This window comes from Taudactylus pleione, unplaced genomic scaffold, assembly GCF_031769625.1.
Source record: "Taudactylus pleione unplaced genomic scaffold, aTauple2 ptg000148l, whole genome shotgun sequence".
NCBI classification, from domain to species: domain Eukaryota; kingdom Metazoa; phylum Chordata; class Amphibia; order Anura; family Myobatrachidae; genus Taudactylus; species Taudactylus pleione.
This window is the reverse complement of record NW_028284550.1, coordinates 2,398,510-2,542,688: the sequence shown is the minus strand read 5'-3', so window position 1 is coordinate 2,542,688 and position 144,179 is coordinate 2,398,510. Positions and strand designations below refer to the sequence as shown.

Here is a 144,179-nt window from a genome sequence, read left to right as displayed (position 1 = left end):
AGCTGCTGCCACTAGTCATGACATAGACGATAACATGCCATCAACGTCGTCTGCCAAGGCCGATGCCCAATGTCATAGTAGAGGGCACATACAATCCCAAATGGCAAAGTTCAGGAAAATGACCTTGAAAAAGACATTTAAATCAGCTGAAGAGAAACGTAAACTTGCCAATATGCCATTTACGACACGGAGTGGCAAGGAACGGCTAAGGTCGATCCCTAGTATGTTCATGACTAGTGGTTCAGCTTCACATGACGATGGAAGCACTCCTCCCACTAAAAAAATCAAAAGAGTTAAGCTGGCAAAAGCACAGCGAAGAACTGTGCTTTCTAAGAAGATATCACAAATCCCCAAAGAGAGTCCAAGTGTGGTGGTGGTTGCGATGCCTGACCTTCCCAGCACTGGACGGGAAGAGGTGGCTCTTTCCACCATTTGCACGCCCCCTGCAAGTGCTGAAAGGAGCACCCACAGTCCACTTGCTGATATGCAAATTGAAGATGTCACTGTTGAAGTACAACAGGATGAGGATACTGGTGTAGCTGGCGCTGAGGAGGAAGTTGGCGAGGAGGATTCTGATGGTGATGTGGTTTGTTTAAATCAGGCTCCGGGGGAGACAGTTGTTGTCCGTGGGATGAAAAAGCCCATCACGGTCATGCCTGGGCAGAAGACCAAACATTCCACCTCTTTGATCTGGCAATATTTCTATCCAAATCCGGACAACAACTGTCTTGCCATATGTACCATATGTAAAGGTGAAATAAGTAGGGGTAGGGACGTCAACCACCTAGGAACATCCTCCCTTATACGGCACCTGCAGCGCGTTCATAAAAAGTTACTGTCAAGTTCAGAAACTTTGGCTCAGACCGTAAGCAGTCCAGGGACACCTAAATCCCGTTGTCCTGTTGTATCCAAGCGCCTGCAAACCACACCGTCAACTCCCTCCTCGTCAATTTCCTCCTTAGTCAGGATCGGAAGTAGTCCTGCAGGCCATATCACTGGCATGACTGACTCTCCTATCCGGGATTCCTCCGGAGGATCCTGCATTGCTACGCCTACTGCTGCCGCTGCTGCTGTTGCTGCTGCTGCTGGGAGTCGTTCATCATCCCAGAGAGGAAGTAGGAACACCACTACTTTTACTAAACAATTGACCCTCCAACAGTCCTTAGCGAGGAGGATGAAGTACGACAGCAGTCATCCTGAAGCAAAACGTATAACTGAGGCCTTGACTGCTATGTTGGTGTTAGACGTGCGTCCGGTATCCGCCATTAGTGCAGTGGGATTTAGACAATTGATGGAGGTAGTGTGTCCCCGGTTCCAAATCCCGTCTAGATTCCACTTCACTAGGCAGGCGATACCGAGACTGTACAGAAACGTCAGAAAAAGTGTCCTCAGTGTCCTGAAAAATGCCGTTGTACACAATGTCCACTTAACCACGGACATGTGGACAAGTGGAACAGGGCAGACTAAGGACTATATGACTGTGACAGCCCACTGGGTAGATGTATCACCTTACGCAGCAACAGCAGCAGCGTCACCAGTAGCAGCATCTCAGAAACGCCAGCTAGTTACAAGGCAGGCTACGCTGTGTATCACCGGTTTCAGTAAGAGGCACACCGCCGACAACCTCTTAGAGAAACTGAGGGAAATCATCGCCCAGTGGCTTACCCCACTTAGACTCTCCTGGGGATTTGTGATATCTGACAACGCCACCAATATTGTGCGGGCATTACATCTGGGCAAATTCCAGCACGTCCCATGTTTTGCTCACACAATAAACTTGGTGGTGCAGAATTTTCTGAAAAGCGACAGGGGCGTGCAGGAGACGCTTTGGGTGGCCCGAAAAATTTCTGGCCACTTTCGCCATTCAGCGACTGCGTGCCGAAGACTGGAGCGCCAGCAAACACTCTTGAACCTGCCCCGCCATCACCTGAAGCAAGAGGTTGTGACGCGGTGGAACTCAACCCTCTATATGCTTCAGAGGATGGAGGAGCAGCAAAAGGCCATACAAGCCTATACATCCACCTATGACATAGGCAAAGGAGGGGGTATGCACCTGACTCAAGCGCAGTGGAGAATGATTTCCGTGTTGTGCAAGGTTCTTCAGCCCTTCGAACTTGCCACACGTGAAGTCAGTTCAGACACTGCCAGCTTGAGTCAGGTCATTCCCCTCATCAGGCTTTTGCAGAAGCAGCTGGAGAAAGTGAAGGAGGAGCTAAGACGGAGCGATTCCGCTCGGCATGTGGGACTTGTGGATGAAGCCCTTCATTCGCTTTGCCAGGATTCCAGGGTGGTCAATCTGTTGAAATCAGACCACTACATTTTGGCCACCGTGCTCGATCCTAGGTTTAAAGCCTATGTGGTGTCTCTCTTTCCGGCCGACACAAGCCTGCAGAGGTGCAAAGACCTGCTGGTGAACACACTGTCAGCTGAAGCGGAACGTGACACGTCAACGGCTCCTTCTTCATTTTCTCCCGCAACTGGGGCTGCCAGGAAAAAACTTAGGTATCCTAAGCAACCCGCTGGCGGTGATGCAGGGCAGGCAGGACCAAGTTTGGACATCTGGTCCGGACTGAAGGACCTGGCAACAATTTCTGACATGTCTACTGTCACTGCATATGATACTGTCACCATTGACAGAATGGTGGAGGATTACATCGGTGACAGCATCCAAGTAGGCATGTCAGACAGTCCATACCTGTACTGGCAGGAAAAAGAGGCAATTTGGAGGCCCCTGTACAAACTGGCTCTATTTTACCTGAGTTGCCCCCCCTCCAGTGTGTACTCCGAAAGAGTGTTTAGTGCAGCCGGGAACCTTGTCAGCGAAAGGCGTAGGAGGTTGCTTCCACAGAATGTGGAGAAGATGATGTTCATCAAAATGAATTATCAGCTCTTCCAGGGAGACCAGCCTCCAGAAGGTACAGAGGGACCTGTGGTGGTGGATTCAAGTGGGGACGAGTTAATACTTTGTGAGGATGAGGATGTACACACTGAAGAGGGTGAGGAATCGGTGGATGAGGAGGATGAGGATGACATCTTGCCTCCGTAGAGCCAGTTTGTGCAGGGACACATTAATTGCCAGCTTGTTTTGTGGGGGCCCAAACGAACCAATCATTTCAGCCACAGTTGTGTGGCAGACCCTGGCGCTGAAATGATTGATTTGTTAAAGTGTGCATGTCCTGTTTATACAACATAAGGGTGGGTGGGAGGGCCCAAGGACAATTCCATCTTGCACCTCTTTTTTTCTTTGCATTATGTACAGTTTGGGGCCTAGTTTTTCTAACTGCCATCCTGCCTGCCACTGCAGTGTCACTCCTAGATGGGTCACGTGTTTGTGCCGCCCACTCGTGTCGCTTAGCATAGTCATCCAGCTACCTCGGTGCAACCTTTTGGACATAAAAACACTATTGTGAGGTGTGAGGTGTTCAGAATAGACTGGAAATGAGTGGAAATTAAGGTTATTGAGGTTAATAATAGCATAGGAGCAGAAAAACCTACAAATTCTGTGATTTTAGCTGTTTTTATGCTTTTTTTCAAAAAAATACAGATCCAAAACACAAAACCCAGAACCCAAAACACGGAAGGGTGGTTTTGGCAAAACCAATCCAGATCCAAAACACGAAGAAAGATCCAGATCCAAAACCAAAACACAAAACACGAAAAGTGGCCGATGCACACCCCTAATATATATATATATATATATATATACACATACATACATACACAATATATATATTTCATACATAATCATTCATACAATCATGTATGAATACCAGTGGCACTCTCCTATGTAAACAAGCAACTCTATATTAAACATCCCCCCCCCCAAAAAAAATGCAATTGTACCCAAACTCTAAAACTCTGCCCCTCTAGGGCTAAGCCTCAGGGAAGAGATAGGATTGATGGGAAATGAGTAGGTAAAAAGGGGATAATAGAGGAGCTAGGTAAAGGAGGGAGAGAGGGAGAGAGTTTGTTTTACGCGCACCTCCTCCTGTTTCTCCTAGGTGACCGCGGTGGCAGAGACTAGTGTGGCTTCTGATAGTTGTGTGGTTACACAGGGGCGTCCTCAGCGGACAATTTCAGCTGGGATCCTGAAAATTTCATTGCCCCTCTGAACCTCTTCGCGCCGGGGCCGGTCACTAGATTGTGATGTCGGAGCCCCAGCAATTAGCAGCGTCAGAGAGGAGGAGCTTAAGTGGAGGGAAGAAAACAGGAGGGCGTCATCTTCCTCTGCTACAGCCGACCACCTCCTTCTGCTGCTTAGATACAGCCCACGGCCGGTTGCAGCGCATGAGTCAGCCCGACTCAATATTAGTAACGCTGTCAATACCGCTGCGGCCCACTTCAGTGCCACGCTGACGCTGCTCTTCATTTAGGTTTAAAAAAGTGTCAGATCCGCCACTGCTCCCGGGTGCCTAGCGCAACTGGCGGCCCCAAAACAGTAAATTTGTACCGGCCCGGGGGGCAGATGGCACCCTGCCCCCCGGCCCAGTCCGCCACTGCTTCCAGGAATCTGCTAAATGATCAGCCCAGCCACCTTTGCCTGAATCTGAGCTCGGGAGGTGGGTAAGCAGGGTCCCCGGGCACGCTTTCCTGGCCACGGAAGGGAAGCTATTTTGAAGCTCCCTGAAATGGTTAGCTGGCTTAGCCTGGCTTGGCCTTTGCCAGCTCCCTATGCACCTCCTCATACCACTTCCAGGCATGAGGCTGCATAGGGGAACATGTTATCTCCTCTGGAAGGGGCTGGGGGTTCCAGCAGCCCACGGAGGACTCTGGATCCCCTGGCTGTCCAGAGCATCACAGTTAAGTGCACTTTACTTAAATTATACATTTAAACACTTTAAATACATTCACCGTTTGTGCCTGTGCACAACATCACGCTTTTAAACACTTGCAGCACTGCAGGACAGGACCTCCTGTTCTGGCTCAGTGCTGCACATACATTTTAAATACATTTTGTGCTTTTAACCACATGTACATCTGTGCTATTTATACTGTGCCCAGCGCTCAGCGCTGGGCTCCCTTATTCCTGCAGTCCTGGACTGCTGGGGCTCCACCAGGGGTTAATCCTCCTGAGCGCCGCAGCATAGAACTCTGGCTGCGAGCGCTCCATACTGCCCTCTCTCAGCACTGCGCACCAGGGGTTAAACCTGCCATCGCCGCTCGGCCGGAGCTCAACTCCGGCAGCATGCAGTGCTTCAGACAGTCCCCCCACACACCCGGCGCCTAGCGCCGGTAATACATTTTAACATGTCGCCTAGCACTCCTTTGTCCATTTAAAAATGGCGCCGCAGCACAGGGGTTAACCCCTTCAGTGTCGCGGCAGCCATTACCCCTGTGTGGCTGGCCTCCGGCCACAAGCTCTATTCTCCTTTTTTGGTTATAATATACTATTGTAGTTGTGCCTTTACATCTTCCAGCTCTGTTCTTCCTCTTCTCTGAGTTTGACCTTTGACCTGTACTGCTCCCTCATCTCCTACTCATTACTACTACTGACTTTTCCCTCCCCAACTGCCTCATCTACACGATGTCTCTTTTCTTCTACTCCTCCCTCACTCAGCTGCTACATTATTTTCTCCTCTACCACCAGTTTTCACCTCTTTTCTCCATCCATAGTCCCCTCTACCTTCTCCCCCTCCTTCCCCTCCTCTGTCTCTCTCCATCACATATCAGTCTCTCCACTGCATCTCCCACAACTCCAGTATTAGTCACTTCTCTTCCTCCATGGTCCTGCTGCACCACCACTAAACTCTGCACCCTCTCTTTTCTCCAAGTTACCTATCCTTCCCCCTCCCCACACCACACTAAACCTCCACCTTACCCACCACCTGCAGTCACCCTTCCTCATTCAGAAGGCAGCCACATAACCCCACACTCCTTATCCTCCTTCTCTAGATCAATATCACCTCCACACTACATCAACCCTAATAATCTCATTCTCCTCTCACCTCTTAACTTTGTCCCTCTCTCCTGTTCCCTCTGGAAAGCCAGTTTTATCTATAATAAACTGGTCCCCGTTCATGAGCACTTCATCTGCAATGCCTTAATTCTCCTTGCCATCACCAAACCCTGGATTTACCCATCCGACACCACTGCTCCTGCAGCTATCTCCTTTGGGGCCTCACATTCTCTCACACACCCTGGCCTGGAGGTTACCAGGGTGGTGGTCTTGGGATCCTGCTATCCTTGGGTCGCTCCTACCAAGTCTTACCTTCTGAACCCTCCATCTCATTCTTTCCATTCGACACTAATGACATTTGCCTCTTCCAACATCTTCGAGTAGCTGCCTTTTTTTATCTCCCTGGCCTTCGTTCAAAATTCCTCCATCACTTGGCTTCCTGGCTCTTAATCTTCAAATGGGCTCTCAAGACCCATTTCTTCCTCAATGCTTTCCAGCGCTCATCCTAACCCACTACTCTATGCTCCTTCCTCACTAGCTAGCCCATCTGTGTCACCCCTGTTTGTCTGACCCTCCCCTTAGAATGTAAGCTCTCACGAGCAGGGCCCTCTTCCCTCATGTGCTTCTTCTTGCCTTACTTTTACTTTAATTTACAATGACACCTTAAACTTGGTTACTGACACCCTGCTGCTTATTTAGGTGTTATGCAGCAATGCTTATAAATCACGTACTGTGCTGCATTGTCTGTACTGTTGGTAACTGTTGTCTTGTGTGCTCATTTGTTTCTGTACTGTGTAAGGCGCTGCGGAACCCTTGTGGCGCCATATAAATAAAGGATAATAATAATAAAGTAGAGAGATAAAGCTCTAACCAATCAGCTCCTAACTGTCATGTTACAGGCTGTGCTAGAAAAATGACAGAATGTGATTGGTACTTTATCTCTCTCCAAGATTTTAGAAGTCTCCCACTTTGTTCTGTATATTAGGTTTGTATTAAATATACTATGGGGGAGATATATCAAGTCTTGGAGAAAGATAAAGTGGAAAGATATATAAAGTACCAACCAATGAGTTTCTAACTGTAATATTAAAATGACAGAGGCTGATTGGTTGGTACTTTATCTCTCTCCACTTTAACTTTCTCCAAGGCTTGATACATCTCCCCCATAGTATATTTAATACAGACCTAACATACAGAACAGTATTACAGAAGCACCCCCCTTGTGACGCAACGGTCTTATTGGACTAGTCAAGATTACGGTATGAGCTCTCGCTGTCAAAAGGGGCCAGGTATTCAAATTCCGCGATCGCACTGTCTGGTGTAAGGACGCCCTCTATGTCTTAGAGAGCGACGACCGAGTAAGCGCACGCCGGTGTAATGACGCCCACTTTTCTTTCTTGGCACACGTCATCTCCAGGAAGTGTATGATTAATCAGTAACATCGAGAGCCATCGGAGCTGCACGCAGCGCATGAGATAGACCCTACCCCGCTGCAAGCACTGCGATCACTGCAGGCTGAAATACAACCAAGTGACGTGTACAATGACGCCTCCATGCTAATTATGCACACCCATAAAACGCAATTTTGACGCCCAGACACGCTTGTGTTTGCAGCACCACTCCCCCATTCACAAGCACCTTCCCCTGTTACCACCCACAAATGGCGCTGTCACTTAAAATAGCGCTCAGTCTGTGTACAACAAGCGCACAATTCCTGATCGCAGTAACTGGTTTGCGCCCATAGCGTTCGTGGCTTAGCGCCCGGTGAATCGACCCCTATGTCCTCTATACACTGTGATTTGTGTTGATTCTTCATATTATTGATTTTATTAAGAATTTGGTGCTGTTTCATGGTTAATATTTTAGTTGAACACCACCTACAGTACGGGAGGAGTGTACCTAGGTATGGATGATTGCACATATTGAGATCAAGGGGTTAAAGCGGCCACTTCTCAGGGCGTTTATGCAGGATTTTTAAAACCACAATACTATTACTAGCAAAACATGTTGCATCATCGTATTAAAACAAACAAAAAAAAACCATACAAAGCCAACTTGGGTTTCCTGAAGTAACTATGAATAGTATATCATGGGTCACATTAATAGCACAAATGCATTTTTAAGATGAGTCAGTTTCTAACTTACAGAGCTTATTATTTTAATTACTATTACAGATGGTTATTGTGTGATTTATGTTGAATTATGGCTACTAGCAGACCGGGGAACACTGGTGCTTGTAGCTCACATGATCCAGCATGAACAGACAGCCAGTGGATGCCAGGGCCAGCTGGCACAAGCCTCAATAGCTGTAGCTACTGGAGGAAAATTACTCAACCACGTAGCACCCTGAGGGTGGGAGGATTCCAGGGCTATTCAGCACAGGTCTGTTCTCCCCTGGGAATCTGCCCGCTTTATTTGCTATATCTGTGTGCAGAACGGGATCACAATGTGCGGATCACCGTTAGGATAGGGTGTCACACACATGGGGTTCACATTGGGCCTGACTGACAGTGGTACGGGAAGCGGCTGTATGATACTGTACTACTGATCTGCAAATGCAGCAGGAGGTGCCTGGTGTAAACAGACGCCTCCCGACAGCATCGCACATAGGAGTGCTGTGTCCTAAGTCGCAGCATATGATCCATCGACAATCTGAGTAATATAATACACACGTGGAGCCAGCACTAACTACCTCCAGTACTCCTGTCTCCTATTGGACCAGATCACATTTGTTACCCTGTGGATACTTCCTCCCACCCTAATACATCTGCAAGTGATTTACTAAGGACAGCATGGACCTATTTCTCCACGTATCGGGTAACAACCTTTGCTAGTTACTGGGCCAAGCTAAAAACATTTTTCATACTGGACTGTATACTTTTTACAGGAGCTGGGATTGTGTAGCATTTACAATTTTAATATGTTATATGGATTATTTTGGTTGCACTTTGCAGCTTATGAATATAGTATTTTAATAAATGTGTTACTATTTTAATAGTCATCCAGAAATTCACAATTATTTATTTTGCCTATATGTAGCGCTGTCTCCATGTGCTTATTATACTTCTCTATCGTTACTATCAGGGACTAATAGCCCCCTCGACAGCTGCTGTTGACAGCGCAATTAGGGCCTGATTCAGAGCCAGACGCTCTGAAAGAGCGCTCGCTCTGAATCAGGGCATTTTTTTTTTATTTTGTGCAGCCTCCTGTCTGCTCGCATAGCTGTGGGTGACCACCAACAGCTATTGTGAGCGGCCAGGATGATGGTCGCGGTGGTCAAGACCATCGCGACCATTGGGGCTTGCGACAAGACCCTTGTGGTAGGGTCTCATCTTCCGCAAGCCTCAGAGAGCTTCCAGCTCTAATAGAGCTGGAAGCTCTCCCTCTGATATCACATCGACAGCCGCCCCTTTTGTATCGAGCCACGGAGCGAGAGAATTTCTCTATCGCTCCGGGGCTTGCGCACGCGCAGTACGGCCGCTGCGCGTGTGCAGAGCCCACCATCGAACCGCTTGCGAGCGGTTCTGAATCAGGCCCTTAGGGTCATCTACCTTCTTTTGTATTGTCAATCAGTAACCCTGAAGTTACTCAGATTGCCCCTCACAGCTCCGGTACTGAGGCCAGTAAGTCTGCGTCACCCTGGTTTCTGGTAACAGGGGCGGAGGCGGCCCACTCCCCAACCCCAAACTGCTGCAGGCTGTCAGACATGGTGCGACTTGTGGCAGAGGGAGGCCTGCATATATGCAGCATGCGCTGGTACCTCACAATTGTAGTAGTACCATTACCTACTCTCCCGGCGGTTGCGGCATTTTCCGGTAGACCCCCCGCACCCTCGAAAGAGTGTCCTGTTTTCAAGAATCCCACCCACTTCCCAGCGAAGTGTGCAGGATGGTGATATAATTGCCGGCTCCATATGGAGGGGGGCGGAGGTAAATGACACAAAATCGTGTAATTTAGCCCCCTCCTCGTAGCCCCATGATTTGCGTCAGTTTGCCGGGGTGGGGCCTAATGCCATAGGAGCCTGGCCCCCACCCCTGAAGTGGCCAAATGCATCTCCTCTCCGGGCTTCACCTAGAGAGGACACTCAAAAAGTTGGCAAGTATGAGCAGTACTTTAAGCATACAATCACTGACAGCCAATCAGTGCCAGTCTGCGTGCGATCACATGCCCATTATGGGTACGGCGCTTGCACAGATTCCTGACCATGGGGAATCTGAGGTTCAGCAGTGCACTAGCTAATAATATCTGCTGAGGAACCGCCGTTGTAAAGTGGGAGGCGAAGAAATGCATAGAGAGGGGCGCCCATGTACTAAGAAAGATGCTTCGGGGAGCAGGATCTCTATACCACAAAGTATTGGACTGGTGATCTCTATACCGTGGTAACTAGCCTCTTATTCCATGCTTGGCTGCCGCTGGCAACTGAAATATCAGACTGGCGATATCTGAAGTCCGGATGTGCAGTGTGGATAGCATGGGGAACGGAGTTCTAAATTGATCCGTAAGCAGGCATGCATCTAACCACTGAACTCTCCCTGTTGTCGGCTATTAAATGCTGTGAACTGTGGCATGTGAAACTTTGCTGTTCTCACTATTAAAACCTCAGGAATTTGATTATACTATAAATCATTTTGATCATTGGAATATAATGGACAAGAAGAACTAACAGTCTGTGACTGTGGCTTTCAAACAATGGCCCTCATCTGAGGCGGTCGCAAGAAGCAATCACTCTATCTGAATCAGGGCGGCCACTTCTTTTTTTTTAGTGCGGCCTCCTGGTCGCTAGCTAAGCTGTGGGTTACCATCCACAGCTTAGCATCCGACCAAGGTTGAGTCTCGGCAACTGCAAGCCCCAGGGAGCTTCCTGCTCTAACCGAGCAGGAAGCTGCCCACACTGACATCACTGCCTATGTCAGTGCAGCTGCCCACAAAACGGCAAACGTTTGTGTAGCCACCCCCCCCCGCCCCGCCTACAAAACGGGCCGAGCTGTTGATCAACATGGACAGCTGGCCCTATTGTACTGAGCCCCGGAGCGAGAGAGTTTCTCTCTCGCTCGGGGCTTGCGCACGCGCAGTGCGGCCGCTGCACGTGCGCAGGACCAAAACATTGACCCAGTTGCGAGCGCACAGCGCTTGCGACCGGGTCTGAATGAGGTCCAATGTGCTGAAACTAACAACCTGCTTTGCTGCTCTTTCAGCTTTCTAGCAGATGTTGCAAATGTTGCAAGTGATTGGAAACAACTGATTACATTGTTACTGGACCCTAAAATCAAATGCCTGTATTATCCTTTTCTTGGCTCTCAATCAAAATGTAGGAGAAATATAATCGCTGCGCTCGGCACGCTTCGGGTTCGGTGGCTCGCTGCGCTCACCACATGGTTATATTCCCCATCTATGCCCACTTGGATGGCAGGGAATGACGCTGGACATTGGCTGATGACATCAGGGTCCTCTCCGTGAAGGGGATTTAGGCACTACCATAAAATATTGTGAAAGTTTGGATTAATTATTGCATTGATGCTTTATGAGAGTAAAAGGTTATGTACTAAATGTATGGGTACTTCAGAAAGGAGTGCAATCAATTGTATTTAAATTGTGTATATTTTTATAATTGTTTTGAATTTTCCTTTTTGTTCCTCTTTTTCGCTAAATAAATCTTCTAACTGACTAGCACCTATTGCCTTGCTCTGATTTTAAATGGGATTAAAAAGAAAAACCTGAGGGGATGACTGTGTGAAACAAGGTAATAAAACCTATTTATATGGGAGTCTGTAGTTGTATTATTTTCTTCCTAATAAGTGTATTTGTTACAGGCACTGTATGACATCCAGGCATTGGAAACTCTGTCTAGGTAATCTACAGGATCCATGGACTGTGCAGGCAAACATACAATTTTCATGTATCAGTCATGTTATCATAAAAATATGAGATATGGTAAGAACTTACCCTTGTTATCTCTATTTCTACGAAGTCCATAGGGTTCCACAGGATACCTTGGGGTATAGGTGTGACGTCAGTCGCAGGGCACCAAAGAGTTAAGCTATCAGCCTCCCAGGATGCACTAGGTCCCCCTCCTATACCCCGCCCCCGGGCCAAGGCACCTCAGTTAGTTACCAAGCCATAGGCCGGAGGAGGAGAAGGAAGAGAGAGAACAAAGATCTGGACACATACAAGAATCACATTCTCACCAGAGGGAGACGGAAAACCAGTGACCAGAGCAAAGCCCATCTGCAGCACAGGTGCGACAGGGCGGGAGTCCTGTGGAACCCTATGGACTTCGTAGAAATAGAGATAACAAGGGTAAGTTCTTACCATATCTCATATTTTCTACTTCAGGGTCCATAGGGTATCCACAGGATACCTTGGGGATGTCCCAAAGCAGTATCCTTTAAGGGTGGGGACGCTCCTGTGCAGAAAGGAGAATCCGCCGCCCGAAGGAAGCATCTTGAGAGGCGAAGGTGTCAAACCTGTAATACCTCACGAAGGTATGGACAGAAGACCACGTAGCAGCCTTGCAGATCTGAACTGCCGAGGCACCACGTCGAGCTGCCCACGAAGGACCCACAGACCTAGTGGAATGAGCCTTCAGAGAAGGAGGGACCGGTAGGCCTTCATGAAGATAAGCTTCAGAAATAGCCATACGGATCCAGGCTGCCAAAGTTTGCTTTGAAGCAGGCCAACCCTTTTTACAGAAGCCATAGAGGACAACAAAGCGTCCGACTTCCTAAACAAAGAAGTGCGGTCAACATAAGTCCTTAAGGCCCGCACAACATCCAAAGAGGCCTCACCCACGGAAAGACCCGGTGAGTTAAAGGCCGGAACAACTATTTCCTCGTTAACATGAAACTGGGAAACAACTTTGGGAAGAAACTCGGGCCGAGTGCGGAGCACTGCCCTGTTCCCATGAAAAACCAAGAAAGGGGGTCTACAAGAAAGAGCCCCTAACTCAGAAACACGTCTGGCCGAAGCAACGGCCAGAAGGAAAACAGTCTTAGCTGTTAGCCATTTAATATCCACTGAGCCCAGTGGTTCAAACGGCGGTCCTTGGAGAGCCCTCAGGACCACAGCCAAATCCCAAGGCGCCACAGGTGGAACAAAGGGCGACTGAATACGGAGAACACCTTGCATAAAGGTGCGCACATCCGGGATTGTAGCAATCCTACGGTGAAACCAGACAGATAGGGCCGAAACCTGTACCTTCAAAGAAGCAAGGCGAAGCCCATGATCTAGTCCCGCTTGCAGGAAGGCGAGAATCCGAGACAGACGAAACTCCCGCGGTGCATAACCTCTCGGTCGACACCACTGGAAGAACGTATGCCACACGCGATGGTATATCCTCGCGGAAGACGGTTTCCGAGCTCGTAACATGGTACGCACCACAGAGCTGGAAAACCCCCGGGACCTCAGCATGGCCGTCTCAACAGCCACGCCGCCAAAGACAGCCGAGTCAGGTCCGGGTGAAGACAAGGACCCTGAGACAGAAGGTCCGGTCGTAGCGGCAACCGCAGAGGACTGTCCACGGACAGACCCTGAAGGTCTGAGAACCAGTGCCGTCTGGGCCACGCGGGAGCTATCAACAGGAGCGTCCCTCCTTCCTGTTTGAATTTCCGGATTACCCGTGGAAGAAGGGAGACCGGAGGGAACAGGTATGCGAACCTGAACGTCCACCGGACGGACAGAGCATCCACCAGAGACGCCCCTTCGTCTCTTGTGCGAGACCCGTACACCGGCAACTTGTTGTTGTGCCGGGACGCCATGAGGTCGATTTCTGGAAGACCCCACCTGTCCACCAGTAGTTGAAAAACGTCCGGGTGCAGGGACCATTCCCCTGGATGAACGTCCTGGCGACTTAGAAAGTCCGCCTCCCAATTTAGCACTCCCGGGATGAAGACCGCTGATATGGCCGGAAGATTGCGCTCCGCCCAAACCAGGATCCGAGAGACCTCTACGAGAGCCGCCCGACTGCGAGTTCCTCCTTGCCTGTTTATGTAGGCCACGGTGGTAGCACCCTGGAGAAACCGCTGTGCCTGCAGGAGAGCATTGAAGACCGCACGGAGTTCCAAGATATTTATTGGAAGCTCCGCTTCTGTCGGCGTCCACCTGCCCTGGAACAAGTGTGGACCCGAAACTGCTCCCCAGCCCCGAAGACTGGCGTCCGTTGTCAACAGGACCCAATTTGGAACCCAGAACGGACGTCCCTTGTTGAGGTGGGTCGTCTTTAACCACCACGCAAGGGACAGGTGAACCTCCGGGGTGAGCACAATCGTCTGGAACTTCAGAGACTGAAGCAGCCCGTTCCACTTGGACAGGATCAGGTGCTGCAGAGGTCTGGAGTGAAACAGGGCGTATTCCACCATGTCGAACACCGACACCACGGAGCCCAGTAACCTCATCGCCGAGTGTAAGGACACCCGGCGGCTGTGCAGACAACTGCGCACCCTTGACTGTAAAGCAGAGATCTTGTCCTCCGTCACGAAGATCCTTTGCTGTCCCGAGTCCAATAAGGCTCCAAGATGCAGAATCCTCCGAGACGGGATTAGAGTGGACTTCTGCCAGTTGATTAGCCAGCCGTGCCGTTGCAGCAGTGCAATGGTCAGGTCCAAGTGGTGTAACAGGAGCTCTGGAGATCCTGCCACCAATAACAGGTCGTCCAAGTACGGCAACATGCGGACTCCTTGCAGCCGCAGAGAAGCCGCCATGACCGCCATCACCTTGGTGAAAACACGTGGTGCTGTCGCCAGGCCAAAAGGTAACGCCCGAAACTGGAAGTGGTCGCTGCGGATTGCAAACCGAAGGAACTCTTGATGGCGCAAAAGAATAGGGACATGCAGGTAAGCGTCCTGTATGTCCAATGACACCATGTAGTCCCCAGGTTCCAGCGCCAGAATGATGGACCGTAGGGTCTCCATCCGAAACTTCGGGACCCGCAAAGACTTGTTGAGTGCTTTGAGGTTGAGAATCGGACGATATGACCCATTGGGTTACTGTACCAAAAATAGATTTGAATAGAAACCCTGGCCCCTCTGGGAGAATGGAACAGGCACTACAACTCCAGCCTGGAGCATAGTGTGCAATACCTTCCGCAGCTCCGTAGCCTTGTTCCGGTCTGATGGTAGACCCGTGGTGAAGAATCGAGCCGGGGGTCTGTGCCGGAAGGAGAGGGCATACCCGTGGGAGACCACCTCCAGAACCCAAGTGTCTGTCGTAGTGAACGACCAACACCGGGAGAACTGCAGCAGGCGGCCTCCCACCCTGGGATCCCCCAAGGGGAGACCCGGACCGTCAGGCCGCAGGCTTGTCATCTGGCTTGGGGGCCGGACGTCTGGTACTCCATGCCTGTTTCCGGGGCTTGACCGATTTCTTAGGGCCAGCCTGTCGAGGAAACGACTGTGGTTTGGGCCTGCCCTGGGCCCTAGATGACCGAAAGGACGATGGTCCAGAACCAGAAGGAGCAGCGGCCGACGGGAGACAAGCAGATTTGGCTGCCACCAGCGTGGCCACAATCTTATCCAGATCCGGACCGAAGAGAACTTCTCCGGTAAACGGCAACGCTTCCAGACCTTTCTTGGAATCTGCGTCCGCCTTCCAGGATCGCAGCCACAAGGTGCGACGAGCAGCTACCGCTGCTGAAGAAATTCTAGACACCAGAGTACTAATGTCTAGAGCCGCCTCGTTGATGTAGGTGGCCGAATCACGGAGATTGCCAATCAACTCCGCCTGTTCGGCCGGACAGTCGGATTCAAAAGAAGCCTCTAATGAATCCGCCCAGCGCTCCATCGCTCTGGCAACCCAGCAAATGGCCATAGCCGGCCGTGCTGCCCCCCCTGCAAGGGAATAAGCGGACTTCAGGCAGATTTCTACCTTGCGGTCCGTAGCATCCTTAAGGGAGGACATGGATGGCATCGGCAATGTGGCACTACGGACAAGACGGGTCACGTGAGAATCCACCTGTGGAGGGGATTCCCACTTAGCAAAATAATTATCCGCGAACGGATAAGCCACCGCCAGGCGTCTCTGCGGCTGGTATCTTTTGCCAGGTTGTTTCCACGCCTCCTCTAAATGGTCCACCAACTGACCCGAAAGAGGAAAGACTGTGGCATCGCCCTTCACATCTTTGAAAAAGGCATACTTAGATTTAGCCGCTGGGGGAACTTCGTCCTCAATCACCAAGGCTGTGCGGACCGCCCGAATAAGTCCAGGAATATATACATTGGACTTAGCATCAGCGTCCTTAGTATGGAGAGGTTCCTGATCGTAAGGATCCAGAATCTCCCCATCATCAGACGTCCCTTCGTCATCCTCATAAGGAGCAGACAGAGACGCCACCGGCCTTTTATGAGGCCGCATCACAGACTCCCCTTGCAACACATCCGACAAGTGCTGTACAGAACTCGTCAGGGAGTTAACCCACGCTGGCTCCTGAGAACCCGGGAGCGGGGAAATAGGGAGACTGTGGGGTACCACCAATTGTCGTGGGAACCCCTGCATGGGTGACGACACCACAGACTGCTGGGACAAACCCATCGGAGTAAACGCGGGCTGCGGAGCTAACTGGCCCACTAAAGCTGTTAACGCCTGAGCGAAACAAGCCCAGGGCGGCTCCTGTACCGGTGCTGTAACCGTAAGAGGCCGCGCCATGGACAAACACTGCCGGCTAACGGTACTTTGCACGTGGTACACTGTAGCCGGAGGGGAAAATCACTTTCAGACATGATGGCACCACGTATGTGACCTCTCTCACCAATTAAGTATTAAATAGGCGAGAGACCACCCTGCAGCACCGCACCGCAAGGGCTTTAGCAGAAAGAACAGGGACAGTAATAAAGCTGACAGTTTAGAGAAGAAAAGTTACAGGCAGCGCTAGCACAGTCACATACAATGCAGAGAAATAACAATTCCTGCACTAACAGCGCTGATCACTCAACTACACAGACACAGGGCCTGGTAGGACACAGCGCTGCATACACAGACCTGAGCCACAGCGGAGGAGAGGTATGCGGGGGGACCCAGACCATGATGCTTCCTTCCAGACTTCCAGCAGCGTTCACCATGCGTTGCAGAGAAGATGGCCGCCGAGGAGCAGAGAGAAGCTGGCCTGGGGGAGGAGCGCTGACACAGGACCAGTCAGCACAGTGCAGAGAGGGCTGTGTGCAGCGGGGGAGACGCCGGCTGTGAGACAGGGAAGGCGCGCTCCCCTGGCATGCATTTAACCCCTGGGACGCCGCAGCGCTACCGCTCTGCTGCGGTCCGCTGTCCCAGGGGGTAGTGGAAGCGCAGGTTGGTCGCCTGGCTCCACGCTGCAGCCAGTCCCCAGGGAGCCCCCTGCCTGGGGACTTAGGACCATGTGATCAGCGGGGACCCACCGCGGGACCCCGCTGCTTACCTCTGTCCCCCTTGAATCCGGCCATGGTCCGGAGCATCTGGGGTCACCGCTAGCTGTGACCCCAGACGCCCACCAGCATCCCCGGATCAGTACCGGCGTTCTGGTACCGGCGGGGTGTAGGGAAGACAGCATGGACGTCAGGACTGACTGTCCATGCTGTTCATCCAGATGTGCAGCCACAGCTGCATGAAGAAAAAGCTTCAGGGGCTCTTCTAGCCCCCACTCCAACAGGTGCACCCGACTCCGGCCGGGCACCAAACTAAACTGAGGTGCCTTGGCCCGGGGGCGGGGTATAGGAGGGGGACCTAGTGCATCCTGGGAGGCTGAAAGCTTAACTCTTTGGTGCCCTGCGACTGACGTCACACCTATACCCCAAGGTATCCTGTGGATACCCTATGGACCCTGAAGTAGAAATATATCATTTCATACTATGCTGACATTAAATGTACGGAACTACCATCAGGCCCTTTATCTGTAACATTGGTGAGTGGCTACATGCAGACATGGAACTGCCATCAGGCCCTTTACCTGTAACATTGGTGACTGGCTACCTGCAGACATGGAACTGCCATCAGGCCCTTTACCTGTAACATTGGTGACTGGCTACCTGCAGACATGGAACTGCCATCAGGCCCTTTACCTGTAACATTGGTGACTGGCTACATGCAGACATGGAACTGCCATCAGGCCCTTTACCTGTAACATTGGTGAGTGGCTACATGCAGACATGGAACTGCCATGAAGCCCTTTACCTGTAACATTGGTGAGTGGCTACATGCAGACATGGAACTGCCATCAGGCCCTTTGCCTGTAACATTGGTGACTGGCTACATGCAGACATGGAACTGCCATCAGGCCCTTTACCTGTAACATTGGTGAGTGGCTACATGCAGACATGGAACTGCCATCAGGCCCTTTACCTGTAACATTGTTGAGTGGCTACATGCAGACATGGAACTGCCATCAGGCCCTTTACCTGTAACATTGGTGAGTGGCTACATGCAGACATGGAACTGCCATCAGGCCCTTTACCTGTAACATTGGTGAGTGGCTACATGCAGACATGGAACTGCCATCAGGCCCTTTACCTGTAACATTGGTGAGTGGCTACATGCAGACATGGAACTGCCATCAGGCCCTTTACCTGTATCATTGGTGAGTGGCTACATGCAAACATGGAACTGCCATCAGGCCCTTTACCTGTAACATTGGTGACTGGCTACATGCAGACATGGAACTGCCATGAGGCCCTTTACCTGTAACATTGGTGACTGGCTACATGCAGACCAGGACTAGAGTGAGCAATAAACATCATGGAACCGTGTAATAACCAGTCACTCCCCGCTTCACCCTGCGACTGCGCAGTGAGTTGTAATTTGCATGGACAGTTATGATTTGTGGAGTCTCCAATTTAGGGACGGATTTAGCTTTGGACATAAACAGAATCTGATTGGCTCCCTGGGGTCTGCTGCCAGTCTTTGAATGCTGGGACAATGTTTAGAGGCACCTGGCTGTCTACACCCGAACCTACAATAGGGGTATAGTTACTAAAGTGAGAGTTTTTAGAATGGAGATGTTGCCCATAGCAACCAATCAGATTCTTGCTACTATCTTCTAGAAGATGCTAGGTAAATGTTAAGTAGAATCTGATTGGTTGCTATGGGCAACATCTCCATTTCTAAAAACTCTCACTTTAGTAAATATACCCCTTAGCATCACTGACTGACTGTGACAGGAATGGGTGCAGAGAACCAAATGTCCCAACACCCATGGACTGACAGCGGGTCCCACTAATACCCCTGTGAGTCAGTCCTATTGTAGATGTAAATAATGACCTTTTGCATCTGCACATCTATATATTTAGAAAGATGCATCTTATGATACCTACAACCCTAAATATAGCACCTAGATCATGTGACAAGGTTTATACTTTGTACTCTGATCTGGATTAAGGCCCTACAATGCTATAGTCAACATAATGATTTTTGCTTACTTCCCATAACCATTTGTCATAAACAGCGACAATAAAAAAATGGGTTAGGGTACACTGGACCCCTTGATGAACACCCAACCAAATTCACTTGGATGGCTAGCCCATGACTTGTTTTCAGTCAACCAAGCCCCCATAACAAAAGGTAGGTGCATTAGATAAAGGAACATCGCACAAATCCTTGTGTCACTGCATACTGGCAAAGACACCCAATGACCCCTTCCCAACTGGTCAGTCTTGGACCACTGAATTCGGCACAAAACCACTGTGTTGTCTACTAAAAGCTGAAACCAGCAAAGAAGGTGGTCCCCTCCTAGCAGGGGCTACCAACTCCAAAACATGGAAGGCTCCATGAAAAACAATAACCTAGGCCAAACTGAAGAGCAACTTGTACTCTAATATACAAACTGTTGGGAAGGCCTGAATCAAACTGGGGAACAAGCCGCAAGTCAAGACAACTTGAGTCTAGAGGAGCAACCTTTCAAAGCTTTCTGGACCAGAGAGGTCTTAGTAAGATCCTCCCTACCATTTGCCCGAAAAAAATTAGAGCACCCAGACAAAATTCTTGCTGCCACAGCCCTGGGCCTATTCGCCTCAAACAAACTCCAAACAATGGCAAGAATAAGTTTATGACCACTCTTTTACCTCTGTTCTCGCTGCAGACTAAAAAACTTCACCATTCTGACCCAGCCGAATTGTAACTATGCAATGTCCTCAGAGCCAACACCCGATGTGCTATCTCCTCCATGTCGGCTTGATAATCTGCCAGAGGAAGTGGCCAGGTGCTGAGAAATACATTTTAGGTAAAATTTAGGTAAGAATTTCATTTTTCTTTTATGCTCTATTTTTTAAGTCTGATTTGTAACTTGTGCTCCTGTGTTTTAAATTTTAAATTTGTATTTCTAATTATTCTCTAACCATTGTTATCTACAATAATGAAAACAATTGTTATGTATACATTTTGTTTATTTATAATAGGGCGTTGTATTATGATGCCATTAATCTAATTAATAAATCATTTGATTATTAATGATCTATTTTTTGTTGTTGGGTCATCCCTTATTTGCAAATTGCAGACCATATTTCACGGCTGGGTAAGACGGTGTTTGACCACTTATATCTTATATGCTGACACTGCCTGTAACAGTCCTGTATTGCTCAGCTCCCATTTATGGAAAGTAAGGGACTCGTTATACATAGTGTTACAATGAAGTTTTGATCTATACAGTATGCTACTCAGCACCAGAGATACACGTTTTCCATTCTATTTCGTTTGGGTTAAGTTGGGAAACCCACTAGTTCTCCTTAGGTCGCAGAGAATGGACACCCGTTGGTGCCACCCCACATTCATTTTTACATAGACATAAGAAGGGCACAACTCACCAACTGCATTGGCAGATGGGGCCACCTCACAAACACGTACCCACTCAAACCGAGACAATGCATCCAGGATATCATTCTGAACTCCAGGAACATGCCGGGCTCTAAACAAAATATTAAAATGGAGACAACACAGAACAATTTGAGACAACAAATGATTTACCCTCATTCACTCAATCTTCCAGAGCCGCACACCATCGCCCAGCAAAGTAGGCTCCAAAACCAGAAGAGCCCACCGTGTCTGTAAACAAATGGACATAACATAAATGAACATAACTGGACAGGAGCCACCCAATCCTCCCAAACCCTGACGTTCCTCATAATCTCAGCAGAAAGGCAAATATAATGGTGAGGCTTGTGAGCACCCTCTGTTACACGCTCCAATTTCTGATACAGAACCCAATCCATAGGTATTACTTGACAGGTGAAATGTAAAATGTCCAGCAATGATTGTACCTGGCATAAGATAACCTTTCAGAATGCCAAGACTCTAGCCATTGCCTCATAGGGTTGCAGCACCTTGTCAGACAGAAGATGGCAAAGTCCTTCCAAGATATCAATCTCGATAAACAAAAAGGACATCGCACATGAAGGTCCTTCAGGTTTGTTGCGGGCGATGGGCAAACATCACTCTGCAAACAAAGAACCCTTGGCAAGCGATGAAAGCACCTAAGAGAGTCTTGGAGGACCCACCAATAGAAATTCATCCTTTCAAAATATGAAAATCAGAAATCGAGCAACTCATGGGCAGGCTCCTGTAACAACAGAAGCTGCAAATATAGGGGACACAGACGGGACACCCTCACAGCACCAGCAGAGAACTGAGCCCCTTCACACCTGGACACCTTCACGTGGCCATGCTGTGACAGCACCTCCAGCGGGGAGTCTCCAGCCTTCTGTTGGTCGCTGTTGCCCTCCATATCCGGAGGGCCAGAGAGACCCCCAGACAGCAAAGCACCTCACAGTGCGGTCATGGCCCTGCGATGACACAGACCACACAGTTAGGAGCTGATTGGTTGGTACTTTATCTCCATCCACTTTTTCTCTCAAAGGCTTAGTACATAGACCCCTCTGTGGGCACCAGAGATGGGTAACTGGTAGGGATGTTGGCGCTACATCTGGGGCGGGACATGATGCTAATAACTTCACCTTACACTGAGAGAAAAGGCAATTATCCCCCCAATAGTACTTCCCTGCAGCCAAAATCCCTGTCAGAAGAAAATCCCCACAATAGGCTAACGCAGTCATCAAACCCGCCTACCACAAACACAAACTCAGAACGTAACCCATGCAGAAGCAGAAGCATCCCCACACATGCTCCAACGTGCATATAACATGCATTCCGTCTCCCAAATCACTGTACATACTGTATGTACCGCTATGTTGTGTTGTGACTGATAACGACACTGCACAAAGGGCCTGATTCAGAGGCGCTCGCAAAAAGCGAGCGCTCGCTCTGAATCAGGGCGGCCACTCCTTATTTTAGTTGCAGCCTCCTGGCCACTCGTATAGCTGTGGGTTACCACCCACAGCTTATGCGAGCGGCCAGGTGATGGTCGCGATGCGGTAGGGTCTCGTTGCCACAAGCCCCAGTGGACTTCCTGCTCTAATAGAACAGGAAGTCCACCTACTGACATCACGAGTGATGTCAGTAGGGCTGCCCAGAACGCCTCCATTTGCCCAGCCACCCCCCGCCCACAACATTGACAACATCGACAGCCGCCCCTTTTGGATGCGAGCGCCGGAGAGAGTGCTTTTTGCGCTCGCTCTGGGGCTTGCGCACGCCGTGGGTGCGCACTGCCTAACAATAACAATCGACCCGCTTGCGAGCGGGTCTGAATCAGGCCCAAAGTACATAGTGTATAGCAGTTGAGCCTTTGACAAGTGATTTTTTTTTTTTTAAAAGTCTCGGTAGAGGGTAGAGTTTGGGGTGGGGTCATGGGCATGGCCCCCAGCTGTATGGGATAGCACCATATAGTACATTACATCACCCACAGCTTGCTGCACAGACACGTCCCTGCCCTTGCTTGTTTTAGGTCTCCGGCTGTGATAGATTTCCTTTGACAAATACAGGAGTATATACCATAATGTATTGCTTTACATGTGTAGAGAGCTAACTTTTCATTGGTGACCCCAGTACTAGGCGTGGCATTACTAAAGCACGGAAGCAGGAAGTAGTTGCATCATTCTACTTCTGGGCGGCCTGCATGCAAGTTGGGAGATTTATTAATGGACATCAATCTAATTATTGGATGTTTCACACTAATTACACTAATTTCTCACACGGTTACTGGTGAGTAAACTGTTTACGTTATACCAGGTCTCATTTTATAGCCTTAAACAAAGTTATTATCTCGTCCCATTGAATGTTTAGTTTGCTTGTTTGAGCCTCTTTGTTTTTACTGACTTGCAGTATAGCAAGGGTTAAACTATGTTCTGCATATCTGTAGTAATGTACGCAGCTGTCTCTGAGATATGTAGTTTGACAAGTCGCTTCCTTTTCCTCAGAGTTAGGCCGTTTGCTGTCCCGTCTCTGATCACTCTCTACAAAGATAAACACGCTAAATAAAAGTAATCCGTCTCCCTCACCTGTACCCTTCCTCACGCTGCCTACTCTCTGCTCCCAGGACACTAGAATATAACTTCCCGCATGCTTCCCTGGCGTACAGAATACAGGCTGGGGCCTACTGATGGCCTCGGGCTATAGGCCCGTAGCCCAGAGTTTCCCAAACTCCCCCATTACAGTTCAGGTTTTAGGGATATCCATACTTGAGCACAGGTGACTTGATACATGCATGGATATCCTTAAAACCTGGACTGTAATGGAGCCGTTTGTGAAACTGTGCCGTGGTCCAAAAGATGTTTTCAGATGCCTTCAATGGATACCCGAATCTCTTAGCTATAGGTCAAAACAACATCAACTATATTAGTAAATAATAAAACATATATAAATCGTCAAAAGTGATATTTTTGAATTAAAAGGAGCAAAAACAAAAATAGAGCCACTATGCACTGGGACAAACCATGTAGCAATGCAGGGGGTGCAAATATTTTTATTGTTGTTCTCCTGCAAATACTGCGTTCTGCTGCATGTAGCGTTACACTGCCATTTAGAAGTTCAGCTAAATTGCCAGCTCTAATGAGTATATCCACTAAACTGCGGGTTTTCAATGCGGCTTTTGGTCGATTATTGTTTGTACGTAATGCCGATGTTCACGCAACTGAGCAATCATCTTGCCGACTGCGTATGCGTTGTGCTGGCTCTGCGCACGCGTCAAGGTACTTATGCGATCTCGCTCTCTGCGAGGATACAATCGCAAAGTGATTGACAGAAAGGGATCGTATGGAGGTGTCAACGGGGCATTGTTGGAAAAAACTTAGGCGTATCGGGGTAGTTGTCGGGACGTCTCTCTGCCATCAGCTGCGATCGTGTATGTAGTGAAACATGCATTGCTGTTGCCACAGCCAGTCTGCGTAGCGATAGGGATATCGTAGCAGTCGATGTTCCTCATTCTTGCGAATGAGTTTAAGATTGTTCCGCTGGGCGTCTGTCTTCTTTTCTGGGCGGCAACTTAACTTGCTAAGATTAGGGGTTCTGACTCCTACAAAAAAAAAATCGCAATTGCGCACAAACATGAATTAGGCCCTTCTGAATTTAAAACGGCAACAGAAATACTGTAAGTGCTAATTCAGGCTGGTTTTGTACTTATTTATTGGGTGCTGAGAGATCAGTTCTGTTTCCTTCTCCTTCTAGTTATTATTATTATTATTATCGTTTATTTATATGGCGCCACAAGTGTTCCGCAGCGCCTTACAAGGTACATATCCAAAAAGTGACTTACAGTAAAATACAATACAATGAAGGACAAGGACATGGATAATATACATTGATACATAGGTGGCCATAACACCCACATAAGCAGCAAAGCATAGGCACCAAGTGTTAGGTGTCCTAGTGGTGAGTAAGAGGTAGATGAACATATAGTAAGGAGAAGCACAAGAGGGTAGAGGGCCCTGCTCGCCAGAGCTTACATTCTCAAGGAGAGGGACAGACAGATGGGTGTGATACAGTTGGGGAAGACAGGGAGGAGGGAGCATGTAGTAGCAAGTTAGGATGAGAGCTGGAAAGCGTTGATGAAGTAGTGGGTCTTGAGAGTTATAGTATGTGTATATATCATGTGTATATATCATGGGATGTGTAACGTTTTCCTGACCACTTGTGTTATTTATGAGCTAAATATGTTAGTTTTTTAGACTCCCGACCCTACAGCATTAAGCTGGGTACATGGGAGCGATGGGTGTTCACAGAGCCGTAACTAGACTTTTTGGTGCCCTGTGCCAGAAAGAGCATTGGCGCCCCCCTAAGTTTTCAAAGGGACATAATGCACCCAAAAAAAGGCCATGGCTTCATGGAGAAGGGCCAGGGAAGAGATGGGAGAGGCCAGGAGATGCTGGGGATGAGATAAGCGGAAGCTACAAGTGAGAATCATAATAAACAGAAATTTGACAGGCCCAAACAGCGCCCACTACCCTAGCTATGGCCACAGGTGTTCGTTCCGACATCGGAACGAATGCTCTTGAATGGAGTTTGCTCGTACACCCTGGAACGAGTTAATGAATGACGGAACAATCACTGTTCCGTCCTTCATTAACTTACTACAGGTTGCTGGCGCTATCGCTAGGTTTGTTGTGCAGCATATCAAACCTAGCGACCGTCGCTAGCGGTTGCGGGAGCGCGTAATCACCAGTACACACTGAGCGATGTAGGCGATTTGTCGCTATGAAACGGGAAATCATCCCAACATCGCTCCAGTTGTACCCAGCTTTACACACACACACCGCTTTGTATGAGGCAGACTACAGCTAGTTGTGTGCTCATTTTGGACTGGCCACACTTGCTCTAAGTAGATTATTATAACAATACTTTGAATAAATGATCAAATAAGTCTAAGATTTACAGTAAGTCACCCATTTGTTTTATTATTCCCTTTCGTTAACTTAACTTAATCCTAAACCTAGAAATAAACACACTGACACATGTATATGGAATTGACACATGTATATGGAATTAAAAGAGGTCACAGCCAGAATTTATTGATCAAATTTAAATTTTAGAATAGGTGGCAAGAAGAAAGCAGTGCTCCGAGGCCACAGCCCGATGGATACCAATACAAATAAAAAGGGGGCGGATCGCCGCCTTGCACAGACTGACTGGGGGCAGTACCATCCTTCCCTAATTGGCACAGCATTGGTCCCTCCCTTGGAACAATGACCATGTCCCCCCTTTTAGGCGGTGACAAACTGGCCGCTCTCAAAGGAAGAATGCTACCACAGGCACTCCTGCACTAATAATAGGCACTGAGCACTGCTTCCCGCCAGGCTGCACCTCTACCTGTTGGGAGAAATCACAGACAAAAGCACAAACCAACAAATTAAGAATTATAGAAACCAGCTTACACGGGTGGATGGGTGGGGTTGAATAAACTGGAAAGAGGAAGATGGCTCCCTTCCCCAGACTATTTATATGGGACCTCTAAGCCCTCCCCTAAATCCTACCATAGGCTTATACTCCTCAAGTGACGAATGCAACCCCCCCCAGCTTTAACCATTAACTTACCTAACAAAATTACATATCAAACAGGGTGCTTATCTATCCTCAAACTTATTCAAGTATTCGGGATGCATTAAGTCACCCATTTGTTTTATTATTCCCTTTCGTTAACTTAACTTAATCCTAAACCTAGAAATAAACACACTGACACATGTATATGGAATTAAAAGAGGTCACAGCCAGAATTTATTGATCAAATTGAAATTTTAGAATAGGTGGCAAGAAGAAAGCAGTGCTCCGAGGCCACAGCCCGATGGATACCAATACAAATAAAAGGGGGGCGGATCGCCGCCTTGCACAGACTGACCGGGGGCAGTACCATCCTTCCCTAATTGGCACAGCATTGGTCCCTCCCTTGGAACAATGACCATGTCCCCCCTTTTAGGCGGTGACAAACTGGCCGCTCTCAAAGGAAGAATGCTACCACAGGCACTCCTGCGCTAATAATAGGCCGCCCATGAGCACTGTTTCCGCCAAAGCCCGGTTCGCAGAACCAGGCCCGCCACTAAAACTGTGACCCTCTTAAAATTAAAGTGAAAACTGCAGAGGTCACTGGTCACCGCTCTAGCCCCGCACCCGTGAGGTGTACCCCATCGGGCCTATGAAAGCTCTTCGCCCCGTAACATAAACTTGGGTATTGTATGACGCTTCCGCCAACGCTAAATGACAAGCGTACAATGGCCATATCCGTTCAATACCCACGAACGCGCCCAAATCATTGCCTCCCAAGTGGGGCCCCAAACTTCTCCTCTGCTGCCCATGGGGCATTTAGCAGGCACTTTCGGTGCATTTCTCGTAATCCTAACCAATGCAACTTACCCATTCACAACAAAATTTGGGCCTGTAATTCCAAAGGGTGCTGTCTATAGCCCAGTAAATATAGGAATTTTCCCACACCCGAGAGTTAGTTCACCTAGACAGAAATTGGCATTTATACAGACAGATATTGGTATTTATGCAGACAGAAATTAGTATGTATATAACAACAACAATCTAACCCCAAGGAAAGGGAAACAAATAGTTGGGTGACCCATCTGAAGATGAAAAACAGCAAAACCTCTTTGAGGGCAAAAAGCTGAAAATCCTTTCAGAATCCCTAGCGGCAGTAGGCATAAGGCCCCTGGGTTTCCCAACAAACTCGCAAGGAGCGCAACTACTTAATGCAACTTGTCCCCCTTTTAAATACGACTTCCACCGCCCTAGCTATAATATAATTCTGAAACACCCTCGCAAACTACGACCTGGACAAAGGGGGTTAGATTAACAAGGATAACCACTGCCCACCACCTGGAGGGCGAACCTTATTAAAGCAACTGGCCCAACAGGATCTGCATGCATCTGAATAGAAACCCATCGCTCCCTGGCCAGTTAATCCATCCTAGACCCATGTAATCGGCATAAAATCAATACCGGCTTATTAACCACCTTATTTTAACATTAAACCTGATAGCGCAGAAATCTTAGTAGCAGCAACTAGCTTGCCCATTCTAAAAGCCCTAAAGTAAGCTAATGAAAATGCTAAACTCAAAAAAGGGGGGGGAGAGGGGGCGCCTAGTACTTGACCAAAGCAACCCCTTTACTGGTCCAATCAAATCCTGCAATAGGGCTGGGTTGATGGGGCTCCACGTAACACCTGTGTTAGGATGCTCCCTTGCCCACCCTCTTGGTTAGTACTCTCTTGCCAACCCTATTAAATGCCTTGGTTAATACAAATTATTTGTCATAAAATCAATACCGGTTCCGCCAAACGTTCAACTTGGAAAATTATACTGGGTAACGCTGAAGATAAAGCAGCCTTGGAACGACCCCTGACATATCAGCTACAGACAAACTCTGCCATACAATCATCAATCGTCTGAAAACTCCCGCTCTTGGAAGCTAAAAACCTTGCCAATCGCACAAAAACCGGCGTGTAGGTCTTAATGTACTTGGTGCCAATGACTTCAGTGTGAGGCCCTTGATGCCGGCGCACCGATCCGCCAGGCATGGAAGGGGAAGGATAAACCATGTAAATTAGCCGGAGACGCAAGCAAATGAAACCTGTCCCACTGAACGATATAAGAAGTCTGCTATCTCATTAGCAACGCCCGAAACATGCCATGCCCTAACTCAGTATTCCGTACACACATAGCAGTGTAAATGCCTAACAACCGTGAGGCCGGATCTAAGTCCGTCCTTAATTAGTGCCTGCCGATACCACACCTAAGTTATCACCAAAACAGGATTCGCCTATTGCAAAGCTTGCTGGACCGCAGTTCGACCGCCACTACAATTGAAAAAATCTCAATAAGGATGTTCCTTTCTAGGCCCTGTCCCCACAAGAAACTGGCCAAGGTTCCGCGCCACACTCCCCTTTAAATGCACCACTTAAGGAAACAGGACGCATCTACAACAGTCTAAGTTCGGACTTGGCTACGGTTGACGCGTGCAGAACTGTACTCCATTGAATTTGTGCATAAAAACCAAACAACTGCGCAGAATCTCCAGTCCGCTCCAGATGGACGCATATGAGGTGACGAGGCTTCCTACCCCCTGCTGTGGCTCCCTCTAGCTGTCTACTGAAAAACCAACCTCTATGTATGACTCTAAATGCCAAACTGAGGGGGCCCAACAGCGACTGCAACTGTGCTAGCAAAAACCTTTTTCACCAAAATGAAATGCTACTAGCAACTCCCCAAAACGCCACGCCTTCGCCATAGGCAAGCGCCATAATCCTATCAATGTATCGATTTCTATGTCCAAATAAGATATGCGCATAACTGAACTCTCCTTCCTGTCACTAGGCACCGGGGCTCCCGTAACAACGAAACTAAGGAATTAATTAAATACTGGCAAAACTCAGGTATCTACTAGCCCCTTAACATGAAAACATCCAGGTAGCGGGACACTATGTCCTATACCCGCCTGGACACACTACTGCAAAAAGTACTAAAACACTCAAATAAAGTACACGAAATGGAAAGGCCAATCGGCCGGCATGTCAAAACAGTCATCTTAACCACGAGGCCATAAGGGCTTTCCCTCTGTCTAACATAATAAAGCCATGCAACTCCAATCCCCCAATATTTAAAGGACTCGGGGTGAAATGGGCAGCAGTCGAAAAGCAGTTTCGATATCTGCCTTAGCTAGTAGAGCCCTCCCCCCGAAACGTCGCACCATTTCCAGTGCATATCTGCAAGATTGTTAAACGACGCAGTGATCTGACAGATATTTTGTATGATTGCCCAACCCTTCCATTTGGGTAAGACTCTGTAATTCCTTCTACGACGCCCCTTAGAAGGCGATACACCAAACCCTCTAAAAAGGGGGGGGAGCAAAAGATGCCGCACCTGCGCCCCCACCTGACTTCCGCCTCCACTTTACTCCTAACGACTTCTGGATGGTCATGTGCCGCTTTCAGATTCCTCCTAGAAAACCTGGATAACTCAAACCTCGGATATCGCCCATGTCAAAGGTAACGCAAACCCAAGCCAAAACCTTGCAACAAAAAAGGCAGCTTCCTCCCAAGGGGGTTAACGACCCAACCAGCTCTTCAACAAAACCACAAAACAATCAGCGATGGTGCTTTTCGGAACACCTCCGTGCTGCATCGCGCAGCGATGGTGCTTTTCCGCACACCTCGGCTGGGAGACCAAGACCGCAGAGTATGCGATATGTCTGTATCCACAGCCTGCCCTTCATGACACTGCGCGTTATTACCCGCATAGCACTACCCGCAGCTGATGCCCGCAGATCTGGGCAGGCCAGAAAGGGCTGCTTCTGACCAGCCGAGGAATCTGCGGGCGAGCTAGGCAGAGTGATCGAGCAAGCCGAACGTCGACGTCTTTGAAACCTAGTTGAAACAATGCCTGCCCCTCCTGTTGTATCTGGACTCAAGGTAGCCCGCCTGAAAAACATACATACCCGTCGCCAATTCTGGTATGAATGGAGAGCTTCCTCCGCTACTACTCGCGCTGACTTAGCCTAATCTAAAACCTTTGCGCTTCGGCCGTAAACGCCAACATAGCCACAAATTTACCCTTCTTTAAGCGCTCTCTACTTTAAACCTTAAACCCCTAAGGATGGCCGTATTCACGCAGTGAACCATAACCCCCGCTGCTTCCGGCACCTTAGTTGCCGACACTGTGGTAGAACTCTAAGGGCTCTCCTGCTTCCTTTTAAACTTGTGCACTAAGCAATGCATGAGCTTGTGCGGCCTTTCAGATGCACTGGAAGGATCACTAGAAACATCAGTGGATGGGGAATGTGTGCTGCGTGAATGGGTTAACACCATGCTCACCGGATCCTGACGCGTAAGGACCAGCCCCTGCCTCCTGTGTGTTCGCCAACAGTCCCTCGCTGCGCAGTGCGCCCACCACGACTTGACTCGACGATATCACCATACTATCCGTCCACGGGACCTTGACAACGTGCTTGGAAGACTCCGAAAAAACACAACCTGGGGGCTTGAAACAATCATAGGTGAAACCAAAGGAACAGCAGGTCCCCCCGCAGGGATGCCTGGTGTGCCAGGGACCCGGGTGGGAACGCTGGTAGTTGGGGGCGGAAGGAGAAGTGGGGGTTGTGGTGTGCGTGTTGCTTGCATGCACGCGGCTGCGGGGGGGGGGGGGGGGCGGCTGCTGCGCCTGGTAGAAAGGTGAAAAAATAAATAAATCTTGGGGGGGGGGGCGAACTGGTACTGGGAGGGAGGTGGTGGCTGGTGGTACATGGGCAGGGCCGGAAGTTACAGGGTGGAAAAATTGTAAGGAGGGGTTGCGTGGAGACCCTATAGCGGGAAAATAAGGGGACCAGTCAGGCTGCTGCACCCCAAATATAATTGGAGGGAGAATAGGGGGGGGTGTGCTGAGCGTCAAATGCCCGAATGCGAAGGGGTGTAAGCCCCCCTATGGGTGCCGGGGAAACTGATCCCAGGAAGTTGCTGGGTGCTGTGCCTGCTTTCCCAGTGATGTGGGACCGCGCAGGGGGGGCACGCTATGTGGGGGGGCCTTGGGGATAAACAATAGTGGGTAGTATTGCGGGGGCAGTGCTCCCTGCCGCAGCTGTGTAAAAGTAAAATGGCCGCCGCAACCATGTGGGCGGGGCCAGCTGCCGATGCAGGGCGCGGGCTGGCCAGGTACAGCGGGGATTGAGCCGGGGAATTGTGGCTGCCTGCGCTACTCGCAGCACTGCCGGAGAGCCAAGCAGCCATGATGGGCGGGAGGGGCGCGGGGGTGCCTGGAGCCCGCTGGCCAGAAGCGGGGACCCGGGCTGAGGCGGCATCGCGGCCGGAAGCAGGCCGCAACCGGTGCTTGGAAGGGGCACTGATTCACAGGTAAGGGGGATAGCAGCCTGCATCAAGCGGCGTGGGCGCGGGAGGGATCAGGACACGGGGCCTGGGCAATGTCAAGGCGGGGAGGAGAGGGGGGGGCTCTGGTGGACAGCTGGGGGTGAGGGAAGGGGAGCAGGGGAGGGAAAAGAAAAGAAAAGAGGGGAACCGGTGTTTAAAGAAAAGGAGAGGAAAGAAATAGAATAAGAAAAGCAGGAGATAAAAAAGACACAGGATTGATGCAAGACAAACAGATGAAGAAGTGAATAAACAATAAAAGACAGACATGTATAATACAATATGTATGACACTTAGCCAGCCTGGTTGTTGAATAAACTGGAAAGAGGAAGATGGCTCCCTTCCCCAGACTATTTATATGGGACCTCTAAGCCCTCCCCTAAATCCTACCATAGGCTTATACTCCTCAAGTGACGAATGCAACCCCCCCCAGCTTTAACCATTAACTTACCTAACAAAGGGCCTGATTCAGAGCCGTTCGCTATTTGCGGTCGTTCGTTCAAAAACAAGGGGTGGCTATTCAAATGATCCGTTCGCAAATTGCAGTCTGTTCACACCTCTAAGTCTGAACGAGCGAGCAAAACATACGCTCGTTTATTTGTTAAAAACGCCCCCTGGCCGCACGCACCATACGTCATGTCCGCTATTTATTAGATTAATCGAGTACATCGACCAGCGTATGAACTGCTCGCTATTCTTGTGGTTGGTTTTTGCTACCACAATTTTGCGAACAGTTCTGGCTTAAAAAAAACCCAGTGACGTGGTCAATGACGCTGCTGTTTTAAATATGCACACCCATAAAACGCCCGTTTTGACCTTTAAGCACGCCTGCGTTCTGATTTCCACTCCCCGTTTTCAAGCACCTTCCCCTGTTACCACCCACATACGCCTCATCCTGTCACTCAAATTATCAGGCATTCGCTATTTTGCGAGCACATGAATTTCGGCCGCACTGACTGGTTCGAGCATGCGTATAACGATCCGTACGCATGCGCAGATGTGCGAACATCGCTCGGAACGAGCGTACTGCCGCTAGCGAGTGGCTCTGAATGAGGGCCAAAATTACATATCAAACAGGGTGCTTATCTATCCTCAAACTTATTCAAGTATTCGGATGCATTAGTACTCAATGCACACACTTTAGGGTGTACATGGTAAACACATATCCCAAAGGCGTACATAGGTGACTAAACCCATAGAAATTAAAGTGCACCGTAACTTCTCATTTCAAATGTAAGTACATTATGCCCATGATAACATCGGGGATAGGAGGGTAAGGCAAATAGCTTACTGAATGTGATTGGCCAAGTGGGTGTAGGCTGTAGAGAAATACAGATGGTCGCCGGCTCCATTAAATACACAGGGATGTACAGTAGCTACCAACCGGGATGCTGGCGTACAGAATATTGGCGCTGGAATTCCGACAGCAGTTGGAATCCTGGCGCCACAATCTCTACCGCCGGCATCCTGACTAAGTATTAGGGTTCGGTTTAGGGTTAGGCACTAGGGGGGGAGGGTTAGCATCAGGGGTGTTTCTTTGCCCAGCAGCGCACTGAACTGTACGCGGTCGGCGCCGACGTTAGACTCTGGGCACTAGAGAGCACCCAGAGTCTATAGAGTATGCTCAGGGCACCGGGAAAATGGCTGCCACTGTCATTTTCCCGGTACTGCGCATGCACAATTGACAGGAAAATGGCTGCGGCGGCCATTTTCCAGTCATTTTTACAGTGCTGGACTCCCGCTCCGACGTAGTCTCCATAGAGTTAAGTAATACTATGGGTGCAGGGTGTGCGGTATGGGGCCCCCCTGGACCCAGGGGCCAGTGTCCCCCGCACACCCTGCACCCATTATAGATACGCCCCTGGTTAGCATACTTACCTTCAGGATTCTGACTGCCCGGAATGCTGCATTCAGTGTTCTGACCCAATTCATCCATATAGCCGAGGTGCTCCTGCCTGCAGAACCGCAAAGCAAAAATCATTTATTCTAGAGTCGCCATCCACAGAGGGGGCCTGCAGCTCTGATGTCTCTTTCTCCTCCAGTTACCCGGTGAGCGGAATGGAAGAGAGCAGGCGACAAAACATAGATACTTATGGTTTATGGCCGACCGTGTGGGTGGCTGGTCATCACCATGATCTCATAATGTTGGGCCTATGTTTATGTGGAGTTCTGGGGATGTTCTCACATCCGCACCATTGTTGATCTGGTCCTGCCCATATTGTGTGCACAGAACTCAGTGCAGATGTTGCACGCATCATTGCGACCTGACTCTATCCGTACGCTTGGCTTCATAGCCGTCTCATTAACCCTTCCACTAGATATATACTGCAGTAGGTGCAGAAGGTCCACCTGAGAGCAGGCTCATATATGTGTACACACAACACTGCATAGCCCTCACATCTGTCATCGCACCCTAAACGCGCACTCACTGAGCTTAGCCCAAAGCAAACACCTCTTTACCACCTACAGTAGTTACACCCCAACTACCGAGTTGTGTAGGATTGTGCAGTGATTGTATTTATGTTCACTCTGTTCTGAATTGTACGCAGTGCATACACACGCAATACATGTCCACAAAACTGTTGGAAATGTGTGTACAGGTTTGTAGGACGTCGATTCCTGGCCTCGCATGCTGGCCAGCCTTCAAAAGATTGAGACTTATACCCCATTCAGACATACGACCCGGGAAATTTCCTGCTCAGAATTTCTCCTGTGTAAATTCCCGGGTATTTGGTAGAGACCCCCCTTTCACACTACAGCGTCTACCCGGGAAATTCCCAGGTAGACCCCTTTCAGTCATAAGCCGGATTTTTAGTTTTTAATATTAGCTGCCTCTCCTCTGCCATTACTAGCCTATCCCCTCTCTGGCTGCCGCTGATGATGTCATCATCATGCAGCAGCCAGCTGACCAATCACTGCAGCCATTTTATTAATTTTATTTTACTATTATTAAATTATTTATTTTTTTACGTTTCTGCCCTGGTGGTCCAGCGGGAGTGCGGGCGGCCCACTATGGCAGAGACCTGTCGGCGATCTCCAGCGCCGGCGGGTGTCCCCGGCATCCGGCTGGGGTTTTCTGTGCAGCAGCAGTGCTGAGCGTCCTATAGGATGCTCTGCGCTGCCAACTCAGTGTAAAAGCTGCTTGGTGCAGCCCGGGAACAGTAAATTCCCGGGTAGCACCATTCAGACACAAGCAGGATAATTTCCCGTAACTTAAGTCCCGGGAAATTCCTTGGTGGATTGAAGGGTCGGCTATTCCTGGTGTTCCCGGCTAGGTACCTTTCAGACATACGCGGCAACCCGGGAATTTGGCTGAGGCAGGCCAAATTCCCGGGATTCTCGGCATGCCTGAAAGGGGTATAACTCAGCTGGCCGGCACCATCCAATGGTCGCGATGGAGATCCCACACTGCAACCTCAGATGCAGCAGGGGGGTGTTAGACACCTCCGACTGCAATTGCATTTTAGCAAGGACGGAATAGCAAAATTGCTAGTGTGCGGCTTGGCAGTTCCGTCATCTGCTAAATCACCCCCTTAGTGCCTAGTGTCAGGGTCTTTTTACCCCACCACCATTTTTTGCCTCCTGTATACAGGTGCCGATATTTGTAGCCCCTGCAAACATCATTTGAGCCATTGCATAGGAATGCCTATTTAACAAGTAACCCGATTTTACTGCTACCTCTGCAAGAACTGTGCTCTAATCGCAACAGAATAAATCCCTGAATTAATACTTTATTCTTAGGAGAAAAAAAGTATTTTTCTCATATTGTAAAGTTTTTCTTTTTAAATATTTTATAACTATTTACAATTGTATCTATTTTGATGCCATATTTATTTCTTTTTGTTTCAGTGGAACCGAGACCAATACCTAGAAGCGGTAAGTACAGTATTAATATCATCCATCTCATTTTTATTGAAAATATGTTATATTTCTAATTGAAAAAAAACTGTAATTAAACATTATCCGTTTACAGTAATTTGCAGATTATTGTTTATTTGACAAACACATAAAGGAACGTGCGCAGATTAGAATGACTGACGTTGAACAAAAGTGACCTGTTGTGAAAACCGTCTGCGCAAAAACAGCAGCTTTTCTGAAGCCACGATAGTATACAAGTCGGGGAGGAACAGCTCCAGCTTTTAAGTGATACACGATTTTAAGCACATCTTATAATTTCGGGATGTAGTCAGCATCCCGGCTTACGAGATGCTGACTGTCTAATTACTGGCGCCGGAATCCCGAAGGTAAGTATTGGGGGTTAGTTTTAGGCAATAGGGGGAGGGTTAGAGTTAGGCATCGGGGAGGGTTAGGCACCGGGGAGGGAGGGTGAGGGTGAGGCACTAAGGAGGGAGGTTAGGGTTAGGCACTGGGGATGGTTAGGGTTAGGCACTGGGGAGGGAGGGTTAGGGGTTAGAGTAGGAAAGGGGGGGGGGTTGGCATGCTGAACAACAAGCGTCTGTATGCTAGCCCTTTCGGGATGCCGACGTCGGGATTCTGACAGCCAGGACCCCGAGCGCTGGCATCCAGTACCCAACCCATAATTTCTACTAGATTACATTTTAAGTAGCTTCTGAGTTGTTGCCATGAGTAACACCTCCAGGTTTCCATTCTAGAAGATTTGAATAATGCCCCCCCCCCCCTTAGACATCAGGGGTCTTGGCGTACTATTTGCAGATACCTTTTAGAACATGCAAGAAGTAGAGAAATAAATTAGAGAAAAGCTATACTCATTGTCTTCAGTTGTTGGAGTCTAGTTTTTCTTTTGTTTTTAAATAACGCTCTGTTTCTTATGGTAAATTTAGATGTCATATTAGAGTGTAATGATGAGCTGGTTTGTATGACAGTACGCGATCTTACCATTACACAGGTATCTTCTGATTGCACAGAGACCTTTATATATATCTTCCTCCAGCTGCACCTTGTGTGTCCCCAAATGGTTCTCTCTCTGCCAGTGCAGATTTTTTTTTATATATATATATATATATATATATATATATATATAACAGGCAATGACTGTGTCAAATGTCTCATATACTTCAATGCCTCTACTGCATTGGTCTAAATTAGGTAATATTTAGAATTTAATGATAACTTTGCCATATGATTCTTAATACAAATTGCAAACCCCTTTTACAGTAGGGTGACTCTTTTCCATCCAGTACATGTAATGGTTTATAGAGAATACTGTCTACCCATATGTGTTTCCCCAAGCCACCCCTGGTAGATCCCCTCTTCAATCTAGAAAAAAGACTCAGGTAGAGGCACCGCCTGCAGAAGTGATATAAATATAGATAATGAGTCTCTGTGTGACCTGTCCCCTACACATTAAGCAGGTGAGCAGGAGTTACACTTATATATCTTTTATTTCTGTACCAGCTTGTTGTGAACTTATACCAGCCACATTACAGTATGTCCTTGTGGCAACCGAGCACCAGTGAGTACATCGTGGACTATGGGAAAAGGGGCTGCTATAGGTGAATTGAGTGTCTACTGTTAACGTTAATGAGCAGAGGGGATCATGGGATGCAAGCCAGTCTATACGGTACAGAAGTGTGGAGTCATCGGCAGCACAGACAGCACAGAACTGCCCCCTCTGCCGGTTTCACTGAACCTGGGGGATTCTCAACAGAAATTATCGTGAAAGATTCCAAAAAAAAGATCATTGTCACAGTAAGAAACACCTTATAAAGAAGCACAGGATCCATGTAAGATGCAGAAATTGTTATCAGTGTGGTTTTTTTCTATTTTACTGTCTCTCTTATTTCGAAATATAATTTAAATAAATTGTAGTAAGTGATAAATTCAGCAGCAATGCATTTCTTTGTGGAGATTCTTTTTTCTGTATATTCTGATTACACCAAACACGCAGCTGCCAGCTCCGGCGGCTGTGTGTTTGGCAGTGTGTAGCGCTGACCGAACTCCGTCCGGTCAGCGCTACACTTGACTCGAGTATAAGCCGAGGGGGTACTTTTTCAGCACATTTTTTGTGCTGAAAAACTCGGCTTATACTCGAGTATATACTGTAGATAACAGAAACCGACATAAAATAAGACCTACATGTAACAGTAACATACATATAACAGGTCATACATGTAACAGGGACATACAGATGTGTCCACATACATCTTACTTCCTTGTGTGTTTAAACAGCCATTCCAGTTGCACCATGTTGTGGCGTGACTCGGTAACTGCGAGCATATATTTATGCAACTTTTTACCTTCAAATATGTCTTATTTGCAGTGTGATGTGAATTGGACGCACAAGCAACTTCTGCTGATCAAAATGATTTGCGGCATGTCTAAATTCTGTGTGTGACTGCAGCTGTATCTGCATACTAAGTGCTACGTTACAGTGTCCCAGCAGCTTTGCCGAGATGCCAGTGTATGTGATTAGAGGCTACAAAGACATGTCTGCAGCAGGTGTTTAATTGCTTGGAGTCTCCCTAGTTGCTCTCCTATGTGCAGTAACATACGGTACCTGTAACTCACTTCACTTGCATGGGGTTGGTCTTAATTGATGTTTTGTTACTGGTCTGTGTTATAAGGGAGCCAGGCCTTCACCTCTTTGTCCGTTATAGCTTCATGCCTTGGTGTAAGCATGCTTATCTGAGTGCCTGGTGAATTCTCTGCACTGCTGGTGTGTTGAATATCATTTGTGCTTTCCACTTTGATCCATTGTCTTCTGCTTCCTGCATCACCTGTTAACTATCACGTTAGTTAATATTGGAAAAGTGCAATTTGTTTGCAAGTACTATTATCAAGCTGTTTAAAACTCTAGATGTTTTTGTCAAAAATGAGTTTATTATACAGTCTCATTATACTCAAATTTGTTATTCTGCTAATCCATTAACCCTGTGATCATCAGATAATTGTATAAACCTCTACTAACCTGTGTTTTTAAGATCTGGCGGCATCTCAATACCGGTGATAGCATCTCTCTCTATAGGAAAAGGGTGGTTGTTATAGGCAGAAGACCTCTGTAGTGTGGTGCTAGTGGTTTTATGCAATTGCTCAGGTGTACCATAACACATGTCTGTAAACTTGAATAAAAAAGAAAATCAACCAGTACTTACACAGTGGTGATCTTATGTTCCCGCCTAGCAGTAATAAATAACATTTTTACCATGGTAAAACAGAGATAATTAACAGAACATGTATGAAAGTATGGTAAAAGAACATAATTGAAATAAACTATTCACTAGACCAGTGGTTCACAAACTGTGCACTGTGGCACCCTGGGGTGCCTCAGGTTGGTGGTCCAGTAAAAAAATCTAATTATTTATGGCCAATGTAATACAAATAAGTGGACAAACAGAAGCACAAACTTGTTACCCACTACATAAATGGACCTAAGGATGACAGGTAAGCACAATTTATTCACTTACTAAATTTTTCTGAATTTCTCATAACAAACTTTTGGCTTAGGAGTGTCGTGAATACAATTCTGATATACTAGGGCACCACAATTCAGAAAAGTTTGGGAACCACTGCACTAGACCTATTATTCTGTAAGTAAAAGCTGTATGGCTCATTAAAATTAGTATTTTAACCAAAATATGAAACTGGCATCAAAACGTGGCTTTTCCCCCCATATATGCATTTAGTACTGTATATTCTGATCTGGACCCATACTTTAAGAGATACCAAGTCGCCAACGGCCGACATTGTCAGCACAAATAAGTGAAAAACACTATGTAAATCAGTGGGGGCCTTGTTGAAAGTACCTAGAAAAAGTGGTGTTGCCTATAGCAACCAGTTTTACTACAGTTTAGAAAGTGAAAGTAAAAGTCAAATAAAATTACAGACTCCAGGTTGCTATGGGCAACACCTCCTGTTGCAGGGAAGTTTTCACAAATGCCCTCAAATATGTTCTATACTAGTTTGCTCTCTATTGGTGTGATTCAATTGTTTGCGCCTGCACCTGATGGTGCCGGGTGCCCGACAGAGGAATTCAATCGTTGCTCTGTACAGGTGCGTATAGCCGCAGGAGCACACATTTCCGTTCGCAGTCCCCGGGCAGGCGAGCAGAAATCTGCGATAAGTTGAGATCCTAAACTGGAGTCTGGGCGCCCAAAGCAGGACTTTAGACTGGTTTAACCGCTTTATTGTGCTAAGCCCTGTCTACTTGGGCATGACATATGCATGGGCACCCAAAAACAACTGACTATCGCACCCTGATCTCCCGTCACTTTAGACATGGGGTGACGCAATTGTTTTATAGCACCCTATGGGGCATATTCAATTGGGGGCGAGAAGAGCAATAATTCCGCACCTGTGAGATTTTTCCTGCAGGTGCGGCAATATTTCTATTTTGAGCGCCGGGGGGGTTTTATTCTCGCACCTCTAGAGTCCAGAGCAAGTGTGATTTTTTTTTTTCTAAAATAGTTAATTTTAGGAAAAATCAATGGGACTTGCTCTGGGACCTCGGCGACACCCCCCCCCCTGAGGACTAATTCAGCAATTGGATGTTTCCAATTGGCTTAATTAGTCCTTACTTACTTACCTTCTGCAGTGCTGTCTTCTGCATATCCTTTAAATAAATTATCTTCCAATCATGTGACCTATAGGCCATGGTTTTACACGTTGCATATCTAATCATCTTATGGTGATGCAGTTTATAGACCGGCGAACGAAATGCTGCCGGTCTATATCCCGACAGGAGAAGCCCGGCGGGGGATTTAAGATAGGTGCCGAAATACTGACGCCTATCTTAATCCCATCACCGGAATGCCAAAGGATGACAGCCTGAATGAGGCAAGTCCGGGGGGTCCTTAGCGTTAGCTGCGCAGGGGTCGTTTTTAGGTAGTGTAGAGGGGTTAGGTTTTGGTTTTGGGGGGTTAGGGTTAGGCACACCTAGGGGTGGGGGGGTTAGGATTAGGCAGCCTTGGGGGTAGGTTAGGGGTAGCCAGTGGCATCACAAGGTGGGTGCGGGGGGTGCGGCCCGCACCCGGGTGCCATCCGCCGAGGGGTGACACCAAGGTGCAGGCTCCCCCTCAGTGTCGGGAGCCGGGTTCTGCACTATAGCACTAAGTGCAGCGCTCGGCTCCTGTCAGTGAGGGAGCCGACACTGTCCATGCCCGCACCTCCTGCACCCCCCACCCCATTGATACATAATGTATCATACATACATTTTTTACCACGGTCACGGCAGGATAAGCGCCGTGAGGCCACGCCCCTCCCGAAGGTCCGATATGCGAGACCACGCCCCCGACACACCCCCTCCCAAAGACCATGCCCCCATTTTGGCGGTTGCAACGCGCATGGTGTCCCTCCCCGCACTGGGTGTCACCGCGGGGAGGGACGCCACTGGGGGTAGCCCCCCCCCTCCCCAGGAGGGTTAGGTTTAGGGTGCGGGAATGGGGAGCTAGGTTTAGGCACTGCCAGGGGGATTTTAGGGTTAGGCACCCCTAAGGAAGGGTTAGGGGGGGAGGGAAGGGTTGGGGTACTTACCAGCAGGCGTCTGGATCTCCTCCTGTCGGGATTTGAAACAGCCGCCGGTATTTCATACCGATTCCTTCTTATGTGTTATAAAGTCTAAAAGGACCCTAGTAGAGCGGGTTATTATTTTGCTCCTCTAACAGTTTAATAATGTTATATCTCTATTGGATTGTCTTGTCTAGACCTTAATATCTTCTTTTGTTGTACTGTATGTACAGTATACTACTGCCTGAATTGTATAACTTCTTCCCTTTACAAATACAGATGTTCATGAACCCTAATTGTCCAGAGATTTCCTTTAGAAACTGGACAGACTACTATCTACCTTGACCCTGAAGAAGTTGATTGAGATCAGTGAAACGCATTAGACTAGATTACCTTTTAATCTTGGACTTTGAGATTTATATTTAGACCCTCTATACCTCAGGCGATGGTGGTCTCCTTAGGAAACCCCACATTGGACTTTCAGCTATTGACTGCAGCTGTGAATGCTAGAGCGTTACATGTACACTGGTTACACATCTGGAGGTCTCTATTAAGGAATATCCGCACTGGACACCTTCATCATCCCCAAACCATTGTCCTGTGATGCCCTATGACTGGCCCCATAAAGAGTTCAGCATGGCTAATCATTCAGACACAGATGTTACACTCCTAACCTATATTGTACGGGTCCCTCCTCTGTTTGCCAGCTGACATAATCAATTACACACAGTTCGAACTAAGGCCCTGATTCAGAGCCGGACACTCTGACAGAGCGCTCGCTCTGAATCAGGGCAGCTAATGCGAGCGGCCAGGATGATGGTCACGATGGTCAAAGACCATCACGACCATTGGGCTTGCGACGAGACCCTTGTGGTAGGGTCTCGTGGCTGCAAGCTTTCCCACTGACATCACTTGTGATGTCAGTGGGGCCGCCCCCAGACGGTAGGCGTTCTTATGGGAACACCTCCGTCTGGGCAGCCACCCCCCCGTCCCGCCCACCAAAGGGGGTGTGCTGTCACTCAACATCAACAGCACGTCCCCTTTGGTGCGAGACCCGGAGCGACGGCTTGCCCATCGCTATCCGGGTCTCGCGCATGCGCACGATGGAGCCGGCTCCATCGTGCACATGCGCTCTGGGCCACCATCGATCCGGTTGCGAGCACTCAGCGCTTGTGACTGGGTCTGAATCAGGTCCTAAGGCCTTGCTCTGAATCAGGGCGGTTTTTTTTTGGGTGTGCGGCCTCCTGGCCGCTCGCATAGCTGTGGGTGACCACCCACAGCTATAGTGAGCGGCCAGGTTGATGGTCACGATGGTCAAGACCATCGCGACTAAGGGGCTTGCGACGAGACCCTTGTGGTAGGGTCTCATGGCCGCAAGCCCCAGAGAGATTTTGGCTCTAACAGAGCCGGAATCTCTCCACTGACATCAATCGTGATGTCAGTGGGGCCGCCCCCAATTGGTAGGCGTTCACATGGGAACGCCTCCGTTTGGGCAGCCACCCCCCCCGGCCTGCCCACCATAGGGGGCGAGCTGTCACTCAACATCGACAGCTCATACCCTTTGGTGCGAGACCTGGAGCAACGGATTGCCCGTCGCTAGCCGGGTCTCGCGCATCCGCATGACGGAGCCGGCTCCGTTGTGCGCATGCGCTGTGGGCCACCATCGACCCGGTTGTGAGCGCTCAGCGCTTGCGACCGGGTCTGAATCAGGCCCTCATGTTGTTGATAGTAAATAATAGTTTAATTCCAGATAACACTGTATATATGCAATGAGACCGTATATTGTCCATAAATGGGATTTAAAGCCTTATCCTTACTTACATGTATTCAAACCTTTAATCCAACAAGCATTCAGGATAATTACATTGGGAAATATAATTATATTTATATGAATACTTCTACACATTTGCTGCAGCAGATTTAAAAAAAATATTCCTACTTTCCAAATGTTGTCCTGGGCAGGGCACTAGAGGGGGTAAATTTACTAAAGTTTGGGTGTTTAGATGTTGCCCATAGAAACCAATCAGATTCTAGCTATCATCTTCTAATCTAGAAGGTGCTAGATAATTGTTAAATAGAATCTGATTGGTTGCTCTGGGCAACATCTCTTCTTCTAACAACCTGCATTTTAGTAAATATACCCCGTGATATTCAGAGGCTTGTCGCAATTTACAATAAATGTGCCCCTGCCCCCCGCCCCCCCCCCCCTCCCTATATGACTTGTTTTTACCTTCACTTCATTAAGTAAAAGCACTGATTACTGCACAGAGAGAACTTGAAGCCCATATAAGCGTGTGGTATTATTAGTGACATATAGAGGGAGGGAGGGAGAGACCCAGAGGGGAGGGAGAGACCCAGAGGGGAGGGGATGTTATGAAACTGAGCGTGTAAAAGTCCTGCAGTCGTTCTGGCTTATTTGCAGCTGCAGGAACACAGGAAGTCATGTACGGTGTCTGAACAGATAATCTACCTGACATGTACTGTAAGACAGAGGAAATTCCCCTCTATAATAATTGCTTACTCAAACACATTATCTGTAACAGAACTTATCGCCTGTCTTGACAGATTCAATTAAATATAAAAATACTGTTTATAATTCTGGTATATTCAGTTCCACAAATGGTTTTGTTAGGGTGGTAAACTATTAGGTTTTGGAAAATGGTAGTGACACTGCGATGTGATTGGACATGAGGTTGTAACCACATATACACACCTAGCTAACTTGCTGATTTTCTGCAAATATACTATGTAACATACAGTACAGTACATGCCAACTTTCTGGGAGGGGGCTGCCAGGTCGGTGCAGCAGGGAGGGTGAGTCGGCTGAAGTAGGTGGAGTTGGGGTGTGTCCGCATCATCACGGCCCCGCTATATAATGCAGATATTACCGGCATTACAAAGCAGCGGGCGGGGCTACGTTGACACGATAGAGCGCAAATCGCGTCATCGCCCCCCCCCCCCGAAATGCCCACTTTTATGAGTGGTCGCAGGGGGGCAGCGAACGATGCGGGAGACTTGCCTCCTCTTGCGTAGTTGACAGGAGGGGCACACAATTTTCGGGAGGCTCCCGACAGTCCCGGGAGAGTAGGCTATGTAATACCAATCTATTTGATTTATTAACTGTGTGTGTATACAGTGTGTGTATAATAAAAAAAAATATATATATATAGTGATATCTTGTGGTAATTAGCTCAGTAGAGGGTGGATTGGTGCAGTGTTTAGGTGCTTAATGAGGGTCCACACACAGCTTTCAAGTAAATAAGTGATGCTTTACTTTCCAGCATGGAAAGTCAGGAAACAAACAGAAAATAATAAACAACCTAGCCCCTTTTTAGGGTGTCTAACTCACTTCTTGAACCCTCTCTATAAGGGTGCAGATAATCTGCCAATAAAGTCTCAGCCTGCTTCTCTGCAGGTCTATCACCAGCTCCAGCCTGGCTAGGCTGCCACAGCTATACAAACACAGTCAGCCTAGCTGCTTCAATGTCACATAGTCTGAGAGGGTTGTGGTCCCTCCTGCCTCCTGCAGGTACAGACCCAGGTCTCTTGGCCCCTAATGGCTTGCTTAGCTTCACTGGGTTCTCTGGCTGCCACAGTCCCACATAGACTGTCTCCAACAGCAGCCTGACTGGTCTGCCTCCTCATCAGCCCACACCTGAGCTCTCTCCACAAGGCAGCACATACACATCTTCCCAAAACCCTTTTCTTCTCTGTGTGGGTGGATCTCTCCTGCCCCACACAGAATCTACTGCTCACCAGTGCCATCTCTGGTGATACTGCGACAATATATATATTTTGTATTTATCTTTTGCTACTTCAATGAGATTGTGTGTATTCAGCAAAATGTCAGGTAATGCGTTACAAGGCGGTCTATTTATAGTTTACTATTTGCGGTGTATTCACCGAAAACACCCGTTTTTGGGGGGAATACCTGCAAATATTATGTATACCCCAGAGGTATTATGGAGGGATTGCAGCAACTATCTCCCTCCATTTCTGCCAGCATCGCAGCTCCCATAGGTTTCTATGGAGGATGTGATTGTGTCCGATTTACCAACCTCCTGAATACAAAGCATTCCGGAACTTGGACCCCGCAGCTTAATCCTTCGGAAGAGGGAGTAAGCCGCTGCAGCCTGTGGGCTACACATTGCAATACTAGTGGGGAGAGGGTTCAATAGGAACTTCCCCTCCCCTGCAATGGCTGCCGCACATGTGTGGTCTGTAGAGGTACAGTAATACATTCAGCCGATATGATCGCATCCTACAATACAATGATGGATATTGATGGCACGTCCAGATTATATTACAAATACGATCATTAATAAATGGGCCACAATGTAACGTAATACTTTGACACTTTGCCAAATACATATAATCTCATGGAAGTAGTGTAATACAGTCAGGTGCATAAATATTGGGACATTGACAGAATTCTCATATTTTGGCCTCTATTCACCAGCACAATGGCTTTGAAATGAAACAAACAAGATGTGCTTTAACTGCAAACTTTCAGATTTAATTTGAGGGTAATTACATCCAAATCAGGTGAACGGTGTAGGAATTACAACGGTTTCTATAGGTGCCTCCCACTTTTTAAGGGGCCAAAAGTAATGGGACAAACTAAACAATCCTAAATCTAATTTTCACTTTTTAATACTTTGTTGCAAATCCTTTGCAGGCAATTATAGCCTGAAGTCTGGAATGCATAGACATCACCAGACGCTGGGTTTCATCCCTGGTGATGCTCTGCCAGGCCTCTACTGCAAATGTCTTCAGTTCCTACTTGTTCTTGGGGCATTTTCCCTTCTGATTTGTCTTCATCAAGTGAAATGCATGCTCAATCGTATTCAGGTCAGGGGATTGACTTGGCCATTGCATAACATTCCACTTTTTAGCCTTAAAAAACTCTTTGGTTGCTTTTGCAGTATGCTTCGGGTCATTGTCCATCTGCACTGTGAAGCGCCGTCCAATGAGTTCTGAAGCATTTGACTGAATATGAGCATATAATATTGCCCGAAACACTTCAGAATTCATTCCGCTGCTTTTGTCAGCAGTCACATCATCAACAAATACAAGGGAACCAGTTCCATTGGCAGCCATACATGCCCACGCCATGACACAACCACCACCATGCTTCACTGGTGAGGTGGTATGTTTTGGATCATGAGCAGCTCCTTTCCTTCTCCATACTCTTATCTTCCCATCACTCTGGTACAAGTTGATCTTTGTCTCATCTGTCCATAGGATGTTGTTCTAGAACTGTAATGGCTTTTTTAGATGTTGTTTGGCAAACTCTAATCTGGTCTTCCTGTTTTGTAGCTCACCAATGGTTTACATCTTCTGGTGAACCCTCTATATTCACTCTTGTGAAGTCTTATCTTGATTGTTGACTTTGACACATATACACCTACCTCCTGGAGAGTGTTCTTGATTTGGCCAACTGTTGTGAAGGGGTTTTTCTTCACCAGGGAAATAATTCTTCTGTCATCCACCACAGTTGTTTTCCGTTGTCTTTTGGTGTTGCTGAGCTCTCCGGTGCGTTCTTTCTTTTTAAGAATGCTCCAAACAGTTGATTTGGCCACACCTAATGTTTTTGCTATCTCTCTGATGGGTTTGTTTTGATTTTTCAGCCTAATGATGGTTTGCTTCACTGATAGTGACAGCTCTTTGGATCTCATATTGAGAGTCGACAGCAACTGATTCCAAATGCAAATGTCACACCTAGAATCAACTCCAGACCTTTTACCTGCTTAATTGATAATGAAATAACGAGGGAATAGCCCACACCTGTCCATGAAATAGCTTCTGAGTTGATAGTCCCATTACTTTTGGCCTCTTAAAAAGTGGGAGGCACATATAGAAACCGTTGTAATTCCTACACCGTTCACCCGATTTGGATGTAATTACCCTCAAATTAAATCTGAAAGTCTGCAGGTAAATCACATCTGGTTTGTTTCATTTTAAAGCCATTGTGGTGGTGAATAGAGGCCAAAATATGAAAATTCTGTCAATGTCCCAATATTTATGCATCGGACTGTACTTTGTAATTCTGACAAATACACAACGTCTCATTAAAGTAGCAAAAACATAAATACGACAGAGGATAAACTTTGCAATAGAACTGCCCTGTGCTACAATATGTACAAAGACCGACTGAAGGATTACAAGGGGAATTACACTGCATAAAGATTAACGTTATCGAGTAATGACCAATTTATATACAGCCTACAGCCACGGAGAAGGATATATGAAGTATCTCACTGATCGCCAGGTCCAGATACAAGGGGAGAACACTACAAGAATCAGTTAACACCTAAAATCATGGGGAATATAGCCTCATACTTACAGAAAATCTGATTTAGTTTTAGACTAAAGGCCCCCATACATCAGAGATGGATTGCGGCAATCGTGCAATTTGCAATCGATTGTGTATAAAAATCTGCAATGTATGGGCTTCACAGATTGCAACCAAAAAGTGATTGGAATTGTTTAATCAGATTGTTCAACATGTTGGATTTCACAGAGGGATTGGGGCTGTAGATTGCTAGTGTATGGACATGATCAGCAGATTTGCAGACCGTTTCTAGCAAAATGATGGGCCTTTCAAGATTGCCAGATCTGTGTTTGCTGCAATCGATCTGCAAATCACTGAAAAAGATCTGTAGTGTATGGGCGCAGATTGCTCAATTGGGAAATCCTAAGATCGGGCAATAAATCTTCAAATTGTTCAATTGTTGTTTTCAGATTGCTGATGTATGGGGGCCTTAACTCAGGTATAGTTTAAATTAGGGGTGAGCGGGTTCGGATTTCTGAAATCCGAACCCCCCCGAGCCCCCCCGATCCGAGTCCGATCCGAGTCAGGCTCGACTTTTCCCGCCTGACTCGGATCTGAAATCGAGGCAAAACGTCATCTTCCCGCCTTCCGAGTCTCGCGGGTTTTGGATCCTATATAAGGTACACACGTCGGCGCCATTTTCTCACTCGGCTGTGGACAGTGAAGAGGGAGGGTGGGAGTTAGGGCTGTGTAGTGTAGTGTAGTGTAGTGCTGCTGTTGTCCACTACTTCAAAGTCCATAGGGGCTGGCTGTGTTGTGCTGTGCTGCTGTTGTTAATAGGGGCTGTGTCCACTACTTCAAAGTCCATAGGGGCTGGCTGGACTGTGTTGTGCAGTCAGTTCTCCATAGGGGCTGTGTCCACTCCAAAGTCCTGTGCAGTGTCCCAGTCCTAAAGGAGTGCTGTAGTGTTGTCCAGGGGGTGCTCTGTCCATCAGGGGTGCTCCCCCCAAGTGCTAAAAAAATAATATATTTTCTGTGTTTGTGAATTGTGTGCGCAGTAGCCGCACGTGCATCAACAAAGTAGTGCCAAGCGTGCGCCTGTGTCATAAGTAAAGGGCCGGCTGGCTTGACCGTTAAGGGTGCTGTAACCCCCGAAAGTACACTCCAGTCCAAACCAAAAAAAAATTATTTTCTGTGTTTGTGAATTGTGTGCGCAGTAGCCGCACGTGCATCAACAAAGTAGTGCCAAGCGTGCGCCTGTGTCATAAGTAAAGGGCCGGCTGGCTTGACCGTTAAGGGTGCTGTAACCCCCGAAAGTACACTCCAGTCCAAACCAAAAAAAAAATTATTTTCTGTGTTTGTGAATTGTGTGCGCAGTAGCCGCACGTGCATCAACAAAGTAGTGCCAAGCGTGCGCCTGTGTCATAAGTAAAGGGCCGGCTGGCTTGACCGTTAAGGGTGCTGTAACCCCCGAAAGTACACTCCAGTCCAAACCAAAAAAAAAATTATTTTCTGTGTTTGTGAATTGTGTGCGCAGTAGCCGCACGTGCATCAACAAAGTAGTGCCAAGCGTGCGCCTGTGTCATAAGTAAAGGGCCGGCTGGCTTGACCGTTAAAGGGTGCTGTAACCCCCGAAAGTACACTCCAGTCCTAACCAAAAAAAAATTATTTTCTGTGTTTGTGAATTGTGTGCGCAGTAGCCGCACGTGCATCAACAAAGTAGTGCCAAGAGTGCGCCTGTGTCATAAGTAAAGGGCCGGCTGGCTTGACCGTTAAGGGTGCTGTAACCCCCGAAAGTACACTCCAGTCCAAACCAAAAAAAAAATTATTTTCTGTGTTTGTGAATTGTGTGCGCAGTAGCCGCACGTGCATCAACAAAGTAGTGCCAAGCGTGCGCCTGTGTCATAAGTAAAGGGCCGGCTGGCTTGACCGTTAAGGGTGCTGTAACCCCCGAAAGTACACTCCAGTCCAAACCAAAAAAAAAATTATTTTCTGTGTTTGTGAATTGTGTGCGCAGTAGCCGCACGTGCATCAACAAAGTAGTGCCAAGCGTGCGCCTGTGTCATAAGTAAAGGGCCGGCTGGCTTGACCGTTAAGGGTGCTGTAACCCCCGAAAGTACACTCCAGTCCAAACCAAAAAAAAAATTATTTTCTGTGTTTGTGAATTGTGTGCGCAGTAGCCGCACGTGCATCAACAAAGTAGTGCCAAGCGTGCGCCTGTGTCATAAGTAAAGGGCCGGCTGGCTTGACCGTTAAGGGTGCTGTAACCCCCGAAAGTACACTCCAGTCCAAACCAAAAAAAATATTATTTTCTGTGTTTGTGAATTGTGTGCGCAGTAGTCGCACGTGCATCAACAAAGTAGTGCCAAGCGTGCGCCTGTGTCATAAGTAAAGGGCCGGCTGGCTTGACCGTTAAGGGTGCTGTAACCCCCGAAAGTACACTCCAGTCCAAACCAAAAAAAAAATTATTTTCTGTGTTTGTGAATTGTGTGCGCAGTAGCCGCACGTGCATCAACAAAGTAGTGCCAAGCGTGCGCCTGTGTCATAAGTAAAGGGCCGGCTGGCTTGACCGTTAAAGGGTGCTGTAACCCCCGAAAGTACACTCCAGTCCTAACCAAAAAAAAATTATTTTCTGTGTTTGTGAATTGTGTGCGCAGTAGCCGCACGTGCATCAACAAAGTAGTGCCAAGAGTGCGCCTGTGTCATAAGTAAAGGGCCGGCTGGCTTGACCGTTAAGGGTGCTGTAACCCCCGAAAGTACACTCCAGTCCAAACCAAAAAAAAAATTATTTTCTGTGTTTGTGAATTGTGTGCGCAGTAGCCGCACGTGCATCAACAAAGTAGTGCCAAGCGTGCGCCTGTGTCATAAGTAAAGGGCCGGCTGGCTTGACCGTTAAGGGTGCTGTAACCCCCGAAAGTACACTCCAGTCCAAACCAAAAAAAAAATTATTTTCTGTGTTTGTGAATTGTGTGCGCAGTAGCCGCACGTGCATCAACAAAGTAGTGCCAAGCGTGCGCCTGTGTCATAAGTAAAGGGCCGGCTGGCTTGACCGTTAAGGGTGCTGTAACCCCCGAAAGTACACTCCAGTCCAAACCAAAAAAAAAATTATTTTCTGTGTTTGTGAATTGTGTGCGCAGTAGCCGCACGTGCATCAACAAAGTAGTGCCAAGCGTGCGCCTGTGTCATAAGTAAAGGGCCGGCTGGCTTGACCGTTAAGGGTGCTGTAACCCCCGAAAGTACACTCCAGTCCAAACCAAAAAAAATATTATTTTCTGTGTTTGTGAATTGTGTGCGCAGTAGTCGCACGTGCATCAACAAAGTAGTGCCAAGCGTGCGCCTGTGTCATAAGTAAAGGGCCGGCTGGCTTGACCGTTAAGGGTGCTGTAACCCCCGAAAGTACACTCCAGTCCAAACCAAAAAAAAAATTATTTTCTGTGTTTGTGAATTGTGTGCGCAGTAGCCGCACGTGCATCAACAAAGTAGTGCCAAGCGTGCGCCTGTGTCATAAGTAAAGGGCCGGCTGGCTTGACCGTTAAGGGTGCTGTAACCCCCGAAAGTACACTCCAGTCCAAACCAAAAAAAAAATTATTTTCTGTGTTTGTGAATTGTGTGCGCAGTAGCCGCACGTGCATCAACAAAGTAGTGCCAAGCGTGCGCCTGTGTCATAAGTAAAGGGCCGGCTGGCTTGACCGTTAAGGGTGCTGTAACCCCCGAAAGTACACTCCAGTCCAAACCAAAAAAAATATTATTTTCTGTGTTTGTGAATTGTGTGCGCAGTAGTCGCACGTGCATCAACAAAGTAGTGCCAAGCGTGCGCCTGTGTCATAAGTAAAGGGCCGGCTGGCTTGACCGTTAAAGGGTGCTGTAACCCCCGAAAGTACACTCCAGTCCAAAGCCAAACCAAAAAAAAATTATTTTCTGTGTTTGTGAATTGTGTGCGCAGTAGCCGCACGTGCATCAACAAAGTAGTGCCAAGAGTGCGCCTGTGTCATAAGTAAAGGGCCGGCTGGCTTGACCGTTAAAGGGTGCTGTAACCCACAAAGTACACTCCAGTCCGAACCAAAAAAAAATTTATTTTCTGTGTTTAGCCGCACGTATATATCAAATCGATATAACATAAATGGAGGACCAAACTTTCTCCGATAAAAATAAAATAGAGAAAGATCAAGAACCACTTCCTCCTAGTGCTGAAGCTGCTGCCACTAGTCATGACATAGACGATAACATGCCATCAACGTCGTCTGCCAAGGCCGATGCCCAATGTCATAGTAGAGGGCACATACAATCCCAAATGGCAAAGTTCAGGAAAATGACCTTGAAAAAGACATTTAAATCAGCTGAAGAGAAACGTAAACTTGCCAATATGCCATTTACGACACGGAGTGGCAAGGAACGGCTAAGGTCGATCCCTAGTATGTTCATGACTAGTGGTTCAGCTTCACATGACGATGGAAGCCCTCCTCCCACTAAAAAAATCAAAAGAGTTAAGCTGGCAAAAGCACAGCGAAGAACTGTGCTTTCTAAGAAGATATCACAAATCCCCAAAGAGAGTCCAAGTGTGGTGGTGGTTGCGATGCCTGACCTTCCCAGCACTGGACGGGAAGAGGTGGCTCTTTCCACCATTTGCACGCCCCCTGCAAGTGCTGAAAGGAGCACCCACAGTCCACTTGCTGATATGCAAATTGAAGATGTCACTGTTGAAGTACAACAGGATGAGGATACTGGTGTAGCTGGCGCTGAGGAGGAAGTTGGCGAGGAGGATTCTGATGGTGATGTGGTTTGTTTAAATCAGGCTCCGGGGGAGACAGTTGTTGTCCGTGGGATGAAAAAGCCCATCACGGTCATGCCTGGGCAGAAGACCAAACATTCCACCTCTTTGGTCTGGCAATATTTCTATCCAAATCCGGACAACAACTGTCTTGCCATATGTACCATATGTAAAGGTGAAATAAGTAGGGGTAGGGACGTCAACCACCTAGGAACATCCTCCCTTATACGGCACCTGCAGCGCGTTCATAAAAAGTTACTGTCAAGTTCAGAAACTTTGGCTCAGACCGTAAGCAGTCCAGGGACACCTAAATCCCGTTGTCCTGTTGTATCCAAGCGCCTGCAAACCACACCGTCAACTCCCTCCTCGTCAATTTCCTCCTTAGTCAGGATCGGAAGTAGTCCTGCAGGCCATATCACTGGCATGACTGACTCTCCTATCCGGGATTCCTCCGGAGGATCCTGCATTGCTACGCCTACTGCTGCCGCTGCTGCTGTTGCTGCTGCTGCTGGGAGTCGTTCATCATCCCAGAGAGGAAGTAGGAACACCACTACTTTTACTAAACAATTGACCCTCCAACAGTCCTTAGCGAGGAGGATGAAGTACGACAGCAGTCATCCTGAAGCAAAACGTATAACTGAGGCCTTGACTGCTATGTTGGTGTTAGACGTGCGTCCGGTATCCGCCATTAGTGCAGTGGGATTTAGACAATTGATGGAGGTAGTGTGTCCCCGGTTCCAAATCCCGTCTAGATTCCACTTCACTAGGCAGGCGATACCGAGACTGTACAGAAACGTCAGAAAAAGTGTCCTCAGTGTCCTGAAAAATGCCGTTGTACACAATGTCCACTTAACCACGGACATGTGGACAAGTGGAACAGGGCAGACTAAGGACTATATGACTGTGACAGCCCACTGGGTAGATGTATCACCTTACGCAGCAACAGCAGCAGCGTCACCAGTAGCAGCATCTCAGAAACGCCAGCTCGTTACAAGGCAGGCTACGCTGTGTATCACCGGTTTCAGTAAGAGGCACACCGCCGACAACCTCTTAGAGAAACTGAGGGAAATCATCGCCCAGTGGCTTACCCCACTTAGACTCTCCTGGGGATTTGTGATATCTGACAACGCCACCAATATTGTGCGGGCATTACATCTGGGCAAATTCCAGCACGTCCCATGTTTTGCTCACACAATAAACTTGGTGGTGCAGAATTTTCTGAAAAGCGACAGGGGCGTGCAGGAGACGCTTTGGGTGGCCCGAAAAATTTCTGGCCACTTTCGCCATTCAGCGACTGCGTGCCGAAGACTGGAGCGCCAGCAAACACTCTTGAACCTGCCCCGCCATCACCTGAAGCAAGAGGTTGTGATGCGGTGGAACTCAACCCTCTATATGCTTCAGAGGATGGAGGAGCAGCAAAAGGCCATACAAGCCTATACATCCACCTATGACATAGGCAAAGGAGGGGGTATGCACCTGACTCAAGCGCAGTGGAGAATGATTTCCGTGTTGTGCAAGGTTCTTCAGCCCTTCGAACTTGCCACACGTGAAGTCAGTTCAGACACTGCCAGCTTGAGTCAGGTCATTCCCCTCATCAGGCTTTTGCAGAAGCAGCTGGAGAAAGTGAAGGAGGAGCTAAGACGGAGCGATTCCGCTCGGCATGTGGGACTTGTGGATGAAGCCCTTCATTCGCTTTGCCAGGATTCCAGGGTGGTCAATCTGTTGAAATCAGACCACTACATTTTGGCCACCGTGCTCGATCCTAGGTTTAAAGCCTATGTGGTGTCTCTCTTTCCGGCCGACACAAGCCTGCAGAGGTGCAAAGACCTGCTGGTGAACACACTGTCAGCTGAAGCGGAACGTGACACGTCAACGGCTCCTTCTTCATTTTCTCCCGCAACTGGGGCTGCCAGGAAAAAACTTAGGTATCCTAAGCAACCCGCTGGCGGTGATGCAGGGCAGGCAGGACCAAGTTTGGACATCTGGTCCGGACTGAAGGACCTGGCAACAATTTCTGACATGTCTACTGTCACTGCATATGATACTGTCACCATTGACAGAATGGTGGAGGATTACATCGGTGACAGCATCCAAGTAGGCATGTCAGACAGTCCATACCTGTACTGGCAGGAAAAAGAGGCAATTTGGAGGCCCCTGTACAAACTGGCTCTATTTTACCTGAGTTGCCCCCCCTCCAGTGTGTACTCCGAAAGAGTGTTTAGTGCAGCCGGGAACCTTGTCAGCGAAAGGCGTAGGAGGTTGCTTCCACAGAATGTGGAGAAGATGATGTTCATCAAAATGAATTATCAGCTCTTCCAGGGAGACCAGCCTCCAGAAGGTACAGAGGGACCTGTGGTGGTGGATTCAAGTGGGGACGAGTTAATACTTTGTGAGGATGAGGATGTACACACTGAAGAGGGTGAGGAATCGGTGGATGAGGAGGATGAGGATGACATCTTGCCTCCGTAGAGCCAGTTTGTGCAGGGACACATTAATTGCCAGCTTGTTTTGTGGGGGCCCAAACGAACCAATCATTTCAGCCACAGTTGTGTGGCAGACCCTGGCGCTGAAATGATTGATTTGTTAAAGTGTGCATGTCCTGTTTATACAACATAAGGGTGGGTGGGAGGGCCCAAGGACAATTCCATCTTGCACCTCTTTTTTTCTTTGCATTATGTACAGTTTGGGGCCTAGTTTTTCTAACTGCCATCCTGCCTGCCACTGCAGTGTCACTCCTAGATGGGTCACGTGTTTGTGCCGCCCACTCGTGTCGCTTAGCATAGTCATCCAGCTACCTCGGTGCAACCTTTTGGACATAAAAACACTATTGTGAGGTGTGAGGTGTTCAGAATAGACTGGAAATGAGTGGAAATTAAGGTTATTGAGGTTAATAATAGCATAGGAGCAGAAAAACCTACAAATTCTGTGATTTTAGCTGTTTTTATGCTTTTTTTCAAAAAAATACAGATCCAAAACACAAAACCCAGAACCCAAAACACGGAAGGGTGGTTTTGGCAAAACCAATCCAGATCCAAAACACGAAGAAAGATCCAGATCCAAAACCAAAACACAAAACACGAAAAGTGGCCGGTGCACACCCCTAGTTTAAATCCAAGCCTTCCAATATGACCCCTTCCATCAGGTACAATATGCCCTGCTCCTGGACTCCCCACCTAAGGTATGATTGCAGACACCTGTGCTGAGCTAGGTAATTGATGAGACAGGTGTCACCACAGGTGGCTGCAATCATACATGAGGTGGTAAGTCCAGGAGCAGAGCATTGTGTACCTGATGGAGGGGGACATGTTGGAGGTTATATAAACCAGAGCAAATACTGAGTATGTACATGTAGCTTCTAAAGAATATAACTTTTTACCTATTTGCAGTGAAACCTATGTGACGTCTTCCTCTCCCAGAGGCCCCTCCCCCTTAACCCTCACACTGCAGTGTAAGCTCAGAGTCAGTGCTGCTACTACGGCTTTTGTGCTTTCAATTTGCAGGGCGTGGCTCTTTAACCCCGTCTCACTGCCATGTAGTATTTCCTGTTAGTACATAGTACGTACATAGTACACCTTCCCACTAATGCACAAAGTAATCACACAGCAATAACAACATCTCTCGACCTCCTTCACCTGATTTTTTTTAATGTTTATTAAAAGAATGTAGAACAGACATTGCCGAGAAAACATCTACAGTATTTCTACATCAGGCGCCCTGTGATATTACACTATAAATAAGAGCAGGTGTGCTTTACATCAGATGTACAGATACATATCCAAATACTACAGTATAGTATGGCCGTAGTACCTCTCTCTCTCTAGTCTTTCTCTCTTTCTTCCTATTCTCTTTCCTACCCCAGTGCTTTCTCCCCACCAAACCTCATTCCCCCCTCTCTATCACGACCCCCCCCCCCATCGCCCTCCATCTCTCCTGTGCATCGCTGACACTGCTGGTAGGGGTCAGACTATACTGTCACTACATTCCAACATGATGACATCATTGTTCTCAGCGGTCACTTTTATTTTTTCATGCTAGCTGAGGGCCTTCAGGGGCAAATGTATGAAGCTCTGGGAAGTGATAAAGTGGAGAGTGATAAACCCCCAACCAGTCAGCTCCCAACTGTCACTTTTCAAACACGGCCTGTAACAGGACAGTTAGGAGCTGAGTGGCTGGCTGTTTATCACACTCTGCACTTTATCACTTTCCAGAGCTTCATACATCAGCCCACATTCAGTCAGGCGCAAATGAGCAGCACAGTGCGTCCAAAATAAAGTTGCATTTTTGCGCCTTTTCAGTGTTGGTCGCTCTTTATGTACCGGGGTCAGATGCGCCACGGTTATGACTGGAGGCGTGATCTCACTGTGAACTGAAAATGCGGAAATGATCAGGACTGAATGCCCGCTGCCGCCATCTGTGTGCCCATTCTAGTGCTTAATTATTATTTGCATAATTATAACAACTACAAGTGACACAACTACATTGCTAGCGTCCCCTGACCGCTGAGGTGTGCGACATTTGTACATCCGAGTGCTTCATCTGCGACTTTCTACATGTGCAAAACCAATTCCTTCCTGTGCAGTTAATGTCGCAGCCAGGGCCGGACTGGCCATCAGCATTTGCCGAAGGGCAGATGGGCCGGTCCAGTGTCAAACCCTGGCCGAGCTGCTTTGCGCACGCTCAGGGGGACTGTACATCCCTGGTCACAGCTCTGTGTCTCTAGTACACTGTGAGCGGCTTTTTGCTGCGACGAAGATGCACAATTTAAATAAAAATACGCTGCGCTACACTTTCTGTAATGTCTTAGCCATGCCGGGTGTCTAGCGCCGTACGGTGTAAAGACACTCGGTGTATGAGGACGCATCTGTACAAGGGCAGAACACTCATTTCAGTCATACAGTAGTTGACTTTTTGTGGATCCCGGTAAAGGGGTCCAAGAGGCCGGTGCTAGTGCCACAATGTGTGACATCACGCATCAGGGGGTCATTAGTGACATGGACGGGATCCAGGAGAGTCTCCTGCTCTCCCGAAAGTTCCAGAGGTCCCCCCGAGGTTCTGGGACAGGAAACCAGTACACTATCATTTCACTAACAATAATTATTTAAGAAGGGAATTAATTTTGTAAGATACATTGTTAGTTGTATGACGTTCAGTGTATAAGAGATGGAGGTTGGAAATTAAAAATAGAGAAGAGCTAAAAAAACCCTTACACATAATAACCCTCGTACAGTTTTACATTAAGTGAAATATAGTACAGAGGGGGGCAAATAGCAAACGTTAGTCCTACCGCAAAAAGAGTCTGCAAAGAAACAATTAATGTGACGTCTTTGGGTCCCAGAAGCACGGCCCCCTCCTCTCCACACACTGCAGTGTAACCCCAGAGCCTCAGTGCTGCTAATGATTTCTGTACTTTCACTTTGCATGGTGTCATTTTCTCTGTAAGAGCGAGGTGTATCAAGCCTAGGAGAGAGAGAGGAGGTGGAGCAGTTGCCCAAAGCAACCAATCAGCTTCTAACTTTCATTTATCTAGCACAGTCTTTGAAATGACAGGTAAAATCTGATTGGTTGCTCTGGGCAAGTCCTCAACTCTCTCTCTCCGAAACTTGATACATCTCCCCTCAAACCAAATTTAACTACCATACTGTATATTTTCTGTATGTATGTACCCCGTACACTATAAGCCTCCTGGATAATGCACAACAAGCCTCACTCAGCATTTAGCCAACATCTCATACATGTCACCGTTTCTTTGAGTGGTGTATTCACTAAGCCAGTCAATCGGCTCCTAACTGTCAGTATACAGGCTGTGTTTGAAAAATGACTGTTTTCACCATCTCAAGCCAGGTGAAAAAAAAATGCAAAATCCCTATTTTTGAATAAAAATTTTGGAATTTCATTCAGAACCCTTTGGACCCATCCAGTCCAAATGATAAATAACCCTAACATTTATTTTTAAAGTTTAAAATTTTTGGTGAAAAAAATCTCAAAACATTGAAAACTGGATTAACGTAATGGGTCTCGTATTTCAGGGGGCGATATATGCGTCAAGTGTTTTCAACATTGCACGTGCTTGCAGCAGGCGCTTTTTTAACCATTTTGAAAAGTGCGCTTTTACGACATGAAAATATACTTGCACCCATTTTAGCGTACAACGAATTTACGTGGAACAGTAATTGCCTGGGAAAAAAAATTCTTCCTAATTTTTAATTTGTAAACCTTTTTCATATGTGCAAATTACCGCCAACCGACGCAATTTAAGTACCCTAAATACTTTTTATTACAGCCAATAATATAATTTGAAACTATTTTCCGATGTACTGCACGTCAGCCATTTTTTGGGGGGGTACAGACACAATTTCCGGCTTGTTCTGAATTTTTTCGCCTGTTTTTGGGAAAATCGGCCATTTTCACAATTTTGTTGGCAAAAATCGGACAATTTTGTTGGCGATTTTGCACCTACTGTAATTGAATTCGGCCCTAAAGCCAGGTGGTATCCGGTCATTAGGTTTACAATGTCTAGATAGACAATGTTTAGGTAGACAATGGAAGATAGACAGGCAATAGATAGACAAGGACTGAAGGTCGACAGGGTTTGAAAGTCGACACACTAAAGGTTGACTGGTAACAAGGTCGACAGGGTCTGAAGGTCGACTGGTAACAAGGTCGATAGCAACTGATGGTCGACAGGGTCAGAAGGTCGACACACTAAAGGTTGACTGGTATGAAGGTCGACAGGCAGTAGGTCGACAGGGTCAGAAGGTTGACACACTAAAGGTTGACTGGTAGCATGGTCGACAGGTATGAAGGTCGACATGGTCATTAGGTCAACACTCATATGGTCGACATGAAAATGGTCAACACATGGTTTGTTTTGTTTTTTTAACCCGAATATTTAAAAATCTTGATTAACTGCGCTAGGTGATACAAAATAATCCCATTTACTAAAAGATTATAATTAATAAATCAATGTTTGCTTTCTATTTTGGACACAGGAGGCTTGTCTGTAATTCAAAAAATTAGTTTGATCACATAAATATCTAAATAACATAGAAATTAATAAAATGCAGATAAAAACACAATCAATATAGCAGCATGTTTTTGGAAACAATAATTAACCCATTAATCATATGGAATAGAAATAAATGACTAAATAGGCTTTACATTCAATGTTGTTCAGTCACCACTTTTGTGTGAGAATAGTCAGTGTTCACAGCTGAGTATTTGATTGCTACAAATAAATGTATCAAATGACTTGAAATAAGTAAAAAATTTGTTGCAATTGCAGTGTTCTCACAGACCAAGCCTGATGCTGGCTCTCCGTGATTAGCAGTGATATACTGGCGTCCCAGTTAACATCACATAAATCCTGCCGCTGAATAAATGCAGTAGAAGTGGGCTGGTGTATATTCACCTTCTGAAGTCTCCAGCTCCCTGTGTAAGCGTGGCCACACTGGGATGTTTGGAGCCGGATAATATCCCCTGTGCAGGATAATCGGCCTCTGCTAATGGGCAGAGGTTGACGCTGTGTGCAATATAAAACAGCTACTCCTGTTCACACTCCGGCCGGCTAGATAGTAATGTCCGTGCAGAGACACTAATCTTTACCCTAACCCTCATCTTGGTGCCTAACCCTAACTGTCGGAGTAAGTGCCTAACCCTAACCCGCCGGGGTAAGTGCCTAACCCTACCCCGTCGGGATAAGTGCCTAACCCTAACCATTGGGGTAAGTGCCTAACCCTAACCCATCGGGGCAAGTGCCTAACCCTTACCCATCGGGGCAAGCGCCTAACCCTAACCCGTCGGGGCAAGTGCCTAACCCTAACCATCGGGGCAAGTGCCTAACACTAACCGTCGAGGTAAGTGCCTAACCCTAACCTGTAGGGGCAAGTGCCTAACCCTAACCCGTCAGGGTAAGTGCCTAACCCTAACCATCGGGGTAAGTGCCTAACCCTAACCTGTAGGGGCAAGTGCCTAACCCTAACCCGTCAGGGCAAGTGCCTAATCCGTCGGAGTAAGTGCCTAACCCTAACCGTCGGGGAAAGTGCCTAACCCTAACCGTCGGGGAAAGTGCCTAACCCTAACCGTCGGAGTAAGTGCCTAACCCTGACACTAACCCTAACCCTAAAAAAAAAAAGTGCTGACCATTTGACTATATGACTATATGAGTGTCAACCTACTGCCTGTTGACCTTGTTACCAGTCGACCCGTCGGAGTGAGTGCCTAACCCTGACACTAACCCTAAAAAAAAATGTTGACCATTTGACTGAGTGTTGACCTACTGCCTGTCGACCTTCATATTTGTTGAACTTGTTATTAGTTGACCTGTCGTAGCAAGTGTCTAACCCTAAAAAAAAATGTCAACCTAGTGCCTGTCGACCTTCATACCTGTCGACCTTGTTACCAGTCGACGTTTAGTGTGTCGACCTTCAGTCCCTGTCGACCTACTGTCTGTCAACATTACAAGGCAACCTTTAGTGTGTCGACCTTCTGACCCTGTCGACCTTCAGTCCCTGTCGACCTACTGCCTGTCGACCTTGTTACCAGTCGACCTTTAGTGTGTTGACCTTCAGACCCTGTCTATCTATTGCCTGTCTATCTTCCATTGTCTACCCAAACATTGTCTATCTAGATAATGTAGACCTAATGAACCACCCCCATATCGTTAAGTGTTTTCCCCAACACCCGGCCCAATAACATCGTGTATCATGACAGGAAACCAGTACAGGTTGAGACTCCCATATCCAAAATGCTTGGGACCAGGGATATTTTGATATCGGAATATTCCGTATTTTGGAATATTTGCATAAAATAATGAAATATCTTGGAAATGGGACTCAAATCTAAACACAGAATGCATTTATGTGTTATATACACCTTATACACATACCCTGCAGGTCAATTTATACAATATTTGTAATAATTTTGTGCATCAAAAAAGTTTGTGTACATACATGAAATTAATTTATGTTTCATATACACACTATACTGAAAGTTATGTTATACTATATTTTTAATAATTTGTGCTTTTAAACAAAGTTTGTGTACATTGAACCATCAGAAAGCAAAAGTTTAACTTTCTCAGTCATGCTAAAAATATTCTGTATTTCAGAATATTTGGATATGGGAGACTCAACCTGTACACTCTAATTTCTAGGGATGAGCGGTCCACATTCCACAGAATCTGAACCGTTCCGAACTTCGGGGATCCAAGTCCACCCGGGCCGAGGCTTAGGTGTTCCAGCCGACTCTGATACCCACTGCGAGGCCGAACGTCAGCATCCTGACGTCTGCAAGCTGCGCACGGCTCTGCTTATATTACTGCTGGCTGTGTACAGTGACTGACTGTGCTGGCAAAGTGACATTATAGAGGGCACTGACTGTATGCTGATGTATGCTGCGCTATACTCTGCCAGCACAGCCACTAGTCTCTGGACACAGCCACTTAATCAGCAAAATGACTGTGTAAGGGGCACACTGACTGCACGCTGATGTATACTGCGCTATACTGATTAAAGTGTCGAGACTCACAAGTGGCTGTAAATATATTAAAAAAAAAGTTATTTTTTGGTGCTGTACCGCGCTGTGTATACAGGCACCGTGACTCCATGGACCTTAGCCCTCTGTGTATACAGGCACCGTGACTCCATGGACCTTAGCCCTCTGTGTATACAGGCACCGTGACTCTATGGATCTTGGCCCTCTGTGTATACAGGCACTGTGACTCCATGGACCTTAGCCCTCTGTGTATACAGGCACCGTGACTCCATGGACCTTAGCCCTCTGTGTATACAGGCACTGTGACTCCATGGACCTTAGCCCTCTGTGTATACAGCTGGACGACGAATCAGAGCCAAATCCAAATCCAGCAAAAATGGTCCGGCGCACATCCCTAATAATTTACTAACAAGAATTATTTAATAAGGGAATTAATTGTGTATGTAACACCCTCTAGGGGATGGCATTTGTAAATACACCCTCTCAGTGGTAAAGCTTGCTTCCTGTTGTAGATATTACATTCCTGAGACCCTGGGGATCAGTTTTCAGGTAAAGGAGGGGCTGGAGATATAGACATGTAGGGGTGGGAAGACTGGGTGTGTTGCAGGCAGATAAGGGAAAGGAGGGGGGAGGAAGAACAAAGAAATTGAGAAGAAGAATTTGGGAGAGAGCAGACCTCTTTGGTGAGAGTCAGAGCTGGAAGCAGAAATGTAGCCCTAGTGCTCCCCTGGCAGGGGGAGATTGGCGGGGCCATGGTGGCTGCCACAATGCCCATCTAACGCCAAAGGAGAGAGGTCTGGAGTGAGACCACTGAGATAAAGGGGTCTATTTACTAAGCAGTGTTATGAGACAGAGTGAAAAGTGATAAGTCTGTGATAAGGTGCCAGCCAATGACAGTTGGGAGCTGATTGGCTGGTACCTTATCACAGACTTATCACTTTTCACTCTGTCTCATAACACTGCTTAGTAAATGGACCCCAAAGTTTGTGAAAGACCACAGAGAAAGAGTTGGAATGTTGCAGCGTGAGCAGCCCAAGGAAATGTTTAGCACCCATGAGATGGGTAAGAGATGGGGAAGAGGAATTTCCTGGGAGCTTTATTGTTAAGGGACAAGAGGAGTCCCTTATGCATAAAAGCCCCCCAGCAGCCATTAGAGGGGGGGTCGCTGTGGTAGCAGTGTGGCTATAGGAGTCATTCCTGTAGGATAGGGATGGGCGGCAGCTGAGAGTGTGATAGCTGCAATAGAAAAGTCTGTATATTGCTGACCCATGTGAAAGAGAAGAGGAGCAGAGAGAGGCAGACTGGGTATGAGACACTCTGTATATTGTCTTAGAAGAGACAAAGGAGAGGCAGAGTGCAAATAAGTTATGTGAGAGGATTACAGGCACCAGCCAGCATAGGGTCAGGTGGACCTGCATGTATGAAGTGGAGAACTACAGGCACCAGCCAGCATAGGGCCAGGTGGACCTGCATGTATGAAGTGGAGAACTACAGGCACCAGCCAGCATAGGGCCAGGTGGACCTGTGTGTGTAAAATGCAAAGCATTCATTGTGACTGTGCTTAAAGTCTGTGCTGGTGAAGAAGAGTGTGATGTAATGTAACCATATCCATAAGATTGGCATATACCATCTGACATGCCAAGTATATGAGCTGGAGGGAGAGGAGAAGCTGCTGTAACCATATTATTGTCCTATAAATTCATGTGCAGGAGGAGAGAAATAAAGTGGTATATTGTTATAAGAGAAGGTCTGGCGCCCAAGTTATTCAAAAGAACTGTTGCTGTATGTGTCTATCTATACCTGTATCTATATATGTGACTGTTATACAGCCTGCATGAGCAGGGACCCCCTTCTCAGGTATTGCCCACACCCTGGAGAGCTAGCCTGAGGCAATAGGAGGTGTATCACTCCAAATGCACCTTTGTATCACACCGCACACTGAAGGGGGGTTACATGTAAGATACATTGTTAGTTGTATGACGTTCAGTGTATAAGAGATGGAGGTTGGAAATGAAAAGAGAGAAGAGCAAAAACCCCCTTACACATAGTAACCCTCGTACAGTTTTACATTAACTGAAATGTAGTACAGAGTAGGGCAAATAGCAAACGTTAGTCCTACAGCAAAAAAAGTCTGCACAGAAACAATCCATGTGACGTCTTCAGGTCCCAGAAGCCCGGCCCCCTCCTCTCCACACACTGCAGTGTAACCCCAGAGCCTCAGTGCTGCTAATGATTTCTGTACTTTCACTTTGCACTGTGTCATTTTCTCTGTAAGAGGGAGGTGTATCAAGCCTAGGAGAGAGAGAGGAGGTGGAGCAGTTGCCCAAAGCAACCAATCAGCTTCTAACTTTCATTTATCTAGCACAGTCTTTGAAATGACAGGTAAAAGCTGATTGGTTGCTCTGGGCAAGTCTTCAACTTTCTCTCTCTCCAAGACTTGATACATCTCCCCTCAAACCAAATCTAACTACCATACTGTATATTTTCTGTATGTATGTACCCCGTACACTATAAGCCTCCTGGATAATGCACAACAAGCATCACACAGCATTTAGCCAACATCTCATACACGTTGTCCCGATTCTTTAAGCATCTTAAGAATGTAGAACAGACATTGCCCAGGGGAGGGGTGAGACGAGGCTCTGCTACTCAGACAGGAAGAGAGATGGAAGCTGTTCTACAGCAATCACAGCACATTGAGAATAGGGGGTATAGTTACTAAAGTGCAGGTTTATAGAAGTGGAGATGTTGCCCATAGCAACCAATCAGATTCTACTTATCATTTATCTAGCACCTCCTAGTAGATAATAGCTAGAATATGATTGGTTGCTACGGATAACATCACATCACCACTTTAGTAAATATAACCCTAGGAATTAGTTTATATATAGTCAAGATAAAGGATACAGTTATACACATAATTAAAAGCCGTTGTTATTATCCTTTATATGGTGCCACAAGGGGTCCGCAGCGCCTCACAGGGTACATAGACAGAAACAGTATAAACAAAACAAAGTTACTTACAGTACAGAACATAGCAGGACATGGACAAGGCTTACAGACATTTGTGCATCAGCAGTAATAATACCATACTTGCCGACATTCAGCTCCCTCCTTCCGGGAGGGAGTTGAATGTCTGCGCACAGCGGGGGGCATGGCCGGGTAATGATGTAGTTGTGGGGGCGGAGCCATGCGATTGCATCATCGTGGCTCTGCCCCCTCAGCCCAGGGGTGCGGGGAAGAGCTCCGGGCTTCAGCCTAAGCCTGGAGTTTCGGGAGAGAGGGTACCCCTTCTTGGGGGATCCCCACCTCCCCTGAGATCCCCGGCTTGGGGTGTTAATGCTTTGGCCATGGAGACCTGGTGATAGGGTCTCCTTAACATTTAACTAGCGCCTTCTAGAAGATAATAGCTAGAATCTGATTGGTTGCTATGGGCAATATCTCTTCTAAAACTCACTTCTATATACTCACTTTAGTAAATGTACCCCTAAGGGAGGCCATCCGTTATTAGAATGACATTTGCCGTCCTAATTTCTTTACCTTACTGCCTCTAAAAAGGTGCTATAGAACCATTATTTGCCGCCCATCATTATTAAGAAAAAAAAATAACTGCTTTCTAAAAACACCATTGTCAGAATGAATTCCAAATAAGTGCTCTTGGTTTTATATATGTTTATCTGCATTTTCTTCAGGGTTCATAGGCTCCACAGGGAGACCTTGGGGGTGTAAGTGGAGGATGAGGACACTGGGCACCACGCAGTTAAAGCTTTCAGCTCCCAGGATGCACTGGTTCACTCTCCCTATACCCCACCCCCCGAGGCACCGTAGTTTCGTTGCTGCCCTGCCGGAGTCGGTCAGTATTACGCGGGGGCTGCTCGGGCAGCCCTAAGATCTTTTTATTTTACGATTTATTTATTTTACTTTTGCTACTTAAAGCGCGCAGCAGCAGACTGTCCAAAGGACGTTTGCGCTGCGACACCAGTTTAGGGTGGGGATCACAGTGGGCATCCCGGGGTCCTTGCTTGCTGGCCCCAGGGAAGGACCCAGACTGCTAGCCGAATGCTCAGGGGACAGGTAAGGCAGGTCACCGCCGCGTGTAAGCATTCATACCTCCGGTCTCAGGGGACAGACTGGAGGTGCTGAGTGAGGACTCAGGCTCCAGCCACCACGATCCACTAGACCACCAGGGATATATGGTGTGTCAACAAGGGGAGTTCAGATTCCCCATTAAAGTGGCTCCTCCCCTCAGCTCAGGGCTCCTCCCCTCCTCTGAGGTCTTGCTTCTCTGAGCTGTTCTCCTCCGACCAGGTCTCCGGCAGCCATTTTTTTTCAGTGGCACAGTCGCAGCTCTTTCAGGGTCGGTCCCCCTACATACCTCTCCCTGGAGTCAGCGTATTTTCTGCTATAGCCAACCAGGCACTGAGTCTGCACAGTTAATTGTAGTGCCAATTTGCAGTTCTATTTCTGCATTGTGTGTCACTTATGCTAGCGCTGTCTGTCTGTATCTTATTTCTAACTGTCAGCTTATATCTATATCTTTTCTCTGATACTGCCCTAATACAGGTGTAATCAGGGTGTTTCATATGCCTCACATCTATAGAACTACATAGTTGTGCGTTGCACTGTGCCATATTTAGGCTGTGTGCGCCTCAAGCTTACCCAAGCATCAGACAGGGCCAGTATTTTGCTCTCGTTAACAGCGAAGACTCTTTCTTATGGCTATTGCTTCCACCAAAAGAGTGTCAGATTTAGGGGCGCTCTCCTGTCGCTCCCCATTTCTGATACTTCACCAGGACAGGGCTGTGCTTCGGACTCGTCCTGGTTTCCTTCCTAAGGTTGTTTCTAGTTTCCACATTAATGAGGAAATTATAGTCCCGTCCTTTCAATCTCCAGACCTCTGGGCTGGTGAGGCCTCATTGGATGTGGTCCATGCCCTCAGTATTTATGTGGACCATAACAGTTCTCTTCGGAAATCAGACTCCTTATTTGTGCTATATGGATTTCACAAGAAAGAATGGCCAGCCAATAAACAAACATTGGCTAGATGGCTTCGTATGACTATCTCACAGGCTTACACGCAGGTGGGCCTTCCTGTTACTGCTCGTTCGACTCGGTCTGTGGGTCCCTCATGGACATCCCCAAGGTCTCCCGGTGGAACCTATGGACCCTGGAGAAGAAAATTAGTTATAGTAAGAACTTACCTTTGTTAACTCTTTCTTCGAAGTCCATAGGGTCCACAGGACACCCACCTTGATGCACCTGGCTTCAGATGGGCTATGTTACTGGTCACTGGTGATAGGGAGAGTGGACCAGTGCATGCTTTGAGTTGAAAGCTTTAATGTCCTCATCCACCACCTACACCCCCAAGGTCTCTCTGTGGACCATTTGGACTTCGAAGAAAGAGAGTTAACAAAGGTAAGTTCTTACCATATCTCATTTTTTTTTTTTTAATTTACAGTATGTTATATTGCTGTCAATACATGCCTATATTTTGCTCAATGATAAAGCCTGAATTGAATTGATAATGCTTCACAGTAGAAAGACATGCACATGCAATATGATTACAAGAGAAGGTATCTTCCCTCCCATGTTCCAAATATCTGGTTGTAAAGTTTGATACATGCAAAGTGCATGCAGGTTGCATAGGTGCATGTTTGTGCGCTTACTTTACGATTATGCGCAGAGAGAAATTGCGTAGTATACGCTCACAATCTCTGCAGGCCCCGATTCTATCTAGGGAATGCCATCATTCATCATGGCTTATTTTCTGGTTAGGGTAACACTAGCCCCTCTGACAATCTATAGCTGTTGCGGACAACTAGATCTGCTAACACTTAGTAAATTTGTATGATCATATACAGAGAGGGTGGCAGGGCCAGTAGCTAATACAGCAAGCCCCTCCCACCAGTGATAGCCCCGCCTCATAGGAGCCCTGATCATTTAGCAATGACTATGCTAATCCGGCTGTTCTCTTACCCACATGCAAATCAACTGGTAAATGTGATGTTGTTTCCCAATGGGTACATACATGTCAACAATCCCGGTTTACGGTGACTGAAAGGGGTTTTGGTCTGATTTGCCCAAGTACTGTAGTTAACATTTTGCAATCGGTAATGTTTGTAGATATACGGGTGCAGCAGCACCTGGTGAAAGTAATGTATTACAGTACGTAAAAGATATAAAATGGTGACATAATGTAGTTCCATTTGTTCTGTTCAGGTGAATGTATCGGCCCGTCTAATGTAAGCGGTATCCTGGGCCAGGCTGCACAATTTTATCTGCCAATACCCGTCCATGATGTTGTTTGGAGTATTGAAAAAGAAAATGAAAAATATATACTCGCAAAGATTAAAAATAATGATTTGGAAAAAGACTCTGTTTTGGCAAAATACAAAGACCGTCTGCAGGTGACACAAAATGGAACAATATTACGTATCCTATATCTGACGATAGAGGACAGCGCGACCTACACCACTCAAGTTACTCTTCGGAACCATTCCATGCACACAGTGAATTTCATCCTCATAGTATATGGTACGTATTCATGTCAGTATGTACAGTATATAGAATAATACAGCACAACTTACAGAAATGTACTATGTTTAGCTGGCCTTAAGACTAATAGATGGACATTTACAGAGTATATAAATAGATACACACACTGGGCCTGATCGCTGCCCTGATAGCAACTTTGGGAGCGATAATATGTGAATGCTAATGTCAGCCTTCCCCTTGTGCACCAATGTGCGTTGGAGAGTACAAGGGCTGAGATGGAATGCCCACTCTCACTGTCCGTGCCCACTCTCACTGTCTGTGCCCACTCTGTCTGTGCCCACTCTAACTGTCCGTGCCCACTCTCACTGTCCATGGTTTAGAACACTCCACCATTGACACTCGGACAGGCTTCTCTTGTATACAGTATATGTCTTCCTCCTCTTGTATCTCTGTTCCATGCAATAGTCATTATGGGACACTACTTGGAACCTTGGTGCTGTCCATACAGAAGAAGTCTCCTGAGTATACAATCCCAGCTTCCAGGTGGTGCCTTGTAACTACAGTATAGGGATGGACATCGGAAGCTGATAGTTAGCAATCAGATGTATCTCGCAGCATGCTGCAGTAAGGCGCAACATAACGTACTTAAGCACTGGAAAATCCGGAGTGTATAATACAACTCTCTGTCCACCAAATGTTCCTTTTCCTAAACTGCACAGCGCATGCGGCAAATAGCGAATGAAGCTTTTGAAGCGTTGTCTGTCTTTTATAAAATGCATATCTGTGTTGGCCAGATGACGCACAACCAGCACTAAATAAAGACAGAGCAATTGGAGTTCAATATACTTCAGGATCTCTACTGAAATCAGTACATTGTTCCCAAATTCCCAGCAATTGGCATTTATGCCACCCAGCTGCCTTTTACGCTACACCGCTATTGCCATTGCACAGTATTGTACACATTCCCGACTGTAAGGTTGCAAACATCACATCGCATACACGACCATTGTGGGTATCAATATGGCTGGTATGTGTGGGTGAGTGGTTTAGGTGAGCACCTTACGGAGTTGGTGTCCCAGGTTCGAGACCCGGAAAGGGACAATGGCATTTTGGACATTAATATTTTCTTTTTTTATTTATTTTTTTATAAGTCTTCACTACAGGATTAGAACTCACACACCAAGTGATTTATTTTTGTCATTTATAAAAGTACATATCTGTGTTGGCCAGATGATGCACTGCCAGCATTAAAGACAGAGCAATTGAAGTTTAATATTGTAAAGCAACTCTCGTATACTGTACACTGTCTTCCTCCTCTTGTATCTCTGGCCCTGATTCAGAGCCGGACGCTCTGACAGAGCGCTCGCTCTGAATCAGGGCCGTCCTTCTGTTTTTTTAAAGCTGCCTCCTGGCCGCTCGTATAGCTGTGGGTGACCACCCACAGTATAGCGAGCCGCCATGATGATGGTCGCGATGGTCAAGACCATCGTGACCATCAGGCTTGCGACGAGACCCTTGTGGTAGGGTCTCGTTGCCGCAAGCCCTTGAGTGCTTTCGGCTCAAACAGAGCCGAAAGCACTACCACTGACATCACTTGTGATGTCAGTGGGACCTGCCCCAGACTGTAGACGTTCCCATGGGAACACCTCCGTCTGGCCAGCCACACCCCCGGCCTGCCCACCAAAGGGGGCGTGCTGTCACTCAACAACGACAGCACGCCCCCTTTGGTACGAGACCCAGAGCGACTGTTTGCCTGTTGCGCACTGGGCCACCATCGACCCGCTTGCGAGCGCTCAGCGCTCGCGAGCGGGTCTGAATCAGGCCCTCTGTTGGATGCAATAGTCATTATGGGACACTGCTTGGAACTTTTCCCTGGTGCTGTCCATGCAGAAGATGTTTCCTGAGTATACAATCCCAGCTTCCAGGTGGTGCCTTGTAACTACAGTATAGGGATGGACATCGGAAGCTGATAGTTAGCAGTCATCAATATTCTTGATTCGATGGAAGCACTTTTCCCATCGAATCGATGGTATTCGATGGTCGGCAGCCATCGGATGCTGTTTTCCCATGCCCATCTAATGTCTGACAGCTTGTATGCGGCTGCGGACACCAGACATGGTATATACGCAGCTCAGCTTATGTGCGCAATGCTTCTGCCCATGCTCACATAGTAACGATTAGTGATTATACCATAGAATGGTTTTGATGCGATGACTAGTAGCAACAGATCGCTGCTTAGTTATTATAACAGGGCATGTGCTTCATTACCAGCCCAACTCTTCCTCCTCAACAGTGAGAGCTGGAAAGGAAGCAGTGATGCTCCTGGACATTTGAACATGGGGCAGATGTACTAAGCCATGGATTGAAATAAAGTACCAACCAATCAGCTCCTTACAGGCTGTGTTTGAAAAGGGACAGTAAGTGACAGGAGCTGATTGGTTGGCATTTTATTTCACTCCAAGGCTTAGTACATCTCTATTTTATTTTAAAGTCTCAGGGAGTAGATGTATTATAGGGAAAAAAAAGCCCTAACTTTATAGATAGAACTTGCCCCTATATATATAACTGGTACAGTAGTGCTGGCAGTAGGACAATTGCTGCTCTTTTATAGCTATTTAAGAATAACAATACACATTAAAAAAAAAGGGATCAGAATAATTCTAGTACCCTAATATAGCATTAAACAATATATTTTCTTTTTCTGATGACAGAACCTGTTCCAGTTCCAGCTATAAGGACTGAAGGGAAGAATAGAACCAGTGACTGGTGTAATGTGACTCTCTTATGTTCTGTCCCAACAAACACATCAGCCTTGTCCTATGCCTGGATGTACAGACATAATAACTCTGAGTACCAGCTGTATAATAATGGTGACACCATCCAGGTGTCACTGAAGCCGGAGTCCTGGGACACTGAGTTCCTGTGTGTAGTACATAACCCAGCCGATCAGAAGAACGTCTCTCTCCATGTGCAAGGGATATGTACTGCTCCAGGTGAGATATGGCTAACACAATAAAATATATAGATATATGAAAATTTGTCTTATAATGTTTAAAGCCTGTTTTCATTCCAAAAAAACATATGGCAAAGTGTTTTTAAGCATGTGTGGTGCATGTGGCAATGGAACATACATTACAACACTGACGTGCGCAGTGAGTTAATTCAAAGTCCAATGCAGTTTTTGGATAACAACAATATTATGGTTTCCATCTCATTTCTGACTATTATTTTTTGCACTTTATTTGGGGAAGGTTATTTTACAATATCAATGAGTGAACACTATAGGCCTCCCTCACGCAAACAGTCCCTGCATTAAATTAATAGCACCCATATTTAATAAATAAAACTTCTATATCGACCTCTATCACTTCCTGGATGTCCCAGCGCGTTCTTAAACTTAACATGTCTATGACTGAGCTGATCATCTTCCCACCCTCCCGCATTATCTCACTGTCCACAATTTCATTATTTATTGATGGCACAACTATCTCCTCTAGCCCCCAAGTGCGCTGTCTTGGAGTTATCCTGGAATCAACCCCCTCTCCTTCCAACCACACATTCAGCACCTATCACAGTCTTGCCACTTCCATCTCAAAAATATTTCCAGGATCAGACCCTTTCTCACCCGGGAGGCAACTAAGACCCTCATCCACCCATTGGTCATCTCCAAATTGGACTATTGTAACCTCCTCTTATCTGGCCTCCCTGACTCCCACCTCTATTCTCTTCAATCTGTCCTCAGTGCTGCTGCTCAGCTCATCTTCCTCTCCAAATGTTCTATATTTGCCCCCTCTCTCCTACAAGCCCTACACCGGCTCCCCTTTTATTTCAGAACCCAATTCAAGGTTCTTACACTCAATTACAAAATCCTCACCCAATCTTCTCCCATATACATCTCTGATCTCATCTCGCTATACACTCCTGCCCGCCAACCTCGCTCCACAAATGCATGTCACCTCTTTTGCCAACTGATTACTTCTTTTCACTCCCACCTCCAAGATTTTACCCGTGCTGCTCCCTACCTCTGGAACTCTCTCCCTCTCTTACTCTCCACAAATCTTTAAACAAACTCTCAAGACCCATTATTTCATCAAAGCCTTCCAGCTCTTATCCTAACCTGCTGCTCTATGCGTCTTCCTCACTGTCTACCTCGTCTGGGTCACCCCTGTCTTTCTGCTCCTCCTCTTTATAACGTAAGCTCTCACGAGAAGGGCCCTCTTCCCTTACTCATACAATCGTCTACTCCTAACTTCGCACAAGGGCACCTAACAAGTGGTTGATGATGCCCTCCTACTTTCTTGAGTGCTATGATCGCTATTGCAGCAATGTTTATAAACTGTCCTTGTCCTGCATTATTTTGTACTGTAAGTTACTGTTTTCTTGTTTGCTCATTTGTTTATGTACTTTGTGAGGCACTGCGGAACCCTTGTGGTGCCGTATAAATAAAGTGTCACCATTAGCTTCTATCTATCTATCTATCTATCTAATAAAGAGAACCCATGTGTCCCAACACTCATTTTGGTGATCTCCTAATTCATTTTATCAAAAGTAGATCACAGGCACATAACAATTGTCTGTTTCAAAAGGCACATTGGCGGCACAGACACATCATTTAGCCCTCACACATACTGTAATAGAAAGCAGGGCGGTAGCTAAAACAAACACTATACAATGGATACAAAATTATTTACCAGCAGTTAAGTTAAAGACATCAATGAACAGCCCATTATTATTAAGAAAGCATTTGCATATGGTGTAATATTAAAGTAGTCATGACTACCTACATTGGAAATCGGATACAAATTACCAAGTGTCCACACATTGGACAAAAACCACACAAACTGGGAAAGGTGGGAATGGCAGCTTTGGGCTGTATTGTAATACTTGGCAAACGCTGTACACTTATCTAGCCAATCCAACAGATATCGTCTGATTGGCCAGGAAATTACAGTGTTTTTGCTCAACCAGCCTCAAATTATCAGTCTGCTTGCTATGCTGCATTGTGGTGTTAATCTGTAACCTTACGCGTTTCACCGGAAAACTGTGTAGAGTAATAGTAAAGAACGTTTTGCACATGCTTCAGTGAACAGTTGAATATGGATCTTAAAGTAAATTGCATAATGTGAATTAATGCCACACTCTCTGTTCTCTATTACTTACAGATGAAGCACAGAATCAAAATCGCTTTTATTTTCTCTATGTGCTGCTACCAATCATCATCATCAGCATCATCAGCATCAGTATCATCATCATCATCGTAGTATGGGTATTTAGGAAACCGATTAGAAAAGGTATCATTTGTACTATTTTATAATGTACAGTAGCGTACCTTACACATGTGTATTGGTTTCTTATCACTGCCTTTTAGCCCATCTCTGGTGAATATTGTCCCAAATGCTACTGGACCTTTTAGTAACTCTACCATCTAATATAATGTAAGTTATTAATATAAAGAGGCTGTATTCAAAGGATGGGGGCACACATAACAAAATACTGAATATTGCATGACTCAATCTCATCCTTTAGAGATGGAAGTGGGTGGGTTAGAAGACACCCCAGCGGGTGGGTTTGTACACCGTTGGCAAATAAGTCTCCGAGTGACGCCTGTCTGTTTGATTTTATATATATATATATATATATATATATATATATATTGTGACCTTCAGTCGGGTTGGAGATCCCTTTCCTGTGGTAGATGGACTCCTTTCTTACACACACAGCAGCGGGGAAACAGCACACCAGTCTTGATGCGAGTACAAGCTGGTTGGCACCAGTCTTTATTGTACAATGTCAGAAATAACATAAAGAAAACATAAACATAAATCCTAGCCCTGTCTGGGCTCTAACTTTACAAGTGATTCCCTCACTACAAGAACCTGGCAGGGCCTAATGCCCTCACCAGCAACAAAAGCACAACACAGTCCTCATAGCTAGGTTTCCCAGGGTCTCTGAGCAGACTCCCCGTCTGCTCACCCAGGTGAGACACTCAGCCCTAAACAAACTAAGCATATGTCGGCCATCTTCAGCTGGAAGCCCTAATGAGCCTGTTACCAAGCTGAAAGGCCCAAAACCTGGAGTGGCCATGGGTGGAGCCCTTCCTCTCACCGACAACTCCCAGGACCCAAACCGGCTTTTCAAAAAGCCGAGACTCAAGCCTGCTACACTGCAGACTTTCTCCTGGGGGTTTTAAACACATAGGGCAGGAATCTGGGATAAATGTCCCTGTCACAGACCACTTTACCAGTGATCCTATCACAATATATATATATATATATATATATATATATAAATCAATGTCCATAGTCCGGCACTCAATGAGATAACAGCAAAAGGAGCTGGGTGCCCTCCGTAGTCCGCCCTGGTCACAGGGCGGACCAAACATAATATCCACGTGGCGGCACTCCGTAATGAATAAAGAATAAAGCACTGAAACGTTGCATGTACAGCTGCTGTCTTTGAAGTTTATTCATTACGGAGTGCCGCCACGTGGATAATATATATATATATATATATATATATATATATATAATAATATAGTAGTATAGTAAGTAACAACAACTTTACTTGTAACAAATGCTCACGTACATCAGAGTTTAAAACACTAATCTCCACCATGGACGGTCCTCCGGATCCTGGTGTGATCAAAAGGTCATGCTGTAGATAAGTCTTACGGACCACCGCCGGCTCTGGGAACACCGGATGATGTCACACGTCCACTTCACCAAGCCAAGCCCAACACGTTTTGTCATATGATGACTCTACACCCCTGACGAAGTTATCAAGTGACAAAACGCATTGGGAGTGGCTTGCTGATGTGGACGTGTTATGTTTGTTACTGTGTAGTGTTGACCACACTATACTTACTGAAACAAGTGACCTGGAGCATGGCCGGCAGCGCCCCCCCCTCCCTCTCCTTGCGCTACCGGTCCGATGGCACTACGCCACAGATTGGCAGGCAAGGTGGGTTTTGGGTACTCAGAAACATATACATATGGCTGGCAATGGACGGTCCACTCCCTTCAAAGGAGGTGGAGCGATCTAGTCCCTGGTGGCTGGAGCGTCTAAGGGTCCTAGTTAGGCATAGTAAGTAGAGTGCTGTACATTACTGTCATTATATAGCCAGTCAGTATCTGGCATACTGTAGGGACATACTGTTTACCTTAATATACTGTAAATTATCGTAATGTGTGGTGAGGTGAATGACTGGGGGAGGCTATGGCTAGTATCAGAGTCACATTTACACACACTGTACTGTACAGCATACTTGCCAACTCTCATTGATTGTCAGGGAGACTCCCTGACATAGTAGCAATCTCCCTGACATAGTAGCAATCTCCCTGTCTACCTGACATAGCAGCAACCTCCATGACATAGTAGCAATCTCCCTGTCTCCCTGACATAGTAGCAATCTCCCTGACATAGTAGCAATCTCCCTGTCTACCTGACATAGCAGCAACCTCCATGACATAGTAGCAATCTCCCTGACTCCCTGACATAGTAGCAATCTCCCTGTCTCCCTGACATAGCAGCAATCTCCCTGTCTCCCTGACATAGTAGCAATCTCCCTGACATAGCAGCAATCTCCCTGTCTCTCTGACATAGTAGCAATCTCCCTGTCTCCCTGACATAGCAGCAATCTCCCTGACTCCCTGACATGGTAGCAATCTCCCTGACATAGCAGCAATCTCCCTGTCTCCCTGACATAGGAGCATTCTCCCTGACATAGCAGCAATCTACCTGTCTCTCTGACATAGTAGCAATCTCCCTGTCTCTCTGACATAGTAGCAATCTCCCTGTCTCTCTGACATAGTAGCAATCTCCCTGACTCCCTGACATAGTAGCAATCTCCCTGACATAGCAGCAATCTCCCTGTCTCCCTGACATAGCAGCAATCTCCCTGACATAGCAGCAATCTCCCTGTCTCTCTGACATAGTAGCAATCTCCCTGACTCCCTGACATAGTAGCAATCTCCCTGACTCCCTGACATAGTAGCAATCTCCCTGACATAGCAGCAATCCCCCTGTCTCCCTGACATAGCAGCAATCTCCCTGTCTCCCTGACATAGCAGAAATCTCCCTGACATAGAGGCAATCTCCCTGTCTCTCTGACATAGTAGCAATCTCCCTGACATAGCAGCAATCTCCCTGACTCCCTGACATGGTAGCAATCTCCCTGACATAGGAGCAATCTCCCTGACATAGCAGCAATCTCCCTGTCTCTCTGACATAGTAGCAATCTCCCTGTCTTTCTGACATAGTAGCAATCTCCCTGTCTCTCTGACATAGTAGCAATCTCCCTGACTCCCTGACATAGTAGCAATCTCCCTGACATAGCAGCAATCTCCCTGTCTCCCTGACATAGCAGCAATCTCCCTGACATAGCAGCAATCTCCCTGTCTCTCTGACATAGTAGCAAACTATGATTAAGTTGTATCATTGATGTAACCACAAGATTAACCTCAATTAATCTTGCGGCTACGATGTAGCGGTTCCCCCCATAGACGTCTATGGGGATTTCTCACCATAGACGTCTATGGGACACACAGGCTGGCCGCATTCAGCCAAACAGGGAGCTGCTCCGACGGAGATGCTCCCTGATTGGCTGGTGGCCAATCAATCTCCCTGCCATAGCAGCAATCTCTGACATAGTAGCAATCTCCCTGACATGGTAGCAATCTCCCTGTCTCCCTGACATAGCAGAAATCTCCCTGTCTCCCTGACATAGTAGCAATCTCCCTGTCTCCCTGACGTAGCAACGATTTCCCTGACATAGTAGCAATCTCCCTGACATGGTAGCAATCTCCCTGTCTCCCTGACATAGTAGCAATCTCCCTGACTCCCTGATATAGTAGCAATCTCCCTGACTCCCTGACATAGCAGCAATCTCTCTTTCTCCCTGACCTAGTAACAATCTCCATGACATAGCAGCAATCTCCCTGTATCCCTGACATAGTAGCAATCTCCCTGACTCCCTGACATAGCAGAAACCTCCCTGTCTCCCTGAAGAGTCTAGCAATCTCCCTGATTGCACCTTACCCCCATTATTCAAATGGGATTATTAGTATAATGTCCCTCAATTGGGTATAAGGCACAATGATCCCAATGGCTACATGCATTTTTTCTAATAGTGTGTTTTTATCAACAAATAGATCTTACTAACTGCTTTGGGGCTCATTTACATTTGTATGTAAGTCAGTATGATGACACGCCTCTCAGATGTAGCAGTATACGCCCACTTTATGGCCGCACCCATAGGTGCTGCTTTCACAGTCTCCCTGAAACGCTTTTTCAAAAGTAGGCAAGTATGCTGTACAAAATTATATTGTACAGTATACTGTATAGGATTTGGTTGTTAGTTTTGACTATAAAAATTATTACAATACATGAATAATACAAATTATATTTATACTTTCTTACAAATACTGTACAGTACTGTATCTTTGTATTTTAATTATTGGACTGTACTGGATTACAGTATGACAGGCAAATCTCTGCTTACCCTGCCTATCCTGTGCAGGCTTGGACTGGGCTGCCGGGGAATCGGGTAATTCCCCTGTGGGCCCTACTGTGTTGTGTCCACGGCCCTTTCTGTGAGGGGGCGGTGCATAGTGAAGCTCCTGATAAGGGGCGGGGCTTAGCAGCCGGGGGCGGGGTCTTGTGGAGATGCTCGGTGTACAGAGCAGGATATCAGAAGAAACTTCTACCGAGTGTCGACTTTTGGTTTAGTAGAGCAAACATTGTGACCCACACAGGTACAATCCTCCCTCACCACACTCCCCAGTCACAGCCCTGATATTATGCCTCGGTAATAGGGCTGTGTTGGCTCTAATTGCCTGCTTGAAAGTAGATGCGGTCTCTCCTTCCACACCACCTTACTTCTCTGATCCTTGTGGGTGCAATCAGAATAGCAGCAGAAGTGACAAAGGCCCTGATTCAGACCCACTCGCGAGCGGCTGTCCGCTCGCAAGTGGGTCGATGTTCTGCACTGAGCATGCGCACGACGGAGGGAGCTCCGTCGTGCGCATGCGCCAGACGCGACGAGCGAAGGAAAGTTCTTCGCTCGTTGTGTCTGATCAAAGGGGGCGTGCTGTCGATGTTGATTGACAGCACGCCCCCTTTGGTGGGCGTGCCGGGGGCGTGCCTCCCTGCCGGGGGCGTTCCCAAGGGAACGCCTACCGTCAGAAGCCGGCCCACTGACATCACTAGTGATGTCAGTGGGAGTGATTTTGGCTCTGATAACAAACCAGTGACTTATTACTTTTGACCAAAGTTGCCTGAAATTCCATCCCATAGGTTGGATTACAGCTCTGATATTTACATTATTTGTCTGTCCCCAGCCTGTGTTTATTATTTGACAATTAAAATCTGAGGTTTGATCTATTCATTAAACATTTTGTCTCAGGGGCCTATCCATCAACACTAAAATAACGTTTTTAAGGACATTTTCCTTAATTAATGTTATTTTAATATTCATGAACACACTTAGCACAGGACATATCACCGATATCTCCTGCGTTAATTTCCACACTCCCCATACATTAGTACATTAGTATGGGGATATGGAAATTATGATATTCATCAAATTCCGAAAATTACGTATTTTTGGAAATTGATGGTGTTACTATCCACCACTGTGAGGTGGCATATAGTAGGTAACACTTACCTGCTTACAGCTGGGCACGTCCCCCGGCGTCTCCATCCAGCGCTCTGGTCTCTCCTCTGGCTCCGTCTGCTATGCTGACATTGTGTTCTCCCAGCAGAACACAATAAATAAAGTTTAGAATAAAGTTTAGAAAAAAAAAAGTTGTTTTTTTTTTCTAAACAGTACTGTGCTCTGCTGGGAGAACACGTGACAGCATAGCAGACGGAGCCGGAGGCTGCTGCACGGGCAGGTAAGTGCTGGACAGGTGGGAGGTGAGTGGGGGAGGGGGGGGGCAGGTTAGCGGAGGGGGGGACACAAACTTACCACAGGTGTAGGCAGTGCTGCGCATGCGCTGGTTTTACGGATGTAACAGCGCATGCGCAGCACGGATTACGGCTGCGGTAAGTTAGTGTAGACAGGGATAACTATCTATTTCCCGAAAAGCTTTAATCGCAAAAATGACAGCTTTTCGGAATAGATAGTTATGGAGAGGAGGAATGATGAATTCCTTCGGTAATTAGGTAGAACTCCATGCGAGTTCTAAACCTAATTACCTCCTGAGAAACTTTAGGTATGATGAATTGGCCCCTCAGAGTCTTCTGTCTGTCTCTTTCACATTAAAATAATGTACAGTAGCAGAAAGGTGTGGGGCATTCCTGGGTGGTGACTGGAGGTAAGAAGGGGTGGCTAAAATAGATGCATGTAGCGTTTTTGTTTTATTGGAGTGTCGCAGGCGTGTTGCTAAAAGTGGTTGCATTCATAAACGCAGAACCGTTAATATCTCACATAGTTATGGTGCATTTGGAGGCATGAATGTGCACCAGGGAAGGGCTTTATATTGTGTCATTTGCATAAAGTACCAGTCACAACTGCCGCAAAAGACACAGGCATGGACACAGGCATGGACACAGGCATGGACACAGGCATGGACACAGCTATACCCGGCTCAGGCATGGACACAGGCATGGACACAGCCATGGACACAGGCATGGACACAGCCATGGACACAGGCATGGACACAGGCATGGACACAGCTATACCCGGCTCAGGCATGGACACAGGCATGGACACAGGCATGGACACAGGCATGGACACAGGCATGGACACAGCTATACCCGGCTTAGGCATGGACACAGGCATGGACACAGCCATGGACACAGGCATGGACACAGCCATGGACACAGGCATGGACACAGGCATGGACACAGCTATACCCGGCTCAGGCATGGACACAGGCATGGACACAGGCATGGACACAGGCATGGACACAGGCATGGACACAGCTATACCCGGCTCAGGCATGGACACAGGCATGGACACAGGCATGGACACAGGCATGGACACAGGCATGGACACAGCTATACCCGGCTCAGGCAGTCTGGACAGAATAGAAAAGTACCTGCTCAGGCATATTGTAATGGTGCGTACACACTGGGCGATTAAAGTGGACGACTGAACGATAACGATATCGTTATCGTTCAGTCGTCCACTTTATCGTCCATTTTTAACACAAAAACGATGAACGATAAAGACGACGCGCGTTCCCACAGGTTGTTTGTCATCATCGTTCATCGGGCTGACATGCCGGCCAACCTGACTATGTTGTCAGGTTGCTGCATGTCAGGGAATGGGGGAGAGAGCCCGGCGCTGAACGATATCGTTAATGATATCGTTCAGCGGCTGTGCTCAATGTCATGAACGACATTGAGCACACCCTGCCAGAGACACACTAGACAACATCGCTCAGGGAGCATATCGTGTAGTGTGTACGCACCATAACAGTTGAGAATGTGGGTGTGAAATTAATCATAATGTTTATTACTTTATTCTAATCTGTGTAAGTGAATATGTCTGATGGCATAATAGTGACGTGCACAACAGTATGATGGTATAATAATGTCATGTGGAGGAGTATGATGGCATAATAGTGACATGCGGAATAGTATGATGGTATAATAATGGCATGTGGAGAAATATGATGGCATAATAGTGACATGCGGAATAGTATGATGGTATAATAATGGCATGTGGAGGAGTATGATGGCATAATAGTGACATGCGGAAGAGTATGATGGTATAATAATGTCATGTGGAGGAGTCTGATGGCATAATAGTGAAATGGGGAAGAGTATAATGGTATAATAATGGCATGTGGTGGAGTATGATGGCATAATAGTGACATGCGGAAGAGTATGATGGTATAATAATGGCATGTGGAGGAGTATGATGGCATAATAGTGACGTGCACAACAGTATGATGGTATAATAATGTCATGTGGAGGAGTATGATGGCATAATAGTGACATGCGGAATAGTATGATGGTATAATAATGGCATGTGGAGAAGTATGATGGCATAATAGTGAAATGCGGAAGAGTATGATGGTATAATAATGGCATGTGGAGGAGTCTGATGGCATAATGGTGACATGCGGAATAGTATGATGGTATAATAATGTCATGTGGAGGAGTATGATGGCATAATACTGACATGCGGAAGAGTATGATGGTATAATAATGTCATGTGGAGGAGTCTGATGGCATAATAGTGAAATGGGGAAGAGTATAATGGTATAATAATGGCATGTGGTGGAGTATGATGGCATAATAGTGACATGCGGAAGAGTATGATGGTATAATAATGGCATGTGGAGAAGTATGATGGCATAATAGTGTCATGCGGAAGAGTATGATGGTATAATAATGTGGAGGCATCTGATGGCATAATAGTGTCATGCGGAAGAGTATGATGGTATAATCATGGCATGTGGAGGAGTCTGATGGCATAGTAGTGAAATGCGGAAGAGTATGATGGTATAATAATGGCATGTGGAGGAGTCTGATGGCATTATAGTGACATGCGGAAGAGTATGATGGTATAATAATGTGGAGGAGTCTGATGGAATAATAGTGTCATGCGGAATAGTATGATGGTATAATAATGTGGAGGAGTCTGATGGCATAATAGTGACATGTGGAAGAGTATGATGGTATAATAATGTGGAGAAGTATGATGGTATAATAGTGACATGCGGAATAGTATGATGGTATAATAATGGCATGTGGAGAAGTATGATGGCATAATAGTGACATGCAAAATAGTATGATGGTATAATAATGGCATGTGGAGGAGTCTGATGGCATAATAGTGACATGCGGAAGAGTATGATGGTATAATAATGTGGAGGCATTTGATGGCATAATGGTGGCATGCGGAAGAGTATGATGGTATAATAATGGCATGTGGAGGAGTATGATGGCATAATAGTGCCATGCAGAATAGTATGATGGTATAATAATGGCATGTGGAGGAGTCTGATGGCATAATAGTGACATGCAGAACAGTATAATGGTATAACAATGGCATGTGGAGGAGTCTGATGGCATAATAGTGACATGCAAAATAGTATGATGGTATAATAATGGCATGTGGAGGAGTATGATGGCATAATAGTGACATGTGGAAGAGTATGATGGTATAATAATGGCATGTGGAGGAGTCTGATGGCATAATAGTGACATGTGGAAGAGTATGATGGTATAATAATGTGGAGGAGTATGATGGCATAATAGTGACATGCAAAATAGTATGATGGTATAATAATGGCATGTGGAGGAGTATGATGGCATAATAGTGACATGCAGAATAGTATGATGGTATAATAATGGCATGTGGAGGAGTTTGATGGCATAATAGTGACATGAAGAACAGTATGAAGGTATAATAATGGCATGTGGAGGAGTCTGATGGCATAATAGTGACATGCAAAACAGTATGATGGTATAATAATGGCATGTGGAGGAGTCTGATGGCATAATAGTGACATGTGGAATAGTATGATGGTATAATAATGTGGAGGAGTCTGATGGCATAATAGTGACATGTGGAAGAGTATGATGGTATAATAATGTGGAGAAGTATGATGGTATAATAGTGACATGCGGAATAGTATGATGGTATAATAATGGCATGTGGAGAAGTATGATGGCATAATAGTGACATGCAAAATAGTATGATGGTATAATAATGGCATGTGGAGGAGTCTGATGGCATAATAGTGACATGCGGAAGAGTATGATGGTATTATAATGTGGAGGCATTTGATGGCATAATGGTGGCATGCTGAAGAGTATGATGGTATAATAATGGCATGTGGAGGAGTATGATGGCATAATAGTGCCATGCAGAATAGTATGATGGTATAATAATGGCATGTGGAGGAGTCTGATGGCATAATAGTGACATGCAGAACAGTATGATGGTATAACAATGGCATGTGGAGGAGTCTGATGGCATAATAGTGACATGCAAAATAGTATGATGGTATAATAATGGCATGTGGAGGAGTATGATGGCATAATAGTGACATGTGGAAGAGTATGATGGTATAATAATGGCATGTGGAGGAGTCTGATGGCATAATAGTGACATGTGGAAGAGTATGATGGTATAATAATGTGGAGGAGTATGATGGCATAATAGTGACATGCAAAATAGTATGATGGTATAATAATGGCATGTGGAGGAGTATGATGGCATAATAGTGACATGCAGATTAGTATGATGGTATAATAATGGCATGTGGAGGAGTTTGATGGCATAATAGTGACATGAAGAACAGTATGATGGTATAATAATGGCATGTGGAGGAGTCTGATGGCATAATAGTGACATGCAAAACAGTATGATGGTATAATAATGGCATGTGGAGGAGTCTGATGGCACAATAGTGACATGTGGAAGAGTATGATGGTATAATAATGTGGAGGAGTATGATGGCATAATAGTGACAAATGCGGAAGAGTATGATGGTATAATAATGGCATGCGGAAGAGTATGATGGTATAATAATGGCATGTGGAGGAGTATGATGGCATAATAGTGACATGCGGAAGAGTATGATGGTATAATAATGGCATGTGGAGGAGTCTGATGGCATAATAGTGACATGCAGAACAGTATGATGGTATAATAATGGCATGTGGAGGAGTCTGATGGCATAATAGTGACATGTGGAAGAGTATGATGGTATAATAATGTGGAGGAGTATGATGGCATAATAGTGACATGCGGAAGAGTATGATGGTATAATAATGGCATGTGGAGGAGTTTGATGGCATAATAGTGACATGCGAAAGAGTATGATGATATAATAATGGCATGTGTAGAAGTATGATGGCATAATAGTGACATGCAAAATAGTATGATGGTATAATAATGGCATGTGGAGGAGACTGATGGCATAATAGTGACATGCGGAAGAGTATGATTTTATAATAATGGCATGTGGAGGAGTATGATGGCATAATAGTGACATGCGGAAGAGTATGATGATATAATAATGGCATGTGTAGAAGTATGATGGCATAATAGTGACATGCGGAAGAGTATGATGGTATAATAATGGCATGTGGAGGAGTATGATGGTATAATAGTGACATGCGGAAGAGTATGATTTTACAATAGTGGCATGTGGAGGAGTATGATGGCATAATAGTGACATGCAAAATAGTATGATGGTATAATAATGGCATGTGGAGGAGTCTGTTGGCATAATAGTGACATGCGGAAGAGTATGATGGTATAATAATGGCATGTGGAGAAGTATGATGGCATAAGAATGACATGCGGAAGAGTATGATGGTATACTAATGGCATGTGGAGAAGTATGATGGCATAATAGTGACATGCAAAATAGTATGATGGTATAATAATGGCATTTGGAGGAGTCTGGTGGCATAATAGTGACATGCGGAAGAGTATGATGGTATAATAATGGCATGTGGAGGAGTCTGATGGCATTATAGTGACATGCGGAAGAGTATGATGGTATAATAATGTGGAGGAGTCTGATGGCATAATAGTGACATGTGGAAGAGTATGATGGTATAATAATGTGGAGGAGTATGATGGCATAATAGTGACAAATGCGGAAGAGTATGATGGTACAATAATGGCATGCGGAAGAGTATGATGGTATAATAATGGCATGTGGAGGAGTATGATGGCATAATAGTGACATGCGGAAGAGTATGTTGGTATAATAATGGCATGTGGAGGAGTCTGATGGCATAATAGTGACATGCAGAACAGTATGATGGTATAATAATGGCATGTGGAGGAGTCTGATGGCATAATAGTGACATGTGGAAGAGTATGATTGTATAATAATGTGGAGGAGTATGATGGCATAAGAATGACATGCGGAAGAGTATGATGGTATAATAATGGCATGTGGAGGAGTATGATGGCATAATAGTGACATGCGGAAGAGTATGATGATATAATAATGGCATGTGTAGAAGTATGATGGCATAATAGTGACATGCAAAATAGTATGATGGTATAATAATGGCATGTGGAGGAGACTGATGGCATAATAGTGATATGCGGAAGAGTATGATGGTATAATAATGGCATGTGGAGGAGTATGATGGTATAATAGTGACATGCGGAAGAGTATGTTTTTATAATAGTGGCATGTGGAGGAGTATGATGGCATAATAGTGACATGCAAAATAGTATGATGGTATAATAATGGCATGTGGAGGAGTATGATGGCATAATAGTGACATGCAGAAGAGTATGATGGTATAATAATGGCATGTGGAGGAGTCTGATGGCATAATAGTGACATGCAGAACAGTATGATGGTATAATAATGGCATGTGGAGGTGTCTGATGGCATATTAGTGACATGTGGAAGAGTATGATGTTATAATAATGTGGAGAAGTATGATGGCATAAGAATGACATGCGGAAGAGTATGATGATATAATAATGGCATGTGGAGGAGTCTGATGGCATAATAGTGACATGCAAAATAGTATGATGGTATAATAATGGCATGTGGAGGAGACTGATGGCATAATAGTGACCTGCGGAAGAGTATGATGGTATAATAATGGCATGTGGAGAAGTATGATGGCATAAGAATGACATGCGGAAGAGTATGATGGTATAATAATGGCATGTGGAGAAGTCTGATGGCATAATAGTGACATGCGGAAGAGTATGATGGTATAATAATGGCATGTGGAGGAGTCTGATGGCATAATAGTGACATGCGGAAGAGTATGATGGTATAATAATGGCATGTGGAGAAGTATGATGGCATAAGAATGTCATGTGGAAGAGTATGATGGTAGAATAGTGGCATGTGGAGGAGTCTGATGGCATAATAGTGACATGCAAAATAGTATGATGGTATAATAATGGCATTTGGAGGAGTCTGGTAGCATAATAGTGACATGCGGAAGAGTATGATGGTATAATAATGGCATGTTGAGGAGTCTGATGGCATTATAGTGACATGCGGAAGTGTATGATGGTATAATAATGTGGAGGAGTCTGATGGCATAATAGTGTCATGCGGAATAGTATGATGGTATAATAATGTGGAGGAGTCTGATGGCATAATAGTGTCATGCGGAAGAGTATGATGGTATAATAATGGCATGTGGAGGAGTTTGATGGCATAATAGTGACATGCGGAAGAGTATGATGGTATAATAGTGGCATGTGGAGGAGTCTGATGGCATAATAGTGTCATGCAGAATAGTATGATGGTATAATAATGGCATGTGGAGGAGTCTGATGGCATAATAGTGACATGTGGAAGAGTATGATGGTATAATAATGTGGAGGAGTCTATGTGCTATCTTTGCAGAGGTTCAGTTTACTGTTTTGTTTGTGCTGCTTATCACGGTGTCTACGCCTATATCCTTGTGCATTTACTGTATTGGCCCTGTGTACTGTATTTGTCCTTTGTTGACTTTTGTTTCTGTTCATTCCTGTCTTGTGGTGTGTCAGTCTATTAAGTTACATCATTATATTACAAAGTGTCTTATGGATTATAGCCCTTATCAAGTCCATGGTTAAACATATTTAAAAACTAAACATAATAATAAACCTAGAATAACATGTATTTAAAATGGGATCTCAGTAGGTAGATTATTTTCAGTCGTCCAATTTATATCTCATAAATTAAAAGCTGGATTGGCATATCTATAAACATATTATTTTTTATTAATTTCACTCACTGCAGTTCATTTATTAATTAGGACAAACCTTTATCTGACTTTTAGGAGGTCTATTGCTAGTTAACTCCTCCATCTATTTGCACATATTATTGCCATGCCTCTCTGTTCACTGGGTACACCCACTTTGGCAGATGGTTATGCCCTTCAGTGGGCGCCTACTATTGCAATTCCCTCGTGGGCCTTTGATGCCCCAGTCCAGCACTGACCCTGTGTCACGGTACTTGGGTTCTTTAAATCTGGCATGGGGCCCTGGGTGTTAGCTGAAGAGTGCAGTAATGGGTAGGGTTTAAGACACCATGACTCACAGGGAAAACAGGCACTAGCACTCTAGAGACACCAGGAAACATGGACTGGAGCAATGCAAGCATACTAGAATTGGAACGGGTACCCAGGTAACCGGGCAGCCTCTCGCCTAAAGGTCTGAGTACCAATCAGGCCAGAGAACTACTCCAGCGACAGAGAAACCCAGAACACAAAGCAGTATAATACTGACAGTATGGACCTGGGAACCAAGCCAGGAATCTGAGACTTATATAGCCAGGGAAGAAATTATGAAGCTATACTCCTGGTAGAGCTCTGACGCAAGACCTGGACCATAATCCAGGAAGGGAACTCAGGAGAGAGAGACACTTCAGGTAACACAGTACCGAACACCTTGGTGCAAATAAACTGTGACCTGATCATGCCTTCCAGACCTGGAACCCCAACGCTAACTGATTGTGGCATCTCTGCAATCAGCAATCGATTGAAAAAGGGAAAGATTTTTATCCACAATCGATTGCAAATTGCACGATTGCTGCAATCAATCTCTGATGTATGGGTTCCTTTAGGCCGAGAATATATAGGGAGTGGTAATTGGTCAGGCTGACCAGGTGAGAGGTAATCATTGGGAAAGTCTGCTGGATGAATTATACACAGTGGCCCTGATTCAGAGCCGGACGCTCTGACAGAGCGCTCGCTCTGAATCAGGGCCGTCCTTCTGGATTTTTAGAGCGGCCTCATGGCCGCTCGTATAGCTGTGGGTGACCACCCACAGCTATAGCGAGCGGCCAGGAAGATGGTCGCGATGGTCAAGACCATCGCGACCATCAGGCTTGCGACGAGACCCTTGTGGTAGGGTCTCGTTGCCGCAAGCCCTGGAGTGCTTTCGGCTCAAACAGAGCCGTGAGCACTCCCACTGACATCACTTGTGATGTCAGTGGGGCCGGCCCCAGACGGTAGACATTCCCATGGGAACGCCTCCGTCAGGGCAGCCATGTCCCCGGTACGCCCACCTAAGGGGGCGTACTGTCACTCAACATAGACAGCATGCCCCCTTTGGTACGAGACCCGGAGCGACGGTTTGCCCGTCGCTATCCGGGTCTCACGCATGCGCACGATGGAGCCGGCTCCATCGTGCGCATGCGCACTGGGCCAACATTGACCCGCTTGCGAGCGCTCGCGAGTGGGTCTGAATCAGGCCCAGAGATCGGTGAATATTCAACCCTGTGTTGGCGGCTAAGACCAGGAACGTGACACCCTCACTACACTTCACTGGTAGATGAGCTCTTTGTCTGTGACATACTGTACCTGTACTGTAATGTATATGAGATACAGTACACTACTGTGTCACATAGCATAAATAAGGGTCAGTACTGTGATGTATGCTGTAAGGTGAATATGATGCACTACTGTGACTTAATGTGACATAATGGTCTGTAAGCTGCAGTACTGTGACATACTGTAACTTGAATAAGCTGCACTACTGTGACACAGTAATGTGACGTACTGTAACATGAATAAGCTGCACTACTGTGACACAGTAATGTGACGTACTGTAACATGAATAAGCTGCACTACTGTGACACAGTAATGTGACGTACTGTAACATGAATAAGCTGCACTACTGTGACACAGTAATGTGACGTACTGTAACATGAATAAGCTGCACTACTGTGACACAGTAATGTGACGTACTGTAACATGAATAAGCTGCACTACTGTGACACAGTAATGTGACATACTGTAACATGAATAAGCTGCACTACTGTGACACAGTAATGTGACGTAGTGTAACATGAATAAGCTGCACTACTGTGACACAGTAATGTGACGTAGTGTAACATGAATAAGCTGCACTACTGTGACACAGTAATGTGACGTACTGTAACATGAATAAGCTGCACTACTGTGACACAGTAATGTGACGTACTGTAACATGAATAAGCTGCACTACTGTGACACAGTAATGTGACGTACTGTAACATGAATAAGCTGCACTACTGTGACACAGTAATGTGACGTACTGTAACATGAATAAGCTGCACTACTGTGACACAGTAATGTGACATACTGTAACATGAATAAGCTGCACTACTGTGACACAGTAATGTGACGTAGTGTAACATGAATAAGCTGCACTACTGTGACACAGTAATGTGACGTACTGTAACATGATTAAGCTGCACTACTGTGACACAGTAATGTGACGTACTGTAACATGATTAAGCTGCACTACTGTGACACAGTAATGTGACGTACTGTAACATGAATAAGCTGCAATACTGTGACACAGTAATGTGACGTACTGTAACATGAATAAGCTGCACTACTGTGCCACATTAATGTGACGTACTGTAACATGAATAAGCTGCAATACTGTGACACAGTAATGTGACGTACTGTAACATGAATAAGCTGCAATACTGTGACACAGTAATGTGACGTACTGTAACATGAATAAGCTGCACTACTGTGACACAGTAATGTGACGTACTGTAACATGAATAAGCTGCACTACTGTGACACAGTAATGTGACATACTGTAACATGAATAAGCTGCAATAGTGTGACACAGTAATGTGACATACTGTAACATGAATAAGCTGCAATACTGTGACACAGTAATGTGACGTACTGTAACATGAATAAGCTGCAATACTGTGACACAGTAATGTGACGTACTGTAACATGAATAAGCTGCACTACTGTGACACAGTAATGTGACATACTGTAACATGAATAAGCTGCAATACTGTGACACAGTAATGTGACATACTGTAACATGAATAAGCTGCACTACTGTGACACAGTAATGTGACGTACTGTAACATGAATAAGCTGCAATACTGTGACACAGTAATGTGACGTACTGTAACATGAATAAGCTGCACTACTGTGACACAGTAATGTGACGTACTGTAACATGAATAAGCTGCACTACTGTGACACAGTAATGTGACATACTGTAACATGAATAAGCTGCAATAGTGTGACACAGTAATGTGACATACTGTAACATGAATAAGCTGCAATACTGTGACACAGTAATGTGACGTACTGTAACATGAATAAGCTGCAATACTGTGACACAGTAATGTGACGTACTGTAACATGAATAAGCTGCACTACTGTGACACAGTAATGTGACATACTGTAACATGAATAAGCTGCAATACTGTGACACAGTAATGTGACATACTGTAACATGAATAAGCTGCACTACTGTGACACAGTAATGTGACGTACTGTAACATGAATAAGCTGCAATACTGTGACACAGTAATGTGACGTACTGTAACATGAATAAGCTGCACTACTGTGACACAGTAATGTGACGTACTGTAACATGAATAAGCTGCACTACTGTGACACAGTAATGTGACATACTGTAACATGAATAAGCTGCAATAGTGTGACACAGTAATGTGACATACTGTAACATGAATAAGCTGCAATACTGTGACACAGTAATGTGACGTACTGTAACATGAATAAGCTGCAATACTGTGACACAGTAATGTGATGTACTGTAACATGAATAAGCTGCACTACTGTGACACAGTAATGTGACATACTGTAACATGAATAAGCTGCAATACTGTGACACAGTAATGTGACATACTGTAACATGAATAAGCTGCACTACTGTGACACAGTAATGTGACGTACTGTAACATGAATAAGCTGCAATACTGTGACACAGTAATGTGACGTACTGTAACATGAATAAGCTGCACTACTGTGACACAGTAATGTGACGTACTGTAACATGAATAAGCTGCACTACTGTGACACAGTAATGTGACATACTGTAACATGAATAAGCTGCAATACTGTGACACAGTAATGTGACGTACTGTAACATGAATAAGCTGCAATACTGTGACACAGTAATGTGACATACTGTAACATGAATAAGCTGCACTACTGTGACACAGTAATGTGACGTACTGTAACATGAATAAGCTGCAATACTGTGACACAGTAATGTGACGTACTGTAACATGAATAAGCTGCACTACTGTGACACAGTAATGTGACGTACTGTAACATGAATAAGCTGCACTACTGTGACACAGTAATGTGACATACTGTAACATGAATAAGCTGCAATAGTGTGACACAGTAATGTGACATACTGTAACATGAATAAGCTGCAATACTGTGACACAGTAATGTGACGTACTGTAACATGAATAAGCTGCAATACTGTGACACAGTAATGTGACGTACTGTAACATGAATAAGCTGCACTACTGTGACACAGTAATGTGACATACTGTAACATGAATAAGCTGCAATACTGTGACACAGTAATGTGACATACTGTAACATGAATAAGCTGCACTACTGTGACACAGTAATGTGACATACTGTAACATGAATAAGCTGCAATACTGTGACACAGTAATGTGACGTACTGTAACATGAATAAGCTGCACTACTGTGACACAGTAATGTGACGTACTGTAACATGAATAAGCTGCACTACTGTGACACAGTAATGTGACATACTGTAACATGAATAAGCTGCAATAGTGTGACACAGTAATGTGACATACTGTAACATGAATAAGCTGCAATACTGTGACACAGTAATGTGACGTACTGTAACATGAATAAGCTGCAATACTGTGACACAGTAATGTGACGTACTGTAACATGAATAAGCTGCACTACTGTGACACAGTAATGTGACATACTGTAACATGAATAAGCTGCAATACTGTGACACAGTAATGTGACGTACTGTAACATGAATAAGCTGCAATACTGTGACACAGTAATGTGACGTACTGTAACATGAATAAGCTGCACTACTGTGACACAGTAATGTGACATACTGTAACATGAATAAGCTGCAATACTGTGACACAGTAATGTGACGTACTGTAACATGAATAAGCTGCAATACTGTGACGAAACGTGCAATACTATTACTGTCCCCCTGCTTTCCAGCTGCATCCAGCTGAGTGCTGCATAATCTGTCATAATCTCACACCTTAAGGTACAGTCATGTTCATTCTCATACCCTTGGCCTAATCAGTTATGTGGACATATTGTTTTTTTGAAAGGCAAAATTGTAGACGTGATGTATCGCTACAGCTACTGTATTTTTTATATTTTTTTATTACAGTACATTAAGCCCTCAATGATTAGGTGCAGGGTACTACAGTAGAATGAACAATACAGTATAAAGGCTCTACTTGTGTGTCTTGTGTCTAAGGATATTAAAGTTACGTGGTATACTGTACTGTAATGTCTATAAATGCGCTGCTAATGTGTGGCACAATTTCTATAAGGGCACTTGTAAAGTGGCATAATGTCTGCAAGGGTACTAGTAATGTGTGCTATAATGTCTATAAGGGTAAATTACTGTACTGTACATTAGGGTTTTTTTTTTTGTTAACAGCAATTCAGCAATGGCAAAGGAAGGACCGACAACTCCTGGTCTCTTTACAGGAACTTCGAAACTTACTAGCGAGTAAGTACAGTCTTTCAGTATACTGTCTCTGTTTGTGGTGGTATGGAGGGTCCTGGTAAAGAATTGTACAGTAGGGGTTTATTTGTTACCAAACTGTTTTGAGGGAAACTGATGGTACAGTGTTATTTTTCCACAGACCAGATACCACCACCACCACCGCAGGCGAGCCCAAATGGCCCAAATGGACCTCTCCCAGCCAGTAAGTACTCTCAAGTAACTGCCTTACTCACCTTGCTTTCCAGCTTTATCGTGTACTGAGTCTTTGGAGGCTTCACTGTTCTTCTACCTCCTGTACAGTGCCTTCTTAAAACCCTTCAAATAGTTTACATTTTCTATCATGTCCCCACTTTCCATTCTCTGCTCCAAACTACTGTACAGTATACTGTACATGGTAAGATCTTCTTGTCTTTCACTGGTAACAGTAAGTTTTGGAATGTACTGTACAGTAGGACAGGCACCATTTTAGTTCCCCTTCTTTGTACAGCACATTCTGTAATGTAATCCTCCATATTTATATCCTTCAGGAGATAGTTTGACAGGAGGGGATTATTTATTTCCAAACCGTTTTGAGGGAAACTGATGGTACAGTATTATTTTTTTCACAGTCCAGACACCACAACCACCACCACCACCACCACCAGCCCAATCACTGCAGGCCCAAGATGGCTCAAGTGAACCTCCCCCAGCCAGTAAGTACTCTATAATTACTCTCTTGCTCACCTTGCTACCCAGCTTTATCGTGTACTGAGTGTTTTTTTTTTTATTTTAATCTGTTCATCTTTCCCTACCCTTGTAGTAATACTTTTATTTGTACAATCAAGGTTTATGTATTCATTTTTTCAAAATTATTTTGAGGTAATCTTACATTATTTATCAGTTGTTTTCACATGAGCAGAACCACGCCACCTTATACAGGAGGAGGAGGATAAGGAGGATAATGACATTGATAGTGATAATGATTACAACTGTTATGGACACACTAGTGTACTGTACTGTTACTGCCTTTTTTATTTTTTGGCTAATATTTTCTTTCTCATACACACAGATACCCTGGTCATTGGCCATGATGCTAAGGAGGAGGAGGAGGAGCCTGTCAGCCCTCAAGCAGACAGTTAGTATTCTTGTACAGTACAGTACTTCTCTTGATTTTAAGAATGCCCCCCCCCCCAATACTATACACTAGAAAGCCCATTGTGTTAGTTGTTCTACATGCAAGGGCAATGTGTTGTTTTTATTTTTTTTTTAATGTGGGAATTAGAAATATAGAATTTCACTGTATACTGTACTGTACAGTGAGAACAGTGCTATTTGTAAGGCTGGTTTCTCAGGCTGGGCGAGCCATGCAGTTACACGGGCTCTTGAGGCCATGGCCACTGTCTGCTGCAGACAGTATTCAATGTGCTCTGGGTGTCCTCCTTGTGTATGGTTAAAAATTGCCCTCCCAAAATGTACACCGCCACAGAGGAGACTGTTGCCAACAATGCTATTTTGAGAGGGACATTTCCTAGAAGCTAGACAGGAGGCAGGTACGAACAGTGGTCCTCAAAAGTGCCAGAACCGGCGGTGACCCCCCCATGCAGAGATTACCGCACAGGGGTACACAGTAATGTACAACACTGTAAAATATATTGCATTCTCTATTGTACAGAATTTTTATCCTTCAGGAGATATGGTCTCCAGGTATGATCTACTGGACACAGTATTCCAGATGTGGCCATACCAATGACCTGTACTGTACAGTACATACTGTACAGTATACAGTGGCATTATTACTGTTCTTCTATTTTCCTGCTACTGATTCCTCTCCCTATGCAACCAAGCATCCTACAGTACTTGCCTTTCTCATTGCTTTATTGCCTTGCTTCCCTGCCTTTTAAGTCACTTGAAGTCATTGTGTTATACTGTAGAAATGTCGCCAAATTGCTTACAAGTACTGCCCAGTAACTACAGTAGGGTTGTAGTTGCACAAGCCAAGATTTTTTTCTTGTACTCTATTGCTATTCAATTCTCGTGCAGTATGTACACTCTTTCTGTATACTGTCTTTGTTTGTGGTATTATGGAGGGTTCTGGTAAAGAATTATACAATAGGGGTTTATTTGTTTCCAAACCATTTTGAGGGAAACTGATGGTACAGTGTTATTTTTTCACAGTCCAGACACCACAACCACCACCACCATCACCACAACCACCAGCCCAACCACCGCAGGCCCAAGTTGGCCCAAATGGACCTCCCCCAGCCAGTAAGTACTCTGCATGTACTCCCTTGCTTCCAAATTTATTGTGTGCTGACTGTGTTTTGGGGTTTTCACTGTTCTTCTCCCTCTTGTACAGTGCCTTCTTAAAACCCTTTATATATTTCACATTTTTTATCATGTCCCCACTTTCCATTCTCTGCTCCAAACTGCTGTACAGTGTACTGTACATGTTAAGATCTTCTAGTCTTTCACTGGTAACAGTAAGATTTGTGATGTACTGTACAGTAGGACATGCACCATTTTAGTTCCCCTTCTTTGTACAGCACATTCTGTAATGTAATCCACTGTATTTATAACCTTCAGGAGATAGTTTGACAGTAGGGGTTTATTTGTTTCCAAGCCGTTTTGAGGGAAACTGATGGTACAGTGTTATTTTTTTCACAGTCCAGACACCACAACCACCACCACCACCAGCCCAATCACCGCAGGCCCAAGATGGCTCAAGTGAACCTCCCCCAGCCAGTAAGTACTCTTTAATTACACTCTTGCACACCTTGCTACCCAGCTTTATCGTGTACTGAGTGTTTTTTGTTTTTTTAATCTGTTCTTTTCTCCCTACTCTTGTAGTAATAATTTTAATTGTACAATCAAGGTTTATGTATTAATTTTTTCTAAATTATTTTGAGGTAATCTCACATAATTTATCAGTTGTTTTCACATGAGCAGAACCACGCCACCTTATACAGGAGGAGGAGGAGAAGGAGGATGATGACATTGATAGTGATAATGATTATAACTGTTATGGACACACTAGTGTACTGTACTGTTACTGCCTTTTTTATTTTTTTGTATAATATTTATTTTTCTTATACACACAGATACCCTGGGCATTGGCCTTGATGAGGAGGAGGAGCCTGTCAGCCATCAAGCAGACAGTTAGTATTCTTGTACAGTCCAGCACTTCTCTTGATTTTAAGAATTCCCGCCCCCCCAATACTATAGCCCATTGTGTTCGTTTTTTCCAATAACACTGTTGGTACAGTGTTATTTTTCTTCTTCAGGGTCCATAGGGGGTCCTCAGCGATTACCATGGGGGGGTGCAGTTTGTTGGAGTAAGCCATGCACCAAACAGTTAAAGCTTTAGCTCCCAGGATGCAGCAGCTCTCCAATATATATATACCCCACCCCCAGCCAGACAGTTTTTCCGTTTAGTGCTAGCAGAAGCAGTAGCACCTTTGAGAACAGTGGGGCTGTGTTAGACAGCCTCAAGCTTTATGTTATGTTTTAAAGTTTTTACTTTGTTTATGAGAAAGTCGTGCTGATGGTACAGTGTTATTTTTTCACAGTCCAGACACCACAACCACCACCACCAGCCCAATCACCGCAGACCCAAGATGGCTCAAGTGAACCTCCCCCAGCCAGTAAGTACTCTTTAATTACACTAATAATTTTAATTGTACAATCAGGGTTTATGTATTAATTTTTTCTAAATTATTTTGAGGTAATCTTACATTATTTATCATTTTGTTTCACATGAGCAGAACCATGCCACCTTATACAGGAGGAGGAGGAGAAGGAGGATGATGACATTGATAGTGATAATGATTATAACTGTTATGGACACACCAGTGTACTGTACTGTTACTGCCTTTTTTATTTTTTTGTATAATATTTATTTTTCTTATACACACAGATACCCTGGGCATTGGCCTTGATGAGGAGGAGGAGCCTGTCAGCCATCAAGCAGACAGTTAGTATTCTTGTACAGTCCAGCACTTCTCTTGATTTTAAGAATGCCCCCCCCCCACCAATAGTATAGCCCATTGTGTTAGTTTTTTCCATGCTGGGCCAATGTATTATTTTTAAATATGGGAAATGGAAATATAGAATTTCACTGTATACTGTACTGTACAGTAAAAACCGTGCAGTTTGTAGGGCCGGTTTCTCGGCCCGGGCGAGCCGTACAATCACACGGGGCTCTTGAGGCCATTGCCACTGTCTGCTGCAGACACTATTCAATGTGGTCTAGGTATCTGCGTTGTGTATGGTTAAAAAATCCTGCTCCCAAAATGTACACCGCCACAGAGGAGACAGTTGTCAACGATGCTACAGGAGGTGAGACCCGTGCCTGTCGTTTATGTGACGTGTGCGACCTTACAGCAGGGAATGTGTTCAATGTCAACAGCGGGCTCAGCATGCGGCGGCATTGAGTAGAAGCGAATGATGATGGTGAGCCATACAATGAGCTCCGTGGGATTGAATAATAATGAGTGATGGTGGGGGGAGGTGGTGAGAAGACTTGGGTGGCCAAACACAGAAAGAAAGGGAGGCAGGAAGTGCAGAGATCTGTATTTTAAGAACTTGACTTGATCTCTCTTTATAAAAAACTTCCTGAGCATCATACGGACGGCCCTGTAATGTGTACAATACAATGTCTACTGTATAGCGGAAATGCCAGGTGGTGGGAAGTTGGGAGCAATGTATTGAGTTCCTTAATAGTATTATAGTCTAATGAACCTGGATGTCATAATATGGAGATAAAGGGATGAGGAAAGTATGGAGCAATGCATAACGTTGAGCAGAGTGCTTTAAAAGTATTGAACCTGAAATGCTCTGTCTTTATGACCATTCGTCTTTACACCATGTAGTGACAGTGGGCCTGATTCAGACCCGGTCGCAAGCGCTGAGCGCTCGCAACCGGGTCGATGGAGGCCCCGAGCGCACGTGCACGACGGAGCTGGCTCCGTCGTGCGTATGCGCGAGACCCGGATAGCGATGGGTAATCCGTCACTCCGGGTCCCGTACCAAAGGGGGCGTGCTGTCGATGTTGAGTGACAGCACGCCCGCTTTGGTGGGCGGGCCGGGGGGGGTGGCTGCCCAGACGGAGGCGTTCCCATAAAAACGCCTACCGTCTGGGGGCGGCCCCACTGACCTCACAAGTGAGGTCAGTGGAGAGCTTCCAGCTCTGTTAGAGCTGAAATCTCTCTGGGGCTTGCGGCAATGAGACGCTACCACAAGGGTCTCATCGCAAGCCGGATGGTCGCGATGGTCTTGATCATCGCGACCATCTTCCTGGCCGCTCGCTATAGCTGTGGGTGGTCACCCACAGCTATGCGAGCGGCCAGGAGGCTGTTCTAAAAAAAAAAAAAGAACAGCCCTGATTCAGAGCTAGCGCTCTGTCAGTGCGTCCGGCTCTGAATCAGGGCCAGTATACAGTATGGATGGCCCGTAATACAGTAAGTACAATATAATGTCTATAGCGGTTAACTGTAGTCTTGATACAAAGTGATCATTTCAAGCACGAGGAGTGACTGTTTACACTGCCTGAACGTGATTGGCCAGCCTCTCACGGGTTACCATGCACAGCTACAGTATTGTATTCCATACTGTAGTTTTCATCCATGGAGCATTCGCCACCCAGCTGTTAAACTGTGTACTGCATAGCGTGTAGTCTTTTGTGGCATACAGTACACCTCACCATGACATAACGTGCAGTATCTGCCATAATGCGTACTGACATGTCGCGGCAGGGAAGCCAGAACACTGCGCTGTGAGCAAAGATGGAGCAGGACACATAAGTACTAGATAAGTGTTAGCTAGGATCTGATTGTTTGTCCTCTTTAGTGGGTTTGATACATATGTCCCTTTCTCATATGTTTATCATCATCAGCTGTTTGGATGATTAAGGACCTTAATTCTAACAATTTGTTTTTATTGACAGTGTTCAAGAAGAGACAAAATGATGATGAAGGATACTTGAAATCCCCTATTCAGGATACAGGTAGGACATCATGAGTGGTAAAATGGTGGACAAGAGGCATAAACAGGTCTTGTATTATACCAGTGACTAGGGCCCAGTGGGCAATGAGGACCCCAGATTACTTTACCCCATTATTATGTTGCTGAGAGAAGGGATCCAACCGGCATGTTACACAAGCACCCCGGCCAGGGGATATATTGATGATATTCTTCTGTAAAATGACTTATGTGTGCGTTTTTCTTGTAACTGATGAAGAAATGAAGAACTGTGAAGCTGGCTAAAAACTCTATTGGCCTGATTCAGACATGTACATGGTTAGTGCACATCTCCAATGTTTAGGGGGTTTGTACAGGTGCAGAATGGGTCCTGTGATCTCGCTCACACTACCACCTAGCTGCAACATCATTGACATGCGGCAACATTTGGAGGGCGGAGCAGGGGCGTGGCTGGCCACCGTTCCTGTCATCCCCTGTTTTCCGGGGGGGTCAAGGCCACAATCTGCATCTTCAATTGCCTGGCCTGGCAAGTGATCAGTCACTGGGTCAGGCAGAGGTAAATTCAGCTTATGCAGCCTAGCCGATGAAGCAGTCATCATCACCATCGGTTAGGATGGTTGCAATGGTGATCGGAGGCAGCGTCTATGGATGCATGCTGTGCTCAGATCTCTCAGATGCAGCAAGGATGTATCTATTTTCTATAGATGGCTTCTGCTGCATTTACAGTTTGTGTGACTGTATTACACAGGTGCTTCTGACCGGCTGTGCAATACTGTCCATGTCTGAATTGGCCCTATAAGTGGATTGGAACGATATATCGCACACATTGTCCGATCCATCATATGCTGTTACATGCAGCATGTAACCATACATTGTGCCATCACACACCGGATCGTGCAGTGATTACGGTGTGCACAATGTTTTGTTAAATCACATTGTTCCATCGCTGGATCACTCCATCATATGGTGTGTACCCAGCTTAAGTTAAGCTCTTCAAAATCCCCATCACACAAACTAACCCAGTGATATGCTTCTTAATAAAACTAATAAAATCCTGCTTACCTGTCACTTCCAATCTGGCCCACTAACCCCATACACTAGTATGGGGATAGGAATTCATCAAGCTCTGATAATACAATATTCCTTTTTCATCCATCTGGGGGATGCCATTACCTCTGGGTTATGCATAGTGAGCTGTGGAGTCGGGCACTAACTAAGACTGGCTCCCACCCCCTATATAACCCCTCCCCTTCCACTATAACCTCAGTCTTGTTTATAGTGCCTTGGAGTAAGTCACTAGCTAGGCCCTAGCTTTTAGTTAGGTTTAATTTCTTTATTTTTCTGTTTGGTCTGGGTGCTTAGTTCCTGGCAACAGGCGACAAGCACTAGCAGAGTGGGAGTTAGATAGTATCGAGGTTTGTGTGGACCCTGTATCCCAATCTAAAGACGGCCCCTGGAAGAGTCACCAAACTACATAGTCCCTGGGTCACTCTCCATGCCATAAAACATATCTGAGAGGACCGCTGGCAAAAAGGTAAGCTTGATACATTTTATATGTAAAAGACATTGTTTGCTGTATTACTGCTTCCTGGCACGCTGCCTTAGCAGAGCAGCCGGGCATGTTATTACTCACGTGGCAGCAGGTGTAGGTGCCCGGTGCACGCGCCTCCACCTCGCCAGGTTTCTGCAGCACCCATTGCTTTCAATCCCCTTATCATTCCTCCTGCGGAACCTCCAGCTGAGGTTACACAGCAAAACTCACTGCCAGTTTTTGTGGGAGAGGGAGGCTCATTGAACGCCCCCATGATGTGGCACCACTGCACGTGCAGGCACACCTCTGACATCATCACTGTGAGACGCGGTAACATCAGAGCGCTGTGGTTCTCTGGATGGCAGCGCTGTCGGCTAGGAAATGCCTGTGACATCAGGCTTTCTAAAGGAGCAGGACGCCGACAGCGGGCCGATAGCGGGCCCGGCCACACCTCCCCCATATATTTGAGTGACAGCAGGCTCACGGTACTTCATAGCCACGCCCTAAACATTGTTTTGTCTGGTGTTTGAGCGCTGCTGGAGTTCTGCTTGGCTGGGGATGGCTGTCTATTATCAGATAAGCAGTTAAACTGGGATTATTACTTTGGGTTTTAACCTGGTGATATATGTTGGTCTAATAACATTGTTGTGTATATATAAGCACTTTTACTGCACTAGTTCTCAGAAGTTGTGGGCCTGATTCAGACACGGTTGCAAGCGTCGTGCACATTCGCGAGACCCGGCTAGAGACGGACAATCCGTCGCTCCGGGTCTTGCACCAAAGGGGGCGTGCTGTAGATGTTGAGTGACAGCTCGCCCCCTTCGGTGGGTGGGCCGGGGGAGTGGCTGCCCAAACGGAGGTGTTCCCATGAGAACACCTGCCATTTGGGAGCGGACCCACTGACATCACAAGTGATGTCAGTGGGGCCGCTGATGTCAGTGGAGAGCTTCCAGCTCTGTTAGAGCCGAAAGCTCTCTGGGCCATGCGATGGGCGAGACCCTACCACAAGGGTCTCGTCGCAAGCACGATGGTTGCGATGGTCTTGACCATCGCGACCATCATCATGGCTGCTTGCTATAGCTGTGGGTGGCCACCCACAGCTATGCAAGCGGCCAAGAGGCCGCTCCAAAAAAAAAAAAAAAGCCCAGCCCTGATTCAGAGCGAGCGCTCTGTCAGAGCGACCGGGTCTGAATCAGGCCCTTAGGCAGTAATGTACATTGTTTTGTACTGATGATTCTTTGTTTGCCTTTGTTTTTTTTGCAAGTAAATGTGGACTTCAAATAATCCGGGTTTGTTTTGCATGTAAACAGATAGGTGATTTAGAGTCGTATTAAGGGGGTCATTCAGACCCACTCGCGAGCGGCAGTACGCTCGCAAGTTGGTCGGTGTTCCCCACTGCGCATGCGCATGATGGAGGGAGCCCAGTCGTGTGCATGCGCGAGACCCGGACTGCGACAGCCAAGCTGTCGCTCCGGGTCTCGCACCAAAGGGGGCGTGCTGTCGATGTTGATTGACAGCACGCCCCCTTTGGTGGGCGTGCCTGCCAGACGGAGGCGTTCCCATGGGAACGCCTACCGTCTGAAACCGGCCCCACTGACATCACTAGTGATGTCAGTGGGAGTGATTTTGGCTCTGATAAGGCCAAAATCACTCCAGGGCTTGTGGCAGGGAGACCCTACCGCAGGGTCTCCGTCACAAGTCCGATGGTCGCGATGGTCAAGACCATCGCGACCATCTTTTTGGCCGCTCGCATATGCTGTGGGTGGTCACCCACAGCTATGCGAGCGGCCAGGAGGTCGCTCCATTTTCATGGAGGAGGGCCCTGATTCAGAGCGAGCGCTCTGGTCAGAGCGTCCGGCTCTGAATCAGGCTCTAAGTCTCCTTTTTTTTTTCAATTTAAAAAGTGCTACACTTTTTCCAGTGGAATTTAAATTTACTAAAATGGGAGTTCTATTTAAGAAGTGATGTTGCCCCTAGCAAATAATCAGATTCTACTTCTCATTTATTTGGCACCTTCTAGAAGATAATACCTGGAATCTGATTGGTTGCTATGGGCAACATCACTTCTTAAATAGAACTCCCATCTTAGTAAATTTACCCCTTAGTCCGAATTCAGAAAAATAGTAAAAGATAGCGCCACAATACCTATCCTGGACCCAAAGAGACACACCACAATGTGGGATAAATGTAAAAACAATTTATTGTCCTAAATATGAATAAATAAGACATAGATAGCAAAAAATGATAATAAACGAGTGGCTCAATATCTATAAACTCTGCAGATCTAAATCATCTTAGAAGCAAACACAGAAAATGTATAGAAATCTCAAATAAACCATTCACTGTCTCATCCAAATTTGTGTATGGGGAGCACCAGCTTGTATGCTCCAATTAGACACAATGTGTTGTTTCTTTAGTAACAGTCTGTATTGAAAAACAAAAATTAAAATGTAGCATATGGATATAAAAATTATCAGTTCTGCAAGTGTGCAACATCCAGCTTTCACCAGCTTGTAATATATCTTTGATGGAAATCCAGATTACTTGTACCAATATGGTAATGACAAATGGTCACTATAAGTCCACAGACGGTCCCAATAAATGCAGATATGCGATAAATGGCCAGCCAATATAGCCCATAGTTCTGTGTACTAAAACACTGGGACCAGACTTAATAAGCTCTTTCGTGGCCCGCTAAAATATGTATGCCAGGTGATCAATACGCAGGTAATCTGCTCACCTGGTGGAGGTCCTCTTTCGTATAATGCCGGATCTCACCTCTGAGTTGGTATGGATAGGAGCGTCACTGCTGGCTATGTAGCAATTCTTCTGGCAGAGCGGCGGGCGACAGATATCAATCCCCCGTAGTTGTACTATACACGCTCTCCATGAAAGCTTCGTCCAAGCAGTGTAGTTAGCTGAATAGCGGCTCGCCAGGCTCAGCAGCGGGCGGCAATTACCACACTCCAGCCGTAGTGATGAGGGTGCTCAACGGAGGCGCTTACTGAGAGCATTCAACTCTGGAGCTCCAGCAGCAGCAGCGGCAAATAGTTCAATTTCCCTTGTTTAAATGCAGGTCTGGGATAATGTAATAGACTCCACACAGATATCCACAGGGATAATAACAGGTCAGGAGTGCAGACTTTACTCCAGGGACACCCTTAACGCCTTTCTTTCTCATTTGAGAATTTCTTCAGAAGAATCTGAAGGACCGTCTGTGGACTTATAGTGACCATTTGTCATTACCATATTGGTACAAGTAATCTAAATTTCCATCAAAGATATATTACAAGCTGGTTAAAGCTGGATGTTGCACACAGGGGTGTAGGGAGGGCGGTTCCAGTGGAGCGCAAGCTCCAGGCGCCAAAGGTGCCGCTTGTCTAACCGGCAGCTGTCTAAGCTGACAGTCTGCCGGGTGCCAGCATCAAAGGCACATCCGTCTTGTGCCTTCCCCACTGCAACTGTGAACGCTGGCCTGTGAAGTGATCGGAGGCTAAGGAAGACTCCGATCACTTCAGAGGCCAGTGTTCCCAGTGATGCAGTGCGCGCAGGTGACGTCATGATGTCACCCGCACGCTGAGGAGCCTACGTGCCCATGCCTGCTGGATCTAGTTAGATCCAGTCTACACAGCAGCAGGAATGATAGCCCGGACAATGGCCGCGATGGATCAGGTAAGTACTGGGGGTGGGCACTACTTTAAGGGGCAAAACTACAGGAGCACTACTTTAAAGGGCAGAACTACAGGGCCACTACTTTAAGGGGCACCTATACAGGGGGCACTGCATATGGTCACCACTACAGGGGGCACTGCATATGGTCACCACTACAGGGGGCACTGCATATGGTCACCACTACAGGGGGCATTGAATATGGACACAACTATAGGGGGCAATGCATATGGTCACCACTACAGGGAGCACTGCATATGGGCACAACTACAGAGGGCCCTGCATAAGGGGTACAACTACAGGAGTGATATGGAAAGAGGCTGGAAAGCTGGGGCAGGAGGATGCAGAGACAGGGGGAAGAAGGAGGAATATATTTAGCCCTCCATGCCTCACTTTGATGCTTCCCCTAATCTTTATTTTTGCTTCTCTTTACTTTAATCCCAAATGGACTCCCTGGAACACTTGAGGGGGGCGCCTTAGCACGCACATGATCCGGGCGCCCTGGCTACATGCTACTCCTCTGGTTGCACACTTGCAAAACTGATATTTTTTATATGCATATGCTAAATTTTAACTTTCAATACAGACTGTTGCTAAGGAAACAACACTTTGTATCTAATTGGAGCATACAGCTGGTGCTCCTCATACACAATTTTGGATGAAACTGTGAATGGTTTATTTGCAGATCTAAATCCTCTTATAAACAAACACAGAAAATTAAAAGAAATCTCAGAGTTTATAGATATTGAGCCACTCATTTATTATCGATTTTTGCCATCTGTCATTTGGTATTTACTTATTTATTCATATCTAGGACAATAAATTGTTTATACATTTATCCCACATTGTGGTCTGTCTTCTTTAGGTCCGGGATAGGCATTGTGGCACTATCTGTATTGATTACATTTCTCTCTCTCTCTCTCTCTCTCTCTCTCTCTCTCTCTCTCTCTCTCTCTCTCTCTCTCTCTCTCGCTCTCTCTCTCAATATGGAGAAACCAGACAAGGGTTCCAAAAACGTCAGTCACTTTTCATACTTGTAAAGGTTGTATGGATTCAGGGTCTCTCGGTGCTGATTGTTCATTATCGGTAGGTTCAGCTGAACAGTCGGTGATGCCTGATTGGGCCAGGTCTATGGTTGAGGCCATAGGTGATTTACATCACTTTCAGGCAAATTATATGATACCCTGTGCTCAAGTACCTAATATGTCTGATCCCTCGGTAGAGCCCAGATGGGCCGAGGATATGGGACTTTGTCTTGCTGAGATGGCAACTTCCATAAAGAAAATGGTAACATCAGCAGCTGCCACAGTCACTAAGAGACTTTCTGGCTAGTCCTCAGTGGATTTTCTTGGAGATGAGGCTTCAGCCACCTCCTCCTAGGAAGAAGGTGAATTGGATTACGACTGGGAAGACCCCTCAAATTGGGAAGGTGACTCCCATTCTGAATCACGGGTTTCTATGTTGATAGATGCGGTCAGGGAGAATTTGCATCTACAGGAAACAACTATTCCAGTGACTAGTTCGGTTTCTTTCTTTAAATGTAAGAAGAAACATGTATCTGAATTTTCACATTTTGAAGAAATATTAAGTCTGGTTAAAACCTGATTCCAAATTTCATATTCTGAAAAAAATTAACTATCGTTATTTTTTTCGGAAGAGGATACCAAGCTTTGGGAAATTCCACCCATGGTGGATGCTCCTATGCTAGGTTGGTCAGGAATACTATTATTCCTAAAACACAGTCTGTAACTTCTAAAGATCCTATGGATAGAAAGAATGAGCCTGTACTTAGATCTTTATTCACTTTGTCAGGAGTCTTGCTGCACCCTGTTCTGGCCAGCGCCTGGGTGATAAAGGCTATCAATTCCTGGATGACCCAGATGATTGTTGGGTTTCAATCAGAAGATTTGTCTGAAACTAGTTCTTTAGCTGATTAGATTTCAGAAGCTCTGACCTATATTGGTGATGCTTTAATAAATACTATCCATGTGCAGACTCATATTTCTACTTTGGCCATTTCCGCCAGACATTCTCTATGGCTTAAAACATGGACGGCAGACATAGAATCCAAGTATGCTTTAGAGGCAGTGGCTTTTGAGGTAGGTTTTCTGTTTGGTTCAGAATCAACTAAAATCATTTCTCAGGTCACAGGAGGCAAAAGTCCTTACCTTCCTGATTCAACACCAAATCCGAAATCTCCTAGGTTTTGTTCCTTTTGGGCCCAAGGCAGAGGAAGCTTTCAGGCCTTCTGGAGTATGCCTAGGAGTTCCCGTAGAGGTGCCTTCAGGGGGCGTGGTGTCCCCACACCCGTCATCCTGCTGCTTAAGTCAGCAGGTCAATCCACATTACTATCACGAGACTGGGACCTGTCCTCTGGTGGGAGGCTGCTTACTCAAATTCTGGGAAACTTGGATTCAATCCAATCCGAATTTTTGGATAAGTCAACTGGTAACCAGGGGTTACGTTTTAGATCTGGAGGGTCCTGTTCCAGAAAGATTCTTTTCCACTCCTCCTCCTGTGGATGGTTGCAGATAGGCGACTCTCATACAGGCAATTTCTGCACTTTCCGATCTGGAGTAATTATTCCAGTTTCCGTACTACAGCAGGGTCTGGGGTTTTACTCCAGTCTTTTCTTGGTAGACAAACCAGATGGATTGTTTCGTCCCATTGTTAACCTCAGGGGGTTAAATGATGATCTCCAATTAGTAAAATTCAAGATGGAGTCCATAAGGTCAGTCATTTGTTCCATGGAGGAAGGGGAATTTTTGGCTTCCATAAATATCTACGATGCCTACCTCCATATTCCTATAGGAGTGGTTATCAACATCTGCGCTTTGCAATGGTGCACCAGCATTTTCAGTTCCAGGCTCTGCCATTTGGTTTGTCCACCACTCCCAGAGTCTTTATAAAGGTTATGGCACACATGATCTCCCTACTCAGGAGTAGGGGGGGGGGCATGTGTTGGCTTATCTAGACAATTTGATGCTAAGGGTACCTTCAAGACCTATTGCAACAACATCTTCAGATTACCATAAGCATGCTCTAGAGATTTGGCTGGATCACCAATTTTCCCAAGTTTAATTCCATCTCAGAGCATGGTATTTTTAGGTCTTCTCTTCAACAACCAGTGTCACATAGTGTTTTTTCTGCCGGCAAAGATTCAGGATCTTTAATCCAAAATAAGGATAATTTTACAGATGCCTCATATCTCAGTCCTCAGGGCTATTCAGCTACTGGGAAAAATGGTGGCTTCATATAAAGCCATTCCTTTTGCCATTGATGGGTGAAGTCAGACCCTCGATTAAACAGGCAGATGTTTAGATTAACTCTGCAGACCCATCAGGCATTTACCTGGAGCACACTGCGTCTTTGAGGCATACGGATTCTTTGCATGTGTTGATTGATGCACCAAAAAGAGGCTGTTCAGCCTCTAAAGGATCCATCGCTAGTTGGGTCACGTTTGCCATCTGGCAGCATATTTGTCTTCAACTGTGATTGTTTCGTCCTCAATTCGTCCCCACTTGCTTCATGCTGTCAGGGCTTTTTGAGCTGTACAGCATGGTGCATCGGTTGAGCAGCTGTGCAGAGCAGCTTACTGGTCATCTGTACAGACTTTTACAAGATTTTACAGCTTCCATACATTTGGAGTAAGAGACGCCAGTGTTGGGCGAAAAAGTCTTTGAGCGGTCAGGCAGACCCCTCCCCCCTCCCTTAAGTGACTTGCTTTGTTAGATCCCTGAAGTAAAGGCATTCCCCACCTGGATGACAAAGGAAATACGATTTTTACTTACCGTAACATTTCTTCCTTAGATTCCATCTGGGTGATACCGGGATCCCTCCCTTGTATGGTTTCATACTAGTTACCTGCTGGTTTCTGGTTTTCTCAGCTCTTCCATGGGTCTTTCTCTGGCTTTGTTACGTTCTAGTGGAAGGGGAGGGGTTATATAGGGGGTGGGAGCCAGTCTTAGTTAGTGCCCACCTCCGCAGCTCACTATGAATAACCCAGAGGTAATGGCACCCCCAGATGGACTCCAATGAAGAGATTTTACAGTAAGTAAAAATATTATTTTTCTATGTAAACCTAATTAAGTATATTTTCTTAAATATGCAGATTTGAGGGACTATTTAAAACAAATTGTTGTATACCATTTTAATAAAAGCTACTGTGCCTCGGAGAGAGGGGGTGAGATACTGGGGCAAGCCACGGCTGCAGAGAAATTCTGTTAAAATCACCATTCACATCCATGGTGGCCATGGAGAGGCAGCTGCTCTGAGCCTCCTGAGCTTCACTTCAGGAACTCTGTCTTCCTACATCCTCAGGTGGGCGATCCTGTTAGCTAGTAACTCGCAAAATCTCTTCAGTCCCAGAATCCACCACCTTATTTAATTTGTCCCTGTGTGTTTACTGATGGAAAGATGGAGACCTCAATGAGAGGGTGTGAAATTAGCGATGAAGCAGATGTCAGTGGGTGGGTGTGACAGTAGTGGATCAGATCTCAATAAGCAGGTGTGACATTAGTAATGGAGCAGATCTCAGTGGGTGAGGTGTGATATTAGTAATGTAGCAGATCTCAGTGGGTGAGTGTGACATTAGTAATGGAGCAGATCTCAGTGGGTGGGTGTGACATTAGAAATGTAACAGGTCTCAGTGGGTGGGTGTGACATTAGTAATGGAACAGGTCTCAATGGGTGGGTGTGACATTAGTAATTGAACAAGTCTCAGTGGGTGGGCGTGACATTAGTAATGGAGCAGATCTCAGTGGGTGGGCGTGACATTACTAATGGAACAGGTCTCAGTGGGTGGGTGTGACATTAGTAATGGAGCAGATCTCAGTGGGTGGGTGTGACATTTGTAATGGAGCAGATCTCAGTGGGTGGGTGTGACATTAGTAATGGAGCAGATCTCAGTGGGTGGGTGTGACATTAGTAATGGAGCAGATCTCAGTGGGTGAGTGTGATATTAGTAATGGAGCAGATATCAGTGGGTGGGTGTGACATTAGTAATGGAGCAGATCTCAGTGGGAGGGTGTGACATTAGTAATGGAGCAGATCTCGGTGGGTGAGTGTGACATTAGCAATGGAGCAGATATCAGTGGATGGGTGTGACATTAGAAATGGAGCAGATATCAGTAGGTGGGTGTGACATTAGTAATGGAGCAGATCTCAGTTGGTGGGTGTGACATTAGTAATGGAGCAGATCTCAGTGGGATGGTGTGATACTAGTAATGGAGCAGATCTCAATGGGAGGGTGTGACATTAGTAATGGAGCATATATCAGTGGGTGGGTGTGACATTAGTAATGGAGCAGATCTCAGTGGGTGGGTGTGACATTAGTAATGGAGAAGATCTCAGTGGGTGGGTGTGACATTAGTAATGGAGAAGATCTCAGTGGGTGGGTGTGACATTAGTAATGGAGCAGATCTCAATGGGTGGGTGTGACATTAGTAATGGAGCAGATCTCAGTGGGTGGGTGTGACATTAGTAATGGAGAAGATCTCAGTGGGTGGGTGTGACATTAGTAATGGAGAATATCTCAGTGGGTGGGTGTGACATTAGTAATGGAGAAGATCTCAGTGGGTGGGTGTGATATTAGTAATGGAGTAGATCTCACTGGGTGAGGTGTGACATTAGTAATGGAGCATATATCAGTGGGTGGGTGTGACATTAGTAATGGAGCAGATGTCAGTGGGTGGGTGTGACATTAGTAATGGAGCAGATCTGAGTGGGAGGGTGTGATATTAGTAATGGAGCAGATCTCAGTGGGAGGGTGTGACATTAGTAATGGAGCATATATCAGTGGGTGGGTGTGACATTAGTAATGGAGAAGATCTCAGTGGGTGGGTGTGACATTAGTAATGGAGAAGATCTCAGTGGGTGGGTATGACATTAGTAATGGAGAAGATCTCAGTGGGTGAGTGTGAGATTAGTAATGGAGCAGATCTCAGTGGGTGGGTGTGACATTAGTAATAGAGCAGATCTCAGTGGGTGGGTGTGAGATTAGTAATGGAGCAGATCTCAGTGGGTGGGTGTGACATTAGTAATGGAGCAGATCTCAGTGGGTGGGTGTGAGATTAGTAATGGAGCAGATCTCAGTGGGTGGGTGTGACATTAGTAATGGAGCTGATCTCAGTGGGTGGGTGTGACATTAGTATGGAGTAGATCTCATTGGATGAATTTGGCCTTTGTGATGGTACAGACCTCTATCTTTATGCCAGCATGTCGGGTATATGCAGATTATTATTATTTTTTTTCTAATTTGTTTGAGAAACCTGAATGGTGGAGAGAAATAACATTATTATTGTTAGAATGTTCCATTCTTTCAAATGATATATTTTTAGAAGATTAGTATTAAGTGAATTAGACAGCTACTAGGAAACCTCTAGTCATTTACTAATCTTAATGCTTATTGTTGTTTTACAGATGTATTCCATTCACTACAGATAAACTGTAAAGAGAATACAAAGCATGACTTACCTGAATTCAGAATTCATGATAAAAGCCAGGTGATACGAGTATTTATATTTTTATATTTTATTTCTATATTGCTGGATCTAAAATGTACTCACGTTTTAAATTTAATTCATAAAAAATTTATATTTTCTGCACTGTACATTACACAGATATTGAGGTTATGTAATAGGTTCTGAGATTACAGAACCGGCTGGATTTCTGCAAATTCAACACTAAATTTAAAGAAGTCTTCAGTTATATGGCCTAACCAGCCATATACTTGATTGCCGATTAAAATTTTGCAGTGAAGTTGCTAAAATCCCACCGGTTCTGTAATCTCGGAACCTATTACATAAACCTCACTGTCAGTCAAGTACTGGTATGTAATGTAATGCACACAGACGGGAGTAAAACGCATTGAAAATGTTTTTATACTGATTGCAGATAAAGGGAGATCACTATCAGAAGGAGGAGGATTGGCCAGCAGTGGATGCGGAGTTATTATGGATGGTGAGTTATATGAGGACCATCATGTAGAGTAGAGTCCAATTTCTAACAAATGGGGGAGGGGGGGTCATAAAAAATTATTTTTACTCACCTGCTGGAGGGCTACAAAGCAGACTATGCCAGGGATTGATAGTGTGTCAAGCTAAACATGCCCTGCAGGATGGATAAATGCCTTTTGCAGTATGGCCGTTTGGAAAAAGGTCTGTTTATTTTTGTGTTTTAACATGCATGGGAATGGGTATGAACTAACGACGGCTATAAGTGAAGATCCTGATGAGGTAAGGTAAGTATACTATCCCTCCCCGGCCCCCCCTCCTTCCCCTAATCCTCCTTTTGTGGTGCCTATCCCTTCCCCCCCCCCGGTGGTGCCTAACCCTAACTCCTCTTCCCCGCACCCTACACCGAAGTCTCCCGATGTGGGTACATAACCCTAAGCCCCCCTAGTGGTGCCTAACCCTAACCCACCCTCCCTGCAGCCTAACCCTATGTTCCCCCCGTAGGTGCCTAACCCCCCTTCCCCGGGGACAAGGACATACTTTCCCGGCCAAGTAGGCTCGGGATTCTGGCGGTTTGGGGTGCCAACGCCAGTATCCTGATCTTATTCAGGATATCGGCGCCTGCATAATACCAGGCGGCATCAGTATATCGACGGCCGGCATTCCTTCCGCCGGCAAAATAACTGCATCCCCATGCATGCTATCATCAAATATACTGCACATCTCTGTGTACAGCAAAATGTATATATTCTGAGGTGCTATACACGGTTCCAGTCTGATTACTTCTGACCTATAACTGTGTACAGTAATTAGAGATGTGAGAGGATCCCCATGTTTTGGTTTTGGATCTTTATTGTTTATTTTTGTAACCGCTAAAATCATGTAATTTGGACATGTTTGGACCTGTTTACATGCAAACCAAAACCCGAGTTCGGTTTTAAATCCGAGTTCCGAACTGACTACAGACCTGAACCGGGACTCAGTCTGACTCTGATCCCACAACGTGATTTCAACTCTGATTCGGAACCCCTAAGTTTGGTTGTTTTTGGTTCTCTGGGACCCGCAACCGCACATCTCTAATAATTATACCCTATCAGCAGGTGCTTGATGATGTCATACGTTATCTACAAATGTAATATCATTTATTGGAGAATCATACTTATTAGGATCCTATGTAAGATCTAAATAATGTCATTGTGTTTCTTTTACAATACTAATTTTGTATAATATGTTTGGCTGATAATAGCCCATTGAGGCTTCTACGATTGGTCAATTTCAGGCCTATTCATACATAAATATAATACTTATTTTAAACGTAAGTTACTGTGTGTATAATAGTTATATGTTGTATTGTTGATAAACAAAAGAAATGTGACTCAAAATGGAGGCGCTAAAGTGCAAAAAAATATATATAAATGGAATATTACGTTTCTTAGAAGACAGAATTATTCGTGCTGGAAATCCGGAGGACCCTTCCTTCTCTGACCTCCCGAGTGCATATATGCTCATGAAGATACAAATAAAACAAAAAACACTATGTGTAATACAGTTTCTTATTATTTGGTTATAAAGTATCTATGTCATTCTTTGCGAAGAAAATAGTTCATTCAATGAAGTGCAGGCGTACCCCAACTCACACTCAATCGTACATTTTCATGTATCAAAAGGTTTCTTTAACATCACCACCATGTGAAAATGGCTATATGGCTCCAACCAGGATAAACAGAGGAAAAAGTGTGGCGTACCCCACTCACTATAAGGGTGTGAAGTTCAAACACATCAAGGTATCTTTAAATACATCCACCAATTTGGAGCGTACCCCACTCACGATAAATGTAGATAGCTTGAGACGCATAAAGGTTTCTTTTCCCAATTTTCTTAGTGATTTGTTATCCATATGCAGTCACAGTCTCCAAAAAATATATTAATCCAGCAAAAAATAGATGTTAATCCAGGTAAGTAAAAAATCTATTTTATTGTGACAATTTACCCCAAAAATAGGGCAATAATTAAGGCATATAAGTAAAACAAATGATGGCCTGTACAAAAGGTCAGTCATAGGTCTCAAACATAAAAAAATATATATATGTCCATAAAAAATACAAAAAATAAAGAACATGAAAAAATTTTTTTAAAAAAATCAAAGTATCAAAAAGATGAAATGCAAACCTGATATGACAGGATAAAAAAGGCTGTTCACACTCGTGGCGATCAAGACATATCCACAGTGTGAAAGAGCCTGGTATTTAAACCCTGAACAGTCAATCCCAATCACCAAGGAAATGACATCAGTCATTAGCTACAATAAATCGTAAATAGATAAACGATACTTAAAATTTTATAAATACATGTGTGTACATATAATAAATACATCTGAAAGGATTATACAATTATTTCAATGCATATGAATAAACAATGATACCAAAACATTTTCTTAATTTCTTCATATGTTGTCATGGCAACCATTTACGCGTTGCAGGAAGTGTTCTAGTCATCCTATAAAAAATTCATACTGGGAACCTTGTATGCATAGATACAATTCATAAATCCAATAACCCATATATGTTTCATTCTCAGTGGATATTTATATCCACCGATTATACCCAGAGAGCATAGAAAATGTTAATAGGCTCTGGATTTGGAATGGCAAGATGAGAAAGACATTAATACCAAATTTTAACAAAACCAATACCTCTGTAATAGGACATTAAGATAGTGAAGAACTAGCCCTTGTAAAGATTTTTCATTTAAGTTCACATATTCTTTCCCAGGAAGAAACCTCAGTGTTACAAAGGGGCTTAAACTATGCTCCCACGAATCATGTGGACCCATTTAATATCTATATTGACATTCAAAGATTTGTTCGGAAGTTAACGATAAAAAAGTTTTTTGCTAACCAGGAAACTCCATGCCCTGATGATGGGGAAAATACTGAGACGGAGGTGAGGTCCCTCACCCCGTTTCGACCTAAATCCATTTTCTTCCCACAACATTTGAGAGGACCCTATATTGAAACTTTCACCTCATTGGTTTTGGAAGATCTAAATAAAATAAAGAAACAAAAAAACTATAATATGACAAATAAAGAGAGGAAGGCCATGAGAGATCTACATAATAACAAAGAACTGGTTATTAAACCAGCTGACAAGCGGGGGGGGATTGTACTTATGAACAACACGGACTATGAAGCGGAGGTCATGAGACAACTACAAGATGTCAAAATATATAGAAAACTGAGGGGAGATCCCTCAGAACGTACCCGTTTAAAGTTCCGGGAGATGATAGAAAAAGCAGTATATAAAAAAATCATCACTGATAAAGAAGCTAAATTTATTGAAATAGATGATCCTTCGATCCCAGTTATCTATATCTTGCCTAAAGTGCATAAAAGGTTAGATAAACCCCCCGGTAGACCCATTAAATCGGGAGTTAATTCAATAACATCGAAATTGTCAAGTTTCATAGATTTTTTTCCTTGAACCACTGGTAATTTTGAATAAGTCGCATCTTAAGGACACTAGAGATTTTCTGGTGTTATTGGATACCATTGTGTGGGAGAAGGATTTTCTTCTTGTTACAGCTGATGTTAGTTCCCTCTACACCATCATTGAACACAGTGATGGTGTAGAGGCAACACATTATTTTTTTGGACCTTTCAAACTTATCTCAGGATTTACAAGATTTTCTTATTGAGGGCATAGAGTTTATATTATCTAATTTCTTTTTGTTTAAAAATTATATTTTTCTTCAAAAAACGGGGAATGCGATGGGCACCAGGTTCGCTCCAAGCTATGCAAACCTATTTATGGGTTTGTGGGAGCTTAATCACCTCTGGAGTAATAATCCATTTGGAGCGAACCTGGTGTCCTACACACGATACATCGATGATGTTTTCTTTGTATGGAGAGGAGGAAGGGACAGTTTAAGTGAGTTTTGCAGATTTTTAAATGCCAATGATAAAAATATTGTACTTACTTTTGATATACAAGATAGTACTATCAGTTTTCTCAATATTACTGTATATATCAATGAGGGTATAATCAATACCAAATCATTTACAAATCCTACCGATTCTGGAACATACCTCTCGGCGACAAGCTGTCACCATTTTAACTGGATTAATTCCATACCTGGTGGACAACTGAAAAGACTAAAAAGAAATTGTAGTAATAATAAGGTTTATGCTGAACAGGCGAGGAATATGGGTAATAAATTGAAAGCTTGTGGATATGATAAAGCGAAGATAGATAATGATATTAATCTAATAGGGACATTAGACCATCAAGAATTCTCTCTAAGACGAAGATACAAAAAGAAAAAAACAACTTCGATTTTGCGTTCATAACTGAATTTACTAGTGAACACAAATCAATTGAGAAACACTGGTCCCTACTTAAACATGATCCAATTTTGGGGTCTATTTTACCAAAGAGACCACAACACATCTACAGACGAGCACCTAATTTAAAATCAAAACTTGTATCTAGTGCCCTTCCAGATACATGTAAGGTACTCTCCACGAGTGTGAACAGCCTTTTTTATCCTGTCATATCAGGTTTGCATTTCATCTTTTTGATACTTTGATTTTTTAAAAAAAATGTTTGAATTTTTTGTATTTTTTATGGACGTATATATATTTTTTTATGTTTGAGACCTATGACTGACCTTTTTGTACAGGCCATCATTTGTTTTTACTTATATGCCTTAATTATTGCCCTATTTTTTGGGTAACTTGTCACAATAAAATAGATTTTTTACTTACCTGGATTAACATCTATTTTTTGGTGGATTAATATATTTTTTGGAGAGTGTGACTGCATATGGATAACAAATCACTAAGAAAATTGGGAAAAGAAACCTTTATGCGTCTCAAGCTATCTACATTTATCGTGAGTGGGGTATGCTCCTAATTGGTGGATGTATTTAAAGATACCTTGATGTGTTTGAACTTCACACCCTTATAGTGAGTGGGGTACACCACACTTTTTCCTCTGTTTATCCTGGTTGGAGCCATATAGCCATTTTCACATGGTGGTGATGTTAAAGAAACCTTTTGATACATGAAAATGTACGATTGAGTGTGAGTTGGGGTACGCCTGCACTTCATTGAATGAACTATTTTCTTCACAAAGAATGACATAGATACTTTATAACCAAATAATAAGAAACTGTATTACACATAGTGTTTTTTGTTTTATTTGTATCTTCATGAGCATATATGCACTCGGGAGGTCAGAGAAGGAAGGATCCTCCAGATTTCCAGCACGAATAATTCTCTCTTCTAAGGAACGTAATATTCCATTTATATATATTTTTTTGCACTTTAGCGCCTCCATTTTGAGTCACATTTCTTTTGTTTATCCATTTGTATTGAAATTTTGTGAGATTTCATATGTTTGAATCATTGTAGGGGCAGCTTTTCATTTACGCCATTTAATAGGGATTTACCTTTTCTTCATATGTTGTATTGTTGTCCAATCAGATAATAAATTGACATGCAATATGTATACAAAATGAATGCATACCTTGTATTTGTAATTTGATAATTGTAAAACAATTAAATCCAGTCAATACAATAAACCAGAGGTACAGTCTATATAATAGTCATAAAAGAAGGTTTCAGGCTCTGCTTCCCTATTGCTTTATTATATTAACAGCATTTTTGACCTGTCAATAGTTATTGTGTAGAGATTTTTTTCCTACTCTCTCCTCCTGTTCTTTCCTTGTTCCCATCACCTTGTCCTTCCGTCTCTGCATTTTCTTCCCTCTATCCTCCCTAACTCCCCGTTTATTCCCCTTTCTTCCATCTCTTAAATTCCCCCCCATCCTTCCATCTCCCCCTTTTCTCCCGCCTCTCACATGTTCTTCCCCCTTTCTTCCTGTCTCCCTATGTTCTTCTTACGCGAGCAACACCACCCACAGTGCCAGGGTCAGTGGGGTCTATATTTCCCTCCCCATAGCAGCTGGGTTGGGGGTCTGGGGTGTCCGATTCCAGACTTCTTTCCTCCATTGGGGTGGTGGCAGGCTGAATCCTGCAGGTTTGATCTGGAGACTGGAGTGATTGGCCAGACATGCAGCAGTGGGCGGGGCAGACAGAGGTATCCATTTCTTGTAGCCCTTCAGTGGGCAGATGTGCTTATTTGCAGGTGCTCCAGGTGACTTGGGGTGCAGATTCATTGGGCTTCCAGTGTGGAATGGGGGTAATTGTGGGAAGTGCAGATTCCCAGGACCATCGGAAGGCAAGGTGGGGGGGGGGGATTTAGCAATTTAAGGGATTTACAGTGAAGAGGGGGGTCTGTCAGTAAGCGGAGGGAGAGGAAATGTGTTTGCAAGCTAGTGACAGTTGTGAATGTAGGGAGACGGCAGGGCCTCCCTGTATATCTGTAATGCGCAGTTGCTAGACGCCAGCCTTGCAGCATTATATAATGTACCCAGAATATGTTGGGTCACCTTCACATGCTCCTGTTCTCTCCTGTCCCCTCTCCATTATATTTAACAGTCTTCCTGTCCTCTCTCTGTAATCTGCCCTGTCCTCTCCTTGTAATCTGCCCTGTCCTCTCCTTGTAATCTGCCATGTCCTCTCCTTGTAATCTGCCCTGTTCTCTCTGTAATCTGCCCTGTCCTCTCCTTGTAATCTGCCCTGTCCTCTCCTTGTAATCTGCCCTGTTCTCTCTGTAATCTGCCCTGTCCTCTCCTTGTAATCTGCCCTGTTCTCTCTGTAATCTGTCATGTCCTCTCTGTAATCTGCCCTGTCCTCTCTGTAATCTGCCCTGTCCTCTCTGTAATCTGCCCTGTCCTCTCTGTAATCTGCCCTGTCCTCTCCTTGTAATCTGCCCTGTCCTCTCTGTAATCTGTCCTGTCCTCTCTGTAATCTGTCCTGTCCTCTCTGTAATCTGCCCTGTCCTCTCTGTAATCTGTCCTGTCCTCTCTGTAATCTGTCCTGTTCTCTCTGTAATCTGCCCTGTCCTCTCTGTAATCTGTCCTGTCCTCTCTGTAATCTGCCCTGTCCTCTCTGTAATCTGTCCTGTCCTCTCTGTAATCTGCCCTGTCCTCTATGTAATCTGGCCTGTCCTCTCTGTAATCTGGCCTGTCCACTCCTTGTAATTTGCTCTCTGCCTACTAAAAAGGGAACTTAAATAAATTATGTTATGAGATGATACTACAATTAATATTCCCGAGTTAAGACAGTAGAGTAACCTCTGTGAGAACTTTTCTTTTGCTGTGATAAGATATTGGGGTCAATTTACTATTTAAGCCTTGGATGGAACTACAGTCCCAGCCAATCAGCTCCTGTCATTTTTCAAAACACAGTTTGTGACATGGCAGTTAGGAGCTGATTAGCTGGGACTTTATCTCCATTCACTGTATCTCCATCCAAGGCTTAAACAACACTTCCAACGCCTGCATCGGCACTGCATCTTGCACCCCTTGTGGCCCTCTTTCAGGCCGAAATCACTCAATTGTGAACGCAGCCCTATGAGGCTGGGCACAGTTTTGTGCGAGTTCAGGCTGCCACTGGGCTGCCGTAGAGTGTGGCTGATGCCGCCATGACTCGCACCCGCGGGGTCATTATTGCCCCCTAAAGCTGAAAAAAATCTCATCTTTTGTTTTGAGGCTTTTGGCTTCATGAGATGAAGTTAGTACTGAGATTCAATGTAGAGGTACATATACTGTACCATTCTATGTAATGCATAAACGGGCTCACTGAGAACTGTGCATCCATGATCAAAGTAACCCACACAGTAACACACTGGAATTAGAGATAGGACACTAATGAAGAAACATCAGAACTATTACAGAACTGTTTCTGATGTTCATTTTCATTCTAATTTTAATATCAACCAATATAGTGATTATAGTTTTATATATATATATATATATATATATATATACACACACACACACACACACATATTTATATATATACAGTGTGTGTGTGTATATATATATATATATGTATCTATCTATCTATCTATGTATCTATCTACCTATCTATCTATCTATCTATTTATCTATCTATCTATCTATCTATCTATCTATCTGTGATTCCTACTATACCCCTTGTCAACCTACTCTTTAAGTAAACTACCCCACCTTCACACTCCTCATGGAGTCCTTAGCAATAAATTCAAAATCCTCATTGTACTGTCTGTATCTGGGGGAAATGTCCTTGCCTCTCTGATGTGTTGTGTGAGGAGGGAAAGGAGAGACGGAGCAAAATCCAATCCCTGATGTCACATTATACAATCAGATAACATTGTGCCTGTTAAAAATCATAACATAACATATACATTTTTACTCAGGGTACCACATATACGTTATAACAGCCACAGCTTACATGGGGGTAGGATGACCTGTAAAAGTATCAGATTACCTCTGTGAATACATGTGGAGTGATAATTACTTACACTAACATGCATATGTACTTATTCGCCCCCAGCCTTCACACCTTTACCCAGTTGCCTATCTGCAGACTAAGAGAACCAGCTCCCCAGAAGTGAATCTTGGTAAACTGGAGCAGTGGCAAACAGTGGTAAGTACTGTAGTTGTAACAAAGATAGGTAGTTATGCACTGATTCACTGCACTTGCTATATCCGGAACTGGGGGGCAAAAGGGATTTGAGCACATTGTATATTATCATCTTTTTATATGGCGCAACAAGGGATCCATAGCACCTTACAAAGTACATAGACACATGAGCGAACAAGGAAACAGTGACTTACTGTACAAAACAATGCAGGACAAAGACATAGTTTATATATATTGCTGCAATAGCGATCATAACACTCAAAAAAGCAGCAGGGCATCAGCAATCAAGTTTTCAATGCCCTTGTGGGGAGTTAGGAGTAGATGTATGTACTGTATGAGTAAGGGAAGGAGAAACACATGAGGGAAGAGGGCCCTGCTCGTGAGAGCTTACATTCTAAACTGTCAGGGGCAGACAGACAGGCGTGACACAGATGGGGGTAGTCGGCGAGGAAGGAGCATGGAGCAGCAGGTTAGGATGAGAGTTGGAAGTCTATAATGTAATGTAGCTCATTAGAAGATTTGTAAAGAGGTGGAATCTGATTGGGAGAGAGTTCCAGAAGTAGGAAACACTGGCAAAATCTTGGAGGTGGGAGGAAGAAATCAGATGGCAGGAGAGGCGGTGAGCATTTGTTGAGTAAAGTGGACAGGTGGGAGTGTAAAGGGACATGAGGACTGAGTGATGGCATTGTAAGTGAGTGTAAAAATCTTGAATCAAGTTCTAGGAAGCCAGTGTAGAGCATGCAGGATGCAGGAGGAGGCAGATGTAAAAAAGTTTATAGAGGAAGATGAAATTAGCAGCATCATTGTGAACAGTTTGGATTGGAGAGAGGTAGAAGTTGGGTAGGCCAGATAGGAGGAGGTTACAGTAGTCCATTCTGGAGATGACCAGTGAGTTGTTGAGGGTCATAGTAGCATCCAGGATGAAAAATGGGTCTCCTGGAAATATATCTGAGATGGAAACGGTAGGACTGTGAGAGGTGCTGAATGTGTGGATTGAATGAGAGGGAGGAGTCAAGGATAACTCCAAGACAGTACACTTGGGGGCTAGAGGAGATGGTGGTGCCGTTAATAGATAATTAAATTGTGGGAAGTGAGGTTCTGCGGGAGGGTGGGAAGATGTTTAGCCAGACTTAGACATGTTAAGTTTAAGTAAGCGCTGGGACATCCAGGAAGGGATAGCAGAGACTCAGTTGGAGATATGGGTGAGAAGAGAGGGGATAAGGTCAGGGGAGAAAAGGTAGATCTGAGTATTATCAGCATAGCGATGATATTGGAGGCCAAAAGAGCTGATGAGTTCACCTAACTAAGATGTATAGAGTCAGAATGGGAGAAGTCGAACAGAAGAAGTGGAGTGGAGGAGACATGAAAGGAGACAGAGAAGGAGCGGTCAGAGAGGTAGGAGGACAGCCAGCTGAGGGCAGTACCCTGTATACAAAGGGAGTGAAGGATTTGCAGCAGGAGAGGGTGGTTCACAGTGTCAAAAGCAGCAGAGAGGTTGCGGAGAATGAGCAGAGAGTAGTGGCCCTTAGCAGCAATGAGGTCACTGTTGACATTCATGAGGTCAGTTTCAGTGAAGTGGTGAAAATAAAAGGCCAGACTGAAATGGGTCCAGCAGTGAGTGGAAGGAAAGAAAGGTGGCAAAGCGGTTGTAGACAATACGCTCAAGGAGGCAAAAAGGAGGAGAGAGATGGGTCGGTAGTTGGAGAGAGTGTAAAGGGGCTTATCCATTAGCAGATAAAATGAACGATTGAACGATATATCGTTCAATCATTCATTATATCTGCTAATGGATAGGCCCTGAACGATGACAGATGCGCACTCCCACGGCCAATAATTGCATCTATCATCTCTCCAACATGTTGGTCAATTATCGCATATAGCTGTACGATATTAGCAATATCGTGCAGTTTATATGTGATGAATGATGAAAGATATTAGCAGCAGCTACAGAGCGCTGCAGAGAAAAAAAATCCACTCCCTGAATGATGTCATAGAATATCGTTCATCGTTTGCCAAATCTGTCATGTACATGACAGATATCGTTCAGCACAGCCACCGGAATTTTCGAGTGATATTTTTTGTCTTTCATCGCTCAGAAATACATCTGTTAATGGATAGGCCCCCTTAGGCTCAAGGGTAGGTTTTATAAGAATGGGGGAGACAAGGGCATGATTGAATGCAGAAGGGACAGTGCCTGATGAGAGTGAGAGATTAAGGAGATGGGCAAGATGGGAAAAAGCAGAAGGGGAGAAGTAGCGGAGGAGGTGGGAAGGGATAGGGTCAAGGAGGGAGGTGGAAGGGGATGAAGACCAGATGAGACCATGACTTCCTCTACACATACAGGGAAGAAGGATGTCAGAGTTGGTAAGATAGATGGGGATGGGTGATCCGGGAAAGGTGGGGGTAGAGTGCTGAGTGCTGATGACATATGGAGTCATCTTTAGATGTAAAGTAGGTGGCAAAGTTAAGAGTGGAAAGCGAGGAGGGGATGGACAGTGAAAGGAGTTGAAAGTGGCAAAGATACGCATTGGGTTTGAGGCCTGGGAGGAGATGAGGTTCTTGAAATATTACTGTTTTAGGAAAGGGCAGCAGTTTAAACATACAACATAGAATTCTGCACTCATCAAATACACCATGAACACTCCAAGCTGTACTCTGTGGAAATAGCAGTCCCTGTTTGTAATACAAACTGCAACATATATGTACATTAAGCTGGCCAACTGCGCCAAAGGGCCAAATTCAATCAGAGGCAAAATCAGCCATTTTTATCGCTGGCGGCGGAAAAAAACAGGCGTAAAAAGTCAGGAAAATGAGTCTGTACCCCAAAAAAATGGCTGACTTACATCGGAAATTATTTTAGACGTGTACAATTGGCCATAGTAAAAGTATTTAGGGCACTTAAATTGCGTCGGTTGGCTGTATTTTGCGTATACGGAGACATGGTGAAAATTGATTGGAAGCTATTTTTTTCCTGAAAATTACTGCTCCACGTAAATTGGAGGTACGTTAAAATGGGTGCAAGTATATTTTCATGTTGTAAAAGCGCAATTTTAAAAACCGTACAAAAACTGCCTGCTGCGGCCACGTGCGATGCTTAAAACACTTGGCGCATGCATACCGCCCTCCGGAAAAACAGACCCAATATGTTGAACCCATTTTCAACTATTTCTTTTTTCTTCACCCAAAATTTGACCGGTCGTTTTTTTGCCAATGTACACAACTTACAAAAATTTTTTTTTTTGGGGGGGGTTGTCCAAAGGGTTCTGAAAGAAGTCCCCTGACTTTGGCCCAAAGTCTTCCCCTTCTTGCCATTGTCACCCCAGAAATCACTGAAATGTTTGACTGATGTCCCGGCCATACTGTACCTTCTAAATGTAGGACCTTCTCAAAGCCTAAACAGCGCACTGTTGGATTTTTACACTGATGCTTGTATAATTAGCAATGAAATATAATAACACTAATATGTATTTATATACCGTCAGTCATCAAATGATTGTACCTCGGGGGATCTGAAGACTCAGGGAACCAGCTGTCTAGAAGAGGAGATTGATGTATTGGAACAGCGTAGGCGAGCAGTGGTAAGTACAGTAGCAACACTCACTCTACACCAGGTATATCATTGTCAGCAGATCTGTGCTCGTATGACTGAGACACGTTATCACTGCTGGTCACTCCTTTGCTGATCACAGGTTGGTAGTAGGACAATCCAGGACACTGCATGTCAGGGAATGCACAATGTGCAGTGACCCGTAGCAACCAGACAACTACTCTCATTGTCTAACTTCCATCTATCATGGCCGCTGAGAAGCACAGCTGCCTGATATTTAAGTCTACAGGCAGCCAATCAGAATGCTGTTTAGTAGCCTGGCCCCCATTGTGGCTTTAATTCGGTCATGTGACTCTACTTTAAGCTACATGTGCGGCTACTTGAAAGAGTCAGTTGTAACTAAGCAACTGACGGAGTTAGACAGTGAATACGTTGACAGGGTTAAAAGTGTGACGGGTGTAAATGGTAGACAGGGTTTAAAGTCAAAGTTTTTTTAGTTTAGCCTAGCCCCTAACTCTACAAAGAAAATTACTCCGGCGCTTAATATAAAATGAATATATAAACTACATTTAAATAAATCTCAGCTGCAGAGAGTTTGGATGGGTCTGTGAAAAAACTCACCCTAAATGGAAAAACAGGAAAAGAAATAGATATATATATAGAGTAAAAACTCTATATATATAAACCTCTGCGCTAATAAAAATCAACCACAATGATGTGAATTGGCAGATAAATCACAGCAACCATTGCTTGTGCAGAAATTGTTCAGGACTCGATCAATGAAACATAATATATTTAATCATACACATAGTACATAGAAAAATAAAACAAAAAATTTGAACATATATCACATAGTACATCTAATAACATACATACTGAGATAACTTAAAAATTGATAGTAATTGCTTAAAGTCACTCTCGTGCAAAGCACCTTATATATTAATAATGGTATTATCTCAATATATTGAATGCCACTATCCCTTGATTGAAATGTCCTGCTGCCATCCGTGTTTAGGCATGTAAGGAAATCTAAATGAGGATTTGTCCTGCTATTGAAATAGGTAATAAATTATCCTCATATGTGCATAAGGGTAGAAAACTGCAAATGTCCCGTATGGATATTCAGTTCGTGAACTGGCCAGTTCTAAACAGCAGCTAAAGGTAATGCTCACCCCGCTGGTGTGCTCAATAGCCACAGGGCTTCCTGTATGAGCTCCGGCTGAAAACAGGCCTTGGATCCAGTGTCAGCGACAGCCTGCCTTCCACTGAGGAGATGTCCTGCAAAGTAGCAGCGGCCACGCTGTATAGATACACTGTAGCAGTGGCGTTAACACGTGATTGGCACACCAGCGTCCTGGGCGATCGGGTCAATTGCTGCTGGATGTCCTGGACTACAACGATGTGGCTGGGGATCCCTCTGACGCGTTTCGCCCCTATATGCAGCTCCTAACTCTAATCATAAACTTCTGCCTAATCCGAACAATGATGAAAACTCATGCGTCGACATTTGCATGTCGACAATTTACCTGTTGAATTTTAACCCTGTCGACCTATTCACTGTCTACCTACTGTGTCGATCTATTGACGTTCTATCTTGTTACTGTGTATCTACAATCCGGATACCCTGTCCGGTATATAACAGTGTTGTCTAGTAAGTAATATCTGGAGTATACTATACATCCACATTAATATTATTGGTGTATAATGACACAAGCCCTGGTGATACTGTACCTGTAATATACGCTTACAATGCAGTATAATCATACATAAATAAGCAATATTATAATATTTCTTTCCCCAGAAATCACCAATGCCGGCAGAGAAGATAAGTGTTGAAGAACAGAGCAGGGTCCATAATGTGTCACATCAAAGTCATAGTAAGAAGAGATTCATTATCTGTTGCTGTGATTACTCTGTTCTGTGGGCTGCAGAACTGTACAGTATACACCACGGTATTTCCCATCTGTCCATGATTCAGTGTGAGTGATTAGTCCTGTAATAAGACCGTCCTCCCAGACCCTGCCCACTTTCCCAATGAAGTGCGGTAGTCCTCCAGGAATTGATGATGTAAGTTGTGGAGAGTTCAATCATTGAGCCTCCGCCCCCTGTTGTGTGATGGCAATAATCATGGTTTAACAGGGGGGGGGGGGTACAGATGGGGCATTTAGGGCAGGATCAACTCTTTATGTATTTCTGATATTTTATTCAACATATTCAGCTTTTGATCACAGTAACTGTACACAGTGCAGCCTGGAACAGGACAGAGGGGGGCATGTCCGTGTCACCCAGTGGGAGTGTCTGTTTGGAGAATTGGGCATCTCCCCCCCCCCCCTCCTGTCCTTTGAAATCACCTCTCTGTGCTGAGTAGATTGGGGGCTGCATTGTCCAGCTCTGCTCAGCAAATATTTTAACTGCTCAGCAGATCGGGGCAATGTGGTTATGATGGTTATAGAGGGGCAGAGCCATAACATCAAGGTCGGTCCCACAGAAATTGGGATGTTTGGGAGCAAGCAATTAAGGACCCCATGCACACTTTATGTACTTGCATGTAGATATACTAGTATACAGCAAGAATTTGAAACTAACTTTATTCACAGCTCTTTATAGTTCTGTTTCCACATAGGAGTATTCTGTTTTATACCTCTTTTTTCTTCTATTCCTCAGGCTCACAGGATGCAGAGAGAACAAATATCGCCAACGTTACAGTGCCAGGGTCTACTCCAATAGTGGATCCGCTGTCCTGGGACACAGAGGACCCTGATTCTGATAAAGGTCCTGCAAACATTTCCTGCAAAGCACAGACACCTGAATGAACTCGTAAAACAGTATAGGGGATAATAAACTAATATAGGATAATATGGTCTAGTAAAAACACTGAAAATCGTATTCTTAATTACTGTATAAGGAACATAGCAATACAATAACTACCGGTATATGTAAGCTGCTTGTAGTGCCTAGCAATTGTCATACTTATATGTTACAAAAGGATCATAATCCTATACATAAAAACATAAACCTTCTCATACTGTATGTAGGAACAATTCATATTCGAAAACAGTGGGAGTGTATTTTCCTGCCCTTCTGCAATGTCCGTTAGAATCTCAAATTTCGGGCAGATACTCCCACATCGGCAAAGGAGAGGCTAAATGACACATGTGCCCCATTATAATGAGATCGTATAAAGAGATGGGGGAAAGAAATGAATGACTTATCTATAGGGCCACTATATAAAACCTGTCTCTGCCATATTTTAAATCTCATTATGAGCAGTAAGATGGTCTGATCAGGGATATCAATTTATATATTTTATTTCTAATTTATTTGGTTATTTATCTATTTAAACTAATTTATTTTCAGTTGGGAACGGGCGCAGTTTCAAAATGTTCAATGAAGCTGATCGTTGTCCATATACCTTATAGTTACCATCTTTATAAGGGTCAGTGTTAGATCAGTATTACATTCACAGCAGACACAATGTTACAAATCTTTAATAAAACAAGATTCAGGTATTCACCAGGAAACGGTTTATTTTGAGTCTTTACCCATTTTGCTGCAAACTGTTCATCAGCCCATATGTGTACAAGCTTTCTAGGGTATTTATCAAAGCTTGGAGAAGGCTAAAGTAACAACCAATCAGCTCCTAAATGTCATTTTTGAAACACAGTCTGTAATATGGTTGCAAGAGAAGCTGGCCATACTACCCTCCCTCCTCCCAAATTGGGTAATGATGTTATATTTTTTAACACATTTTCAAGAACAAAGACAGGTCAGTAATAAAAAAAAATATCAGAAAATACAGATACACTGGAAAAGGTTTACAACTCTATTTTTCTGTTGATTCACTGATGTTTTCTCCAGTTGTTTTACAAAGAGACCAACTAATATAATAGACAGACTATGAATAAATGTTCACATTAGAACAATGACCTCAAGACAATAGGAAAAGGAGAGTGGGTGTTTAGAATAGAGAGAGAAAAGAAAGCGATTAAGAGAAATGATTAAAGACGCTCCAAATCTGATACTATATACTGTACTAACGGTGATCAGTAGCAAAGTAAAAAGAAAATAGGATAAAAGCAGTGCTACAATTTAGATATAATGATAAACAACTGGGTGCTAAACTCTCCTGCAATTTAGGTCAGACCCAGAGAATCTAGGGGGGCGGAGGGAAGGATGTTTTAGAAGGACACAGAGTCTTTAAAGTCCATCCAGCAAAACCAGGTATCTCTGAAGGACTCATAACCCCCATCTGTGGAAGACCAGATATCTTCCATTACTGTATAAAAATCTATTTTATTAAACCAATCCAATTCTGTTGGTAGGAAAGGAGGAATGCCAGGGCACTGGGATAACTGATTTTGCAGCATTTTTCAATTGGCACAACAAGGATTTCTTATATTTTGAGATGGGCATGGAAGACCGATGAAACACAGATCGCAACTGCGAGTAAGCGCGCAATCGGCTGATTGCTGCGTACCGTACTGTACTTGGGCGTGCATAAATTAGCCACTGCGATGGCATACGTGGCTTGAGTACTCACTGCATGCGACGAGGTTAGCAATCTCTGAGTAAGGTCAGACCTGCTGTCATTGTGCATCTGGGTCCGATGTTACGCCATGTTCCCGATGTGTACGCAGGACTGCAAGGTATTACGGATGTGAGATAGCGGTAGTGGGCATCCCTATGCTGGCTCTGTGACAACATTGCGATTGCAGACATTAGTATATTTTCACAGCAGAACTGCGTGCGTAATCGCAGCCGCGATCCGTAATGAATAAGGCCCAGGGTCCTCAGGAACAGATTCCTCTAAAATGTATCTAGAAAGGTTTAGTATTACTTATCAATAGATTGTGAGCCTCCGTCCTAAGTAAGAAATAAATCATCGATGTATTTGCCAAAGAGCACCAGGGTCAGCATACTAAATCACTTGTGTTACATTTATATATTATCGGCATAAAAATCGCTGGGTGCTACAAGTAAGGCGTGATTTGTACGTACCTATTTATTTGTATTGTTCTTATTATGCTGTATAATCAATAATTAAAAATACGATGTTTAGATCTCTTTAGTAAGCCATCTATTATATTTAGTTTATTATCTGTTATCCTGTTTTGTGAGTTCATATCGGCATCTACACAGAAGGAAGGAGACGGGAAATGGCGCTGGATACAGTACATTACTGTAAAATTCGTCATCTACAAACACCGAGATCTAGGCTCCTAGTTCTCCCCTATTATATTAGCATTAAGGAAACTACAGTATAGGAACAGTAGTAGCTGCTTATTATTATTCTGTGGTTACCAATCTACCCTAGTGACCGATGTCATTAGTTGGACTTGCGCAGAAGTTTTATTGTTTACTACATGGAATGCAAATGGCATCTCAGGCCAAGTCTGTCCACATGGGTCCGTCTCATCTTCTAAAATGCAGATACCAGATTGGAATCATCTCATCATGAGTTTACACAAGTTTAAATTGGATTAGAACTTCATCTCAACCTACCTAATTGGCTTCTACAGTACTCTCATCAGTAGGATTATGAGTTACAATTGCTTGTTTAATTTTGCTATGTGGGACCTGTACTGCACCAATGTACCCTACAACTATGGCCAAGGAGAGTGAAAGTCACCTAGTTAAAATCAGTGTACCAAGCATCTTTGATAAAGCTGGGAGTTACCCAGCGAAACGCGTCAGTGTTGAGCACCCCCCCATACTCTGAGAGATACATTTGGATCTATATTTACACCACTGCCGGCTCCAATACCTGAACCAGACTCCGTGGACTGCACAGCCCCTATTTGGGTACCAGCTAAGTGACAGGTGGATTTTTCCAGTCATTTCCAGGAACTCTTCTGGATTACACAGTTTTCAACACTCCAAGTGATACCACAGAGCGAGATTGCTGTTCCACTATACAAATTGGACCCCTGTACATCGTGAGTTGGTCAGAGACTAATCTAATTGGAATTATTTTAATATGTTTCCACTGTCCTTATGACGGAGTCAGAGAGGAACGGGATATTGACATTTTATATCCATTTGTACACTACAAAATCCAGAGTCAGGTGCAGCATGTTTATCAATTGGCCCAAATGGTTTTAATGTGATAAATGTAATGTGTTTTTATATATATATAGTATGTATATAATTGTATTGATTTTTATATGTTAAATATATATTACATTTCATCTAAAAATGTGTCCTCTTACATCCTTGCCTATTGCGCTACAAACGTGCACATACAGCGCGCCAAGCGGTTACCTGCAGCTGCAATCACACTATTATTTTATTTATTTAGTTTAGTTTCTTATATAGCGCAGCATATTCCGTTGCGCTTTACAATTGGAAACATTGATAGAACAAAACAGGGTAATAACAGACAGACATAGAGGTAAGAGGGCCCTGCTTGCAAGCTTACAATCTATAGGGAAATAGGCATTGATACACAAGGATAGGTGCTATATATTGCAATTTGGTCCGGCCAGAATGCAGAGTTTCTTGGTGGGCTGCATGATCCAGTCACACAGGAATGTCGGCAAAATGTCAGGAGTATGTGAAAGAAAGACAATATGTGAGGTTATGTGTGGACTGTGAGAGGGGATGGAATAAGACATGGAAGCTATGAAGGTTATGTGGTCAGTTCTGGAATCTGATAAGCTTGTCTGAAGAGGTGAGTTTTCAGGAAACGCTTGAAGGATTGAAGACTAGAGGTAAGTCTTATTGTGTGTGGTAAGGCATTCCATAGAGTGGGTGCAGCCCGAAGAAAGTCATGTAACCGTAAATGGGAGCAAGTAATGCGCGGGGATGAGAGACGCAGATCTTGTGCTGAGCGGAGAGGTCGGGTTGGGAAATATTTTGAGATGAGTGAAGAGATGTATGTTGGTGTAATTCGGTTAATGGCCTTATGTGTAAGTAACAGTATTTTGTATTGAATACGGTAGAAAACCGGCAACCAATGGAGGGACTGACAGAGCGGGGCAGCAGACGATGAACGTTTGGCAAGGAAGATAAGTCTCGCAGCTGCATTCATAATGGATTGTAATGGCGATAGCCTGTTTTTGGGAAGATCAGTAAGGAGACTATTGCAATAGTCAATGCGGGAAATAATGAGTGCATGGATTAGAGTTTTTGCAGTGTCTTGTGTGAGATATGGTCGAATTTTGTATATGTTTTTTAGATGTATGTAACATGATTTTGAGACAGATTGAATGTGGGGAACAAAGGACAGTTCAGAATCAAGGATGACACCAAGGCAGCGAGCTTGTGGGGTGGGGTGGATAGTTGAGTTATCAACAGTGATATAGAGATCAGATTAGTAACTGTTATTGTTCGGTGGAAATATAATTAATTCTGTTTTAGAAATATTAAGTTTCAGGTAGCGAGATGACATCCAAGATGAAATGGCAGAAATACATTCAGTGACACGGACCAATACAGATGGTGATAAATCTGGAGAGGATAGGTAGATTTGAGTATCATCCGCATACAGATGGTACTGAAATCCAAAAGATCGGATTATACCAAGAGAGGTGGTATAGATTGAGAATAGCAGAGGACCTAAGACAGAGCCTTGCGATACTCCAACTGATAGAGGTAGCGAAGAGGAGGCAGAATCAGAAAAACGAACAGAAAAAGAGCGATCAGATAGGTAGGAAGAGAACCAAGAAAGAGCTGTGTCCTTAAGACCTAGGGACTGTAGTGTTTGTATGAGAAGAGAGTGGTCAACAGTGTCAAAAGCAGCAGAGAGATCTAGAAGAATTAGGAGTGAGTAATGGCCTTTAGCCTTGGCAGTGACCAAATCATTTACAACCTTAGTCAGTGCTGTCTCTGTGGAGTGCTGGGAACGGAAGCCAGACTGAAGCAGTTTAAATGTATTAAAAAGACGCTTGGGGTTAGAGGCTTGAGCAGAGATTAGAGATTGGAAATATGTTTGCTTGGCAGTGTCCAGAGCAGTACGATAAGAGTTGTAGATAGACTTATATGTGAGGAAGTCACGTGGAGTGCGAGACTTTCACCACTGACGTTCTACTTTACGTGAGAGTTTTTGTAGATGCCTTGTTAAGTTAGAATGCCACGGTTGATGTCTAAGTCTACACGGAGTGTGATGGGTAGCTGGAGCTACTTCATCGAGGGCTTTTACTAGAATCTGGTTTAGGTGTGATGCAGCAGTCTCAGGAGAAGTGAATGCAGAAATTGGTGAGAGTTGTTGTTGTAGAGAGGTAGATAGTTGTTGAAAGTTAATCACATTAATATTGCTGCGGATTTTAGGAGGTTTGGTTGATTTCACTGACATTGAGGTTGATGTAATGGAGGAAAGTGTGCAGGTGATAAGGTTGTGATTAGGGATGTGCAGGCTCGGATAGGTTCGAGTTTGCACGTGGAGTTCGGATTTTTCCCTCCAAAAAAACGGAACTCAGAACGAGGCAAAACGTCATCTTACATGGACGAACATCATCATTCCTGGACAAAAGACCAGGAATGATGATGTTCGTCCATGTAAGATGACGTTTTGCCTCGTTCTGAGTTCCGTTTTTTTGGAGGGAAAAATCCGAACTCCACGTGCAAACTCGAACCTATCCGAGCCTGCACATCCCTAGTTGTGATCTGAGAGAGGGAAAGGAGCATTAGTGAAAGCAGAAACTGAGCATAGTCTGGTAAATACAAGATCAAGGCAGTGGCCCTCCTTATGAGTAGAGGAGTCAGTCCATTGGGAGAGGCCAAGAGAGGAGATTAGAGAGAGAAGTTTGGAGGCATGAGGAGATTGTGGACTGTCAATGGGGATATTGAAATCACCCATAATGATGGTGGAGATGTCTGAGGATAGGAAGTGAGGGAGCCAGGCTGAAAAATGTTCCAGAAATTGTTGCGGTGGCCCAGGCGGGCGATAGATAGCAGCAACTCGCAGAGAGAAAGGGGTGAAAGTCCTAATAGAATGTACTTCAAATGATGTAAATGTGAGTGAAGGTACCTGTGGGAGAACTGTGTATGTGAAAGATTGGGAGAGTAATATTCCTACCCCACCTCCTTTACAATTACCAGGCCTGGAGGTGTGTGAGAAGCAGTGGCGGTTCTAGGGGTGGGCTAACAGGGCAGTCGCCCGGGGCGCCGGCCCCTAGAGGGCACCACTGAGTCCCCAGAAGGTAAAAAAAAATAAAAATTCCCATAATAAAAAAAAACAGCGCCGGTTCCCCCCGCGTTGCCGGGCACTGGCTGATATTTGTTATCAAGGGGCCCGCGGCTCCCTCCCTGCAAAGGCAGCCGAAGCTCACTCCAGAACTCCGGCTACTTCATAGAGCACTATGGGAGGGACGTCATGAAATCATTAAAGCAGAGTTTCCCTTTACAGTCTAGGTTTTAAGCATATCCATGTTTGAGCACAAATCGTTAAATCAAATTGACTTGAGGTACTAATTAAGGTGACTTGAGGTACTAATTAAGGTGACTTGAGGTACTAATTAAGTCACCTGTGCTCAAGCATGAATATCCTTTAAACCTGGATTGTAATGGCGGCGTTTGGGAAACTCTGCAAGTATTGGAACCAACAGGACACTGTTATTGAGCAACCACTGCAGGACAACGGTGATAGGATTGCCCAACGCCTACCGTTGTCATTTATATGGTGAGTGTATCTGATGGAGACACCTTACCCAATGATTATACCTCTATGTATGGATAAGTGGGAACCCTTTGTGGCAAAACAAACTGCTCAAATCCATTGCATGCATTACCAACATGAAGATGCCATGCCAAGCGTCTGTGATAAATTAGGGACTGGTTTGTGAGTGAATTATCCCCCAGAAAGTCTCTGGAATTCTGATTCTGCTGACCCGAATCTTTCATCTCTCTGTAGGACACCAAATACAGTATTATCCAGCAGTAGCGTCTGCTGCCTCATTATTTGTCCGTGTTGCAGACCTCTGATGTGCGAGTCGTCTCCCACTTCAAAATAGCCTTATTATTGCACCCAGGTGTGTACGTTCCCTGCTTCATGTAAGCTTAAAGGCTCCTGTTTACTAATGGGAAGGAAGATCCACAGTCATTGGCTTCATGGATGTAGGTTCCATGGATAATGATCAGCAAAGTAACTGTAACTGTCCCTATACATGTGTTTTATATATGTATATATATATATATATATATATATATAATGCATCTGGAAGTTGTCATATTATGCCTAGTTGTAACCGGTGCAGATCCGAGCAAGTGCAACATCCAGAGCCGGAGGCAGATCCTTATACCCTAGGGTCACGGAGACTGGCTGCAGGAACAGAGACACTAGCGCCATGTTTTATGCATACGGGATCGCAGTTGTAGGCTGTTGTACGCCCCGTAAATGATGGCGTTTTGTTGTCGCTCCCCGTAACCGCCCCAAAGGTCCCTGACTGTGATTCGCTTTGCAAAGAAATCCTCCCTGCGAGCGGCACTACTAAGATACCATGGCACGTGCGCAATTTTTCGGACACATGCGCAGTCGGCCGATAATCGACCAACTGTGTAAATATCTGGATTGTGTACTTATCTGACTCAGGCCATGTATACGCAGCTGTGATGCAAAAATGCTCAATGTCACAGCCGCCGGGAGATGTATTAAGGCGCTCACCTGCGGCTTTGCAAATCCAAGTATCTGCGTAAAATGACGCAGCATCGGTTGCAGATCATTAAATTATAGCTGCCTGAGTGAGCCTATGGTCACGCAGAATGGCCGCAGAAATTGAGACGCCGGAGCCTTATTACTTGCGTACAGAATTGCACACATAGGCTGAAACACGCCTTAAAACGGCTGTGAAACACCTGCGCTCATTGCCGCCACACCCCGTTACCAGCCCCAAAACACAACCTGAGTGTTAATCACACTGTGAATAAATACTCGCTGCGAGCTACGATGGTCATGTACCTGATGCATGTGCATTGCGACCAAGAAGCGTGCACGGACAGCCGATAATCGCTCAAATGCAAGAACATCGGCTTAGCATACAGACTCAATCAGGCCTAAGTGTAGCAAGTTATTCATTGTACAATGATACAAATAATGATACAGTAATTTGGTACAAAACAAGTTCTGCACTAAATAGAAACTAGATGCCATAAGATTTATCTGCACGTTCATTGTAATTGTTTTATTTTTATACAGAACCATCTTGAGATTTACTGACTTGAATACGGAGTATACACTAAACTATGTGTACCCAGTGCGAGGTCGCTAGCGACTGGACCCGTGGGGGGTGCCAGCATCGGCAAGTGCATACCGCTAACGATATCGCCCGTCGGACCTGCATGCAGGTCCAACGGACGACGTGACTGACCAGGCACGGCAGCGCGCATAGTCGGTGACATAGTGCATACACACTAGACGATATGAACGATTTGTCGTTCTGATGTGTCGGAATCGGCCAAATCATTCATAAAATCGTCTAGTGTGTACCCAGATTCATGGGAGAGGACCAGGGGCGTATTAAGAGAGGAGGGGGCCCGTGTGCTTTCCCCATCTGGGGCCCCCTCCTCTCTCCACGACGGCCAGCAGCAGACTGACGCATCTCACCACCGACAGCAGCATCAGTAGACTCTAGTTTGGCCAGAGTCTACTACGCATGGGCAGGTCGCTGGGAAAATGGCACGGACCCCATTTTCCCAGCAATTTCCTCACTGCGCATACACAAAACGCCATTTTTCGGCGTTTTGAGCAGCGCTGAGACACCTGACGCAGCACCTCATAGGTAAGTATTAGATAATATGGGTGCAGGGTGTGCGGTGTGGGGCCCCTCCTAGACCCAGGGGCCCGTGGGCACCACACACCCTGCACCTATTATAGAGTATAGATAAGACCCTCTCCACAAGCTTTGTATGGTTTGTAATATTTTATATTAAATAAAATTCAATAAAATCTATTGGGGAAGAATATTACATTGTGGCGATGATACTGTATAATTACAGGGGACATAGATAAATGTATATTAGGTTTGTATTGAATATACTATGGGGAAATGTATCAAGTCTTGGAGAAAGATAGAGTGGAAAGATATATAAAGTACCAACCAATCGGCTTTTAACTGTATACTGTAAAATGACAGAAGCTGATTGGCTGGTACGTTTATCCCTCTGCACTTTATCCTACTATACAGAACAGTATTACAGGAGCAGCCCCCTTGTGACGCCACGATCTTATCGGACTAGTCATTATTACAGTATGAGCTCCACTATGTCCTCTATACACTGTGATTTATGTTGATTCTTCATATTATTGATTTTATTAAGAATTTGGTGCTGTTTCCTGGTTAATATTTTAGGTGAACACCCCCTACAGTACGTAATTTAGGAGGAGTGTACCTAGCTATGGATGATTGCACATATTGAGATCAAGGGGTTAAAGCTGCCACTTCTCAGGGCGTTTATGCGGGATATTTAAACCACAATACTATTGCTAGCAAAACACTTTGCATCATTGTATTTAAAAATAAAAAAAAAACATACAAAGCCAACTTGGGTTTCCTGAAGTAACTATGAATAGTATATCATGGGTCACATTAATAGCACAAATGCGTTTTTGAGGGAAAATACTTTTTATTAAAGATTTTAAGGAGTCATTTTCTAACTTACAGAGCTTCTCATTTTAATTACTATTACAGATGGTTATTGTGTGATTTATATGTTCCATTATGGCTACTAGCAGACCTGGGAACGCTGGTACTTGTAGCTCACATGATCCAGCATGAACAGACAGCCAGTGGATGCCAGGACCAGCTGGCACAAGCCTCAATAGCTGTAGCTACTGGAGGAAAATGAATCAACCACGTAGCACCCTGAGGGTGGGAGGATTCCGGGGCTATTCAGCCCAGGTCTGTTCTCCCATGGGAGAGCGAGTCTGCCCGCTGTGTACAGAACGGGATCACAATGTGCGGATCACCATTAGGATAGGGTGTCACACACTAGGGCAGCGTTTTTCAACCACTGTGCCGTGGCACACTAGTGTGCCGCCACAGATTGTCAAGTGTGCTGTGAGGTCAGCAAAGTCAGAGTTGATTTTACTGGTACTGCTGGCCCGGGCACTGTTGGGCTCTTCTGGGAGGCTCAGGCGTGCCCGGGCCGTGACCTTTGAAGACGCGGTGGCATGACATAGGTCACGCATGCCATGTTGCACGACTGCCTGCACTCTGCTCCTAGCTCTGCACTCTGTGCTCAGAGACTGAGTGTGACTAAGTAACCCCAGCCGATGAGGGACAGGACAGGGACGACAGTGAGTCTTCTCCAGCTGGTTATTTTATTTTCTTCTCTGGGGGCCAATGTCAGTTTATTTTATATTTTCCTGTGGGGAGCAATGTGATTTTTTTGTGTTTTTTTTCTGTAGGGGCCAGTGTGATGTTTTATTTCTGTGGGGCCAGTTTTGTTGTTTTATTTCTGTGGGGGGTAATGTATGTGTTTGTTTTTCTGTGGGGGCCAATGTCTGTTCTCTTTCCTGTGTAGGGCCAATTTGTGTGATTTTTCCCGTGGGGGCCAATGTGTGTGTCTCTTCCCAGTGGGGGACTGATAGTGTGCCTTAGTAATTTTAAAATGCTGTTTGGTGTGCCGTGAGTTGAAAAGGTTGAAAGTCACTGGACAAGGGGCTCACATTGGGCCTGACTGACAGCTGTACGGGAAGCGGCTGTGCGATACTGTACTACTGATCTGCAAATGCTGCAGGAGGTGCCTGGTGTAAACAGACGCCTCCCAACAGCATCGCAGATCCCAGTGCTGCATCCTAAGTCGCAGCATCGGAGCCATCGGCAATCTGAGTAATATAATATTGATAAATCCTGCGTTCCCAGACCTAGTGTTAGCAGCTGTCTAATAAAGTGGTCAAAAAATGACCCAATTAAAGCCGTACAGTATAGAATAGACGCACTTATGGTGTAACTGAGCAAATTATCTCAATGGGTTAATTTGGGGAATCTAATCACAACAATTAGATTTAAGCACGGTCCCAGCAATGATGAATGACAAACAAACACTCAATACATATGATTCATAACAAATGTTAATAGCGCTTTCTGTGATAAATGTTTTATATGTTGGATCTCCCCATGACTGCCAGTGGGATAGGAGCACTAGGAGCACTGAAAATACTCGCCCTACCTTTCCCTGTCTGAGTCCCGCTTAGTGTGCGGCTGGTGTCTTCAGCGCTGCTGTTGCCGGATCAGCTGTGCTGTTTCTCCGTCCGCTTACAGCCCGTCTGGAACGCCGTCCTTCCACACACCCTCGTAGCTGCCGCTCACGTGAAGGTAAGCCAAAATCCTCGCGCTCACCAAATGGTGATGTCAGTGGGGGTCCGACACCAACGCGTTTCGTCACGTGTGACTTTATAATACACATGTGGAGCGAGCACTAAATATAGAAGATGTAAGTAATTGTGAACTACAGATATGTCCTCTTGCATCTTTGCTGCATACGCGGTAAATCACACCACCCATGGCGCAAGGCGTGCGCCCCCGAGTGGATATGCGCACTGCATTCGCACCTGCGACTCCATAAGAATAATAATTAATAAATGTGCTACTATTTTCATAGCCATCCAGAAATTCACAATTATTTATTTTGCCTATATTTAGCGCTGTCTCCACGTGCTTATTATACTTCTCTATCGTTACTATCAGGGACTAATAGCTTCTTTGACAGCTGCTGTTGACAGCGCACTTTGGGCCTGATTCAGAGCCGCTCGTAAGCGGCCGCTCGTTCGCTCCGAGCGATGTTCGCACATCTGCGCATGCGTATGGGTTGTAATGCGCATGCGCCAACCAGTCAGTGCGGTTGGAAATCGTGCGCTCGCAAAATAGTGAATGCCTGCTAATTTGAGTGACAGAATGAGGCGTTTGTGGGTGGTAACAGGGGAAGGTGCTTGAAAACGGGGAGTGGAGATCCGAATGCAGGCGTGCCAAACGGTCAAAACGGGCGTTTTAAGGGTGTGCATAATTAACAAAGCAGCGTCATCGCTGCGTCATCACTTGGTTGTCTTTTAGCCTGAACTGCTCGCACGATTGCGGTAGGAAAATGCTACCACAAGAATAGCGAGCAGTTCAAACGCCTTTCGATGTACTCGATTAATCAAATAAATAGCGGAGATGACGTATGATGCGAGCGGCCAAGGGGCCTCTTTACAAAATAGCGAGCGCATGTTTCGGACACTCGTTCAGACATAGAGGCGTCAACAGACAGCAAAGAGCGAGCGCTCAATTTAAATAGCCAGCCCCTTTTTCTGAACGAGCGTCCGCAAATAGCGACCGGCTCTGAATCAGGCCCTTAGGGCAATCTGTGATCGGTATGAAATACACCAACGCCGGAAGACCGGCAACAGAAGATCCCGACAGGAAAGTTTTTTCACTACTACTAACCTTCTCCCCCCCCTAACCCTCCCTTAGGGGTACCTAACCCTAATCCCCCCTGTAAGTGCCTAAACCTAACCCCCCCTCCCCGCAGCCTAAACCGAAGCTTCCTGGGGTGGTGCCTAACCCTAACCTCCCCCCGGGGTGCCTAACCCTGACCCCCCCTGTAAGTGCCTAATCCTAACCCCCCCCTTCCCCTAGCCTAACCCTAACCATCCAGGGGGCTGCCTAACCCCAAGTCCCCCCCAGGAGCCCCTAACCTAACGCTCCCCCCCGCAGCTCTCCGCACCTGGCGCCCTGCTGACCTTCGTTTGGTATGCTGGGTGTTGGGCTCCCGGCATAGGTATAATGACAGGCATCGGGATTTCGACGCCTGTCATTAGTCCCCTGTCGGGTTTGCACAGTCGGGAAGCCGGCGGTCAGCATTTTGACCGTCTGCTTCCTGACTGCATCCCGGTCATCTACCTTTTGTATTGCCAACCTGTAACCCTGAGGTTACTCAGATTGCCCCTCGCAGCTCCGGTGCTGAGGCCAGTAAGTCTGCATCACCCTGGTTTCTGGTAATGGAGGCTGGCCCCGCCCACTTTCCATCCCCAAATGGCTGCAGTCCATCAGACATGCTGCGACTTGTGGGAACGGTAAGAGCTCTAGCAGATGGAGGCCTGCACATACGCAGGTGCCTCACAGTTGGAGTGGTACCATTACTTGCCTACTCTCCCGCAGGTTGTAGGAGGCTCCTGAATTTTCCAGTAGACCCTCACATCCTCGAAAGCGTGTCCCGATCTCAACCATCCCACCCACTTCCTAGTGATGTAGGCAGGATGGGGAGATAATTGTTGGGAATCATGGCTCCATATGGAGGGGGTCTGGGCTAAATTACGCGAAACCATGTAATTTAGCCCCCTGCTCTCCGTGCGGACCCATGATTTTCAGCAATTTGCTGGGGCGGGCCTAATGACACAGGAGCTTGGCCCCCGCCCCCTGAAGTGGCCAAATGCATCTCCTTTCTGTGCCTCACCTAGAGTGGACACCTAAAAAGTTGGCAAGTATCAGTAGTACGCAAAGCATACAATCACTGACAGTCTGCTGCCTGTCTGCATGCGATCACATGTACAGAACGGGTCCGGTGCCTGTGCACATTCCCAACCATGAGGGCAATAAGGGAATAAAATATATTCATATGGAAGTCTGTACTTGTAATATTTTCTTCCTAATAAGTGCATTAGAAACTGTTTAGGTATTCTACAGGATCCATGGACGGTGCAGGCAAACATACAATTTTCATGTATCAGTCATGTTTTCATAAAATATATAATTTAATACTATGCTGAGACTAAATGCACGGAACTGCCATCAGGCCCTTTACCTGTAACATTGGTGACTGGCTACATGCAGACATGGAACTGCCATCAGACCCTTTACCTGTAACATTGGTGAGTGGCTACATGCAGACATGGAACTGCCATCAGGCCCTTTACCTGTAACATTGGTGAGTGGCTATATGCAGACATAGAACTGCCATCAGGCCCTTTACCTGTAACATTGGTGACTGGCTACATACAGACATGGAACTGCCATCAGACCCTTTACCTGTAACATTGGTGAGTGGCTATATGCAGACATGGAACTGCTATCAGGCCCCTTTACCTGTAACATTGGTGACTGGCTATATGCAGACATGGAACTGCCATCAGGCCCTTTACCTGTAACATTGGTGACTGGCTACATGCAGACATGGAACTGCCATCAGACCCTTTACCTGTAACATTGGTGACTGGCTACATGCAGACACGGAACTGCCATCAGGCCCTTTACCTGTAACATTGGTGACTGGCTACATGCAGACATGGAACTGCTATCAGACCCTTTACCTGTAACATTGGTGACTGGCTACATGCAGACACGGAACTGCCATCAGGCCCTTTACCTGTAACATTGGTGACTGGCTACATGCAGACATGGAACTGCCATCAGGCCCTTTACCTGTAACATTGGTGAGTGGCTACATGCAGACATGGAACTGCCATCAGGCCCTTTACCTGTAACATTGGTGACTGGCTACATGCAGACAAGGAACTGCCATCAGGCCCTTTACCTGTAACATTGGTGATTGGCTACATGCAGACATGGAACTGCCATCAGGCCCTTTACCTGTAACACTGGTGACTGGCTACATGCAGACATGGAACTGCCATCAGGTCCTTTACCTGTAACATTGGTGACTGGCTACATGCAGACATGGAACTGCCATCAGGCCCTTTACCTGTAACATTGGTGACTGGCTACATGCAGACATGGAACTGCCATCAGGCCCTTTACCTGTAACATTGGTGACTGCTACATGCAGACATGGAACTGCCATCAGGCCCTTTACCTGTAACATTGGTGAGTGGCTACATGCAGACATGGAACTGCCATCAGGCCCTTTACCTGTAACATTGGTGACTGGCTACATGCAGACATGGAACTGCCATCAGGCCCTTTACCTGTAACATTGGTGAGTGGCTACATGCAGACATGGAACTGCCATCAGGCACTTTACCTGTAACATTGGTGAGTGGCTACGTGCAGACCAGGACTAGAGTGAACAATAAATGTCATGGAACGGTGTAATAACCAGTCAGGGCTGGCACTTCCATTAGGCAAGCTTAGGCAACTTCCTACGGGCGCCGGCCACTAAAGGGCGCCCGGCCCTCCGATCACCCCCCCCACCCCATTTGCCGGGTGCCCGTTGAGATTGTGTTACTAACCCCCCCCCCGGCGCCTGCCGGAGGATGGAGCTCACTCCTGAGCTTCATCGTCCGGGTCCCTCAGTGCACTATGGGAGTGACGTCATGACATCACTCCCATAGTTCCGAGGAGCGGGCGCCAGGGACGGACGGCAGCAGCCACTGGAGCGGGCTTAAAGGTAAGTGTGTTTTTTTTAATGTGTGTGTGCGCGGGGGGCCGCATTACTGGGGGCATTAAAGGGGCAGCACTATTGGGGGCATTACAGAGGCTGCACTACTGGGGGCACTACAGAGGGCATTACAGGGGCCGCACTATAGGGGTCATTACAGGGGCTGCATTACTGGAGGCACTACAGGGGGCATTACAGGGGCCGTACTACAGGGGGCATTACAGGGGCCACACTATAGGGGGCATTACAGGGGCTGCATTACTGGAGGCATTACAGGGGCCGCACTACAGGGCCTTATTACTGGGGGCACTACAGGGGCCTTACTACTGGGGGCACTACAGGGGCCTTACTACTGAGAGCATTAAATGGGGGCACTACAGGGGCCTTACTATTGGGGGCACTACAGGGGCCTTTACAACTGGGGGCACTACTACAGGGGCATTACTTTTAGGGGCATTATTATTGCTGGGGCACTGTGTAATGGGTACCATTACAGTGGGCATTGCATAAGGGGCACCATTACAAGTGGGCATTTAGTGTTTTATGGGAATTACTACTGTGGGCATTGTGTAAGACCTAAGTTAGGGGGGCCCCTTAAAAATGCTATGGACCCCAAAAAGTTCTAGTTACACCCCTGATACTGTGTGTGTGTGTGTGTGTGTGTGTGTGTGTGTGTGTGTGTGTGTGTGTGTGTGTGTATATATATACTACTGCCTGCACCCCCCTCTTCGTACTCATTTCGTACTGATTTAGCCCCTCAGGTGAAAATGACTTTGCACAGGTGGAGTGGGGGGCTAAATCAGTACGGGGGAGGGGAGGGGCGGGGGCGCATGCAGAAGTTTTGCCTAGAAGGCTAGCACCGGCCCTGTAACCAGTCACTCCCCGCTTCTCCCTGTGACTGCGCAGTGAGTTGTAATTTGCATGGACAGTTACCATTTGTGGAGTCTCCAAATTAGGGGCGGATTTAGCTTTGGACATAAACAGAGCCGGATTGGCTCGCTGGGACCCGCTGCCAGTCTTTGTATGCTGGGACAATGTTTAGAGGCACCTGGCTCTCTGCACCAGCACCTATAATCCGTATCACTGACTGATTGCAACAGGAATGGGTGCAGAGAGCCAGGTGCCTCTAAACACTGTCCCGGCACACATGGACCGGCAGCGGGTCCCACTAATACTCCTGTGAGTCAGTCCTATTGTGGACAGAAATAATGAGCTTTTGTAACCTGCACATCTAAACAAAAAAGGTGCACTAGTCGAAGAATTGTGTTATTACAACAACAAAAATAACCTAAATTAAGTACTTATTAAAAAAAGAATCCCCACCAGGAGTTAATAAAATGGCGACGTATTTAAAAACAATTACAATAATAGAAAAAATAACAAAGTTTAAAAGAGACTGTCACGATTCCTAAGCGGAATCAGAAACTGAGTTGGAGATGGTGCAAAGATGATGGTTGGGGAACCCCTTGAGGATTGAATAATTGATAATTGATGCAGCCACTGGCTGAAATAAGAATAAAGAGTTGATTATAGTTAATGCAGCCTTTGGGCTGAGTAGTGGTGAAACTCTGAGCTATGGTTAGGAACCAGTCCTCCAACAGCCTTGAGGGCTGGAATTCTTGGCTAGTTGCAGCCGTTACCACCTTGAGGGCTGTTGAGGAGTGATGCCAAATGGCTTATGGGCCGTGCAGCAGGATTCAGCCTTTGGGCTGTGTTGCAGCCTTGAGTGCTGGAAAACCTTGGCAAGTTGTGGCCTTTGGGCCGTGTAACAGGATGCAGCCTTGGCGACTGGAAAACCTTTGGCAAGTTGTCGCCTTTGGGCCGTGTAACAGGATGCAGCCTTGGTGACTGGAAAACCTTTGGCGAGTTGTCGCCTTTGGACCGTGTAGTAGGATGCAGCCTTGGCGATTGGAAAACCTTTGGCGAGTTGTCGCCTTTGGGCCGTGTAGTAGGATGCAGCCTTGGCGACTGGAAAACCTTTGGCGAGTTGTCGCCTTTGGGCCGTGTAGTAGGATGCAGCCTTGGCGACTGGAAAACCTTTGGCGAGTTGTCGCCTTTGGGCCGTGTAACAGGATGCAGCCTTGGCGACTGGAAAACCTTTGGCGAGTTGTCGCCTTTGGGCCGTGTAACAGGATGCAGCCTTGGCGACTGGAAAACCTTTGGCGAGTTGTCGCCTTTGGGCCGTGTAACAGGATGCAGCCTTGGCGACTGGAAAACCTTTGGCGAGTTGTGGCCTTTGGGCCATGTAACAGGATGCAGCCTTGGCGACTGGAAAACCTTTGGCGAGTTGTCGCCTTTGGGCCGTGTAGTAGGATGCAGCCTTGGCGACTGGAAAACCTTTGGCAAGTTGTCGCCTTTGGGCCGTGTAGTAGGATGCAGCCTTGGCGACTGGAAAACCTTTGGCGAGTTGTGGCCTTTGGGCCGTGTAGTAGGATGCAGCCTTGGCGACTGGAAAACCTTTGGCGAGTTGTAGCCTTTAGGCCGTGTAGTAGGATGCAGCCTTGGCGACTGGAAAAGCTTTGGCGAGTTGTGGCCTTTGGACCGTGTAACAGGATGCAGCCTTGGCGACTGGAAAACCTTTGGCGAGTTGTCGCCTTTGGGCCGTGTAACAGGATGCAGCCTTGGCGACAGGAAAACCTTTGGCGAGTTGTGGCCTTTGGACCGTGTAGCAGCCGTGAGGGCTGAAAACTCTTGGCTGAATGTCGCAGTTATGCGACTTGCGCCGCTGGGTTAATAGCAACAGTTCACTTGATTGTGCACACCTGATGCTGATGTGCGGCTTGTGCCACCGGATTGACACAAGCAGCAGTACACTGGCTTTCGTACACTTGATGCTGTAGTGTGGCTTGTGCCACCGGATTGACACAAGCAGCGGCCCACCGGATTGCTAACACTGGATGCCGAGGTGCGGCTTGTGCCGCCTGGATGACACACACGGCAGATGACAGATGTGCTGACTGTGCCGTCTGGATTACACAAATGGCAGGAGACAAAAACAATGCAGACTGGGGAACTGGATAATAGACTAGGACAGGAGACTCACAGCAGAGCCGGAAACACGTGTGAACGCTATCACCAGCACCTGAGCAATGCCTCAGCAAGGTAGGAAAAGGAGGCCGCACCAATCCTGTTTCAGCAGAGGTGATGTCAGCCAGATGCGAAGATTCACGGGCTGACAGTGCAGCGTCTCTGTCTCCCAGCAACCGACCTGTGAGAATCACCATCCAACAGGACGCGGTAGCGGCTTGTGACAGTCACATTATTTCATAAGTGTCTATCATATCAA

The 144,179-nt window shown here is 45.6% G+C and overlaps 1 protein-coding gene across 1 annotated transcript; it reads left to right on the top strand.

The window, feature by feature from the left end:
* The first annotated feature begins 22,851 nt into the window (after positions 1-22,851).
* LOC148522291 (uncharacterized) lies at positions 22,852-128,727 on the top strand. The gene is made up of 21 exons (XM_088474175.1): positions 22,852-22,939; positions 35,430-35,456; positions 67,757-68,071; positions 70,744-71,025; positions 73,195-73,323; positions 92,391-92,462; positions 92,599-92,661; positions 93,068-93,151; positions 93,508-93,573; positions 94,614-94,703; positions 95,103-95,180; positions 95,537-95,593; positions 96,005-96,079; positions 96,352-96,408; positions 98,380-98,439; positions 110,035-110,117; positions 110,509-110,574; positions 119,008-119,100; positions 122,580-122,675; positions 124,446-124,521; positions 125,309-128,727. The coding sequence occupies exons 1-21, from the start codon at positions 22,876-22,878 to the stop codon at positions 125,455-125,457; spliced, it is 2,082 nt and encodes a 693-aa protein (XP_088330301.1). The 5' UTR covers positions 22,852-22,875; the 3' UTR covers positions 125,458-128,727.
* The last annotated feature ends 15,452 nt before the right edge of the window (positions 128,728-144,179 follow it).

What these genes read in the sequence shown, in the direction of transcription:
- LOC148522291 (XM_088474175.1), top strand. Translation starts at nt 22,876, where the DNA reads ATGGACATCAATCTAATTATTGGATGTTTCACACTAATTACACTAATT. An exon ending in AAGTGAACCTCCCCCAGCCA is followed by an intron (nt 96,080 to 96,351) that starts GTAAGTACTCTT and finishes TTATACACACAG; the next exon opens with ATACCCTGGGCATTGGCCTT. An exon ending in TGTCAGCCATCAAGCAGACA is followed by an intron (nt 96,409 to 98,379) that starts GTTAGTATTCTT and finishes TTTTATTGACAG; the next exon opens with TGTTCAAGAAGAGACAAAAT.